At 39.9% G+C, this 134,177-nt stretch overlaps 4 protein-coding genes across 10 annotated transcripts; 2 read left to right on the top strand and 2 right to left on the bottom strand.

Moving 5' to 3' along the window:
* Positions 1 to 11,832: 11,832 nt before the first annotated feature.
* Positions 11,833 to 38,533, bottom strand: adss2 (adenylosuccinate synthase 2). The gene is made up of 13 exons (XM_040001318.1): positions 38,284 to 38,533; positions 28,049 to 28,151; positions 26,176 to 26,244; positions 26,033 to 26,083; positions 25,789 to 25,855; positions 20,221 to 20,328; positions 18,469 to 18,550; positions 18,222 to 18,348; positions 16,964 to 17,118; positions 16,442 to 16,566; positions 15,700 to 15,797; positions 15,294 to 15,443; positions 11,833 to 15,184 (listed from the first exon to the last, which is right to left on the bottom strand). The coding sequence occupies exons 1-13, from the start codon at positions 38,443 to 38,445 to the stop codon at positions 15,132 to 15,134; spliced, it is 1,350 nt and encodes a 449-aa protein (XP_039857252.1). The 5' UTR covers positions 38,446 to 38,533; the 3' UTR covers positions 11,833 to 15,131.
* Positions 38,534 to 42,730: 4,197 nt separating this feature from the next.
* Positions 42,731 to 46,526, top strand: LOC120715015 (zinc finger protein 135-like). Its single transcript, XM_040001731.1, has 2 exons — positions 42,731 to 43,009; positions 44,405 to 46,526. The coding sequence occupies exons 1-2, from the start codon at positions 42,829 to 42,831 to the stop codon at positions 45,403 to 45,405; spliced, it is 1,182 nt and encodes a 393-aa protein (XP_039857665.1). The 5' UTR covers positions 42,731 to 42,828; the 3' UTR covers positions 45,406 to 46,526.
* A 6,634-nt stretch (positions 46,527 to 53,160) lies between these two features.
* Positions 53,161 to 95,516, top strand: LOC120714861 (equilibrative nucleoside transporter 1-like). 4 transcript variants are annotated; one of them, XM_040001408.1, is made up of 13 exons: positions 53,161 to 53,287; positions 80,611 to 80,698; positions 80,884 to 80,965; positions 81,469 to 81,644; positions 82,884 to 83,023; positions 85,205 to 85,339; positions 86,166 to 86,263; positions 86,461 to 86,542; positions 88,134 to 88,219; positions 88,472 to 88,580; positions 89,475 to 89,560; positions 92,699 to 92,901; positions 94,096 to 95,516. In XM_040001408.1, the coding sequence occupies exons 2-13, from the start codon at positions 80,670 to 80,672 to the stop codon at positions 94,205 to 94,207; spliced, it is 1,338 nt and encodes a 445-aa protein (XP_039857342.1). In that variant the 5' UTR covers positions 53,161 to 53,287; positions 80,611 to 80,669; the 3' UTR covers positions 94,208 to 95,516. The 4 variants fall into 4 exon arrangements, with proteins under 4 accessions (XP_039857342.1, XP_039857345.1, XP_039857344.1 ...); XM_040001411.1 differs by lacking the exon at positions 53,161 to 53,287 and adding an exon at positions 68,627 to 68,756; XM_040001410.1 differs by lacking the exon at positions 53,161 to 53,287 and adding an exon at positions 68,631 to 68,761.
* Positions 95,517 to 101,228: 5,712 nt separating this feature from the next.
* Positions 101,229 to 119,020, bottom strand: LOC120714878 (atlastin-2-like). Of its 4 annotated transcripts, XM_040001448.1 has the most exons (16): positions 118,763 to 118,853; positions 112,083 to 112,199; positions 111,194 to 111,366; positions 110,796 to 111,002; positions 108,997 to 109,131; positions 108,753 to 108,857; positions 108,583 to 108,633; positions 108,436 to 108,492; positions 108,099 to 108,191; positions 107,728 to 107,866; positions 107,172 to 107,299; positions 106,605 to 106,661; positions 106,453 to 106,524; positions 105,386 to 105,817; positions 103,661 to 103,804; positions 103,127 to 103,236 (listed from the first exon to the last, which is right to left on the bottom strand). In XM_040001448.1, exons 3-15 carry the CDS (start codon positions 111,260 to 111,262, stop codon positions 103,667 to 103,669), a joined length of 1,683 nt encoding a protein of 560 aa, XP_039857382.1. In that variant the 5' UTR covers positions 111,263 to 111,366; positions 112,083 to 112,199; positions 118,763 to 118,853; the 3' UTR covers positions 103,127 to 103,236; positions 103,661 to 103,666. The 4 variants fall into 4 exon arrangements, with proteins under 4 accessions (XP_039857381.1, XP_039857380.1, XP_039857382.1 ...); XM_040001446.1 differs by lacking the exon at positions 112,083 to 112,199 and having other exon boundaries at positions 103,126 to 103,236; positions 103,631 to 103,804; positions 118,763 to 119,020; XM_040001444.1 differs by lacking the exon at positions 112,083 to 112,199 and having other exon boundaries at positions 118,763 to 119,018.
* Positions 119,021 to 134,177: the final 15,157 nt, after the last annotated feature.

The following is a 134,177-nucleotide window of genomic DNA, read 5'->3' as shown; positions in this document are numbered from 1 at the left end:
TACAGGCTTTTTACAGCCACGCATTCCTCAGAGGGGTCAGAGTCACGGGTGGAGGGTCATTGGGTTGCTCAAGAAGTGGTGCAGAGCGATCAAATAAATGGTAGCGCTTGATAAAAAGAAAAGGCAAATAAAAGACTGTGTGCTGGATTTCGTAGATAAATGAATAATAACCTACAAACTTCAGATATAAGACCTGACATCAGCATGACTTTACCCATGCGTGGTTGATATTACATTCTCAAAGACAAAACTCCCAGAAAAGAACAAAATGTTTTTATTCATCTTTAATTTTTAACTTATTTTGGGGGTCAAAAGTCCCTTTAAAATGTGGGAATGCATTAAAATGTGGTCAGCTCGGCCTGAACAAAAGCACACGTGTGACCTAAACGCCACTATAGCTGTTGACCTTTGCACACACAAGTCAGACCACCTTAAGAGATAGCACGAGCTGTGGGCAAACACCATCAGGCAAGCGTACGTTTCCAACTTACACCTCAGCAATATATCACATCTGTTACTTAAAGAGATAGTTTGTGGCGTTAGGAATCTTTTTGAGTTAGAAGATATATGCAAGAGCCGCAAGACTGTATATAAAAGATGTATATAGCACCTGACTCTGAAAAGCAATGATAACTGAGAAGCTTCTTAAACTTGTTTTCTTTTTAGCTGCCACTAGGGGAGCAAGTTGTCTGCTTCTAAAAACGAGCACAGTTGACCTCTGTAACCTCCTTAAATACTTTCCTGATGGCTTTATGGTCTCAGAACATTAGGAACATTAACTTTATTTACTCAATTCTGGTCACACTGAGAGCCAAAGAGGAAGCGAAAGCAGCGAGCTTTAAGGTTCTCAGTGAGATCTGCACCTCGTTCATCACAACCACTTTCAAAACACCAGCTTAGCAACGGCTGAAATGATGAGCATGGTGCATTTTCAGATCTCAGTCTATGGCTGCAAACTTTGGATCAGTTATTGCAGCCTGTCTGTACAAATATAACCAGCACCTTTTAGGTTAATTAACACGTTTATTTTTACCTTAACAGGAGCTCAAGTGTAAAAATGACAAATTTTTTTTGCAGGGTTTTTCGGGGTTAGGTGCCAGTGCGGGCCAGCTGTTTCTTATGTTTCAAGCCTTTCATATAAAGCTTAATCTCACTTTCTCCAAATTCAGTGTTGGATTAATACTTCTAAAAAAGTGCTGTAGATGCAAGAAAGTGAATATGTGTACTTACTGAACTATTACTTTAACTATAAGAGATGATAGAAAAAATTTACTTCCTCCTCTGTATGCTAGGTGTTAAAAAGAAATAAAGTATTTACTTAACTGTGTCAGTTTTCCAATTTTTTTTTAATCGAAAACAAAATAATAATATTCCAGTTCCAGAAAGGTTACAGTGAAGCCAGTTGACATTTTTATTTCTTTAAAAATAAATGAATAAATCATATGCGCAAGGTGAAGCAAGCTGCTTGCAGAGACAAGCCCAGATCTGCTATGTGGAACATTTTACCATCTTTCAGCTCCATGTTTTGGCCTCACAGCCCACAGTTTCCTGTTTTTGGTTTGCTCTCATTCTGCTCTCGTTACTTTTCCAGCTGCAGCAGGCAGCTGTTTCAAATAAAAGGATAAGATAAACACAGTTTTGCACTACCTGCCAGGAGCCAAATGGCTGACAGAAGAAGCTGGTGACCACAAGTCCCAGCATTTAACAGAGAAAAGAAGATTTAACAAAATATTAAATGAAAAGGATCAAGCCTCAAAGATGGAGATCACAGTGAATATGGTCAAAAGTGTACTAGCCACTGTCTTCCCTTTCTTATAGAGGCCTCTGTTTCCAGGTCCAAGATTAGAGACAAGCAACAAACAGATATTCAGCTCAATAAGACACTGAAAGCTTCCTGAATGGGTGATTTGCTTGTATGTTTGTGCACATGAGGCTGAGTGTGTGTCCAAACACCACAGTCGACTGAAAACTCATTTGCTTGTCCATTTACTGAGCTTCCCTTCGCAGCACAATGCAGCTGCTGGACAAAGAGGCCTCACTGTGGGATTCAAATGAAGGGGGAGGAGGGGGCAGGGAGGTTGAAGGGGCTATTGGTGGAGTATGGAGGTTGAGTTAGGTAGACAGCATTGAATGAGCTGTGCATGAAGAAGAGAGGTGGTAGATGTTGAGGGGTGAGGAAGAGGAAGGCGGAGAGGTGTTTGTGCACCTCCAGACCAAACTGTGGGGCAGTGGTGCCTTCCAGCCTGCTGAGATGCCTCCCAACCTCTCATCAACATAGTCACACAATACGTAAAAAGGCCAGGCTTCGTGCCAGATGCCACTGCGTGTGTTTCTGTGAGCTTCAAGGTGACACACTTTATTCAACAGGATGGCCTCACTCTGGGCAGCCGAGGAGTTTTGTGAGCTCGGTGATGAATAAACATGCAGGCGAGGTGTTTTTGTACTCGTCATGAAAGCGAGGCGCATCTGGACGATTCCTCTGTGAGTTTTTGTGAGTTTTTAGAGGTTGTTGGGGCATTCAGATGCAGTCAAATAAGGAGAGGAAGCTTGGCAAAAGCAGGGAAATGAGTTGCAGGTGAGGCTGTGGTTAAAGCCAACCTGCGGTCACAGCAAAAGTCAATACAAATAAAGGGGGCAGAGAGGCTAATGCAAACCCCTTTATTTGAGATTTGAGTTTAGTTTTGTGTGGTTTATTTGGTTTTCTGTGGAATTATATATATCTGCACAGGGGGAAAAAATCCTGAGGAGAGAAAAATGACCTCGCTGGTCATTTGTTTTGCACTCATTTGCAGTCAAATGGCTCCCTCTAGTGCTTATGTAGAAAACTATTTTTTACATTTGGCAAAAACCACAGAAGCAGATTAAAAAACGATTGGGTCAATCATTTATAAGGATAAAGTAAGGTTATAAGCTGTTAATGGTATTATCACATAGTGAAAGCCATTTGGAACAACACCAATTCAGCAACACAGTGCTTCGGATTCAGAGAGAGCTTCAAGGAATTGGTTTCCACAGCCAAGCAGCTGCATCCAAGCCTTGCATCACCAAGTGCAATGCAAAGCACTGGATGCAGCGCTGTAAAGCACACCGCCGCTGGACTCTAGAGAAGTGGCGAAGTGTTCTCTAGAATGACAACTCCATCTTTTTTTTTTTTATCTGTCAGTCTGATGGATGAGTCTGGATTTGCCAGGAGAACAACACTTGTCTGACTGGACTGTGGCCCTTTGGACAATTTCATGCTCCCAACTTTGTGGGAACATTTTGGGGATGGCCCCTTCCTGTTCCAACATGAGCAAACACAACTACACAACGCAAGGCTAATTAAAACATGGATCAGCGAGTTTCCACCACACTCACTGTAGGAAGAACTCGCCTGGCTTGCAGAGTCCTGACCTCAACCCAACAGAACACTTTTGGAATGAACTGGAGCGAAGAGTCCAAGCCAGGCCTTCTTGTCCAACATTAGTGTCTGACGTCACAAACCCTCTACTGGAATAATGGTCAAAAATTCCTATAAACACACTCCTGAACCTTGTGGAAAGTATTTCCAGGAAAGTTGGTGGTGTTATATCTGCAAAGAGTGGGCCGACATCATATTAAACCCTATGGTTGAAATGAGTTCGTGTTTATAGAATCAAAGCTTTCTGCACTGACAGATGTCGGTGATTTTGTTCAGGCCTGGGTGTGGCTAAATTTAACTCAGCTTTCCAAAAAAACTCAGTTAATCATTTAATTCATGTTTTTATCAAAAAGGGCAGTTACTTTTTCACACAGGCCCAGGAAGGTTTTCGATAATGTATAAAAAATACAACAAAGAGCCACATGTTGATTTTAGGAAAAAAAAAAAAGATACTAAACTGATTTTATTGTAAATTGTTTTCAAATTTTTAAAGATCATCCATAAACTTAACAGTATTAACAGGAATGTGCAGGAACGCCTGCTGGGTTTCCAAGACTGCAGTGATGTCTAGTCTGGCACTAACAAAAACACAGGAGGCCAGGCTGGAAGTGGAGAAGCTCGTGTTTTCGTTGGGAGTCACCACAGTATTAATTAACAAATATTAATGCAGCTGAACTGCCTGAAAGCTTCTCCAAAATCGAATACGACTTCAGTCGGTTCAGTCAGATGCAGCTCAATACTCCCTAACTCTGCACACCTGTGTAACACTTTTTAAAGTCTCGTGCTTCTGTCTGTGCCACATCTGGGCTCTGTTTCCCTCTGAATCTAAATCTTTAATCTTCTGGTATTTTTAGAAACCAAACCTTTGTTTCTGTAACTTTATTCAGCTGAATCCAATTTCATCTGCAGCTTTTTACTTGTATTTAAAATGTTGTTTTGAATATTTATTTAAATTTGTCATTTTCTAAATCATCCAGGACCTGTTTGGAATAAACTCAGGGGGGCATTTTCTCTCATTAACCTGCCACCAGGTGGTGCATTGTATGCAATAAACTGGTAACTATACTGAAAAAAATGTTTTTTTCGCAAGGTTGTACAATATATTAGTTGTTAATTTGCATCAGTTGTAGTTAATTTAAACTTCCTTAAATGTTATATAAGCTGTGACTTTAACCTATGTCCTTCTGGTTAGTTGTTTGATTTATTTAAAAGAAAAAAGAAAGAAGGAGTGAAATTTTCATGTGATAAATGAACTAAATAAACAAAGAAAAATTATTATTAAATATAAATCATGAATAGATAAAATTATTATTATAAGTGACAATCCCTCACGTTTCTGAGTTTAACTATAATTTTGTGCATCGACCAGACATATTTAAATACAGGGAGTGCAGAATTATTAGGCAAGTTGTATTTTTGAGGAATAATTTTATTATTGAACAACAACCATGTTCTCAATGAACCCAAAAAACTCATTAATATCAAAGCTGAATGTTTTTGGAAGTAGTTTTTAGTTTGTTTTTAGTTTTAGCTATTTTAGGGGGATATCTGTGTATGCAGGTGACTATTACTGTGCATAATTATTAGGCAACTTAACAAAAAACAAATATATACCCATTTCAATTATTTATTTTTACCAGTGAAACCAATATAACATCTCCACATTCACAAATATACATTTCTGACATTCAAAAACAAAACAAAAACAAATCAGCGGCCAATATAGCCACCTTTCTTTGCAAGGACACTCAAAAGCCTGCCATCCATGGATTCTGTCAGTGTTTTGATCTGTTCACCATCAACATTGCGTGCAGCAGCAACCACAGCCTCCCAGACACTGTTCAGAGAGGTGTACTGTTTTCCCTCCTTGTAAATCTCACATTTGATGATGGACCACAGGTTCTCAATGGGGTTCAGAGCAGGTGAACAAGGTGGCCATGTCATTAGTTTTTCTTCTTTTATACCCTTTCTTGCCAGCCACGCTGTGGAGTACTTGGACGCGTGTGATGGAGCATTGTCCTGCATGAAAATCATGTTTTTCTTGAAGGATGCAGACTTCTTCCTGTACCACTGCTTGAAGAAGGTGTCTTCCAGAAACTGGCAGTAGGACTGAGAGTTGAGCTTGACTCCATCCTCAACCCGAAAAGGCCCCACAAGCTCATCTTTGATGATACCAGCCCAAACCAGTACTCCACCTCCACCTTGCTGGCGTCTGAGTCGGACTGGAGCTCTCTGCCCTTTACCAATCCAGCCACGGGCCCATCCATCTGGCCCATCAAGACTCACTCTCATTTTATCAGTCCATAAAACCTTAGAAAAATCAGTCTTGAGATATTTCTTGGCCCAGTCTTGACGTTTCAGCTTGTGTGTCTTGTTCAGTGGTGGTCGTCTTTCAGCCTTTCTTACCTTGGCCATGTCTCTGAGTATTGCACACCTTGTGCTTTTGGGCACTCCAGTGATGTTGCAGCTCTGAAATATGGCCAAACTGGTGGCAAGTGGCATCTTGGCAGCTGCACGCTTGACTTTTCTCAGTTCATGGGCAGTTATTTTGCGCCTTGGTTTTTCCACACGCTTCTTGCGACCCTGTTGACTATTTTGAATGAAACGCTTGATTGTTCGATGATCACGCTTCAGAAGCTTTGCAATTTTGAGACTGCTGCATCCCTTTGCAAGCTATCTCACTATTTTTGACTTTTCTGAGCCTGTCAAGTCCTTCTTTTGACCCATTTTGCCAAAGGAAAGGACGTTGCCTAATAATTATGCACACCTGATATAGGGTGTTGATGTCATTAGACCACACCCCTTCTCATTACAGAGATGCACATCACCTAATATGCTTAATTGGTAGTAGGCTTTCGAGCCTATACAGCTTGGAGTAAGACAACATGCATGAAGAGGATGATGTGGACAAAATACTCATTTGCCTAATAATTCTGCACTCCCTGTATGTGAAACTACAGTGGCTTGCAAAAGTATTCGGCCCCCTTGAACTTTTCCACATTTTGTCACATTACAGCCACAATCAACCAATACAAAGTGCTGTACATGTGAGAAGTGGAGCGAAAATCATACATGATTCCAACACAGCAAACATGTGGAAGAAGGTGCTCTGGTCAGATGAGACCAAAATGGAACTTTTTGGCCAAAATGCAAAACGCTATGTGTGGCGGAAAACTAACACTGCGCATCACTTTGAACACACCATCCCCACTGTTAAATATGGTGGTGGCAGCATCATGCTCTGGGGGTGCTTCTCTTCAGCGGGGACAGGGAAGCTGGTCAGAGTTGATGGGAAGATGGATGGAGCCAAATACAGGGCAATCTTGGAAGAAAACCTCTTGGGAGTCTGCAAAAGACTTGAGACTGGGGCGGAGGTTCACCTTCCAGCAGGACAACGACCCTAAACATAAAGCCAGGGCAACAATGGAATGGTTTAAAACAAAACATATCCATGTGTTAGAATGGCCCAAAGTCCAGATCTAAATCCAATCGAGAATCTGTGGCAAGATCTGAAAACTGCTGTTCACAAACACTATCCATCTAATCTGACTGAGCCGGAGCTGTTTTGCAAATAAGAATGGGCAAGGATTTCAGTCTCTAGATGTGCAAAGCCGGTAAAGACATACCCTAAAACAGCGGTCCCCAACCTTTTTTGCGCCACGGACCAGTTTATGCCCGCCAATATTTTCACGGACCGGCCTTTAAGGTGTCGCGGATAAATACAACAAAATAAAACTAGTACCGGTACCGAAAAAAGAAGATTTATTCATAACACACGTGAAAAGACCCAGGAAAACCGAGTTAACGATAAAAACAATAACAAAATAACGCTGAAAACCGATAAAAACCCTGAAAACCATACATTTCACACCTGAGCCTCAACTCTCGCGGCCCGGTACCAAACGACTCACGGACTGGTACCGGTCCGAGGCCCGGGGGTTGGGGACCGCTGCCCTAAAAGACTGGCAGCTGTAATTGCAGCAAGAGGTGGTTCTACAAAGTATTGACTCAAGGGGCTGAATAATTACGCACACCCCACTTTTCAGTTATTTAGTTGTAAAAAATGTTTGGAATCATGTATGATTTTTGTTCCACTTCTCACGTGTACACCACTTTGTATTGGTCTTTCACGTGGAATTCCAAAAAAATTGATACATGTTTGTGGCTGTAATGTGACAAAATGTGGAAAAGTTCAAGAGGGCTGAATACTTTTGCAAGCCACTGTAAATGGGATATCTAATCACTCAAAGTGCTGGAAGTGTAATGAATACAGGAATACTAGCAAGATTCTGTTTCACCTTGCTAGTGTGACTAGATTTAACTGCTGCCTTCAGAGTTACTGTATCAATAGAGAACCATTAATAACTGTGAAATTCCTGCTATGACAGGCCAGCATGTGTGCTGTAAAGATGTGTTGTCAAACTCCTATTAATGAGAAGCAGATACATTCATGAATCAAGAACAACTAACAACACTGCACACTCTATTTGAGGTAGCCTATATTATGGACCCAGGCAGGTCAATATGGGTTTGACGTCAAAACCCATATTTTCAAAAAAAAAAATAGTGACATTAAATTTTCTCCATAAAAAGAACTTTAGCATGCTTTTTGCAGTTTTAGAAATGAAGCTAGTTACTGTTGCAGAAACAATAGGTTAAAAGAAAGAAAAATAAAATGAGTTTGGATTTAGCCTGCAGTTGATCCCAGGCATTAAACCAGAGTGAGAGACAAGAAAATAAAAACTGGGCAAAATGCGATTGCAGTTGTCATTTATGCATATAAGAGCATGTACAGTATATCAGGAAATCTAAACCATCCATTCTCCCAAAAGCAATTTAAAACTGTTATTTCCAGCTGTGATAAGGTAGACAATAAGCTGCAACCTAGATTTGATCAAAACAAGTTGTCCTGTGGTCTGCAAATTTACTGTTGCTCTGTATCTGCCACATGCTGCGAAATTATTGTGCAAGGATCAGCAACAAAAAGGAAAATAGGTAAGTCAGTGTGTTTGTAAGGACATTTAAAAGCACCAGGTGTTTATTGAAGCGCTGCGCAGCTAAGAGATTAAAATAAAGTGACGTAACAGCAACTAAAAAGCAATATTTGATTTAAAAGTTATGAAAAGGTCTTGATGTGAATGCTTTGCTTGTTTCATAAATATGGAACAGTAAAGCCCTGATCTCCTTTGCAAAAGACCTTAAAAAACAAATTAAAAACTCTTTTCATGCTGAAGAGATTCTGGTTGAAATTAAAGGTTTTATAAAAGTCTTTCTTCCAATAGTCACCTGGTGTTTAAGACAAAATTTAAATGCAGCTTTTTTTTTTTTTTTTACTACAAGGGTTAAAATGATTATCCCCCTATGCTAATAGATAATTGTATACTGGAACAGCCTGTAGTCGTTTAGTTTTCAAGTCTCACGTCTTTCAATATTGTGCAATATTTAGTAGTTGCACAGGTTGCAGCTGATCACACTACCACACTGGAATTCACTGAGCTCCTGGGATCAACCCATTCTTTCACACATGTTTGTAGAAGTCTCGCACACATCTCCTGAGCAATCCCATTCTTCTTTGGCAAATCTCTCTTAATCAATAGTCTTCTAGGGTGGACCTCGGTCTTCAGTTCTCCAAATACTCCAACCACCGTGTTTAAATATGGGGATGGTGTTCTTTGTTCTCCAAGCATAAGCAGCATCTCTGTATCCAAAGAACTGTAATTTCACCTCACCTAACTTAATTAAGAACGTGCTTCCAATACGTTCCAGTACATGAGTTTTGTCCAGGTTGTCCTACTTCAAGGTGTGAAGGTTTTACTGATCTGCAACCTCACAGTCCACTCCTGTTGCCTTTTTGAGACTACATTCTTGAGTTGGCAAAACCATTAACGAGTATCTTTTCAGTTGTTCTGGGGTCTTTAGACAAATCTCTCACTAGTTTTCTGTCCAGAGTCTTTGAAATCTTTCACTTTCTACCTCTCCCAATGTTGTTTCTGTACAGAGTGTCTTCTTTGAATTTGTCACTCCAGTTCTTGATAATTGGAAACACTGTGATAACTTTATCTATCTAAGCTAATTGTAATCCTGACACTAAAACTATGTTTTGAGTCTTAAAAATTCAAACTCATGGGAACGGGGACTTTGTCCCCATAAGGGCTGTTGGTCCCCACAAGTAATCTTCCAATGTTTGGTCCCCACAAGGATATGTAAACATGTACACACACACACACACACACACACACACACACACACACACAAAGTAAAGTGATACAAACATAACACAAAAAATACAAGAGATGTATCCCCACATCAGCCCCCCCCCCAAAGAAATTCACCTGACAGCAATCAAAATTAAGGAAAGTTTCCAGGCCAAGGTTTCTTATGAATGAAAATTAGAAGAAGCATGCAAGAGTCCATCAAGGTTAAAAGCAAAACTTCAAGATTTAAAGTTTATAAGATCACACTGACGGAAAGGTCTGATAAAATCTGGTTTTCATCGGTGCCAGACATTCCTCAGATCTAAAGAAATACTCTGCAGCGAAATGTTGTTTAAACCCGAAGAACTTTATTTGAAATTCCAGTCAAGATCCCAAAGTCACAAAATACACCAGCAGTACAGGAGGAATATCAAGATGTGGAGACTTTTTTTATAACCTGAAAAGGAAAACTGTGTTTAAAAGTGTTAAGGACAAAAAGAGGCAGTGTAACATGGTAAGGTTTCGTGTGAACATTGTGCGCATGCAGCCATTTAGTCTGTTTATGATTCAGGCAGTTTGGACAAGTAAAGGGATAAAAGTTCGCTCGAAACAGCAGCTGGAAGAAAAAAAAAAAGTCAGAGCTGCTGTTAAGAAAAAGGAAATAAAGGCTCAGAGAGTTCATGAGAGCAAACGTGCCAACATCTGCTGTGGACAGACAGAAGCAGGACACAATCGGGAAATCAGAAAACACCATTTTTCTGCTTATAAGAGTATATGAGGAAAAACCAACTTTCGTTGAGTGAGTCACAAACAACAGAAACACAAAAAATACAATTATTATTATTATTTTTTTTAAATGTCCTCACTGTATAAGTGCGATGTTTAGGACACCAGATGAGAGGCAGATCATATACAGTATCATATAACTTCCATCACCAGTTTAATTATTTTGCTTTGGAAAAAGGTGGTTTTAAAAATACAGAGCACAGAGTATTCTTCATGATGGTAAATTTTATTTGTCTGTGTGAAATTTCCAACATTCACCTTGGATCAGAGCAGCCGCCTGCAGCTCATTAAAGATTCAACTGAATTGTACTCCTAAAGTTTTGTTTACATGTCATGTGTAGCCTGTAAACACAGGCGTTATTTGCTCTGTGAGCTTTCTGAGGTCTGATTAAATGCTACATTCATGTCAAGTCGATTCATTCATGTCGAAGCACCTCGTCCAGCTTGTAAATAACATCAAAACTCAACCCTGGAAGCTTTAAAACAGCTCAGTTTTAAAGCTGCTGCTGCTGCGAAAATGATTAAACTCCGTCTGCACCATCCTTCCATGAATCGACACCTCATTAGGATAAAAATTGGGGATAATTCAGACCTCTGCTTTCTCTTTTTTCCTGTGATTGCCAAGAAGGTTATGCAATGGGTTCAGTTTGTTAGCAGGATTGCTCAAAATATTAAAAGTGATTAACTTCTGCAGTAGGTCCAGATCTAGATCCAAGAACTCTTAGTATTTGGGGTTTTTGTTTTTGGCTATTGCGAGATTAAGGAAGATTGAACATTTCTCATCATATCATCACAAATGCATACAAACTGAAACATGAAGTACTGCCACACAACGTCATCATGTTTTCCAGAAAATATTATCCCAGTTTCCTGAAATATTTTTACATCCAGAGACTCGATTCACACACGATGTGGAGGGAGGTACGAGGTGTCACACTTGTTTTAAAAGTATGTCTGAGCCACAACGTTATGGAAGAGCTTTACTTAGTAACATGAAAACTCTTTCAACATTCAAATCCAGACATCTTAAGATGAGATCAAACAATAAATAAAGCCGATTTACACAACAAAGTGGAAGACTACCACCACGTTCATGCTGCAACGTTTGAACCAAGTGGGAAAATGTTGCATCAGCTGCTTCCTTTAAACCTTCGACAGAATGGCTGCAGATGATATTAAATACACTCTGATGATGGCACAAAGCAAACCGATCTAAACTGTTCATTTATACCCATACGTGGAATCTCCACCTGATTAACGCAATTCAAACAATGCGGCTACTAAAGCAGCTGTCGTGGCGGCCTTGCTGCATCGGTCTGTGAGCACGCCCACGTTGGAGTAAGAAATATGAACGCAGGATTAGACACGTTACCATTTTTCCTGCTGTGACCTCACATCTCCTCTGAGGTCTGGTTGCCAGATCCAGATTCTGGTTTCATTCACCCTTTTTTGCCTCAAAAGCCAAATCACCTTGTAGACAAACTATATAGTTTTTTTTTTTTTTTTTAAATTTACAGACCCCTTTATTTTATTTTTTTATTCAGTTTAAAAGAAGACCCATTGAAGTCACTGTATCAGTTCATGCTGGACTGTTTTCTTTAACAACACCTTTAAAAAAGAAACAGTGTTCAAATTTAGGTTTACAAACTAAATCAGAGCTGTTTCTGCATCATTTACAGTACTGTATTAAATCCAACTCATGGCAGAACATGAACATTCCCAAATATGTAACCACACGTAGCTATCGTAAGTAATAATACGCCATGTAGACACAGTATATTAAATAGCACAGGGATAATACCTTTCAGAAACTGTTACAGTTGTACCCAGCTCGCTAGTACTGTGTGGGCACGTATACCATTTTTCTGATTTTCATTGCTCTGACATTCTTTGTATGCACGCCGACTCAGTTTTGTCTCAGTAAAAGTAATGTTATTCATTATTAGCTCCAAGTCCAACAAGAGCAGCCCAGTTTCACTCTTGATCAGTGCAGACACACAAGTTTAAAAGCATACAGCATTGACTTGTTTTTGCTGTGCACTGAAGACATTTGTGTGTGAGATTGAATGATGAACATGAGAAGAGAGATCGGAGTTTCAGCTCTTATTTCCTGGTATTTACATCTAGATGAGCGGCACAGTCTGGGCCTCACACCGTCCATTTGGGTTCTCTGTAGTCCAAAGGCATGCATGGGGTTAGGCTAATGGGCGATTCTAAATTGATCATATGTATGAATGTGAGTGTGAGCGGCTGTCTGTCTCTAAGTATTGGCCCTGTGATGGACTGGCGACTTGTCCAGGGTGCATCCTGCCTCTTGCCTCGTGACAGCTGGGTTAGACTCTATAACCAGGAGCAGGTTAAGTTTAACTTTTACAAAATCGCTGCGCACTGATCAATTCATTCTCCAGAAAATGTCGTCACAATTCTTGGAAGATCAAACCAACCTCTGTGTGCAGATGTCAGTGATATCTTACATCAGTAGCCCAACATAGATTCTTAGACAGTATTCCTCGACTCCCCTTATGCAAGTTTGCACAGAGAGTAAGCCCACGTTCAAATCTAATTTTATATTCACTCTTTACTGAGAATTTTAAACACCACTGGGTTTTGTACATATTTAAACATGAATTTAATGGTGAAGCTTGCTCAGATTCTGTGACACTTAAGTCTCTAAACCTACACAGTCGCAGCTTTTCTTCCAGACTTCAAATAGGCACAGATGTTTTTGAGCTGGACTGACCAAAATGTTTAAACTGCTCACACATTCATACAGCATGTTTCCTGTTGCTCACACTCATTTCACAGCTGCATTTTTCTTCACTTTTTTCTAAAGTTGTAGGTTTTTTTCCCCCCCACAGCTAACCATGGGTGTGTTTTTGTGGTACAGTGTTGTTCCACAAGGTCCATTGTTTAATCATGGATATCTCCTCTCAGTTTAAGCTTTCACCTCTGGGTAGACCAACATGAAGACCAGTGAGAAAAGCATGTTATTCTGAAGCTGAGAAACTGGAAAGAAGCTGAGCAAAGCCAGTAAAAGTATCTGGATTGTCCTGAAAAAGAAATGATGTACAGAGCAACAGGCATCTAAATGGCTCTCCAAGCTAAAAAACAAAACAAAACAAAAAACAAGAGCTGATAAAACACAAATGGTGAAAGCAGCAAGGAAACCCCCAAAACACTAATGAGACTTTGAGAACAGCAATGCAGAGGCCACACTGCAAGATGCCAACCACTCACCAACAGCAAAAAGCAAAAAACAGGATTGCAATTTACAAAACTGTACAGATATGAGCTCCATGAGTTAGGGAACAGCTTTATGGCCTGATGGGACAAAGCTTAACTACTACCATATAGATGGAAAGACCAGTGTCTGCAGAAAAGCATGGATCTGCTCATGATCCTAAACATACAAGCTCATTTATAAAGCACGGTGGAGGTGCTGTCATGGCTTGGGCTCCGTCGCTTTCATTGATCATGACTGCAGCAGCAAAACGAATGAAGAAGTCTCCAAAAACATACTATGACAATTTACAAAGAAATTCATCCAAAAATAATCAGGAGGATCTTTATTATGTGGCAAGATAATAATCCAAAGCACACCACCACCTCAACAAAGGACTTCAGCAGGATACATAATGACCATGCACTTAAAAACCTGAAAACCCCAACAAATCTGACAACTACACGATGGTGCAGTAAAATCCTGTAAAGGCATGACCAGTGAAGAAACAGGAAATCTAAAGTTTATTTAATGTATACTGAATAAAAGCTGAAACTTTTTTTGTGTCTCTTCTCATGATCACCTTTTGATCCAACACACAAAATGTTTTCATTGCACAGAACTGTAAATGCAAACAATGTCGTCATCCACTAAGGTGGGGATTCAATGCAGTACTCTAAATCAAGACTGTGGAATTACAGTCTTGCAGAAAACTGGGCAAAAAAAAAAAAAAAAAAGACAGCATACATCGAATCATTGCCTTCATCCCATGTTACCAGAACAATGTGCTGACAGTGCAAAGACAAAACAACATTAATCACAAGAATGTGAGGCGTGGAAAAGTGCTGACAGACTAATTTGATTTGTTTACTTCGAAAATCTAAGTTACATTAACATTTCTGTGCCTGTTAGTGGTTAGAGGAGAGCTCACCTGCTGAGATTAATCCTTAAAACTCGAGCGTTCCCACAGCGATCAGTGGAAGCAACCGCTAGCTACGGAAAAAATTTAAAAGCTAGTTGTTTTTTTTTTTGTTTTTGTTTTTTTGGAGTTGAATGACAAGGCAAGTTTTAACACTGAGAACACAGAAAGACACATTTAAAATATAAACCGATCCCTTTATCGTGTGAGGATGCGCCGTACACCTGGAAGAATAAAACATAAAGCACATACAGTCCAAAGCATCTAAAGTGCTGAGGGGGAAAACACAGCGCGTTAAAATCACAGCATAGATCAACCAAAATACAGTCAAACAATGTGTTCAACCAAACGAGCGATCCGGTGCCTGCGTGTGTCTCGTAGGCCGTTCCTTCACGCCCTCACCTGATGGCAGCTGGCGTTGCCCAGTGTGTTGTATATGAAACAAAACGCTGCAATGTTAGCAGAGCGCCTTGTGATGCTGTTTTAATAAAGTTTAAAACTGTTAAAAATCCAAACAGACTGGAGAAGTCCAGTCCGGCACAGTCTGATGACGGTGGCGTCTTTGTTTGGAGGTTTAAAACAGGTAGGTAGGCTGTGTTTCTTTCCATTTGTCTAGAAGAGCTGGATCATGGACTCCCGGGACTTCCCTACTCCGATCCATTTGACTGATGAGGTGAGAAGCAGAAGAAGCAATCATCTTAGGGGAAATACTGAAAATCTATCAATTTAAAAAGCTGCTCATCAGTTCTTGCACTTCCATGCGTGACTTCTTACCAGGCACTCCCACATGCTCCTCAATGAAGCGAACATATTTCTGTGCGTTCTCGGGCAGCTCCTCGAAGCTTCTAGCGGCCGAAGTGTCGCTGTCCCAGCCGGGCAGGGTCTCGTACTGAACCTCCACACGCTGCAGCACCTCCTGATTGGCTGGCACAAATCAATAACAGCATCACACCATTAGCTTGACAGGAGGAATCACTCGAAGGGCAACAGCAACAGATCGATGTGTTCTCTCTGAAAACGGAGCTCTCTGTAAATGATCAAATAGACTGGAAGAAGAGAAAAGGCTGCCCGATGATCTCCCATGAAGGCAGAAGATTCTCCACCCATCAAGATCCAGTTTAAGACTACCAAGCAAAACAAAATTCATTAACATAGCTCACATGTTCAAATTTTTCCTCACCTGGAAAGTGAGGTATAGTTTGGTTGTCGACTTTGTACCCTATGCCCACTTTGATCTCGGTGAAAACGTCAAGTATGTCGAGTTTGGTGAGAGCTAAACTGAAAGAGAAGACGGACAGCTTTACAACAACTGGATAAAGATACTTTATATATTTTTACAGCAAATCACTAAAAAGATAAAACAAATCTGCTTTAAACAAAATGTGACAAAAGGGATGAAAAACTGTCAGAAAACAAGACTTTTTAAAAATGAATAATAGTCACCAGCAAAACCTATTAGCGGTCCTAAAACCTATTAGCGTCACATCACAATATTCAATTCAATTCACAAAACAGTTGCCTCAAGGTGCTTTGTATAGTAAGGTCAAGATCCTGCAATAATACAGAGATAACAGAGAAATCCCCGACCATACGACCAAGCGTTTTGGCGACAGTGGGAAGGAAAAACTCCCTTATATCCACGTAAGCTTTTAACAGAGCAGTTCCCTCTCTTCTTCTCTTCCTCAAAATACATCATATGACATATAAACAGGTTACATGATGTCCTGAAGTGTTTAGATACAATAATCAAAGATACAGAAACTTCCTTCTGTAAGGGACACAAAACCAACTTAGTGACATGATCTCGCCAAAGTGTTGCGACTGTGCCCTAAGGTGCCCAAGCATCCTAACTGGAGTTGTGACTCTACTCTAAAATACTTTCTTTTCTCTTAAAATATACAAAAAAATGATTTAAAACTCACGCAGTGAAGCCATTAATCATATGTGCATATTTGATGAGCACCAGATCCAGCCAACCGCACCGTCGTTTTCTGCCTGTGGTCACGCCGACCTCCTTCCCTCGAGTCTGCAGCAGGTCTCCGATCTCCTAATGAAAACAAGAGTCTAAACTTGAACATCAGTTCTTATGTAGGTTTTCTGTAAATGTTTGCAATCGCAGAAAACAAAAATACTCTAAATTTGTCTCTAAATCTTTGAAACGAATTCTAAGCTACAGCTGCTTTACTGCTGGCAGTGTGGCAAAACTCCTCCAGGTGGTGCTATTTGAAAATCTACTCATATTTCACACAGACAAGTTAAGTGATTAGGCCATGTTTTAACCATGCAGACACAGTAGATACTGTATGTACGAAACAGTTAATGTGTATGTAACGTGCAGCTTTTAATTCTCGATGTGAAATATGAAGTCGTGCTTATTAAAAATAAAACCCGATCTGAACCAAACTTTTATCGTGTTTATATTTCGTATCGGTGTGTGCTCGTACATTCTTCTGCTCTGAGGGGAAAGCACCGATGCCCACTCTTGTGGTGTACGCCTTGACGACCCCATAAACCTCGCCGACGTTCTGAGGAGGCATCCCGAGGCCCGTGCACACCCCGCCCACCGTGCAGTTGGACGACGTCACAAACGGGTACGTTCCTGCAACGACACCAGAGGTGAAGTCGGGTCATACTTTCTCATGTCACATCTCCTTTACTGGTGTGAGCTCTGAAAAGGTGATGTCATCGCAGGCTTGTTTTAGCAAGTGTCCTGATTTGTACTGATTTGTACAAAGGCTTTCATATTTGCCCAGAGATTTGTGACAAAACCTGCAAAACAAGCTGTGACTGGACTAGAAACCAGATGGCTTCTACGTGACACTCAGTTAAATTTAAAGTAATTTTCCTAGTCTGTCCTGTTGTCTGATTAGACCTGCGGTTGCACCTTAGGAAACATACAGACAGACCGACACAAACAGAACAATCAATCAGAAAAATGACATGCTTGGAAATTTTTAAAAGCAAATAAGTGCTGGGATCACAAAACCAGTTGCTGGAGGCTGCTGACATGGAGGTAAACCCATTGTGAGGAGAGACTGTTGTGTAATCAAACAGCAGTTTTGGTGTCTAAACCATCAAGCGTGTCCTGTCAAAGTGCTCTTTATGTAAACGCCGACACCCTGCATGCTCCCATGTGACATGTTCTGATCATGTGTAGATCCAGCCTGTCAGAAAGAGGGGATGTGTTTCGCTCTGACACCACAGAAACTACAGGCATCGTCTCTGGATCACGTTGAACTTTGACTGTAATTTAATCTGCTCTCAATGACAGGTTTATGCTCTTACAGAGAGATATTATGGTTAAGTCTACCGTATCATTTAATGAAAGGAACAATCAAATTGTTATACTTTAAAGTCTTATGAGAACAGTTAAAGAGGCCCTCTAATTCTGATCAACTGACCGATAGACTCAGGGTGCCTCCGTGCTCATGCACAGGTGAGTGGTTTGAACTTGTGATTGTGCACGCCAAGCCCAGATGCACAAAGCGCAATAATAACGCTTAAACTTACCGTCGTCCCTACCCTGAGCTCCATGCAGGCTTTTGCAAAGAGCATCGCAAAGCTTTAAGTGTTTCTTGGACAACGTCATCAGCTCACCGTGGGTGCACTAAACAGCACTTTGCAATCAGAAACAAGATTTATACTGACACTACAGGTTAGCACAAAGAAACAAAGAAGTGAAGTAAACACTGATTTACTGACCAAAGTCGATGTCCAGCAGCGCTGCATTGGCTCCTTCCACCAGGATTTTCTTAGGAGGACCATGAAGTGCCTCGTACATGTAGTGCACACCATCTCTTACCATGGGCTTGATCTGCTCAACATAGTCCTAAAATAAAAAATAAAAAAAAAACTCGCAAAAAACCCCAACATAAATAATAAATAAAATACAGGGAGATCTGCAAAGAGCACAGCTAAATGTTTTCAGATTTCCTTTTAGTTTTATTACCTTTAACTTGAGCAGCTCTCCGTCTATGTCGATCTTTAGAGTGGGGTACATAGACTGGTACTGCTGGGCCAAAGCTTTATACCTGCAACAAAGAATGATTCTGATTTATTTCAATCATTCATGCACCTTGGTCACACTTTTCATTTTTGTTTGCATTTTAACACAAATGAAAAATAGCAGCACAGAAAATAACTATCGGTTGGACTATTTCCCCCCTCCTTTTCTGGCGGGGAAGTAGGAACAACCAGGAATGGCCACATTCAGAAAGAGATCAACCCTTTGAAGGAGGTCAGTGAAAGTAGAAGGGTTTAGCATAGAAATTCAAATGTCTATCATGGTGTTACCTACTAGGCCTGTGCGATCAAACTCATTTTTTTCTACCTCCAATGATTATTAAAAGAATACATATGAGATAAAGATATTTTTTTTATATTTCTTATTTCTTATTTTCCTTTTACATTACCCTCCATAAAACTCCCCTCCCATACTGTGACATGTCCACTTATGCTTTTCACTTGAATAATGATTATAGTTAAATAACACTAGCAGATTTCTGTTGGTCTGTGTGAATACTTTGGGGTTGCTTCCTTAATCACAATGAGTTACTACAGCAGGTAGCAACTGGTTGGAAACTTTATTTTAATTAATCACTTTTTTTTTTCAAGTTGTAAAATTCTCCCTGTAAGTATTCAAAACCACCTTGAGATGACCATAACAGCTGAACCATCTTGAATTTCAACTCTGAGTAAGTGAAGCAACTTACAGAGCTGGATTTCATCTGAACACCTGCTTAGATCTGCTTCCAGTAAAAGCTCCTGAGTTTATGGCACTGAAAAAAGGCTCGTCAGCCAGTTAAAATTTCTGAGCTCGGTGGTTCAAAAGATATAAAATACTACTCAGCCTTTAATTAATTAGTAATCTTAAACCTTTGCATAGTGACAGTGTCGCTGTCAGGGTAGGCTGAGCGGTGACTGCAGAAATGAAATGTGTTTAAACAGTTCAACTTTATTTTTGTTTCGCTTCTACAGTTGTTTATTAATGCAACATATTTAAATTGCAAACCAGTCCACCTGAAACTAAACTAAACAACCAGCTTCACACCAACTTCAGCTTCTGAAAAGTAAAGATAAGATATTTTATTTAACCCTTACTTACAGAGACAGTCCCGTTGAGACTCAATGTCTCATTTACATTTACTTATTAATGGGGAAAATCCACTGGTGGAAGTCTGTGGGGAAGTGACCCTCAGCTGCCTTCCTCTGTGAGCTCTGTGAACGCTTTCCTGATAACTTTACGGACTCGATCACTAGTTTAAGATTACACTAAATAAAACCTGGAGTTCATTTTGGAAAGCAGAAGTCAGGAGGATTCTCCAGGGTACGCTCATTAGCTAGCAACTTTCACAGGCTTGCACTTTCACGGCCAGATTCACCCACTGGTTGGTCACATGCCGTTTCAAAACACTAGATGGCGATGGTGGAAACACTATTTTACTAACCAATGGGTAACACGGTGGTTGCATCCAAGTTTTATATCATTTATGGTCTAAACTATGGTCTAAAGCTTTTTTTGTGATACTGGCACAACAGCAACAGTTACCAGACAACCAGACTCCTGCTGCTGATATGCAAAAGTGATCAGGGTGAACGAGCACTGCATGTTGAGTGTTTATAGACTGTGGGCCTTTCCAGTGTCCAAAACTGTATTCTGAAAGGTAGATGTGACATATATAATGTTGTTGGTGAGACTGACCTTTCAGAGAACTGTGTGAAGTCTGCCAGCAAGTCACATATCCTGAGCCCGGAGCGTGCCGCCTTAGCCGAGTACACCGGACCAATCCCCTTCTTTGTCGTCCCGAGGCTGAGCAAGGCCAAGAGAGGAGGGAAGGAAACACAGAGAAAAGAAAAACAGCATTTACATGCAGTCTTACTCCGCAACATGAACTCTGAAACTGTAAAATCATTTCATGCCATGCACAGTTGCACAGAAATGAAAAAGGAGCAGCTCAGTGGTTCTCACAAGAACAAAAGTTCATTACGCTGTTTCTAAAACAATACAACATAAAAAACATTTGACCTGCCACCTCTCATTTAATATCACTAAAACGGTTTCAAGTTATAGTCACAGACTAGCAAGTCCGAACTCGTGATGTGGAAACTTTTATTCTCTGAAAAATGACAAAATGCAGATGTTTAACTGTCACTGAGCCATTTGCTTCTTCTCTACAGACTCCAAAATATTATAAACTCAGACAGAAAGCATCTTCTCACACTAGAGTATTACAGTCTGACGTGCTATCACCACAGAATTACTACAGAGACAGCATGCCCACCTAAATACACATCTACATACAAAAGCTTACCATGTCATCATGTACCTCTAATAAGACGCCCTATTAAAAGGAAGTCTTGGCACAGCAGAATATTTACACCCTACATGCAACTACAGAACAGAAATAGATAAATATGCCCTACAGTTATTGCGTTTCATCATCAGTGCAGCCAATATAACTCATGTAGTATCAAGTAACCATATGTGCCAATGTGCATGAGTGAAAAGTCAGCTGTTTCTGCCAGAGAAGTAAGAAAGTAAGAAGGAAAGTCCAGTCGTACAAACCTTTGATTTATTTTTAAACACATTTTTGCTTTATCTGAAATATTGCATCATTTGACATCTTAATAACACTTATTTAACTTACAACTGTCAGAGATGTTTGAAAAGGGATGAACTCTTAAGTACAACTGGGAACAAACTCAGAAACACTACACTCACTGGCTATTCTGTTATGTACTTCTGTTCAACCGCTCACTGATGCAAATATCTAATCAGCCAATTATATGGCAGCAACTCGGTGCAATTCAGCAAGCAGACATGGTCAAGATGTCCTGCTGAAGTTCAAACAGAGCAGCAGGAGTGTTTCTAGTTCCTTGTGGAATCTGTGCGACAACAATTACGTCACTTCTGACGGCAAAGGGGAGCCCAATCTACAATAGCTGTGATAAAAGAAACTGTGCAATATAAAGCATGATATTTCAGTGGAATTAAATTGGATTTAATTCAAAAAGAAATATTAGACAAGTGGAAAATTAAATGTGTGCAACTTAATGTCCATTTCACTGGCAAATGAGTGATCTTACAGCAGTGCAAAGCTGGGAATGAGTGACGCATCATCTTTTTTCAAATATTTGTAGAAAACTTTAAATATTAATTTAAATATTAAAGTTTTTGTTTCTTTTTTACTTGCAATGCTGGTAAATTTGTCAGAGATGAAATTTATGACAGTCGCACAGAGATCCCAGCCTTGAACTGTTTTACAGACACTTTTAATTTTATGGTAGAATAATCTTGATTATGAATCTTGATTATAACATGGAATTGAGAGTTACTAACTTAAATGTGTGAGGTTAGATCAGCAGTATAACACCGGCTGCTGTGATATTCCAGCACTCTGAATTGTGTTGCCTGGTTCTGTGATCGTATTCTGCTCTGACTTTCAGCAGACCTTACACTACAGCGTGCCTGCAGGTGCTGGAAATCCACCAGCCTGACATCGCAATCTGCTGAAAGCTTATAATGACTCGGCCATTAAAGCACATGCACTCTGTCGCTCTCAGAAACACGTGAGCCGGCTGTGAGTTTGGGACCGTGGCTGCTTTTAACAGGAGTATGCTGGGTCTGAATTTAGATTAGCATTCTGAATGTTCCTCAGGCTTAGCATAACATTCCTCACACATATCAGTATGACGCAGTGCCCGGGCGAGTACTGAATTAGATGATTGAATATCTCGTTTTACTACCTATTTTATTGCTTGTGTCCTTGTGGAGAGTTTAGAAGTCAGACCGTCAGCAGGAGCCTGCTGCTTTACTTAGTCACTTGTTGAAGCTGTGCTACTCTGTCTCGCGCTACAGAAACGACACCTGCTGCAGGGCTGCTACTCTCTGCCTGCCCTCCGACTTCTCTGAGGACGCCTCCAGGCAGAGGAAAGCGTAGGTTACACGCACAGTGTCACTGTGGAGAGACGTTCATGCACACATGCAAAGTAAAGATAAGCCTATGTGTGAATAAGTAAAGGAGAAAATGCTATATCTATCTTTTTAAGTTACTATATATAATATAATGGGCTCTGTGATATGTATCCATATGGTTTCAGATACAGAATAAAACAGTATTGTATATATGAATATAGTTCTGTTACATTTTACAGGATCTAGCTAATTCTGACCCCAAAATTGGAAAATAACTCAAAGTTTAAAGGTATTCATACAAAATAAATTAACTGTGCAGGTGAGGGAGCACACAGAAGAGTCTGTAGATTTGTTCATGCAAATAAATCCTGGTTTATTTTCTGAGACTTTTACAATTTAACAAACTACTTTCGGTCTGTACTGACCCATGAAATGGCCAAAGTCACACAATGACACAAACTAACGACACTAGACTAGACAGACTCCCGTTTGTTGTGAGGATTAAATTAATAGTAGAGTGCAAAGGCCCTCTTACTCTGTCTGATGGCAGGTAAACCTATTATTGAAACCATCAGCAAGAGATATTAAAAATGATTTTATTAAGGCCTCACCTGCACAAGCCTAGAGACCTGTGGGAAATCATCTGGTGGTCTCTGGTCACAAATGAAAATCATGCATTCCCCAACAGGTTGCTGGCAGCTGCTGTGAAATCGACTGCTAAACCCCATTCATGCAGGCCTAGAGACCGGTTAGTGACCTCCTGGTAACCACAGGTCTAGAGGAAAATGTGTATTCTGAGATTAGCAAGCCAACGAGTGGTTGCTGATGGTCACAGGCAGGTTGCCACAGACACCAGTAGTTTGTACGGAAGATGTCGACTTGACCGGAAACACTAACTACTCACCAAACAGTGTGGAAAGTGTGAAAAGCTCAACACAAACATTCACCTTCAAAAAGTTAGACCTTTTAAGATGAGAAGTGTGGCAAACTTTTGACTTTCAAGGTGGCTGGTCAACATTTCAGTGTTGCTCAGAACTTTTTCAAGTTTCACTGCAGGCCAGAAATTAAATTAAATTAGAATGAAAACTGCATCTGCAGGGAGAATAAAGCAATCACAAGGCGATTTTTGTGTGTTCCTTCTCTGCAACCAAATCACACAAAAGCAGATGTGATCGACCGAGTTGTCGATAAAAAATTTTCCCTAGCGGCTGGAATTTGCCAGAGGACGTTGTCACCCGGTCTCTAGGTCTGTGTGAATGAGGTTTATCTTCCAAAGTACTATAACACTCTTTGGCAGCAATTACCCGGTTTAAACCTCCCGACGGACTACAAACAACATTAACATATTATGTTTTAAGCTGTTTTGTTTAACAGCTGAATATTTACACATCGAGCAGCAACAGGATGACATTAAGTCCAATAATCCGCTTTTAACTCCTCGTGGAAATATCTGGCATTTTGGCTGCTAAATCCTCCACGATGTTCACCATCTAGTCTCTTTGCCTTTCAGCTGTTTCGCGATGAGTGCACAGAGTGGATGTTCAGAGATCCTTGTGTAAAATTACACTATGAGAACACAGAAAATGAAAGGTGTGCATGGAGCCGAGAGTCACCACGATGCTCTGCAAAGCCGAGGGTGGGAGCAGTTTTAGGTGTTATTACAAAAAATGTCAGTGCTTCAAGTTTGTATGTGAGGATCAATGTCGTGTTTATTTATAGAAAGGAGACCAAGATGTTTATAGAAGAAATCCAACATGCTGGGATCGTGTTCAAAGCTGCCGTAACATTCTTCTACCTGGATTTACAGTCATACTGTTGTTAACCGCATTCAGCAGCTACTAATGGTGCAACGGATCAAAAATCTCACGGTTTGGATCGGATCAATTTTCGGATCAGCAAAAATAGAAAAAAAAAGACAAAAATTAGACTCGCCATTTACTTATTTAAGTATTTTTTGCCTATTAAAAAACATTCAACTGAAGATTCATTCCACGCACTTATATAAAAACAAATTAAGGTGCAATATGGACATTATGGACCATGCTGGGCATCCTCTGCATACGGCCATAAACAACCAGGGGTCTGTTCAGTGACAGGTTGCTTCTCCCAAAGTCAAGGACCAGCAGACTTAAGAAGTCCTTTGTCCCACACGCCAACAAACTGTTTAACTCCTCGCTGGAGGGGAGAGGGAGGGGAAACGGGGACAAAGGAGGGGCAACAAATAAGCTGTAGTGCCTTTTCACTGTGCAATAGTTTTTGTTAATATCCAACGGTGTGATAGACTCACAATACTTGAAATGTGCCATTCCTTGTATTCTTATTCCTATTTATTCTATTTATCCCTTTTGTATACTCTGTATTTATATTTGTGTATATATGGTATATTTCTGCTCACATTCTGCAACTTCTGTCGGTGCTGTGCTACTGGAAACTGAATTTCCCGGAGGAACCCACCCGGGGGATAAATAAAGTTTCATCTAATCTAATGTAATCTATAGGGCAGTACAGGGCTTTGTATCTACCACTCCGCTGTGATATAACGAGCGGTCACGGTCACGTGGCTTTCCGTTGACCTGGAGGTCCACCCATTTGTAGTTAGGGCAACAGAAGATGCCTGGGACAGTTCAGCCATAACTTTAAACTTCTCCTGCGCATACTTGCTTGGAACGATCTTGTCACTGAAGTGGACGCGCAACGAGATATCATAGCGTGGCTCAAGCACGTTTATCACAGTTTAAACCCCTTGTTTTGCACAACGGAATACGGCCTCCCGTCTGCAGCTAAACACCCCAGTAGCTTTTGTAATATCTTTAGCCCGGTTGGATTGGGCAGCAAAGAGCTGCTTAAATGCCGCAAACTCCTCTGCTCCGCCACTTGGACCGCTAGCGCTGGCCATAACCACCGCTTGACAGACCCACCACGCGCACCATACACATACTTTTTTTTCCCCTTTCTCGAATCTTCGGATCACGCGCGTACCGAACCGTGGAGCGGGATCGGTTCGGATTTGGGCTCAACCGTGATCCGGTGCACCACTAGCAGCTACAGCTGGCAGCTGTTAGTGTGTAACATGTGGAATAGTACCCTGACCCTGTGACAGCAAACTGCAAAACTATCCAGAGGCCTGACTAAGATTCACATGACAAAAAGAAAGAAAAGCATGACTCAGTGCAAAGATGAATACCGAAAACAGAACGCAATCCAAGATAAGGAACACAAGGAGTGGCATTTATTCAATCAACGACTAACGTTAGTGTTTGAAGCTGTGTTTGCTAATATACGGAGTACCTGAAACTTAAAGTGTGTGCACGCTGTGTGTACATTGCAGCCGTTTGTAAGCAACAGGTTTCTTACTTCTGGCCTGCTTGCTCTTGTCTCTGCTGTTCCTGAACGCCATCAACCGCTTGGTGGAAGTCAAACACTGCGAAGGAGGGAGAGAGGACACACACACACTCACACACCTCAAAGAAAGCAGAGCTCCCGCATTCACACACACATACACGCGCACACACACACACACACTTCTTCTTGCATGCATTCAAACTGTCGCACACTCTCTAAAGTAAACGAGTGCAGGGGCAGATCTGTGAGGACTTACCAATGTGTGCTCTGTCCGAGATGATCAACCGTTTCTCCCAGCCTTTTAGACCTACACACGCATATATGCTGTGAGTTCCACACAGATAACTAACACCATGTTTTGCTCAGAAAAAGAAAAAAAAAAGTAAGTACAGCACTCACTTTTTCCTTTGCGTTCATTTTTTTCTGCTTCTTCGAACAGGCCTGGAAGATGGATCACCACACCATTGCCTGATGTAAAAACAAAGTTATGTGACATTACAGTTCTTGGTTTCAAATCAAAAGAGTCAAAGCTGAGTTTATTTCTCTGTAAACTATCAGTATATGCCCTATTTTGGTTTATGATCCCTTAAAGAATACACAAAATTATGTTTAAAGAAAGAAGAGTGACTTTTGATACGAAAGTAAAATGTTTCAATGCCATAGTGAAGGTTCGGATTGTCCTACAACAGAGAAATTACAGGTAGTATAAAATTCTATCATCACCACAAAGTCACGCTTTGGGACATTTGAACAGAACGGAGGCTTCATTAATGATATTAGAAACAAAACTTACTACAAAGACAAGTCAAACTTTCTGACATGTTATGTTTCACACTGTTGATGATGCAGCTCTGTTGGGGGCTGTCATTTGTGATGCTGTCGATCGGAGATGTCCTGAGTAGCTCTATGGAGTGATATCGAGGCCAATCCAGGCTTATTACTCTGGATGAACTAAAATAAACCTGATCAAATTTAAACCCTGTCTTTATAGCACTCCACTGTATTAACTTCAGCCTGCTGGTGTTACTGTGCAGTCAGCCTCTATCAAGCAGCTTTGTGCTCTGAGAGAGTGAAAATTAAGGGCAAATGAGGGGAGAGAGTGTGACCTCTGAAATCCAGACACTAACAGATGTGTTACTGAATCTTAAATCTCTCCTCTGACCAGGGCACAAAGCGTTTAGATACCAGCCTCTCATTTCTGGCCAGAGCTGACAGTTACTTTCACAGATAAGTGATTTTGTTTCCAGCGAATAGTCGCATCCAAAGTTTCTGTGACCTTGAACACACTCATCCTGGCTAATCAAGACTTTTGTACAGTTACAGTTGTTACATGAGCACCAACCAGTGTTCGTTTCAGTCAGATCTACCCATTACTCATCGCATCATGGTTCAAAATACAAATAGGTGACGCCAAATTTGCTTTGTCCGTTGTTTGTTCTATACTGTCTGCTGTTCAGACCACAGTGGAAGCAAACCTGAATGCGGAACTGGCCAAACAGGATAGCCTGCATCTGAAAATGTTTTAACTTAGTTGGAAGATAAGCTTATCGTTCCCATTTGTGGGCAGAGTCGCTTCATTCGACTGTGTGTAAGTTGCATCTAAACCAAAGTCAGCGCCCGTCATTGTGAAAGCAATCTTAGGTGTGCCTGAATGTAATGCCAAGAGACAGAGCAGAGCTTTCTTTACTCACTGGAGTATTCAAACAGCTGGCTCTAATTAGCTTTTAACTGGAGCTTCATTAAGTGGAGGCAATGAGGTAATTACTTTAACCAAATTAAATATAGGAAACAAGGAAATTAGCTATAAAAGCATTAAAAAAGCTCTTTTAATGACACTGTCAGAATGAATGTGCTCACTAAATGACACGTTCTCAAAATCTACACAGGAGGCAAAGTTATGTCACAACAAACAGAAATAAGCCTCTACACATGAGTGCCACAGTCGTAAGCAAAAACAAAGCAGAAACAGTATTAAGTATTGATAGACTGTACGTGGTCAACTGCAGATGTGTACAGGGACTGGAAGCCTTAAAGGAAAAGTTGGATCCATTAGCTAATGAAATTACTGCAGATGGGTGGATACGATGTAGCCTGCAGTCTGGCTCCGAGTCAAGCCGATCGCACTCGCTGTAAGAGTCGTCAGGATGGAGGCTATATGAGCGATGACGAACAGCCAACTAAAAGGGATCGCGATCAGTTCAAGAAGAAAATAGCGAGGAACTGTGTGTGTATCGTGCAGCAATGTAAGTGTATTTCTGCATGCGATACACACCAATGAAAGCGGTGACCTTGGGGTTGATGATGCCGCTGGGTAGGAGGTGAAAGTCGTACTCGACTGAGTCGACCACCACTGTGTGTCCTGCGTTGTTGCCGCCCTGCAGGGAGAGAGGGGGGGAAAAAACAGAAACTGATGACTAAAGCCAAACAGAAACTAGAGGAGGCTCTCCAACTTTGTTTTGAAAAGCCAAATAGTTTGGCGAGAAGCAACAAGCATCATACACAAACCACGAAGCGCTGCCTGTTAGGGTATGTGTTGCTCTGCGCTGTTGCTTAGAAACTTCTGCTTACTTTGAGGTCAGAAAGCAGAGGTATCAACCGAGTATAAACCTACTGACAGATGCATGGAAGGGCACGTCAAACGAACTGTTTGTAATGTGTGTTAAGAACGCGTTCATAATCCTCTAGTCTGCACACCCAAACACAGCGACATGTTCTGTCAAGACTCTACAACTACAAACGTACACTTTAAAAATATATACAAAAAGGAATGTTCGTAGTTACGCCTGAAGGACATGGTACTCCAAGAAAGGAAATGAAGCTGGAGGAATAACGAGTTCTTGCGCCCCTCCTTACAACAAGCTGTGATTACAAAAGTAAAAGCTAGACTGACGTTTATAATATTTGCATAACAATATGCAATTTGTCTACAGGTTCTAATACTCAGAATTTAGATTTATATAGGGCTTTACAAGCTCTTCAGTCCTTTTCTTGTCAAAACTGGTGCCTATATTAACCATAATCTGTCTTTTTTGTTTATTGAGCCTTATTAGCAGTTTATATGGCCTCAATAATCTTCTACAGTTGAGCAGAGATTACAAGCAAGAAAAAAGGATATGGTAATGCTACTTCTTTCCAACTCCACACTCAGATTTCTAATTTTTAAATATTTAACCAGTGAGGCAAAGCAACGACACTTATAATAGCTCATCAGACTCTGTGCAACTTTATACAAACACTGTTCACATTTGCAGCAACGCTCGCCAACACTTAAACTGACTTTGACATGTATAAAAGGCCAACTCCTCACACTTAACAAGACGACGCTATCTGCCTGACAGCTAAGTCGGTGAGAAAACAGAACCTCATCAGTTTTTTTTATGATAATAGTGATGATAAATCACAATAGTGATGACAAATTTATGACAAGAACAAAATCAGCTAATCATTCAGGCTGTGGACTCTTGGAAGTGCAGGTTCTGAGAAGCGAAAGCAGTATCACTATCGGTGTGTAGACGGTCAGTACTGAACTATATCTGTACACCAATTTGTTTGCAGCACAAGACATCCACTGGCTAAAGGAAACTACAATTTCAGACAAGCAGAGACCATTTAATCTTGTTGTATTTAATCATGCTTCTGTGAGTTAATCTGATAGGATGTAGCACAGAGGCCTGCAGATGATTTAGCACATCTGACTTTAGAGATAAAAATGGGGGGACCCAGAAAAGGAACGGTGAGTTCTTGGACTAGAACATCACAATCTGACCTGCTTTACTCCTCTCTTCTTCATGTTTATCAGTCAGATGTTAAGGTAAAAAAGAACACGAGGTACACGGAAAAGAAGGGGAGAAACAAACAGATACTTAAGCAAGTACTTCATTTTTTAAATTTCTTTTTCTTTTGCTGTGATGAAAAATTAAACTGCTGATCCATTTTTTCTGCTGCAGCTTGCGTCACTACCCACGGTGCCTATTCAACTTAGGCTATCGTGCTGAAGCCTGTGGACATAAATCAGGCTCAGCATGTGCTTTGGCCACATGGAGTTATTCCTGGCTACAGCAGCACCCTGAAGGTGGAGAGGGGAAACAGATGGGGGGCAGATGCCTCTCCTTTTTAGATATGACTTTTACGATTCACCCCATCCCCCCAAAGAACCGAAGAACTCCGGTCTTCCAGCAGTCCCATGACCGGCTTCTCGTACCCATCACAAGACACAAATTTTTACGATGGTCACCTACTGCCCTTTAGTTTGGGAACTGCAGGGGCAGTGTGATTACTGCTCTAAGGGTACAATAGAAGGTCTCTGCTATGCAAACATACTTCAACAATAACAGAAATTATTACTATTATTAAAAAAAGAGACAAAACTAAAGCTGTAGAAGCTTTTTGACAATAGATAAAGGACCTGAGGAAAAATCTGACCTTGCTGTTGGTAATAATGAATCATGCGACTCTAACCTGGGATAAATGCTTTGATGTGAAAGGAAAAACATGGGTTAATCTTGCAACTATGCATCTCTTAGCCATTGGAATTAACTGGACAATTAGTCAATCCCTACGTCATCAGGCGCTACTGGTAGTTTCTTCTGAAAGACATAATTACATAAGATTAATTTACAGATTATTTGGCTTCAGCTTTAAGAGATCTTAAGCTGATCCAATCTTTGGATCTTTATTTGGTTAATGTGTTTAAAATGCATGTTTTGCCCCATCCTCTCATTAATGTTGCGATGCAAGTACGGTACTTTTGAAAAGCACTCGTTGGTCTCAGATTTCATTTATTTTGCAAAAATAAGCAGCTTAGAAAAGAGCAAGCAGAAACTTCTACTCATTGTATAAGATTTTAATGTCTCAACGCCTCTGTTTTTACTGCTATGTCAGAATGGTAAGTTGGGTAAGTCGATGTCCTGCTGGCGCATCTGATCTTTTAGGTAGCATCGATTTCCAAAATGAGCTCAGTTCAGCGGTTTTGATGTTCACACTTGTATTTTGTCTTCTTTTTTTACGTTTACAACTAACAGCACTGAAAAGAAAACCCAAACTGCTCAAACCCACTGGGCATACCAAACAGCGAACAGCAGGCAGACATCGCTAGAACTGATAGAAAGTACTCAACTTACATTCAGCAGGTGGCCAAAAACTCAATAAAAACTTAGAGTCTGAATGACTTTTTGAGTATGATCATGATAATTGGATTTAGGTTGCTATGAATAACACTCAGCCTTGATGATGAACATGATGCTTTTCATCAGACTCATTATTAGATCCTACCTGCAAGATAAACCTGATTTTTACAAATGTCACCCACAGAGTTTTACACAGAGACAGCAGTGGATTCAGTAGATTCAAAGACATTTACATTTTCAGAGGCTGGGTACGACTCAGTATTTATATCTCAGATCGCTGTCAGATAAATATTGTTTTTTTCACAGAAGATACTGTGATATACCACAGCAGGAAAAGTGATGCTTGATGGGACACAGTATCTGCAGTTGGAGAAAGAAACACTTTTCATAGATGTTTTGAGAGTTTGGGAGAACACTGGACTACTTCAACCACAAATCCTGCTTTTTAAACTAAATATAGTTACTACATTTGACTTCTTTTAAAAAAGCTTTGACGCCTCACCAAACTGTGTTCACGTTACCACACTGAATCCCATGTGTTAGCACAAAAACAGGGACTTTTTATTAGCGCTGCCACTTTTCATCTGAATCAAGTAATGTGCAAAACAGTTAAAACCGTTCAGCACCAACTCCGTCCTGTTCAGTCATTTAATGCCAGATAACAACTTTGCTAAACAGATCAGTTGTACCTGACACTTTGTCTCTGAGAACCAGGGAGTCATGGTGAGGACAGGATCTTCCTCCTAAACAGGCTCATGTTTTGTTGGCAACCATTTGCCTTACTCAAGTGTACTCTGACACTAAATTGCAGGTCACTGTCATTTTCTGTACTACCTTACAATGCTGCAAAAGATTAACTACATCTTATGAATCAATCATTAAATAAAATCAAATACAATACTCCAGAATTTGGAGCGTGTATGTATATTTATAAGATATTAACTAGCCGTTGGGGATGCTCACAGTTACTTTTCTCCTTTGTGATGCAAGCAAAAAAACATAAAACAGGCAGGTAGTTTAAGCTAAGGCTGGATGTGATCACACCCCGAGCAACCTTAACAGATCGGGGGTTTTCAAAAAGATTTAGAAGCCCCCTCTAAAAAGTTTTGGCCTTCCACTCGAAAATAAATGAATAAATAAAGGCCCAAAAAAAGAAGCACAGAAGGAGACTGAGATATCCTTTGGCCAGATGAGCTAAACCTAGGCTTTGTTCCACTCCATTCTGGGTTCGTTCCCATGTACAGTTAGGAGCCCATCCAACGGGCAAATGAAAAAAAACACTATATCTGTATTTGTTTAAATGTTTCCTCAATCTATATATTACCAAAACGCAGATCTATTTAAATGATATAATTGGTAGAACACAGTAGTTCATCATACACACTGGTGAGGCTAGTAGTAACTCTCAGAGTCAGCTGGCTAAATGATACAGTACTACAAAAACGAATGAAACAGAAGTGATGGAGGAAAATGGAAAAACTAGCAATGCAGTGAATTTATGACGTGAAACTTTGGTCCAATCTAAATGAAGGAGCCAGGCTGCCCTGACCAGTGCAGGGGTTGCTGCAGCTCTCGACCAAAGCAATGAATATCGAGAGAATATTTTACCTGCATTATTATTTATTTTTTGTTCAACAAAGAAAGTTCCTTTTCTAATTGGGCAAGAGTATTTTACCCGAGACGCTCTCCGAGCTCTATACTTTATTACTCTTTCAACATTAATCCGTGAGCAGTAGAACTGACTGTGTTATTGATGAGATTAGCTGAATCAAACCAAGTTGTTCTGGTCCCACCACATAGTTGTGCCCGGGGGTCTTTAACGTCAAACTGACCGCCAGCATCTGCCTCTAACTGGTCACTGTGCAGAAGCTTTCCTGCATATAAAAACGAATGATTAGTTCTCCTTATGTGAATCCCTGTTGTGAGCCAGGAAAAATCCTGCCGTGGTTTGATATTTCCCCTCTTTTTCTGGTAGGAAGGTCTGACTTCAGTTCATTACAGATGATTTATACGATTTTTATCGGATCCTTTTAAGTCTTGAAAGACCAAATGCATCAAAGTCGAAGGGCTAACAGGGCAACAGTCTCTGTTTTCTTTTCTTTTTGCAAACATCTCTATAGAAACTGAGTCGACGTGCGGCAACCACGTCTCCAGCTGAACTCGTAGATCATTATAATACAAACCATTGTAAGCTAAACCTACACTGTAAACAAAACTGGACAAAATGGGCTTTAAAACTTGAGAGGAAGTATTATCAGTTTCACCCGATGACCTTGCTTCACAGCCCTTTGTTCTGCGTCAGGTACGTTTCCCATCTCCGATCAGGTGATCGAGCCACTCTAAACTTTTAACTGTAAAATATCTGAATAGTGAAAAACACTTTGTCCAAAATGATAAATAAAAAAAGTAAAAATATGACAATCTGGAGCGGTTGTTTAGAAAACTACTTAAATAATCAGCTATTAAAGTACGTGTTGAGTAATTTCTATCCCACATAGGCATCAATGTACTCAGCTACAACACTTTACAGTTTGTATGTTTTCCTTTTGTTAAAAGCACGCAGTCACAGTTTACTTTAATCACTGATTGAATTGTCTTCGCATTGTGCATTCAACGAATGTTTAAACGTTTAAAAGGTGTGAGCAGCTTGTACAGAAATATATTACTGTAAATGTGTTTTGCTGGTATCACGCCCTGTCTGCTACACACCTCTGACTCACACACCCAACTGTCACCAACAGCATCTTAGAGGTCTGAGCTGTAAGGGACACCGAGCAGGACTGCTTGGCAAAGCTGATTTTATAAAAAGACTAAGGGTGCCTGCTGCAGCACTTCACCGCTCACTTACACATCAAGCACACATGTCATAACATCATAATGCAGTGAGGGGAAGCACGTCTGTGCAGGGTCGCCTGACAGACAACTGGACGGAAAAGGGAGTTTCCTGAACAACCAGTTTTCACGAGCACTCGGCAGATTCACTGGACCGTCTGCGTTAGTGAAAGAGGCTGTTTGATTACAGCAGAATTATAAACCACAATTATTTTGGCTCCTGTTGAAATTATCTGACAGGTTTATACACGCACTTTCCGAAAGTAATTCTAGGCTTATCGAGCAATTCTGTATAATTACATCGACTTCTTTAAACATTAATTATATTTCAGCTGAAAAAAAGAAAGAAGCCACAGACTGTTGTGGGTTAATTTGGACTTTTTTGAGTGGAGAGCAATGAATGTGGCGCAGTAATTGTTTTATCTCAGTATCTTGTTTTATAATTTTGGAAACCAACATTAGAATTTTAATTAAAAACTGAACCAAGTGCACATCACAAGGTGTTATTAAGCTTTGCTTTTTTATTAGGAACAAGGTTTGCTTATAGCACTTATCAGTTTAACAGGAAATCCTCCCCATCTGCTGTCAAACAGATTTAAATCATAATTTTGAGATGTTTATTATGCATTTTAACTGCTTTGGTATCGCTGCCTGATTAGAGGATATGGTTAATATTTTGCCCGTTCACTTGGTAGGAGCTTTGTGAGTCTACTTAGTGGAAGAGTGCAGGTTTGAGCTTGAGTTAGAGCAGGGATGTCAAACTTATTTTATATCGAGGGCCACAAACAGCTTACTTTGATCTCATGTGGGATGGACTGCTGAAACTCCAATTTCTGACAGTGTAAAAAGTTTAACTGCATATTTAATCAATTAGATACTTTAATATAAGACAAAGAAGAGATATTTCAACATTTTGCCTCACTTTGTCTACATGGTAAAGAAATACTGCTTTGCTATGCCCTCCTTCACATTTTCCATAACCATCCAACCGGCCAGATCGGGGTCTTTAACGGGCCGATCCTGGCCCCCGGTTCTTATGTTTCACACCCATGAGCTACGGGGTGAGCTGAAAGGACTATCTTGAGTCTAATTTTCAAAAAAGTTACAGTGCTGGAGGGCAGAACAACACATCATAAATGCATTCACCATATGTTAGTCATCAGATCTTTAAGGTGAAAACGGTGTGATGCTTTTCTCTTTTTAAAGCACTTCTCTCAAGCAAGTTTCAAACCTCTGAATCAGATTTTCACACCTTGCCAAGAAGAATTTAAACCAGTGCGCTTCTGAGCCAATCTGTGCAATTACTACAGGGACATGTTGGAAAATCTGTCATCGCAGTTGCTGCAACCAAGAAGTGGGTATACGGAGGATAAATTAACATTGCAGTGAATTGATGTGGACTATCCTGACGCTGTTATTAATTGTGCGTAGGCACAGCCGGATTACTGGAAAGAGGAGGGAGGCACTGGGGTTTTTACTTGTTTCCCTCTTACAGCATGAAGAGGAAGTACCAAAATCACATTTTACCTCATTGTGACAGAGCGATAAAGTATTTAATTTCACCTGCTTTTTGTTTAAATGCATACAAAAACAGTTAACAGAGACAGACTTAACCGTTGAAGCTTTTGCCTAGAAAAGAAAATAATAAACCTGGTGCATAAGCCCGGCAGGCTTGTAAAACATACTGTGATTAGTTTGCTTCCCCACTCCTCACTGCATTACATGCACAGATTCAGGCTGACAAACTGCCTGTTTGCGATCTGCAAAGCTTTGATGCCTTTTCTTCCAAAATAGGAAGTACTGCGCATTGTTCTGCAAACACAACACACTCAGCTGACTAGTTTGCATGTTTTGTTGCTAAGGCAATACCTAAACCAGTCCAAAACATAAGGTTGCTGCATTTCAAATCCAGACACTGTATGATGTGTAACAACATACATCACAGCCCTAATATAAGCAGTCTGATGCAGCCTTGCCAGACGTCAGCAGTCGTCTTTCTGTTGCTTTCCACAATAACAGCAGGGTTTTAAGAATTTCTTTTTAACTGAGGGTTTTAAACCTTTTTATTTAAGCAGATCAAGGGCAGATACAGGCTGGACAAAAAGAGGAGAGGCATATTAAAAGCCCAGGGATAACATATCCGGGTATTTTAAAGTTGAATCCACTCATTTTGCATGAGGAAGCCACAGTGGATGCAAATCAAAAGTCCTTGCAGTCTTTGTACTGTCACCATTTTACTAGCAAGCTTAATTTTATTCTATGTGAGATTATGGGCTCGGTCTTTAGTCTTGCTAAATTAAAAAGGTGAAATTCATTTTGTAGATTGTGGTCATTATTAGAGTCTGGAGGACTACTTAGGGTATGCTCACTGGCTCATGATTTTGTCAACTACAAGTTGTTAGCCAATGAGTGTGTAGTGTCCTCTGTGTCACAGTCAGGCCTCAATTGTCATGTCTGGCTTCAAAAGATGGTCAAAAGAACCAATGAGTGGCTCTAGCCATTGTCTATGCAGTTAACAGATTTTAAAAAAGCTAAAACACTAAAATCTCTCTAAAAGCAAGCTGTGCCACTCTGTGACCATCGTGGTAATGCTTACAGAGGACCATAAGTGTCACGTCAATATTCCTTATAACATGGAGATTCACCCAAATCTCCATGTTGCAAAACTGACCAGGCAACGCTTCACAGAGCAAATGAACAATGTAAATAAAGCATGCTTTAAAAGAAACCGTACAAGGCAAAGAAAGGGGATATTCTTCAATGGCATAGTCAGTCACTTGATCTCAACCCAAGAGAGCAAACAAACAAGCAGCAGCTGAAGCTGGCTGCAGTTAAGGTCTGGCAGAGCATCTCAGGGGAGGACACGCAGCATTTGGTGACGTCCATGGTTTCTACACTTCAGGCAGTCATTGACTGCAAAGGATTTTTATCCAAGTATTGAAAACAGTCCTTATGCCAGTCTCTCCATCTACTTTTGAATTTGTATAAACATGGCTCTAAAATGCTTTTGTGTAAAACATACAAAAGCATTGTGGAGTATATATAAAGTCTTCATATAAAAAGAATTGAAGTGCGTCACTTATTATGAGGTAAAGTAAGTGTCTACAACAAATGCTGATTATTAGTAATCAATTAGTAATCCTTAATTAATGCTTCAGAAAGCAGGAAGAGGGCATTCTTTAGGTTTTACAACACTTGTTTTTGGAGGAAAAATAACCTTACTGACCACTCAAAGTGCCTTTAATTGCAAGTTACACTGTAACCACATATTCATACAGTACTGTAAACTTCAAGCACTTTTTGCAACTCACATCTATGATCAATTCACCAATGTGTGTCGTAGGATTGTACAAGGAAAAGGAGTACTCATATAGGCAAACTGCACGCAGACAGGCTTGGTACCAGGAACCTTCTTTATGTGAAGCAACACCATTACCCAATTTTCCACCGTGGCACTGAGGTACCCTCTCTCAAGGAAACCTTTGACCTCTGTATGACCTCTATTCCTTTTGTGCCCCCATACACGATCCCTCCTGTGCTGTTTTACTATTGCACTGTTTAGCAATTCCCCCCATGGCACTTTAGAGACCAGCAGGTGCACAGATAAATCGCATGTCACCACTGTCCCATAAAAACATACACAGAGACATGGCATGTACAACTTCAGAGTTTCAAGATTCTCTAGTTTGACTCCAACAGCATCAGTGTGTTAGAGTTTGTAGTACCTGCACATTTTTAAAGTTTATATTTTTGTGTATTTTGGGTGACGTTTGAAACGCTGTCAAATGTCAACACGGGTCAATTTTGAGGCTAACAGCAATCAAGGTTTAAAAGAAGAAAAGAAAGAAGAAGAAAATGTCTTAAGATAACTTTAATTGTGCCGATACCGCCAAGACACAAGCATTAATGAAGAGCTCGGCGAGAATAAACACAAACCGAGGATAGCCGCTGTTTTGCGCCTTCTCTCTTCAAATAACCAGCTCTAGGCATCTGTTTTACGTGTGCACATGAAGTCACCACAGCTTTACAGGTGTTTGGGGAGCTAGGCAGCTAGCAGGAATTCAAGGTGACTTTAGCAAAAACACAGAGAGCCAGCCAGCCTGCCTGGGATGTTCGTCAGCCAGGAAATAGTCGCTGGCTTGTTGGATTCAATTCACACGGTCTTGTGAGGATGACAGAAAAAAGGGGGGGGAGGAAGACCCCGCTTTTTCCGGTGCTAACCACTTTCACGAGGTGTGAAATTGGTGAAATCGCACCTGTTATGTTGGGTATTGGTAGTTCGGGACAGTACGGGTGAAGCCCGGCACGAAACAGAGGTGCTGTATAAAAGGAGCTGAATGTATTGCTGTCGAGTTCGTGCAGATTTGTATTTGCATGATTCGCGCAATATTTCCGTGGCGTGACAGCTCCCACTGAGTGGCTGGAAGTCGGAAGCTGACAGTAGGTTTTCATAAAGAATGCGGCAGAACATCAGAGAGGCGGGTGTTTCAGCTAACGGGCAGCAGTTACCTGCGGACTCTCTCCTGACGACAGAGCTCACCTAACGTACCTGGCATCTGCACACCATGTCCGCGTCCTGTGCCAGCAGATCCACAACTTTCCCCTTCCCCTCATCGCCCCACTGAGCGCCGAGTACCACGGTCACTTTGTTGCCAACCGTCGGCCTGGGTATCCGTGTCTTCGGGGCTTCCTGACTCCCGCTGTCCGACATTTCAGCTCGGTCCCTGGCTGTCTCCACTCCTCACCGACCTAGACTGGAGGAACTACCAGCAATTGAGCCGAACCGGAAACCTGGCTTATTCTACGCATGTGCGAAAAATTCTTCTTCCCAGTCCTTTCACAATAAAATTCAGTTTTGTCAATGAGCAAAACGTTTCTTTTTGTGCAGCTTCTGTTCCTAGACAAAGAAAAGCACAACATTCTTCTGAGATAAGAATATTCCCCGTTTTATCGTATTTTAATTATTTATTTGTTTTTATGTTTGTTCTACCTAAGTACGACTCATTAATATCACACTTTGATTTAAAAAGAACAAACAAACAATTGAAATTACTTATTGGTACTATTATACTAGGAGATGGTTAAATTTAGTACTTTATTATTCTTTCCTATAGCAAACTTTCTGAGCTTGCACAATGTTAATATTCCTATATTTGTTTGTTTGCTTGATGGAAGTTTAAACATAAAGAAAGAAAGAAAGAAAGAAAGAAAGAAAGAAAGAAAGAAAGAAAGAAAGAAAGAAAGAAAGAAAGAAAGGAAAAATAAAGAAAAAATATGTTCTTTAAGTCATTTCAAAAATTCCAGTAGATTCTTAGATTTAGAAAAGATTAAATTTTTCCTCTTAATAAATATATGCATGTTTTGATTGCCTGGAGGCTAATATATGAGGAAGTTTAACAGTTAATAACACACTTATTACTATTTTGGTAAAGACTAATTTCATTTTCTCAATAAAAGCTGGAGAAATACTTGCGCTGGGTGCATAAAGTACGTGTCTAAATAATTATGAGTTTAATGGGAAGCACTTTATTAAACTTATTATTATCATTGTTGGTGTTTAATTGTAATAACATAACAGCTTTATTTGCAGATTATCCCACATTATGCCACAGTGGCCATCAAATAAATCATGACAGATCACATTTCACCAGAGAGTGCAAGTCATTGAGCTGATAATCTCTCGTCTTTAATCTGTGATCGAATACATGAATTTACATATTAGACATGAAGGCTGTTTGAGTTAGCGGTACACTCTGTGCATGAGTCTGAAATCGCAATTAAGATACAGAAGTTTGGATTGAAAACCCACAAGGACCTCTGCAGCTGCAGCTTCAAACCACAGTGGAATAAGTCGAATAAAAGCATGTGCAGTATTGAGCTTTTTAAGTTTTCAGAATCTGACTGTAAGCAAATATTCTGCAGACTACAGTCCTGCTAGTCAAGGAGTGAAATAAACAGAAACAGGAGCAAGCTTTTCATTAAAACTAAGTTAAAACACACTTACGCGCAGTCTTGTTGTACTGCATATGAGATATATTTCTTATTATTCAGCTCCCTCTGCTGGTGATCATAATGCATGCAAGGCCAATATCCCTGGAGCATTACTGGATTGGTTGAAACTGTTTCCTTGACAAAGGCTCAGCAGTGAAAAGAAACCTAAAATAAAATAATATAAAAGTATGTCTGCAATTTGCCTAGTATTTTTAGACAAGTGTTACATACAAAGTCTAACTGTTTACCTGCTGCAGATGGACATCAGCGGTGCCAGGTACAGCTTACATCATGTCCCTTTTGTTTCCTTTGAGCTCAGCGTGGGACAGATGGTCAAGTGGGTAGACAGGAGAGCACAGTGTGGGAGCAGTGGGCCCAGGTCACGACTCAGACTCTGTGGAGTCAGTTATAAATTAATGCTACAAAGGTTTTTCACTCTGACCTTGGTTTATGAAATGAAACAACAATATGGATTTATTAATTTATTAATCGAGACTCACTGGATGAGTCCTCTAGTCAGGCTGGCATAAATCTTTCAAGTTCCTACCTGCTGACAAATACCAGCAACAAATAGGATGATGTGGTAGTCAAAAATACAAAGAAGTGATACAATAAATCTAAATTAATAGAATCTGGGGACATGAAATTTACTTGACTTACATGCATTTGATTTATATTTTAGCATATTTCCCTAACTAAACATTTGATTTTATACATTTTCATTTTATTGCTTCATGCTTTTCAACTTTGATGCACCAGAGGCACCCCGCACCAAGGCTGAGCCCCCATGCACCCACCCGCACACAACCTCGGCGACACACCAACCAGGACCCAAGCCCCCAAGGCCCAGCCAGAGCCCCAGCCTGGAGACGGAGCACCCCCAGAAATCATCCGATGACCTGTATAGTGTACTCTATGTAATATTTTGTATTGAATTAATTGAATACAAAGTGTTACAGAAAGCAATCTGTATATTTTGGAAAGTAATTTGGGGGTTTTATGAGTAAGAAATTGTACCACACTTGATGGTGTTTGTAGTTCAACTTGACCCGGGTTTAAATTTCTTTTTTACTATGGATTTAATTTGTTGATATTCTAAAAATCTTTTCTTGTTGATCCCATATTGTGTAACTAGTCTGTCAAATGGAATAAATTCTGTTCCTTCTAATATATGTTCTAAGTATTTGAGTCCTTTACCACTCCAATCTGACAAGTTTATCATATTATTGTTTTGTAATATGTCAGGGTTGTTCCAGATAGGTGTACGTTTGCATGGGATTAATGAAGACTCCATCAATTTTAGAAACTCCCACCATGCTGTCAGAGAAGAGCTGATGTTGACGCTTTTAAAGCATTCATGTCGTTGGATGTTTGAGCTGATAAATGGTAGGTCTGAAATCTCTAGATTATTATAAGTGCTTGTTCTACATCTAGCCAAGGTTCATCTAAGAAGGTATGTTTTAGCCATCCTGAGATAAATTGAAGCCTGAAAGTTAGGTAGATCGAATCCTCCTTTATTGTTGGTCTTTTGTAGTGTTTTTAAGCTTATATGTGGTGGTTTATCTTCCCAAAGGAATTTAGACATATACAAATCTAGAGATCTGAACCAATCTTGTGGTGGTTTAGTTGGGATCATTGAGAATAAATAATTTATTTTTGGTAAGACCATCATTTTTATAGCGGCAACCCTTCCCCTGAGTGATATGGGTAGACATTTCCATCCAGCCAGATCACCTTTTACTTTTCTTTAAAAGTGGGATATGGTTTAATTTAGTTAAATCTGCAAGCTTGGGAGAAACATTAATACCTAAATATTTTATATTTCCCGATTGCAGTGGTGTAGAAGAAGAATTTAGGAAGGAGCAATTAATCGGAAGGACTGAAGATTTTGACCAGTTAATTGAATAATCTGATACTCTTGCAAAAGAATTTATCAATGCAATTACCCCAGAAAAAGTAACACATCAACCGCATAAAGACTGATTACCAAATTTGTGTAAAGTTGCAAATAAAAATTTCCAGTTAACTCTGTCAAACGCCTTTCCTGCATCTAGAGATAATATTGTAGTTTCGATGTTTTTACTGCATGAGTAGTCAATCAAATTAAGTAATCTACGTGTATTTGTTGATGAGTGCCTACTCATGAGATGAGTGCCTTTATGAAACCAGTTTGGTCAGGATGAATTAAGAGGGGGGTTATTTTCTCTAATCTCTTTAAAAGCGCTTTGCAGATTATTTTAAGGTTTACATTTATAAGGGATATTGGACGATAGCTTAAGGGGTATACAGGGTCTTTGCCTGGTTTTAGCAGGAGTTTTCAACTATTTTCTGAGTAAATGAGAATGAGGGTTTGTGTTCTATGTGAAAATAACAAAAAATAATATTAAAGACAGTGCTTACATTTTTATTTGATTCTTTTAGTTTTATAAAGATATACTTCATTTATTAAAAAAATGTGAGATGTCTGTGTTAGTGCCAATTAAGTTCCACAGTTAAATACAATATAGTCAATCAAAATAGCTTAAAAAGAAAAAAACAAATACTCACTATGAAAGAGCTATGTTTATAATAAATAAAGTAAATAAAGGAGCTTAAAAGTAAAAAATACACAACAAATCAAACACATTTGTGAAGTAAAATCAAACAACAAAATAATAATAATAATAATAATAATAATAATAATAATAATAATAACATAAAATAGCAGAATACAAATACAAATGATGCACTAAAATGTGCTGGAGGAGACAGGCCAAGCACAGGATGCTGAGGTGAGCAGTTAAGCAGCAACAGGAGAATGAAGACTTCCTGCAACTGAAAGCTAAATATTTATTTTATGGTGCAGAGGGTAGTTAATTGAGTTAACTATAATTTTTATAAAATCATCAAGTCTAATCACCTTGCATAGAACATGCCCAGTTAAAGGTTTCCGAGCAGTTTCGCTGGTGTCCACCAGAGGGCAGCACCTGTCTGATTTGTGGGTGCTGTCAGCGCTCTTCCTCTCGGTACTTTGTTTACTTCTGCTTCCGTAGCTTCTAGCTAGTGCAACCCCCGCTGTCTTTTAAACCTCTTCCCGTGCTTCTAGAGTAACACGTATCCTAAAATGTCTTCACCGCTTCTTCTCAGGGCCTTCGTGACCGAGCGCCTGACAGCCGCCGCGGAGGAAATATTTCAGGTGTTTGAGAGGACGATAGCAAAATACGAGGAAGAAGCGAGCAGCTCCCAGCAGGAGATCGAGCGACTCAGAGGTCTGCTGCTGGAGTTCATGACAAACCAGAAAAGAGGTCTGTGGGGTCTTATTTTTTTACTTATCTGTGGGTGTCCGACTAGACTGGAATTATTAACCTAAAATGTAACCTTGCAGAGGAAGTTTATTTTCTGCAACGTAATTTGTGAAGTGTGTTTAATTTTATTTAACACTTTAATTTGTGCTCCAGCAACTGACTGGAAGACAGTCTAAAACTCATATTATTTCTGATTTTCCTGAATGAGGAATTTTGAAATGTTGTGAAAAAATAATACTTAAGCATTAAATATTTACTTAGTAGTAACTAAGGTATGGTTTGGGGCCGCCTGATCCAGCACTAACTATGAACTTTATCAAAATGTCAAGTTTCTATTGTGATCTTAAAAGTAGAGAGGGTATCGGTCTCCTGAAGCCAAAGTGGGAGCTGGGTCCACAGCAGATGGTCCTGATAGTTGAAGGCCCAGCCTCCCATTCTACTTTTAAAAACTCTAGGAAGTGCAAGTAAGCCTGCAGTCTGAGAATAACACTGTTTGAATAATAAGGTACTATGAGGTGTTGTTGTGGTCACTGTGTTGGGGCCTGATTATTCAAGACCTCATACTCTCATGTGAAAAAGTTGATTCACTGCACCCACATCATTCAGTAGGTTATGGAACCATTTTTAGCTGCAGTGACTTGAAATAATTGCTTTCTGTACAACTATACATCTCTCTCATCATTGTAGAGAAATTTTGTCCCACTGTCCAACATTGCTTCAGTTCATTGAGGTTTCTGGGCGTTTGTTTACACACAGCTCTCTTAAGGTTCCACCACACCATTTCAGTCAGATGAAGTCTGGACTTTGATTGCGCCACTGCAACATCTTGAATCTTTTCTTTTTCAGCTATTCTGGTGGAGATTTGCTGCTGTGCTTGGCAATGGGTTCTGTTACATGACCCATCTTCAGCCAAGCTTCAGCTGTCAAACAGATGGCCACACATTTGTCTCTAGGATACTTTAGGACAAAGAAGTGTTCGTTTGCAAGGTGCCCAGGACCTGTGGCTGCAAAACAAGCTTTAAATCATTACCCCTCCACCACCAACAGTCGGCATGACATTGTGTCAGAAGTCGTGGGGTTTGCTCTAAGCTCTGCTGAGGCTTTCTCCTATAGAGCCTGAGATGTAGCTCTTGGGTTTCTTTCAGCTTCAGGGGGTGAGTTGGGGTGAACGACCACTCCTGGGAAGATTGTAGTATTGTGTTAACACACATCTGAATGCTCCAGACCAGCAAACTGCTGATATCTGCTTTTTATCAGTAAATGATAAGCTTTTAATTAATTTGTATTTGATCATCTGAAAGCTTTTAAAGGACCTTTTGAGAGTAACAAACATGATTGTTAATCCTTGTTTATAGTAATAAAGTAGTAAAAGAAAGATTACATTTTCTTTTTCAGATGTTCTTCAGTTGTCTGTTTGTAAAGAGGAGTCACCGCCTGAGCAGGAGCCATGTGAGCGCACACCGAGCATCAGCGTCCATAAGGGCAATGCAGAGCCTCAACATATTAAAGAGGAAGACAGCGAACTCTGGGCTGGTCAGGAGCAAGATGAAAAACAGGCCGAAGAGTTTCATGATGCTGATGCCTCATATCCACCTCACTCTTCTGTTTGGGAGGAAAATGAGCTAGAGGACACGAAACCGTCTCTGCAGCCTGAAGTGCAAAACTGTGAACGTGATGAGGAGTTTCTGGAGGAGCAGGAAACCAGAACTGTGCAGTTCATTTTGCCTCTCACATTGACATCTTCTTCACAAACTCTAGCCCAAAGTGAAAGCGTCCAGGACGGAAGGGAAAGCGAAAGACCTGCTGCTAGTTTTTCATCAGAACAAACCCAGGTGCCCTTTAGCACTTTCAGAGAATCCACTGAGTTACCTCATTTTAACTCTGCTGCACCTGACTATCATTGCCATTTGTGCAATAAATCGTTTTCCTCCAGCCATCACCTGATAAATCATGCTTTCCACGTGCATTCAGCAGACGCAGGTGCCATCTGTGCCGTGTGTGGAAAGATGTTTGAATCCACCGAAAGCCTTAACATGCACCTCAAATCGCACAAGGGCTCAAAATGTTGCCACATGTGCGGTAAGCAGTGCAACAGCACGACCGCACTGACCGAGCACATGGCGAGCCACGCCGGGGTGAAACTGCATCGTTGCCATGTGTGTGGGAAAGAGTGCAGCCGCAAAGGGGATTTAAAGATACATATGAGGATTCACACGGGCGAGAAGCCTTTCTGCTGCTCCTTTTGTTGCAAAAGTTTCACCCACAGCGGACACCTGAGGAAGCACATGAGAAGCCACACAGGCGAGAGGCCTCACCGCTGTGGTATCTGTGGCAGAGGGTTTCTACAGAGTGCACACTTGAAATATCACCTGGGGACTCACACTCAGAAATATTGACTCATTCATCCCCCCGGGCTCATATTTAATAATGAAAAATGTTCAACAGAGACGCCAAACTTTGCTGTAAAGAGCAAGAAGACCCATTATAAAGATGCTTAAAGCAAAATGTCAGTAACATTTAAAGTGGGTCTAATTCAATTATTTTTAGCTCCATGTTTTTGTTCTTGGGCATTGCATGATTCACAGTTCAAAATAATCCTTATTTATTCTATTCTGGGCCTCGGTGCAGCCCTCCAGTTCATCCACTGCCTGAAAAACATGTTTTTAGGTCCTCTGAGCAGCACCCTTGTAAAAACAAGTCTCTGCACTCAGCAGCAGGTTATTATTTTGAGAAATCAATCGAAGCATGAACTAAATTAACTTGAAATTTAATGCTGCATGTATAGAATCACCAGTTAAATCTCAAAACTAAATAAAGCACTTTAAAATGTCCGATGACTTCCCCTAAAATACATTTTTAAGGAAGGTTTTCCTCTGGAAGTTAACACTTTGTTGTTTTGTAGTTTCTCTTTAATAGCTGCTATCAGGTGACACTGTGATTAATCGTCTGTATGTTCTGATGTATCTGATTCATTTTCTTTAATAAAAATCACATGTCACTGAAAGATGTGTTATAGAAAACCAAAGTGGAGCAGAAAATGAATTCTTAACTTGGGTTTTAAATAAAAGCGTTTGTTTATAACATCGTTATAAGATGCATGAAAAGTGCTAAAGAAAGCTGCAAACCTCTTTTAAATTTAAGCAGTGTAAACAGCTAAAAAGTAAAGTGAAGGAAAAGTATTTTAACAGTTTGATGAGCGCAGGCTCTGAGCTTCACACTATGTTTCTCTTTACTGTTGACATGACCTCTGATCCCCACTTTGAGCAATAACATTGCCGATAACGTCCAGCTTGTAATGATTGCTTTTATACAACAGAATCTGATTGGTGTTAAATCATCAGTTTATTTTACTCAGAAAGAGCAAAGTGGGACACAGTGCACTTTTCCACTCTTATTTTTCAAGTAAGCAGATGTTCAGCAGATGTGCTCTCTGGTACAGCTGCAGCTCGCCTGGTCATGCAAACTTAAAACACTGTCACACTTTCAGAGCCGTGTGCCGACCTCTTCATCAACCAAATCTCTTCTGCTCTGTGATTCATTAATTATAACCTTTATTATTAAAAGTAATTTTCCTACTAATCATCCCACTGACATTTTTTCACATACGTACTTCCTGTGATCTTTGGGTACACCAAGAATAATTTACTGTTAAGAGCAATTATAATAGCCAAATAATATCCATTCGTCCGTTCTCTTCCACTTATCCAACTCAGGGTCGTGGGGAGGCGGGAGCCTATCCCAGCACAAACACTGGGAGAACATGCAAACTCCAGTAAACATATATGACATGTTTGTGTGATAACCTATCAGGTTCAGTCCTCCTAGAACTTGCCCATATTTAAGGGCTGTCCAGGAGGCCTTCTGGTTGGATACCCAAACAATGTGAAGACATCTCTATCTGTAAGGGAGAGCCTAGACATTCTTGACAATGAGCTCATGTCTGCATACATCAACAATTTAATTTTTCAGTCACAACCCAGAGCTCATCGCCAAAGCTGAAGGTCAGAATATATATGAGCCTATAAATGGACAGCTTCATAGTGAGCTCTCTCTTCACCACTGCAGACACGATTCACCTGCAACCCCAAAACATTTATATTTTTAAAAAGCTATAATAACACACAACAAAGCTGCATTGTCACGTCATTAGGAACAAATAGATAGAAATGATGGAATGAAAATGATTTGTGTCTGTATGATAAATAATGTTCTTCTGTGGTCTGCAAAGACCACAGTTGGTCACATTTCAACTAATTCAAAGCAGTAGGTTCTTATTACAGATGAAAGTAGCTCAGTTTCAAGCATTCGTTCATCACTACTGATTTATTTTTCTAGAAATGAAGATTTGCATACATGCAGAGTCATATTTTTCTGTGCTTCCCATCACTAAAAAAAAATAATAATGAGGGTTTGGTTATACTTGATTAGTGCATTAGTGCGTACGCTGAGCTATATTTCTATGTAAAGATGGACCACGAGTGCTGAATTGTTTTTTTTTTCTACTAACGGAAGAAATTCAGAATCAGCTTAAAAGTTTAAAAAACATCTACATAGCAAAGCTTTTCTTTTTTTTGTTTCTGTTCCTCTGTTTCTTTTTCAGTTCTTTTTTTGGTCTCAAAAGGACACTTTTCTTTACCAGCTAGATGTTTTACATTCATCACAAGTTTGTCACTAACTTCACGCTGGGCGAGAGCTCTTGGGGAGTCTGTGTGATGCACAGCCAGCAGGCTCTGGTCACATGACCTCATGTACCTGCAGAGAATCTCTGGATGTAAAAGTTCACTGGTTGTCTCTCCATCCAGACATGTTTTGCCTTCATGCTGTAGATGAGTTCAAGAGTATCTGAATGTAACTCTGAAAGTGAACAATCTTCAGATGTCAGTTTGGAAATATAACCTCCACAGTGTGCTGTAGTGGTGAATTATCATGGACTACTACAGTCTAATGAATAAGAGTGTTTATTTTCAAGATGATTGCTTCTCTCTAGAAGTGTGTTTGCTTACGGTGGGAAACTACATTGTCATTTTTACAGCACCATTCATTCAAATATGCAGCACAGAGGTCAACGTGACAAAACACAGTTTTAAAAACAGATTTTAAAAAGTAAAAGAAGAGCTGGAATTATCATCAATTATGTGGACAAGAGAAGCCAAAAGCAGGACACCAGTGATAGAATGATTGATGAAAAAACAAGCATTAATGATGAAATAAGTCCAATAAAATAACAAAGTCCAGAACAAAGTAAACAGAAATCAGAAGATAAACACAAGGACCCAGGGAATAGATCCAAAACCATCGAAACAGTCTGCACACGAGTGAATGTTTGTACACTGAGCGCAGGTTGGGAAATTTGGGAGTGAATTATATCATTGTGCAATAGATACATACATTGTGCACCTGTTCAGCTGCTCATTAACACAAATATCTAATCAGCCACATGGCAGCAACTCAATGCATTTAGACATGAAGATATAATCAAAACAACCTGTTGAAGTTAAAGCTGAGGAACAAAGTTGGTTTAAGTGACCAAGGCGCCAGACTGGCTGAAACTGCAACAAAACGCAAAAAATATCCAGTGAGCCATGAGTGTAGCTAGTACTCATGTGCTCTCATTTTTCTAGGCTAACTAGTTTTACATTTACAAGAGAAGTTATCACTGATTAATTCAGGATGTGCACATGCATAGTGCAAACTGACAAAATAATTCAGTTCAGGTACAAAGAAAAAGTCCTTTATTTTTTAGACTGAGTGATATATATGACCTCCAGTTTAAAACACAGAGAGTGTGCTGTGCAGTGTGTGTATGTGTGTTTGGATTGGTTAATAATGGAGTTTACCCTGAAACGTTTACCCACTTTTCTTTTTGCATACCTCTGTCCAGCCTGAGAGAAAATAATTTACCACTAGGTGGTACTGCAAGAACCTTTATTTATCTATCCAACGTCTCAGTCGGTGTAAGAAAATATATTTTCCCACCTCCAGTAGTTGATTTTTGAACATTTTAATTGTTGTATTTAAGCTTGCCTCACAATCCTGCTTAATCATGACATGTAGCACATCTTAGTCAACTAAATGAACTCTGTTCATGCATTGATTTCAAAAACCTTTATTAAACTTGGTATTTACTCCTCAAATGTTTTTTCTGTCATGGTTTATATTTTTTCTAGAGCTTTCATTTTTCAATTTTAATCACTCACTCTTGAGAACAGCAGCTGGAAAGCTACATTCGCCATCATCTATGACTTGTTCAGGAACTTGTTAAGCCTTTTTATAGGCCTTTCCCGAGAATCTCTTCCATGTGGCCTAAAAGTTTCACACAGAACAGCAGCACATTCAGGAATCTCTGTGTTTGGGAAGCTGCTTCAGGCGATTCAGATTGAAAAAGCTAAAGAGCATAATCAGGCCCCAGTGACCCCAGAGCCTAAAACTAACTGCCCTAATCTGGTTATGCAACCACCCACAAAGACACGGGATCATCAGCAGACACCACTGGATCCTTGGACACTATTTCCCACATGTCTGTTCATGTCCAGCCCAAATGGGGACTCAGTGGCTCAAACCTCACCAGATAATTTGTTTACAGTTCCCTGACGTGGCTTGATGTGCTTCAATCACTACTTCATTATAGACAGTCTGAGCCACAGTAAGTAAGAGTGTATAGTCTCTATATAGCAGCAGTGTTTGATCCTAACTAAGGTTATTTGATATAATCCTCCCATACCTTGTTGAGAAAAAAAAACAGTCAAGTGGTTAATCTCCTGCGATTTAAATTATGTGAAACTTACGCAAGGGAATTGGAGGAATTTTCCTTATGTGGGTCAGGACGTGTCTCACAGTTGAGCTCATGAGAAGAAGGGTTATGCTTTTCTCAGTGTGTGTGTTTGTGTGTGTGTCTGCAGGGTATCTGAGAAGTAGTATTGTGCACTGAGTATAGTAATAAGACTTTGAATTGAGCTGGGATTCAGCCATGATCAGGAATTTTACAAACCCAGGGTTGCATAACAGGGTCAGTGAGTTACTCTCCATCCCGTCCAATGAAGGAAACGCACAGGACAAACATTTGAGGGGAATCCAGTTGTGGATGTATGTAGTATGTGCTCTCCCTCACACACGATCGCCCACTGTTAGGTTGGGTTTGGTGTGGAGGAGGACAGCAAACGTGTGAAATAAAACATGCATGCATAGTCACACTAATAAGTAGAGTGTTGGCAAATAGAAATAAGTTGCATCATGTTCACATATTTGTGAAAATGCACCGTGAATAGCACACCAGATATTTCTGTGAGTTCACTGAGTAAATATCTGAATACTGGTGGACCTTTCTGTTTTTGTTTTGCAGGTCTCATCTCGCTCCTGCTGCTGATGTTTTAAATGGCATAAACTCAAAGACAGTTTGTGGAAAAACCTTGAAGCAGGCCACATGACACATTTACCCCTTTTTTTTTTTTACCTTCTTTTGCTAATCCCGCAATATATACAGTGGGGCAAAAAAGTATTTAGTCAGCCACTGATTGTGCAAGTTCCCCCACCTAAAATGATGACAGAGGTCAGTAATTTGCACCAGAGGTACACTTCAACTGTGAGAGACAGAATGTGAAAAAAAAATCCATGAATCCACATGGTAGGATTTGTAAAGAATTTATTCGTAAATTAGGGTGGAAAATAAGTATTTGGTCACCTCAAACAAGGAAAATCTCTGGCTCTCACAGACCTGTAACGTCTTCTGTAAGAAGCTTTTCTGTCCCCCACTCGTTACCTGTATGAATGGCACCTGTTTGAACTCATCATCTGTATAAAAGACACCTGTCCACAGCCTCAAACAGTCAGACTCCAAACGCCGCCATGGCCAAGACCAAAGAGCTTTCGAAGGACACCAGGAAAAGTATTGTAGACCTGCACCAGACTGGGAAGAGTGAATCTACAATAGGCAAGCAGCTTGGTGTGAAAAAATCAACTGTGGGAGCAATCATCAGAAAATGGAAGACACACAAGACCACTGATAATCTCCCTCGATCTGGGGCTCCACGCAAGATCTCATCCCGTAGGGTCAAAATGATCATGAGAACGGTGAGCAAAGATCCCAGAACCACACGGGGGGACCTGGTGAATGACCTGCAGAGAGCTGGGACCAAAGTAACAAAGGTCACCATCAGTAACACACTACAACGGCAGGGAATCAAATCCCGCAGTGCCAGACGTGTTCTGCTGCTGAAGCCAGTGCATGTCCAGGCCCGTCTGAAGTTTGCCAGAGAGCACATGGATGATACAGCAGAGGATTGGGAGAATGTCATGTGGTCAGATGAAACCAAAGTAGAACTTTTTGGTATAAACTCAACTCGTCGTGTTTGGAGGAAGAAGAATACTGAGTTGCATCCCAAGAACACCATACCTACTGTGAAGCATGGGGGTGGAAACATCATGCTATGGGGCTGTTTTTCTGCCAAGGGGACAGGATGACTGATCCGTGTTAAGGACAGAATGAATGGGGCCATGTATCGTGAGATTTTGAGCCAAAACCTCCTTCCATCAGTGAGAACTTTGAAGATGAAACGAGGCTGGGTCTTCCAACATGACAATGATCCAAAACACACCGCCCGGGCAACAAAGGAGTGGCTCCGTAAGAAGCATTTGAAAGTCCTGGAGTGGCCTAGCCAGTCTCCAGACCTCAACCCCATAGAAAATCTGTGGCGGGAGTTGAAAGTCCGTGTTGCTCTGCGACAGCCCCAAAACATCACTGCTCTCGAGAAGATCTGCATGGAGGAATGGGCCAAAATACCAGCTACTGTGTGTGCAAACCTGGTAAAGACCTATAGTAAACGTTTGACCTCTGTTATTGCCAACAAAGGTTATGTTACAAAGTATTGAGTTGTATTTTTGTTATTGACCAAATACTTATTTTCCACCCTGATTTACGAATAACTTCTTTACAAATCCTACCATGTGGATTCATGGATTTTTTTTTTTTCACATTCTGTCTCTCACAGTTGAAGTGTACCTCTGGTGCAAATTACTGACCTCTGTCATCATTTTAAGTGGGGGAACTTGCACAATCGGTGGCTGACTAAATACTTTTTTGCCCCACTGTAAATCAGATGCTGGACCCTTTGAGTTGAAAGGAGCTCCAAAGAAGAAAGAATAACTGATGATGATGCTGCAGCTGGGGGTAGAAGCTGTTTCCTCACATGTCCCAGCTCTCTGCACAGAGCTGGATCAAGCAAAGCCTCGTTTGTCATCTGTAACTTTATTTATAACAAACCAGCAACATGAATAAAAAATGGAATTCGGGGTTACAAAATAAACCACCTGTGCTGTAAAGCATCCACAGAAGGCGCGCACATTTCTTATCCAACATTAAGTGAGAAAAAAACCCAACCATAAATATGATTTCCTTCTAATTTATTGGTGAGTTTCAGAATATACCATCACTAATTCAAGCAAACATTTCTCAAATTAAACCCTCCTTTCTCGATCACCAAGTTAATCCCGAAAGGGAAATCGTATCTCTGCGCCGGACTTCGCTCATAAATATCAGGTTTAAGCTATTTTTTGAAAAAATATTTACTTATTTCTCACTTCTTACAGATTCGCAACATCTACTCTGTAACAATAAATACCTCTCCGTGTTTTTAATGAAAATAATGCCATATGGGTTGCATTTTCTTATCAGCACTCCCCGATGAAAAAGTCACGAAATGTTCATCCAGAACATGCCTGCGAAATATTCACTGATAGTGTATCTAATTTGTTTCCAAGTCTTTACAACGATTTGAGCCATGTTTAGTTTTAAACACAGACAGCTGCAGTATATGTAGAAGATATACATGGGACCTGGGAGGATGCATACAATTAATAGTGCATAAATTAACACTCTTATGAGACTATTATGGTTAAGAGTAGGTGGCTGCTGGTCCACAACAGTGTGAGACAGACTGTGGTGCCAAAATGCATGGACGAATACTTAGATAACTGTGTCCTCTCTCTCTCTGACCCAGTATCGAGCTCTGGTTGTAGTTTTAAAAGGATTATAATCTGGTGGCTTATTTGTAAAAACCCTGGCCCGCTATTTGACGAAATCTAGACCAGTCACAGAAATCCCTTTCGCCTGCCACCCCCACCCTGCAGTCAGTAGCCCATCTATGTGTGCCAGCTGCACGAACAGGGTCTAATTTCGCGGCTGAAATGAGACGAGAGAAAACAGACGAATGAACGCGTCTCCGCTGTTCCCCACAAAGCTCCGTGCTGCTCGAATGTGAGGTTATCGCAGGCTGGTTGCATTAGGTAAGTCTGTGTTCCTGTCTGTTTGGGACGAGCTGGTGAAACTCCAGCAGAACCGGTGACAAGGTCAAATGCTGCGCATGGTGCTGAAAGTGCGCCAGATGACGCGTGACTGAGGGCAGAGAGCTGTACTCGAATTTTGATGTGAGGCGGAATAGCTGTGGAAAAGTCCACACGAACCCCGCGTTTTTGTTGTGATAGCTGCAGAGGAAGTTGAAAGATGACTCGTTTGGACTCAACGTTGGTGCAGGCCAGAGGTTGAGACTTGTGCACGGTTTGAGTTGAGGCGCCACAGCAGGTGGCAGTGTGAGAATGGAGATCCCTCCTTTCAAATACTCACACACACACTCTATGCAGCAGGAGATAACATGAAAGAGCTCCGAGAATAGACCCCACTGATGTAAAAACACTACTGTATCATGTGAACATTTGGCTGGTGTTTTCAGTGCTCACACACCATTTCAGACTCTCTCTCTCCCTGTCCTCTGTGTGCTTGCTATAATGTTGGTGGAGTGTGTTGCACCTTTAAAGCTGCTTGCATATCAGCGCTCCTGTGGCTTTGAGAAAGCTGCTATTCTCTCAGTGATAATATGGTCTGTTGGTTTTCTCCTGCAGTGAACACAGCTGTGCATGTAAAGAGGTGCAGGTTACATCCTCACTGGAACTGATGTTCTCAGTTCGAAAACAGTCATCAAAAATGTAGTTGATCATTAGAAGAATTGATTTGTTCTCAGTCTTATCTCACTGAAACTGAAAATATTTGGATTTGAACTTGACAAAAGATAAAGGCAAGATGACTGCAGAGCTTTGTGAACTCATGCCGCTCCTAATGTTCAGTTATTTTATAGACTTGCCAATTAAAGGAGAACTACATTTCCTATATGCTGATTATTAAAAACCCCAAACCATACAAAACCATAAACCTCACTAAAACATCATCGGGTGTCAGCTATTCCTGCTCCTCCTCCTTCGGAGGTTTAAAAACATTATCGGTTTCCATAATGTAGCCATGCATTCGGTGCAGTCTGGTTGCAACTGTAAGCATGTTTTGTTCTGCTCAGTTGTAGAAATAAAGAACAGAGTTTTAGGCTGACATTTGAAATGTAATGGAGTTTAGGGAGTGGTACTTTAAGCAGTGAACCCGATCACTGGATCCAGACCTCCTCGTCCCTCCTGTAGTTTTTCCCACTTGCACTGATTTGATAAAACAATTCTGGGGGAAACTGGGAGGGGATGTCAATCAAATTTCAGGGGGAAAAGAAACCACCCCCACCCCATGTCCCCACTTTAGCAACACCCCAGTGAGTAGCACTTTACTAGTTAATGGGCCTTTGTTTGCAAAATCTGTTAAGTTTCCTATTTATTAGGAAAACACTAAAACTATGTGACATCCTGATTGTTTTCTCTTGTTCTTGTAACAGAGGCACATAGATAGAAGTGATTAGATTACAGACTGCAGAAGCCGAGGATCATTGTGAGTTTGAGCAAGATGCTGAACTCCCTACAGGCTCTGTAACCGGCCTTCAGCACCTTATTAACTGAGCCCAGTTTACTGTCCTTTTCTGCAGCTCTCTCTTTTTGATCTCCTACCAGGACGTTATGCCCTGAGACAATTGTGCAGCTATAATTAGAAAGTCCAATCTGAAAATCAGACGGGGGTGGAACAGCACGTAGTGTGAGTATGCAGCAGCGTAACATGATGCAGTGGACTAACCAAAACTGAATCAAGGTCTTAAACACAACTGACTTTATTTTGTAGAGACAAACCAATCTGTTTATGTATTTAACTGGTGAAATAGAAGGAAATGTCCTTCACAGTTTCATGAAAACAACAGTTGAAATAAATGCAAAGGAAAGGAAATCCTGTCCTGCTTTGACATGGCCCAGAGGAGGATTCCAGTGTCTTTGGTTACCTCCAAACCTTTCTTCATCTTTGGTGGCACAAACCGCTTCAGATGTCTACTTATTGTTTAATGTACACTTTATGGTCATTTTGTTAGGGACACTTGTTCAACTTAATGCATTTAGGCATGTAGACATGGTCAAGATGATCTGCTGAATGAGCAAGAATGGGGATTTAAGTGACTGTGAATGTAGCATGGTTGTTGTTCTGAGTATTGTAGGAGCTGCTGATCTGCAGAAGAGCATCTCTGAAACAGATTAGACAAATTAGACAATAGGATGTTGATCTAATGAGTCCCAGTTTCTGCTGCGACATTCGGCTGAGTCAGAATTTAGTGTAAGCAACATGAAAGTATGGATCCATCTTGGCATGTAACAAAGGTTCAGGCTAGTGCTGGTAGTGTAAGGGTGTGGGGCGTATTTTCTTTGCGTACTTTGAACCCGTGGATCATTTAAACACCCAAAACCTTGGATTCACCTTGCTGACCTTGTGCATCTCACTTACAGTCTACTGTAAGTAGTGCTAGTTTGTGTGCTAACATACTCGGGTGACACTGCTTTCTGCAGTGTTGTTTTACCATTAGCAAGAGCAGTTGTTTGTTGAAACGTTTTAGGGCAGTTTTGTCTTTGTGAAATGTTCAAAATAAGCATGATTAAGTGCTGAAAGACTTTAAACAATTAGTTGTGCTCATCTAATGAAGGTTTATTTAGTTCATTAGCACAAAGTAAATACCAACAAAAACAAAAGCAAGAAACAGAAAAAGTGAAACTGCAGTCAGCTAGTTATTTTAAACATCTGCATTGATAACAGTGTATAACTAGTTAAGTACTGGTTAACATGTAACTACAACTTCACAAAGCTGTTAGTATGTATACAGACTTCCATGATGGATATTATGATTAACTTACTATAGAAACAAAAGGGACAAAAGGAGGGTGTCTGAACTAAACTGAGAGGGCTTCTACAGTCACTAAAAATAAAGAAGTCTGAGATTACAAATAACCTGAGCGTATTTTTGCAGAAAATACCCAGGAATGTGGTCTGATTAAGTTTCATCAGTAAATAATCTCAGGTTTGTTTTCAGAAGTCGAATAAGGCATATTTTACACAAACACAGAAGTTTGTTGAGTTTAGTTGAGCAAACTGAGGTCAGTTTGGTTTTTGTCAACTAAGGCTCACGCCTATTTGTCTTCGTTGCTGGTCAAGCAAAGTAGATTTCATAAAAATGAGGTAGTTGCTTCATGTTTTTTCATGTGAAGATAGAAGTTATGATTACATAACATACCCATGATGAGAGTTCAGGGAAACTCCTCGAAATAATCAGAAACATATGTTTGCCATTTAAATCTTTCAGCTAACATTGGAACGTTGTTTAACTTCCAGGCAGCTTCAGATTTGTTGTTTTCAGTGTCCACAAAGTAAACTGCCTGTAAATAACAGAGCAAAAGGCTTTTTACACACTTTGAGAAAACACTAGCAGAAATTCAGATAATTATCAGACATTCCTAATCCGATCTTATATCAGATTTGTGAAGAATAATTTTACAAAAATTGGTGACTGTGGCTGCAAAACAAGCCTAAATCATCACCTCTTCACCACCAAGGTTGACAGTTGGTACGAGGTATTTATTCTGATATGCCATGTTGAGTGCTGTGAATCTGGTTTCCGTTACACCAGGATCACAGCTTTCTGCTGCTGCTGCTGCTGCTTTTCCTCAAAAGAATAAAGAAAGAAAAGACGAAAGAAAAGGACAGGGCTGATTTTGATACTGTGGTATAACTGGGACATTTGTGGAGAATGAGCAAGAGTCAAGACCACACACAAAGAGTGAGCCAAGGGCGAAAACTAAATGGATTACAGGCACAAGGCTGACTGTAATTTCTCTTCTCACTTGCACTGAAATTAAGCCCAGTTTCTTTGATCTGGACTACAAAGCTTTACCCAAAGATCAGGGAAATGCAAAGTTTAAGATTTAGAAGAAAGAGAAACAATTCTGAGGCTATTGATAAAAATGTATGACTTACTAGATGACTTGGGTCTACTCAAAAAACATTCAAGTCATGTGAATAATGTTTTTGCCCAACATGTCTAAATCTGCTGACTGATATATGCATGCCATTTTGTGATACACGCATACAGCACACAGTATGCGTCTTTTGAGGTTTATGGTTTCCTTAATTCTGAAAACATTTTGCAACTAGGCTAGACTGCAAGACAACCACAAGCTCATTGCACACCAGTGCGACAAGGTTGCATGCATAAGAGGGCAAAGCAGGCTTTCCTGTGTTTTGGTATCTTTACATCATATAAAGAGTGTTCTCCAGTCTGTAGCTGTTTAAATATGTTTGAAGAGTCAGTGTCCTTTTTCGTCCTTCCTCATATGTAGCACACAGCAGGAGACTAGCTGCATCAGTAGCATTCTCACTCTTGCGTGTATTCCCTGGTTTAGAGTGAGCATGCTGGAGGCAGCATATCTGCAAGGTAGGAATTCTGTGCCCCATTACTTGGAGTGTTCTCACGTCAGTGCAATCAGACATGACATAGTTTTTTAGCTGGGAGCTGGCAGGTAAAAGACTTTCACCTCCTTTGGGTAATGTCTATAAGTCCGTCTATTAAAACATCCTAAACAATAGATAAATCCAAGGTCAGTATAATAAGAGAATATGTTTATCTTTATTTTCTTTACAAAAATGAATGTTGTTAGATTCTAGATATTGTTACGTTGTTTGTTTGTTTTTGTTTGTTTCATATTCAGTTTTTTTAAAAAACCTTTTGGAAAAAATTAAAATCCTTGAGGCATCATTTAGTCTTTTATCTCTGATTTACTGAGATCTTAAATCCTCCTTAAACATTTAAAAGCATATCACACCTTTATCAAGCAATGCTTTTGCAAAATGCTAACTCCGCCTCCAAATAATGATATTGTTGACAGATGTCGGGGTCTGTTGTATGATCGTCTGTGTGATGATGTCATGCCACTTGTGGTCAAAGTCTCAGCAGTGCAACTTGAGGCTAAAAGAGAGTAGAGGTGTCATGTAAACAAACACAATATAATATATGATAAACATGCTTCTTTTGTTCATTATCTATTAATAATAAATGAAAAACTGTAGAACTGAACCTTTCCCACATCTCTGTTTGAGATGCATTGATGATGGTGCCCATGACACGTCTCACAGTCACTGTTTGGCCATGCATGTGGCAGATGCATGTAATCTAATTAATAGTATGCATAGGGATTGTCCAGTAAGCTTAATGAGCAAATAAAGGCCAGCCTACAGTTCATCCTCAGTGTGAAACAAGCTGTTACAGTGTCCTTCTGCCTCTCTTTAAGCCAGTGGCTGTCTTTCTTAAATACCGCTGTTCAAAAGTTGAAAAGCTCGTGCCCAAAACTTTGTAATTTTTTTTTATAATCATTTATTTTATCATAAATAAAATTTCAAGTTTAAACTTATTTCAAAAAGGGTCATATTTATACATATATATATGTGTGTGTGTGTATGTGTGTGTGTGTGTGTATATATATATATTTATTAGGGGTGCAACGATATTCGTATCGATATTGAACCGTTCGATACAGTGCTTTCGGTTCGGTACGCATATGTATCGAACAATACAACATTTGTAATTTATTTTATCAATTTTCCTTCTGACGATGCTGTCTGTGTTGAGCGCTCAGTGAATCTGTGTTCGACTACTCCGCCTAGGCTGCACTGTCGAGCGCAGATCCACTGAGCGCTCAACACAGACAGCATAGTCAGAAGGAAGAGCGCAGGGCAAGCTAGCGAGACAGAAGTTAAGCTCTACTTGCAACATGGACCTCATTCAGATCTGGCGTTTGGAATTATTTTGGTTTTCATGTGACGTACGACCCTGAAGGTAAGCGAGTCATGGACTAAAGTAAAACAGTATGTTGGATGTGCCATGCAATGCTCAGTTACATTGGTGTGAACTAGTGTGTTAGCGCAGTTAGCTCGTTAACGTGTTTGCTGTCTAGCCCCATGCACGGAGCGATCGGCGGTAGCTCGTTAACGGAGATTTGCCGTGTTGTGGCGTTAAGGTCATTTCAACGAGATTAACCTGAAAGCACTAGTGGGAACACAACGAATATGACTGCACATTTACGCCGACATCATCCTAGTGCAAAGACAAGTGGAAGCAGACAAAAAAAAGCAAGCATGCTACTAACTTTAGCCGAGTCATTTAGACAGCTGTTAGCACATGATTCTCCTTATGCTGCTGAGAATATAGCCCAGAAGAAGCGGATAGTATAGCTTTTATTTTGGAAAGAGCCATTTCTCTGTAATAAACTCTCTTTTCCAAAGATGAGTGATTCCTCAATCAGATACAGGGCTTGCAATATCGCTAGCCCGACGTCCCGGAGCTAGCGATTTTTTTCAGTCGGGCTACCAAAATCTATCTCTTCCCTGCCCGTCAGGCTATTGTAGGAAAAATATATGTCAATGCTTTTGCATTCTTTCAGAAATGTAGCTGGGTAATTATGTCATTGGCATCGGTGAGCCACTGTCAATATGTGACATATTGAAATCGCGTTTGAATTTGCGCTTGTTTTTTTGCTTTCACTTTGCAATCGTGCGAACTGTGTATAGAGAGCGACAGCACTGATCTGTGAGTGATGATAATTTGTGCACCAATTCCTCTGACATCGTCTTATTGATCGTTAGCTTACTATGCAAACATGACAAGTGAAATCTCCCGCAGCAAGCTTAAACATGTGTGAGTGCATGTGTAAAAGCATTTCAGTTCTGCTGAGCCAAATAAGACAGGTCAGGGTGAAGAAGTGACAGCCAAAGAAAAGCTTACCACAAACGGAGAAGTTATGACAAATCAGACTATAAGGCAAAAAGAAAGTGCAGCTTTATGGTTTCATGGACAAAATAATTTCTGTGGCTGCAATATGACGAGCTAAATAACCAGGGCTGCACATAAGTGGTCCGCAGGTGCGCATTCGCTGTCAAAATAAAAAAACACGCACAAGGGTTAGGGTTAAATTTAAAAACTGTACTTTTGAGTTAAAATATATATTTATAATTTTAATAAATGACAAATTAAAAAGGCATGAACATTTTTTTTGTATCGAAAAAATATCGAACCGTGACACCAAAGTATCGAACCGAACCGTGAATTTTGTGTATCGTTGCACCCCTAATATATATATATATATATATATATATATATATATATATATATATATATATATATATATATATATATATATATATATATATATATATGTGTATGTATGTGTATATGTATGTATGTATGTATGTATGTATATATATATGTATATATATGTGTGTGTGTGTGTATATGTGTGTGTGTGTGTGTGTGTATATATGTTCTTCCTCTACCACGCCCCCCCCCCATTTTTGCACATGTCTAGGAGTGTGTCAGGCTACATTTCACTGTGTGTTATACTTGTATAACTATGCATGTGACAAATAAAGAACCTTGAACAATATCACCAAAGTCTTGTTTTTTTTTTTCTCCATAAAACAGAATAAATCTGTTTTTATCAATTTATACTGCGCTGTTGTATAGCTTTGCTTTTTTGATGACTCCTCTGACCATCCAGACTCTTCTTGCCATCAAGGAGCACTCGTGTGATCATATGACATAAAATTTTGAAAGAAAGCAACCAGAGATACAGTTCTTTAGGCCCACGGTTGTAACTGTCTCTATGCTGGATAGTTGGTAAGGACCGAGAGGTTGGGAAAGGTGGAAGGATGGCCACGTAGAATAAAGCCTGACCACAAAGGCGTCCCTTTACTTTTCTACCAATCCTGCCCACACATCCTACACACTTCCACTCTGTTTGGACATCCTTGTAGATGCTTCAAACTATTCTCAGATGGAAGTAGAATATAAAGCTCTACAACACCACGACTAGTCAGGAGACTGAGGAAAATACCCATACTTTTGGAAGTGCATCCAGTTTTTTAACTAACTGGAGCTCTGCAGTCACTGCGTACACACACAGGCTTATTGTAACCAGCAATTTTAATTTTACTTTTTTGACAATTAAAAATGAACTTTAGCAGCTGCCTCCAACACCCTCCTTCCAGTTCTCATCTATATAAGTTCCCCCAGTTCTACAAGCTGTTCATTCTCATTTATGTGCCCCACCCTCCCTCCCCTTTTCAATTCTTTAACTTCTTCAATTCTCTTTGGCACATGGGGATCTGCCAGGCCCGGGAGCCATTCCCCTTCAAGGCTTTCCCCAAACCGCAGCTCAATTCATGTCCAAGCCATTCACCTTTACCTACTAAGATGCTGACAAACCGAAAATGAGGACATGGGCCCAGCGAGTGAAAACAACATTTTTATATGAATTCCTAAGACCAAGCACAGAAAAAACTCTGCATTTTCATGCAGAACATGAACTGCAATTCATTGTTAATGTTCTGGATAAACTATGCAGAAAATTTCCATAGTTTAAATAAATACCTGACTCCATTACTAATCCTTTGAAATCTAGGGTGAAATTGAAGAACTGCAATTTTTTTTTTAAAAAAAAGTGACTGTAGAGATCCTCATCACCTGACTCTGACAGTCTGAAATTATGTGCTGTGTGACTGTGAAATTATAATTTTCACTAAACACATTTCTTAAGCAATTACAGCCTCGAGTGTGCCTTTGTTTCCATTATGGTTTCAACAGATGGCCTGTGTGTGAAGTGGAGGGAGATGAAAACAGTCAAGGTTAAATAAGACTGGGAAATCAAGAACAATTGAGTACTGGGTTTCAAATGGGCAACCACACCACAGAAAACAGACCTCCAAAATGTTAAAAAAATAAAGCCTTTGCATCTGGTTACCTCTGCTTGATTATTTTCCCTTATGGGGACAGACCAACAGGATGGCTGTAAGCTCCTGATAAGATGTAAAGCAGGGCCTGGGCGAAAACTGATGGCATTAAGAAGAGTGGCAAACAACATCAAGGAGAAGAGTAGATCTATAGATGGTCATGATCTGATAGCCAAATGTACTCCGTCTTGTAAGTCTTGTAACAGCTGTCTGTCAGTGGGGAATTCAGATTTCCTGAGCTGTTTTCACAGATGATGTTATGTAAGTAGATACTCAAAGAAAACACAGGCGGCTGCATGCAAACACATATACGTTTACACGTATGCAGTCATGGACTTCAGCTGCAGTTCAGATCATGTGCAGAATCGCGAGATTTCTCACATTTACTGCAGTTTAATATTTGTTTTGTGTGTCGCAGTGAATGTCTGTGCAGTTAGTTCATAGTAAAACTGGGCATGGAGACTTTGGATTCAACAATTTCAAAGACACTAACCTTGTTAAGCAGTTATGAAAAACACATGTTGTGACATCACAGATTGAGTTAGCTAGTGCCCACATAAAAACAGGGATTTTATGTTTTTAAGTGGGGTGTTTTCTGTGCAGTTTCTGCTTTTCTCTACATGAAAACACACTTTTAGCTCACTTACAATTGACTGACCTTATAGATAGATAGATAGATAGATAGATATTCAGACACTGTTTGCATAGTTTTGACATGGAGGCAGAGCGCTTTCGTCATCTCTAATTTGTGCCTCCTCGTTCCCTCTGTCTACTTGCCTGTGACACGTAAAGCAATTTCAGTGTGTCATGTTGAATGAAATCAGTTCCTAGATTGCATCAGAAGGACAGAGGAGACTTGCTGGAGGAGCTTTAATCAGGGATGCACAGAGCATGTTTTTAGTGCTTCTTATTAGCCAATATAGAGCTTTGTGGGAAGGCTTTTTATGACAGTGCTTGTGTGGATTCAGTTCTAGAATGAGTGAGGGAAAACGTGGATGTTTTTTTAGGTTGGTTTGTGTGTCACACAGTTCTTGCTTTGTGTTCGGTTGGTCACCGATTATACCTTTCTATCTTTCTGCAATTCTCATCTGAACGATGATGATGATACGTGAATGTAACTCATGGCTTGAAGTCTTGGTACCTGGGACTCGTGATGCTTTGAGATTTGAGTTCCTGTTTAATATTCTTGAATGTTGGTTTGTGCTTAGGGGCTGCATGGTGGTGCACTGGTTAGCCCTGCTGCTTCATTGCAAGAAGGTCCTGGACCCTGCAGAGTTTGCATCTTACTCTGGCTTCCTGCAGAAGTCCAGTGACATGGATGTTAGATGTTAGGTTACGTGGTGATTCTAAATTGGATGTAGGTGTGAGACTCAATGGTGTGTTAGCCCTACAACAGACTGGTTAAGAGTCTAAAATAAAGGGCCAATTTCTCTCAAGTAAGGCACCTAGACCCCCAACCCCTTGTAAAATGAAGGATTTCTTCAGTTAATTTAGAATTAACTCCAGCTGCATATTAACCATGCCTGTAAGCCAGCAGTCTTAAGGATGAAATCAGACAAATCTTTAAAAGAACAAACAAAAAACTTTTGTTCATATTTATATTTATCTAGTTTTTCTGTCAAAGCCACGTTAAGAATCTGGGTTCAGAGCTGCAGGTTGCTGACACCTTCCTTACACCACATTGGGATTAAAACCCTAGATTGAAATGTTTGCAGTGCATTTCAATGTCTTAAATTTTGACCTTTTATGTCTGAGAAGCACTTGCCATTTGTTATGAACTGTGGAATGAAGCAACTAATTGTTTGTTGGTTCCAGTTTCCATATTTCTGGGCTTTTTTTAGTACCACTTTATTTCCTGGGATAACAGCAGCTCTTTCCAGAGAACTGGTCTCTGTCCTGTCGTCAGAACAAATCTGCTACAACACAAATTAATTTTAAGGATAATAGAAATGTAGAAATGACAAGAATGCACACTCACGCAGCCTCCGCCTCCGCATGTGCAGAACAGACTCGCAACTGTTCGCAACTGTTTTTTGAGGGCAACTGTGACTGAGAGTGGTGTGAGAAATTTGTGGGTGGGTGCCCGCTATCTCAGAAGATCTACGTGTCAAGTGCTCTTAAGTAAGGCACCTAACCCCCCGACTTCTCCCCGCTGCCTTCTCCGTGTGTGTTCATTCCACATGGATGGACTCAAAATTTCTGTGTACAGAACAAACACACCTTGTAAAATGAAGCATTTCTTTGTTTTAACATCATGTAATTCATACATTTTAACAGCATTCAGTGGAAGGTTAAGACCTGCTCAAACTGACATAAATAACTTCTGTTCTCTGTCTTCAGTTTCGTATAAATGTGCACACCTGTTTGTCCATCCTGAAATGAAAAATGAGCTCAGTGATTGATGGAAAAGATCATTTTTATGTGCAGGAGCGATTCATTTTTCAGATACGCTTAGATAAGCTTTTATCAACACTTATACATACCAAGTTAGTGATATATGAAGAAGTGATTTAAGGGAATTCAGCAAATTAAAGTCTGATGGTTTCTGTTTTATTTCATGGTCACACAGAAGAATGTGAGCAGCAACTCTTCAAGTTGCACAAATTGGGACTAATGCCAGTTTTAAATTTTCTGGATTTGGATGTAAATCCCATAATGGACTGTTTCAAAATCCTGTCCCTCAACGCACCTCCAGATTGAGAGGAATTCCTTGTCTGTGCAGTAGCAGATTTGCTGATGGTCCATTGTGACAGGGATTTCATAGTACCGCGTGACCCTTGCAACGACTCGCACTCAGTTGGGAGTTTGAAGGGGCTTCTGAGGTAATGAAAGCAGGGATTCCACTCTCACATACCTTTGTGAGGAGTTTTTCTTTGTTTGTTTGTCTTTATCGCTTCAGTCCAAGTTTTAAACCCTAAAAATGGAGCCAGGTCTTAAAATCCTCATCCTCCAGTAGAGAGCTTACTTCACCCTGCTTCCTAAGCCATTCGGGGGTTTAGAGGCCATCCGTTGGGATTCCTTTCTTTACCACTGTCTTCTTAAATCTCAGTATGTGGTCAGAAAGCCACTTCCAGCCTATTCACGTCATGCCCTCCTCCTCTCTCTGCGTGCACCTCTTATGCCACAAACTTCACAAGATGTTCTCGAATTAGACGTGTGATGTTTATTTGCTTAACTTTTGTTCTAAAAATGGCAAAACAAGGAAGCTGTTTGTGGGTCAGCGGGAAGCAAAGGGGTTAAGCATTTCATCTGACAGCGACACAACAAAAAGAAGAAGGCCATTGATTGTTTTTTCAGGCTCTCATTGACAATATGAAAGGTTGCTTTGGCTGCATGTTCAGCTTGTGCAGGCTAAAACCGCCTCTGCCAGATGTCACACAGGCGCTCCAAAGGAGTCAGTTTTCGCCAAAGACCACAAACACGCACACCCGTTGGGTTACAGTTGCTGCTGCTTTCTCTGCCCCAATTTTCTGGTCGTCACCTGCATTTATCTTTCCCACATTACCCGTCAGATATCTCTGCGTGCATGTTCAACATTGCCTCATGAAAGAAGTCTCTCATAGAAGCCACATTCTCTTTTTTTCCTTTCTTTTATTTTCCTTCTCCCTGGCAGTCTCAGTCCTCTTCATGGAAAAACCCAGTTAAGTTTGTGCCTTACAGCACTGACAAGCTGCTAACCGACTTTCCTCTTTGGCTACACAAGCCGATAAACAAGCCACAGACATATATAGTTACAAAAATACATTTGAAAGGCCAGTGATGGAAATGCTGTGCAGTTTTGTGTCTTCACACCAGCAGAGAGAGAGAGAGAGAGAGACAGTGGACCCTCAGTCCTCTTTGCTCAGCTCGTCGTTCACTGGGTTTGGGTTTGCAGGGAAGCAGACAGACTTGTTCTCCGTCACAGATGGTTTCTGTCCGAAACCGCCGCAAGCTTTTTTTAGACGGAGGGGAGACAGGGTGTGGATGACTGTGTACCTACCACAACTATATGAGTAAACAGGGTTAAGTGTATCCAGACTCGACACAAAAATGTCCACAAACAACGGCCCACGTTTTATGATGAAATGATATGCTGGTGTCTCTTTTTGCACACTCTTGAGACAAGCTGCACTCTAAAAGATTCTGTAAGATGTTTGTATTTTATTTAGAGATACAGCAGGCCAAAGTGTTGCACAACAGCAATAACCGATTCCATCTGTTTCCAGCTTTTGATCACGACAAAAACTGGACTCAGTTCTTCTAGTACAAGGGAAAAAATGTTTTCGGCATTTTTTTTTGTTTTACACAAATACAGCTCTTTAGGAATACTAAATAGGCTTTCTAATCTTGTCTGTGGGTGATTTGTCCTTCTCTATATGCCTCAGACTGTTAAACTTAGTCAGCTTTGGCCTTAAGGGAAAATACTGTAGGTTAGTGTGAATAATAGTAATGCATAATAATAATTGATTGTACATTTTTAATTAAAACAACTCCCTCCATATTTAACACCGAATTAATTACTGGTAACTATTTGTATTGTGCTGCTTTGGAAATACAGTACTGTGCAAAACTCTTGAGATACCTCTTATTTCTTTATTTTGTTTCCAAGGAGCCAGACTTTTCTTGTAATTTTCTAAAGGGGTCTTGGGCAATAGTTATCCAGGCTCTCTGAAGATCTTTGTCTTTGGATATTGGCTGCTTTTTTACTCACTGTCAGTCCAGTCTTTGTATCTGACCAGAATGTTGTTTTGTTTGTTAAACCACTTAACACAGACCTATGAATCACTCAAGCATAAAATGTGCCGAACTCATGGGATGAACCTCTGTTGTCTCTACAAATAATGAACAACTTAGCAACGCACCAATTTTAAACAGTACATTTAGACACTTTGTTACCAGCAGCTGGTCAAAAAAATCAAAATTTGTTCAGATTTTTACTTAAATCTACCAAAAATACCAATGATGAGAGAATCTGACAGAATCTGATTTTTAAAAGTGGTTGCCCCAACAAGGTGATTCCCAAGGAGCTATATTAGCTAAAACTAGATATTTCTCAGTAACATCTATCCTTAAAACATTTGAGAAAACCATTTTGATGCAAGCTCAATCATCCAGGTAAGGAAATCCCAAAAGATCAGTGGTTGTTGATCAGTAGTCATGAATATTTGCATATTAATGATCAAGGAACTGACCTCACCTCTCCTCACCTGGAGGAGGTGAGGAGAGGTGCAACAATGAGTGTTTATAGCATCTGGAAAATATGATGGAGGCTCTGTCATGGTGTGGGGCTGCATTTCAGCCTGTTGTGTTGGGGATCTTGTTAAAACTGATGGAGCTGGGAATGCAGAAAGAAGGGTTTGATTTTAAACCACTGATACCATCTGAAAAATGTCTTTTTGGCAACAGGTTTATTTTTCTGCATGTCATGTCATGGATTGGCAGAGCTCAAAACTTGACATTACTGAAGCAGTGTGGGATCATCTTGATAGAAAACGGAGCAAAAAGCAGCCAGCATTCAAAGAAAAGCTTTAATTGTCTTTCAAGAAGCCTGGAGAAGTATTCCCGAAGACTACTTTAAGAAATTACTAGAAAGCTTGTCTAAGAGAATGGCAGTGCTGAAGAGTAAAGGTGCTCATACCAAATATTGACTTTCAAACTCTTTCAAAAATTATAATTGTACAAACTCTGTTTTTGCCTTATGTACTGATTTCTGTCTACATCAGAGAATAGGATCAAAGAATACATTCATTAGGATTGTCGAACTTTGTGATTGAATTCTGAATCATTGCTTCTCAGGCTTCAAGTAGAAGACACATTAAATTCCTTTTCTTCCTCTATGGGAGAATCACAGCTGATGGGTTTTCATGACCAAAGTTGAAACATCACTCAAACATGGATTCATCTCTGTTTGCATCACTTCCAATCTATGTAATGGTGCCTTGCAGAAACTTTGCTTCGTGATTCTTGCTCAGCAAATGTGGAAACTCCCTCAAGACTTGTTTATGATGCTGCCTGTGCAAAGGTGTTATCAAAGCAAAAGGTGGTTGCTTTGTTATAGAATATATTTAGTTGGTGGTATTTTTGCTTACTTTGTTTTTTTCGTTGTTATTTTGAAGTTCTGAATTCTTGTAGCAAAAACAAAGAAAAACCATGCTGTGCTGTGGCAAGTACTTTTGCATTACTTGGTTTCATTTGTACCACAAGCTGCTTCTTTAAAGTGATATAATTGCCACATTTCTGGTTGTGCTGGTCACATCAGTAGTGATATGATTACTCATCAGAGATGTTTCAAAAACAGTCACAGACATTGGCATTACACATCCAGAAAGTCTTGGGTGGCAGATGACATTTTATTGTCGTCCTTAGTTATGTCAGTTATTTTTCACGGACCCTTCTAGATCCGCCCCTGCGGATAGTGCTGAAACGAAAAAGCTCGATGAAACACAGTCTGAAACGAATAAACCTGAACTACAAATTAAAAACAATGCAGAAAACTTAAAGGCTCGGAGCGAAACTCACAGACTGTGACAAAAGGATCCTTTCGTGTTGTGTTTGGGCTCATTTATTAATTTTAGATATTTGTTTTTATACCCTGGCGGGCTACCACCCAATAACAGGCTTATTTTCGTCCCCTGTGCGCCTTTTGTTGTTCTAAACTTGCGATGAATGATGCGATTGGGTGATGATCATGCCACGAAGGCGTGTCTATTCATTTGAGTTGTGTAGACAGAGTGGATGGGACAAGAAACTCCACCGACTCCGGTAAGGTAAGACATCACACTGCAGTCAATGAGCGCTAGTGTGTACTCACAGACGCTTATTTTACCTTTATCATCAAAGATCGCCACATAAATGCGCGGTAGTTCGAAACAGCCTTCAGATTAAGCGTAAAAAAGGCAAATTTGTTGAAAAATAACGTTGCTGTTGTATCGGATGCTGATTTGTGCTGTTGTGTTAAAGTCACGAGGCCGTGGTTCGTTTTTATACCTAAAATAATCTAAAGAGGTAGAAAAACAGAGGCAGACTGACCGGGGCTTTCGTTACTCCGTGGCCGCGTGTGTCCTTTATTGATTTAAATTAAATTTAGCGCCACGTTTTCGCGCTCTATCCCGGCAATTAGACCCAGACGGTCCAGCTAGAGAAGAGGGCTGACTAATGGAAACATTGTGGTGCTAAAAAACGCTGTTTCTTAACGCATTTTTTCATTCCTGCGCTTCGCATTTCGCCGGTTTTTGTTTCTCTCAGCAGGAGAGTGACACATCTAAACCACTGCTGCATCTTCTTCCCGAATTTTGTGATTTAAAAAAAAAAGACTCTAATGAAACTCTTGTCGAATGAAAGAATTGAATATAGCAGTGCTACATTTTTAGATAACCTTGTGATCAGTCGTTGGACACGTGGTTGTGTAGGAGGATGTGTGTGTGTGTGTGTTGGCAGCTGTAATGGGCTCTTGAATGGTACAACGTGCGTGATGGTATCACACAGGAGCTAATGAAATGAATTGATGAGCAGATGAAATGAATGCATTCACCGCTTGAGCGTGCCAGTTGTAATCTGAAACCATAAGTGTGGTTGGAACAGGGGAGTGGGCATCTTGTGGGGTTCTTTCTCTTGTGGTTTTGTGATACTTGGATGATTTATAGGGGGTAGTTCTGTTGCAGGTTCTCTCCCTTACTGAGTGTCTTTCCTGGCCTGGCTTCAGGTCACATGAATCTGTGTCTATTTGTGACTCTGTGACCCCTGAACAGGGAGAAGAGTGCGCCAGAATGGCAACTTTCCCCCCCCAGTGAACAGCTGATGCTGCTGTGACCTATGTCAGGGTGCGTAGTAAGAGTGGGAGTTAAGTTTTCACCTGTTTCCTGAGCTTTAACCAGTCTTCTTGGTTACAGAATATAGCATAGATCATTTTTGGCTAATGTGAAGGAAATGATTAGGCTAAACTGACTCACCGCCTTGTATTTCAACTCAACTGTGCCGACTGTAGTGCAGTCATGGAGCTGCTGTTGCCAGTCTGCTATTCATCCAAACCACCTGAACCAACTGAAAAGACGGGCAGCTGGAGAAAGGCTTTGTTCCTGCTCCCACTAGAGTGGCGGGAAAGGAAAATGAGTGTAAAGACAGCAGGTCACAGTGAAGACAACAGATCTGGAGACCTTTTAACACCCTTTCTTCTGGTCTGAATTGGATTTCTTTGTAAATTCTAAGGATTTATAATCCTGACACTCTCAGTACCTCACTGAAATCTCCCTGTGTTATTGATTCCTGCTCTTATTTGCCCATGCAAATAATTATTCCCAGTTTGAGACAGCAATCTATGTAAGTCACGGGATTGCTTTTGTAGATAAAATCTAAAAAGGGGAAAAATCTAGACAGCATGGTTGCAGTAGGTAGTATTTTGTTTTTAAATAAAGATTACATGTTTGCAGTAGAGAGTGCTTCCTGTTGTTTTTCACTTCTTATAAATAGATGGAGTTATGAGTAATAAGCCAGATATTGTGTTTCAATTGTATTTCCACTCCCAGCTCCAGTGATGTTAGAGGTTTGTTGAATTACCTTCATTGATCTGCTTTCATTGTGTATTGGGTTGTTGTGCATGTCTGGTTGCTGTGAACGTGACAACTCAAATCCCTTTTTTGTATACGTGATGAGATTAAGGTATTTGCCAACGTCTCAGGATATTCCTTGAATATGAGCTGTCACAGTCATTGTTTGTATTTATTTATTTTTTTTATCACTGACTGAATAAAAGGCCCGTACAGGCACGGCGTTTGGTGATGTCCACTGACTGTGACATTGACACCAAATAGCAGCTTTGAGGTGATGAAAAACTGAACTTTTATGCAGCATAAATTTGCTGCCAGGGCAGGTGGTTGCTATACTGATGCATGGCCCAGTGAAAATTGGAAAGCAGTGTGAAGATATTGTGTTACTGTTTACTGTACTTAGTTTGCAGTGAGGCAGGAGGGTGTGCAAGAACATGTATGAGCATGTGAACCTAAAATATGTTAAGAGATAAAGTACATGTAAAAGTCTTGTACCATCCCTCAAATCTTTATTCAGTTCTTTATCCTATTAGGAATAGGAACATGAGAAACGGATGCATTCGATTTATTGAAATATGTAACAAAGTGACTAGACACATAGTTTAAACTAGGTTTTGTCATATGTGTAGACACACCTCTAATTAGGTGCCTTTTTATGCTTGAATAATTCTTTTGACTGACACACACACACACACACACACACACACACACACACACACACACACACACACACACACACACACAAAACAGGTTGGTCTGAAAACGGTCAAGTACAGGACTGGAGTAAATGAATGACAAATTTCTAGCTGCTCGATAGCACAATGTAAAGAAATGAGGGGTGGCTCAAGATCTTTGCACATCACTGTAGCAACATATATACTTTGACAGCATATAACTTGTATCTCAAATGAAAGTGTTGCAGTTTTTTGCTGTTCATTGCTCTTAACTTGCATAAAACTCAGGGTGAGTGGTTGCCCGCTCTCTACGAGAATTGGCAACCAGAGTAAACCACTTCCTTATGTAGTCTGCCAATAAAGTGATGGTCAGTAACGCAGCTTTACACTTTAAGCTTTGAGAAACTGAGCTGTAAACCTTATTCAACCCAGAACTCCTCTCTTATTCTCTCTTCTTTGTTCAAAAATGAGCTCAAACATCTTGAAATTTTTTTCTGGCCCTTTTTTTTTTTAAATGGAATTTTTTGCTTCACCCATGTCTTCCTCCTTTTTTTTTTTTTTTTTCAGTCGTTCAGTTTGTTGTTCTCTTTAGACAGAATCAAGATAGTGAAACTGTCCATGACACACAAACTGGAGGAGAGACTGTGTGAAATTGAAATCAAGACTGTAAAAGTCAACGTACTACAACGTAGCTATAAAGTATTCCTGGGTGTCCTCAGTCTGAACTGTGGAGCAAACAGAAATTTCTGTGTGTGCCTCAGTTTGTGTGTCATATTTGAACCCAGGGCGATTCTAGTTCAAACTTCTAGAGGGTTTCAGCTCCCAATCATAACGTTATCCATACAGTGCCTTCTAATTAATTAAAAAAAAATATGCCGTTTGCAAATGTCATCAGCCCTTTTCGCATTTGCAAACTTCAATTCAGTTGGAGTCGCTTTACCATGTTACCTTCAAAAGCAACCTAATTGGTTGGATGACCTATTGTAGTGTTTAAGAATAAGCCGAGTGAATAGTCGGAGATCTCAGTCTAATCCAGCCGTTTTAGGGTGGAGGCTTTAGTTATCAAACCTCAGTCAGGAATGAAGTATCGTCGTATATCCCAATTTCATGACTGGAGAATAGATCTGAAGTCTCTTCGTCAGTGTAGTGGCAGTCATCCTGTTTGAGCCATGTTTAGAGTGGTATGAATCCTGAATAAACTACCATTCATATTAATATGCTTTGTTTAGCATATCCACTGGCATTTTTTAAGTGTGCTACTGGAAAGCACGCAAAGCATCCATGAAATACACGAAAAACTACTTTGTGAAACCTAAGTATTGTTTTTCCAGCTAACTTCACCATCTGCTGCCTCCTTCTTTCTCCTTTGTCCTCTCTCTATCCTCCGCACTCAACTAGAAATTAAAAAATGACAAAAATATAACCTTATAATAATTATAAGAGCAAGTGGGGGATCCACAATCGATAACGGGACAACACAGCTTTATAATTTTTAGTGAATTTTACTACACGTCCTGTCTTACCTGTTTATTTTTGCTCCGTCTCTTTGCCGTCTTCATCCTGCTCTCGCCCTTTCTCTCCCTCTCTATGTTAAATATTACAGTCAAAGACATGAAGATGTCAGGCGCAGATTTCAATTAATCACAAATAAACACCGAAGTTTTATTTTGCAAACATTATATTTGCTAACTAAATTGTGAAAATAACAGCTGTATATCCATGTGCCTCTTGTGTGAGTGCTTATGAACTCCAACTCTGGAGCAGCCGGCTTGTAGTCTTTGTTCTGCTCTGCTGCCTCGGTGAGCTCAGCGTAGCGGCACATGAACCAGCTTTTCACCTCCTGCAGGTTGTGGTTAATTTGGCCCTCAAGTGCACAGCAGATTAGCAGAGCAAGCAGTCCCTGAGGTTGAATTGGAGTACATCCAACTGTGTGAGATTCTTTCTGGGAAGGTGCTGAATGGCCTAAAGGGCGGCCAAAGGAGCAACCTGGGCCAAAAGCCAGCCGGTAGCAAAAACAGGAGACTGGAAGTGCCAGTTAAAGTTAAAGGAGTGTCCACACAGGAACTGATTCACTCAGCACACATCCCTTTGTAGCTGACGGTCAATTGCTAGTGGGTGTTGCAGGTAACAGTTGCCTAGGTAACTGTTGTATTTGCCACCCCGTCATATGCCAATCAACACTATCCTTTACTGTTATTGTTGTTGCCTTAATTGCTTATATTGAAGTTCAGAAAAGTTCTCCTGTGGAAATCATTCCAACTTACTTTCTTGGAATGTTCAGGTTCGGGTTCAGAGCTAGTTTGGAGCGAGTCACAATGACGACTCAGAGGGTTAATATTGCAGAAATTCCTTTTTTTTTTTTTCTTAGAGAGGATTCCAAAAACATTCAGATTTGTAGGTTAATATTTTTAGGGCTTTATTTAATGGGAAGTTTATTTGTGTTGCAGTGGTGGGATGCAGTTGTGGCGCTAGAATAGAGAGTTGTAAATACATACTGATGGGGAATCCCACGCTGTAGGAGGGGATGTATTGGAAAGCTTGATAAGTGCTGTAGATCAAAACCACTATTGTGGTAGTTTCCATGCTCTGTCTTCGAGAAATTTCGGACCTGAAAAGCTATCCAATCACAGCCACATATTGCTTGTTTTTTTTAACAACACCCCTCCGTCCTACTGGTTGCACACACTGATCATTTAATGGCACACGCTAATGCTACTGATATCAAAATCATTTTACATCGTGGGCCACATACAGCCCACTTTGATCTTAAGTGGGCCTGACCAATGAAGCTCCATTGTCTGTGAGTGTTAAGAAGTTTAACTACTATTGAATCCCTAAAATAGCTCAATTTAAGAAAGAGAAGTCTAATTTCAACAGTACAAATTGCAGAAAAAGTTCTGATAGCTTATTGCTCAGACTGTTATTTAATTCACAGGGTTGGGAGGGTTCACAAACTTGAGCATGACATGTCTCTTCAAGATTCTGAGTATAAAACTATCCAGTCTTCAGCAGTCATGCTAAAATAAACAGCACCATCATATCCATTTCCTCTGGTTAATTCCTAGAAAAACAATCCAGTTCCAGTCCAGTTGCAGTTTAATATTACTAAGTCAAAATGCTGTGACTTGAAAAGGGTTTGGCTCTTATTAGCACTGGGACATGACCTCGAGGAGAGAGTTTATTCTTCACACACCTCATCATATGACCAGCATCAAACTATTCTGTAACTCAGCCTGGGGATAAAGGTGTCTCTGTTATAGAGGTGAGAAAGAGGAACTTCTAACCTTTTCCATCCATGTTTAGCTCTGATTTAAGTGGCATTTTAACTCTAACTTCTTACCCTCCACTGTATCCCACTTTGAAAAGCTCACTTCCCCATACACCAAACCCCTTGTCACTGCCCTTGTCTCTAAATTCAGGCCAACACGCCACATAGACATGCATTACTTCCATAACACATGCCACTCTTTTTCACATGCCAGCAATAACTGCTGAGAGATCACAATGAGGAAGATGGTCATACCATCTGAGTTCTCAGAATCAGCCTCTATTGTTCCATCAATCCCCGCAGGACACACATTTGTATGGAGAATGTTGCGTTCAACGACTGCTTTTTAACCCTCTCAGGCTCAAATTAAACTTTTTGTTGCTAATGCACAACCAAGTCCTGCAGTGGTACTTCTGAGTAAAAAAAAAAAAAAAACCTCATAAAATATGTATGTGGGGTAATCAGGTTGTTAGTTTTTAACTGTTGCAAATCGGCAACGCCTGCCTTGAGAGGGTTAAACTTCTCAGTGTGGATGCTAAAGTTTAGATCATGCCCAGAGCACATGACTCCTTATGTGTGCTGTTTTGCTTGGTTTTAACTTAATGAGGAAACTGCATTCAGAACCTCTTTAACTTTTAAGCCTACACAATATAGGTTATTTTACAGCAAGCTTTGACTTGCTATAAAAAAGGATGCCAATAGAGTTTCTTTGTCTCTGCTTTGATGCAGTATACACATAGGTACATAGTCACAAGTTTTATGTTCTGAGTACATACATTAATAATTTCGAATCCATTTTTACCTTAGTAATGTGAACTTTTCAAGATTTAATTGTAATCAGAATAAAAGACATGCTTGAAACATGCATTCTTTGTAACGTCCACCAGGAGAAAGAGCACTGTGGTTTTAGATAGCTTGATTTGTGTAGAAGTCTGAGGTGTTTGGTCCTGGACTCCCTTCTGCTGTGATCAGCATGTTTGTAAGAGTCAGAAAGGAGGGTAGCCCCGCTGGCTAACAATTTGCCAGTCACAACTGGTTACCCAGTAGATATGAGCAGCGGTCCTCAACCTTTTTTGCACCACGTACCGGTTTAATGTCAGACAATATTTTCACAGACTGGTCTTTAAGGTGTTGCGGATAAATACAACAAAATAAAATGATACGACCAAGACAAAAACTGTGGTAATTTGTAAATATAATAATAAACGCGAATTCACTGTGTAATTGTGTAACTTTTTTAGCAGCGTCTTCCTGAAATGCGCCAACAACATTGAGAGTAACATCCTCCTCTCTGCCCCTTAATGTTTTCTGGTCACTATGGTAACGCATAAATATCTCTTTCAAAATCATAATCACTGGGCGACGTCACAGTGGTTACATCAATCTTTTGCTGATGGTGGGATTGTCTGTCACATCTAAATTAAGGGGCTTTCTCATTGGTTCCTGTAAATGAGCTTTGGCTCAGATTTGGTTGAGGTTGTGATGAGGATGTGGATTTATGTTTGTGCTCCAACACAAAAACAACATGGGTCTTGCAATATTTAAGTTTGAAGATCATTTTTACACTGTGTAAAATCTTTATAGTTGGATTAATGACACAAATGTGAGAAGAACAAAAATGACTTTTCAATTTTATCAAGTATAAAATGAGGTGAATACGGGATGAGAAGCCCACTTTATTGTAGCGTCATCGTGTATCATTGTGGCGTGACCAGACCAGATTTTTCACATACATTTTTTGGGCTGGTCTGAATTGCCCTAGTTCTCCTAGAGGGGGAAACAATAAATTACCACCAGTGCTGTTAAGTCTTTGTTAACTGAAGTGCTGATTGTTGGACTTGGACATCGTTGAGAGGCTAGCCATTGAAAGTGTTAAAGTGCACCACTCTACAGACTGCAAAGTGCCTGTGTGAGTGAGTGTGTGTTTGCTGGGCACCATTTCAGCACCAGGCAGCTTATGCCAACTGGCTCGTTTTGATGGCATGTTAGGTTGAGAGAGGCATACTTTACAGGAATCTGGGACAAGACAAAGCTGGTGAATTTTAAGCACACTGTAGTGTATGGCTATGGTCAACGTCAAGCCTCAATAAGCTGCTCTGATAGACTGACATTTATCAGTCTATCTAGAGAAGAGAGAAGTTTAAAATACTGATTTAGTGGTGTGATTCTCAAAAGGCTTTTCAGGAGAAAGAAGTTTAATCCTGGTCCTTTCTTACTTCTGCACGGCTGCAGCCAGTTAGTCACTGTGTGAAAAGAGCGTCAATGTCAGATTAGTGGTTTTGGAAAGTTACAAAATGTTGAGTCACAGTTTTCTCAGTTTTGACATTGAAAAGGTGTGGGGAAACAGGGATAAATAAAGCTCAGACAATATGTGTTCCTGTGGATCCATACATCTGTTTTCTTAGCTGCTCATCCCACTAAAGGTTGTAAGACCCATCACACTGAGACACACCGAAACACACACTCACTTTCATCAATTAAGCTAACTATCATCTCTTCCGATTGTGGGAGGAAGCCTGAGTACCTGGAGGAAGGCAGCACAGAGACAGGATGGGCACATGTGAACAGAAACACGAAAATAATTTCCCGAAAGGTCAAACTTAGCTGCCAAAGACCTTCATAACAGGAATCGTGCTTTGATACATAATTTCCTAGTTGATTAAATGGGAGGAAGAAAAAAAAAAGGGAAATATTCAGAACTCTATTTTTTTAAACGAATAGTGTCTGTGAAACTCTTAATCACATCGTTCAGTTTGCAAATTGTAACCTTAACTTTGCGCACAGTGTAACAAATGTAACAAAGGTTGTTTCTAGTGTGAGGGGACGTTGTTGCAGTATTTGTCTGTTGGTCCTCTGCCCCGCTTAACAATCCATATAGACCCGTCTCACTGACAGGGGTTTCTCACAGATGGATTCTGCTTGTTCAGTCCCATGTTTCTACGATTAGCTAACCTGTGTGTGCATATAGAGGACCCTCTGTCCTCACTCATAGCTCGCTCATGACCAGCAAGTTAGATCTGGCTGGTCATGGATTCACAAGTTCTCTCAGCAGCACTACAGAGCTTCTAGTAAACTTTGGAAAGGCAGTTAATTCAACTGTAGCTAAGTCAAATTGTATACATATGTTTCCTTGATGTGATTAACTTCACATTCTGTTGATGATTTTGGTTAAATTTGAAGTATTTTAAACATTTCCCCTTTTTTTTACTTGTCTCAGAAAATCTCACAAATACGCTGATGTTACTCTTTTTTTTGACCCTTTATGCAGCTCAGATTGTTCGGCGAACAGTTACATATCGTTTGCCTGACTGTGAGAGAGAACTGTTTTAGCCACGTAAACAGACGCTCTTTGTTTGTGCGTCAGCTTCAGACAACTTCTTATGTGATAAGGGATGGGATGACCCTTTATGACTGTAGTGTTACTTTCTGAGGAGTGTCTAGTTCCACAAATTATCTTATGTGAGAGGAGGATATCATTCGCTCGCCAAGCTTATTCGTCTTTCCGTCTGTGCAGATTTCATGTCATCTTTATCTTGACGAAAGGCAGGAGACTGAAATATGCATTAAATACTCCTGCTATCAATCGCTCATTGCAGATTGAATTTAATGCAGAATTTTCAACAATAAATACTTGTCGGCTGTGTCCTCTCTTGTAGCCTTTGCCATGATGTACTGTGTTATTTGGCCCATCAGCCAGTCACCTGTTGCTTATGAGAGAAGGCAGAGTCTGCACGTCATTCGGCTGACTTATCGCTCACCTCTCATTACTGTGGTCTGCAGCAGTGTGAGCTAGCAGAGCTGGGATTCAGTGTTAGGTTAGCATATATTACTGAAGTAAACATCTCTGCAAATGTTACAAATGCAGTCATGTGATCTTCATTTCTTGCCTCCCGGTTACGTTAATGCTCAAAAAGTGCAACATTTTGCAGTGGCCTTGCTCACGCTATTTCCAACAGCTTATGGGCCCCCTTGTAGTTGCCACATTAGTTTGTTTTGCGAGATTGTGGTATCACCACAGACCTGTCAGTGTTTTTTTTTTTTTTTTTTTTTTTCTTTTTTCTTTCTTTTCGCTGTCACAGCTGACCCATCTGCGTCCAATAGGAGAGGTGCACGACAAGCCGGAGCTACACCTAAGCACGGCTTGTGCAAGCAGATCCGACTGCACTTTTGGTGTGTGTGATCCTTCACGAGTGTTTGAAGGAAAGTTTTGTTTCATTTTTAGTGTGGCTTTTTAATCAAAACTACAAAACTGTATCTATTTCAAATATTGCTCATCAATCTTTCTGATTGCTACTAATAATAAAAATGCCATATCAGCCAATCACTATTTCTTGCAAACAAAACAAAGTGACTTTTAGATGCAAGAGAGTGCGGCCGTGAACCATACCACCGTATCAGTGTTTAATTTCACTATAAACACTGATCACCCAGATTAGGGTAACACTTCCTCTCGTCGAAAAAGGTTTCCCCTCCATGTTAGAGGCAAAGAAGTGCACCCACTGTGAATACGTCAAGTCCACAGGATACTGTTTTAAATTGAGCCCATTAAAGTTGAATAGTGCAGTTTGTTAGCTTAAACTTTGCTTTATGTTGTTTGGATTGACTTGATGCCAAATTGCTTTGTTTTTTTAAAGGAGTCAGTGTTTTCTAGTGAAGATTTTCTGTTTGGATGTGTGTCACACAGATATCTGAGCACATGTCTTCCATCAGATTCAAGGTTTGAAAGGAGTTGGGGAAGCACAAATAGTTCTGGATAAGTCAATAAGAGGCAGTGAGAGCAAAGTGGATAGGGAAGTGATAGGTGGAGCAGGTCAAGAAAGTGTGAACTTGATAATAAAAGAACTGCTGAGGAGGAAAAGTGGATGAAATGAGATGAGAAATTACCTGACAGTAGGACACATGGGGATGAAAGGGAACATGTGGATGGATAGATTGGGGGGGGGAAAAATAGGATCACGCAGAAGGGACGCTTGGTGGATTGATTTAATTAATCACTCTTTTTGGTTTTTTGGTTTTGCTCGACTATGTAAAGTAGTAGTCTGTATGATAAGAGTATTGTGTGCTCCAAATGTAAAAATGTGTAGGAAGGGCTGGAAGGGCTCGAGGAGAACAAGATGTTCGAGGTAAAGGGAAGAAGGAGGGATGGGCACTTAGATGCAAAGGGGGCTGGTCACAAGACAGTTGGGTGTCAGCCTACGAAACATCTGTATAGTATAAGCGAGGCAGAGCTTATTCAGCCCTGATCTGATCAGTGGAAAGCGAGAGCCTCCGTCTGTGTTTGAACGCCTCTCAGAGTAAGTTTATTTGCAGTTTGTTCCTGTACTTGTTGTGTTTAAGAGGAGTTGTGCTGTGAACTTTTGAATTTCAAAACTTTGTGGGAAGATGCCTCTGGCTTATTGTTGCTGAAGTGTTAAGCTGCTCTTTGTTGCTGCGGTTAGTTTGTGTTGTAAACACAATGGAATGACTGAGGGGTTGTTCACGTTGCATAAATTAGAAAATGAAATTAAGCTTTTATTGAAATTTGTGTATTAATTAGATTTTCAATCTGAGGTTGTTTGGAAACTAAAAACGGGGGGTTTCTGAACTATAAAAAGGTCGTCATGTGGAGTAGGTGGAGAATCCAAAAAATGAAGCAGCAGCGTAATAAGCTCAGTTGCTCTTTTAGTTAGTGCCCTAGTTGGGAGTGAGTAGCTGTTGGCCTGCTCGTGCCAGCTTGTTCTGACCTCCTCCTGGCAGAAGCTCCAATTGTTTCTTTTAGAAATAGCTCATCCTACTCCGAGTTTGTAAGGCAATTCATTTACAGGACGAGTTTAACCAGTATATAAATAAAGTTACCAGTGGAAAAAAAACACGTGTAAATACTTGATATCACAGGCTATGCATTGCTTTTAAAATGTATAACAAAGCTGCAAGCGCAGTTGAGAGGAGAGGTGAGAAATGTATACATTTTAACCAGGTTAAACAATGCATCGTGTGAAAGAAAGTGGAGGATATTGAGGCATCCACAAGACTCGGTGCTCACTCTATTACATGTGAATATGTAAATACAGAAAGAAACAAATGGCTGCTGATAATAACACGTCGGAGATTTTTACTTGTGTAACCTTCCATTTGTCATCTGCACATTGCAGACCTGGTGCTGCACTAATCCAACACTGAACACGAACCCCAAGATTGTCCATCGAGAACCATGACGGCCATCAATGCGCCTCGGGACAAGTAAGAGGAGAATTTTTAAACGATTTAAGCTGTGCCTTTGTTGGGTTTTATCTTGGCATTAATATTCTCTGACTGAAATTTGGTTGAGTCCCAGTGTATTTATTGTTGCGATTTGTTTGTTGATACTAACATGAATGACTTGATTGATGTGCCTTCATGCGAACTTCCTTTTGCTTCTTTCCCAGATACAATTCAGTATGGCTCATTTTCTTTATCCTGGGCTTGGGAACCCTCTTGCCATGGAATTTCTTCATGACGGCAACAATGGTAAAGTACAATTTTAATCTTGTAATTGCGAGAGCGTCTGCAGGCGAATGTGGTTTATCTCTAGATCAGGAGACAGATGGAAATAAAAGGAAGAGCCCTGGTGGTGCCTTTTGTGGTTAACAAGTAGTTCTTTGAAAGGTTAGGCTTCACTAATGGGAAGGTTGGCAAAACAAAGGCTGGTGTACCTTTCTGTTTTTTTAATACACTTAATGTTAGTGGCTGTCACACATCAAAGTTTCAGTTGAAATTAAAATGAGATTGCTCAGCTCTGCTTGACACAATCAGGAAACTGTTTGAGTGTAAAAATCATGTTCATTCAGCTTAGTTTGACTCAAAATGTTACCCTCAGTCTGTTGCAGGAGTCCTACAATAAACACTGCACCCATAGTTCAGTTTTTTCTGTAAATTACATTCATGTGACATAAACCTGTGACTCCATATTAGTGATGAATTGCAGGAGAACCCTTGTGGTAAACGTGTGTTCTTCCCTCTGTTATCTTCAGTACTTCACCAGCAGACTGAAGGACGTGCCCACTGTGCACTCCTCCAATCAGACGGCCAACGTGACGGCCGGAGACTCTCGCAATGTGCTGGAGTCCAAGTTCAACAACGTGATGACGCTGTGCGCCATGGTGCCTCTGCTCATCTTCACCTGTCTCAACTCCTTCATACACCAAAGGTATCGAACTACCGTCAGTCTAAATAAAAAGCTCGACTCATTAAGAGGCAAACTGTAAATATTTCTACTGAAGCAAGAAGTGAGAAAAGATCTGGGGGAACACGAGTTGGGGTTTAGTGGCCACAGTATTGCATTATAATGAAATAACAGCACTAGCTTTCGGTTTCAGTTTAGTATCTTTTGTCTCATTTTATGGCACTGAGACATTTTTAATTAGTATATTTCATGTTTTTCAAACATTTTTGCCCTTTTGTTTTAATTGTGATTAACCCTTTTTTTAAAAAAATGTTTTTAATAGTTATAAATATCAACAATCTCCAGAGAGTACACCACTAGCTAATATTTATTAATACAGCATTTTTCTGAGGCAGAATTTACATTTAGATTTTTCTTCAGTGGTTCACAGCGTTTATGTCTAATCTCTGGGGAGGCATCTCTGCTGATACAATCGTCATAACGACAGTAACCAATCACTCACAAGGCAAGCTGTCTAAACAGTTAGCCTCAATGGAGCTAGTATATTAGGAGACCTCCACGTTCATCCATCAGGCTCAAACTTTTAATTGCTCGAATTTCTAATCATCTTCATTGCTTACACAAGTTCAGTATAATATAAATCCCCTGGTGTAATAACTCAGTTATAACTGTTTTCTGTACTATGAAGTAATTTTACCATAGCTGTTTTTTTTTAATTAATTCGGAGAAGATTGTGTACACAAGACATAACACGCACAGTGTAAACTTTTCCCGCCCTTAACCTTCAGTCACCCCGTGCCACTGTGAGTAATGTGATCCTGTTGTATGAGCTTATGTTTAGTGTGTTTGGTTTAATTAGAGTAGGATTGAGAAAAATCCCGGGTGGCCCTCGACCACAATGAACCCTTCTCCTGCACTGTTTACTCAGGAATGTTATTTATGTTCCCTACTTTATGTATCTTCTTTACCTCTTCCTGGTTTGCTGTACTTTGGTTTCCCTCTGTCTCCCTCTCTTCCTCGTTTTCATTTCTCAGCATTTTTACCACTTAGTTTTTGCTTTATGTGCCATTTCTATGTACTGCTGTTCTTTCAGAAAGACACAAAAATGAGCTTAAGATGGGGAAAAAAAAGGGCTTAGTCACTGCAGCTGACTCAAGCACTTCCGCTTTCTTGAAATTTGCATTTCTTTGAAGAGCAGTAACTGAGTGATGCTTGTGTGCTTTCAGTATGGGCGTTTTTAAATGTGGTTTTTCTTTGTTTCAGGATTCCTCAGAAATTGAGAATCTTGGGCAGCTTGACTGTCATCCTGGTGGTTTTTCTGGTGACAGCGGTGGTTGTTAAAGTAGAACTGGCTCCTCTTCCCTTCTTTGTCCTGACCATGGTCAAAATTGTCTGCATCAACTGTGAGTGTCTAGTGCTTAAAAAAATGCACAGTTCTTCAGAAAAAGTAGGCTAAACTAGCCTACTTGATAACAAGAGCAGTGTTGGTACTTTGATTATGTGCATTCACCTGTAGGCCATGTAAACCTTTTGTTTGTAAAATGTGGAGAAAATGTTAAATGACTTTGTTGAAGAAGAATAAAGTGAAAAAACGTAATTCAGTCAATCTAAATTTAAATAATACTAGATGAAAAGAAACAATAGAGAGCTTAAAATGAGTGCAGGTAGTGTGGGAGGAGGTTTTTATGAAGTTTTTCTACATCTCTGCTTGGGGCAGTGGAGTTGAAATGGATGTTGGATAAGTGTTCAGCTTCGTGTCCTGTAAGTGGTGCAGAGGACAGTCAGGATCCATTAAATGTCCACATCCAGTCAATTACATGACCTCTTTGCCAGCTGATGGAGGAATAAAAAAAGCATATATTGATTCAATCTAGATTCAAAACACAAAAACAAGGACGAATTACCTCAGCAAGCGATACAGATTCCAGCAGCTAGCAGTTCAGAATCCGGGTCACAAAGCATCACTTCTGGGATCACACCACCTTTCAGTCCCAAAACATTTCGTCTGTCCGCTCAGATTAGTGTCCCTGTTCAACCCCAAAATCCCTGATTTGTGTCAGTCTCAATGCAACGCTCTAAGGCTTGCTCGAGGCCATAGAACTACTGGTGAAGATTCGTCTTTGTCAATAATGTAATACAAGGAAAAACCAAAAACAGCAAGTAGAATTTAAAAAGAAAAAAATTAGCCATTTCACTATCACTCAAATCAAAATGAGCCAGAAAATCAACTTTTTCAGGTGACAAACTGATTAAAATGTAAACATTGGTACAGAGGACAATCAAATTTCAATAATTATCCACAGCCACAGTTATTTAGATCAGCGGTCCCCAACCCCTGGGCCACGGACCGGGAGTCGTTTGGTACCGAGCCGTGAGAGTTGAGGCTCAGGTGTGAAATGTATGGTTTTCAGGGTTTTTAGCATCATTTTGTTATCGTTTTTATCGTTAACTCAGTTTTCCTGGGACTTTTCACATGTGTTATGAATAAATCCTCATTTTTTCGGTACCGGTACTAATTTTATTTTGTTGTATTTATCCGCGACACCTTAAAGGCCGGTTTGTGAAAATATTGTCGGGCATAAACCGGTCCGTGGCGGAAAAAAGGTTGGGGACCGCTGATTTAGATGACCTCTTTGTCAGATGACGGAGGGTTGAAAACTGTATGTTGATTCAAACTACATCTAAATGGCAACAGCAAGAACGGGGATCTGGGGGTAAGGGGGGTACAGCAGCCAAAACATGAGGATGTGACCAACAAATTCATTTAAAATCACACACCAGGGGTACAAAAAGGGGAAAAATGACACAGAAGTAGTTAAACAGAAAATGTGGGGAAAAGGCCTCAGAGAGTTTTCTGATTTCTGCACGCGCCAAAGGCAAATGAAGATACACAGCTTGCTGCACATCTGCAAAGAATTTTCCTGCATTAGCAACATAATCATAAATTTAAGAGCCCAGAAACAGAAAACTAACAATTATAAGCATGAAGATATCTGTATTAGAATAAGAATTTAATTCATGGCCTTATTTCCATGTTGAAGTCGTATAACTGATTATTTCTGTGGATCTTTCTTTGATAAAAATCGTCCCCTGAACATGTTGGGAAAATTCACACAGAGAAAGATACACAAGCTGCGCTCTCACAGTGTTTGCTTGTTTACAATAAGTCACAGAGCAGCAGGAATGAACTTACCCCCCTCCTTATCCCCAGTGGGCCAGTCCTGACCCCCAGATTCGCATGTGGAACAGCCCATCGTGTTTGCTTTAGAGGGGAGGACACGGTGACTTTGAGGCTTTGATATCTGCGTCGGCACATTCCTCTCAGTTTCACACGTTTCGAGATTTCTGCAGCTACTAACTCGTTTGTAACATGTTGTATTGTGGAAGGGATTTGTCTGGAAAGTCTGTACTGACAAAAAACCTTTTTTAGGGGAGACAATTAAAATGATAGAAGGATGTTGTTTCTCTCTGACATGCTTGTTGGCTATAACTGTGTAGATGTGGATCATTTTTTTGTGTTTCTGTGTCACAGTCACTCTGCATTTCCTCAAATGTGTTTTTCTCTTTTTTTCATCCCTCTCCAGCGTTTGGGGCGATTTTTCAGAGCAGTCTGTTCGGGCTGGCTGGGATTCTACCTGCCTCTTACACCACTCCCATCATGAGCGGACAGGGGCTGGCCGGCACCTTCGCTGCCTTCTCCATGATCTGCGCTCTGGCCAGTAAGTCTCACACAAAACAACTCTGGGATTAAACAATATACGGGGGTCATTTCTTATATTCTGAAAAAGTTCTGACCCTCCTCTGAATCGGCTTACTTTTTATGTTCATCAACTTTAAATGAAGCCATGAAAAACTTTAGCTTCTGTAACTTACCCCAAGATGTCTACTACACTGAATTGCCCCCAAAAAACAAACAGACAAGGTCACTGCCACAAAACACCAGACCACTACAGCTCCTCTTGCAGGTGGTGAACCCATGTGGTTTATTTGAGCAGGCACTTGCCAACAAGGCCAGGGTTGCAGAGTGGTTTCCCCCTTATCCCTTCTCCAAGTGAGGTAACTTAGTTTATACAGGATCACCACATTTTGTCTTCACACAAAACCAGTTTGCTTTGGGTTACCCTATCAAGGGTCAATTTACCCCACAGTTCATGCTCCTCCCCCAACATGGCGATTCACAGAGTAAAGCACTTGTGAAGCCACGGTACCAGTGGCTTCAGTCTGTGATGCTTGAGTGAGTAAATGTGTTCTTCAGCCCTATTAATGTCCCCTGACTCTGTCCTGTCCTTTAGAAGGTATGAGGGCTGGAAAAATGATGTGAAATTAAAGGCACAAGATTTCAGCCCTTGTGGACTTCAGGGGTCTGTAACTCTGACAATGTTCATAACGAGAATGTAAAAGTTTCTTTGGCTTTATTAAGTGTTCTTAAGTTATTAGAGAAATAAATCAGCTGATTCTGAGGGACTTGGGAGGAACTGATTCATTTTTCATGAAATTATCCAATAATAACAAAACACACTAATGACTCTGTGTGATTGTCTTCAGGTGGGTCAGAACTGCAGGACAGTGCTTTTGGTTACTTCATCACAGCTTGTATTGTGATTCTTCTGGCTATAATGTCCTACCTCATTCTTCCCAAGATGGTAAGGCCTCAATCTATAAATAGAACTTATATTTTTTCCTGGTTTTCTTCCTTTCTAGTGCTTTTTATTCACAAAGTATTTGTTTGAAAAGGACGTTTTGATTGATGGCGAATAAAATTCAGTTTCTCCGGGAACAAGCTGCTCATCTTTGTCCTGCTGGTTTAGTGGAATCAGTTAATTATGGTTTTTGTTAACAGGAGTTCTTCCAGTACTACATGGAGAGCAGTAGATCTGCACCATCAGCCGATGAGGAGAACAAGATGGACTTGCTCAAAAAAGGTGCTTACCGGCCTGCTCATTATAAAAAAGGACAACAGTGTGAAACTTTTAGATGTGTGCAAAAAGGAAGCAGCAATGAAGCTAATGCAGATGTTTTAGTCAGGGGGTTAAAGCTAGGACACAGCTTTTCATGTTATGCTACGTTATAGTCTGCTTGTACCGTAGAAGCTGTGCTGTCACAAATTTCTGCCTCTTGGATGTTACAGATGCAAAAAGCACAACGCTGTTGTAACTCACTTTGATTTTGGCTGTGCAAATTCTCAAGAACTGACATCACATGGAGAGCAATAAAGTTCAACATGTGTACCCCGCTAGATCAGATTCTCGAAATTCTGTCATCTGTTTTGTATTTTTCCATCTTAACCAGCGGTCTCCAACCTTTTTGCGCCACGGACCGGTTTATGCCCGACAATATTTTCACGGACCGGCCTTTAAGGTGTCGCGGATAAATACAACAAAATAAAACTAGTACGGTACTGAAAAAAAAGATTTATTCATAACACACGTGAAAAAACCCAGGAAAACCGAGTAAACGATAAAAACGATAACAAAATAACGCTGAAAACCGATTAAAAACCCTGAAAACCATACATTTCACACCTGAGCCTCAACTCTTGTGGCCCGGTACCAAACGACTCACGGACCGGTACCGGTCCGAGGCCCGGGGGTTGATCTAAACGGTAGTTTTAACAACATTCTGCTGAAATCTAAACTGATCCAGAATCTCAAAACCTGCAGATTCCACAAACCTGTTTTCTATTAAGTGCAATCTGTAGCTCACATGTGCTGTTGGCAGCACTCAGTAAGCTCCATCCTCGCCTGTTTCCTACGATGAAACACTTTGGAAATTGTACTTTTGTTTCTCTTGTTAGATTAGACAAAGACATTATTTAAAAAGATTGCATGTGACTGGTAAATGGGATTCAGACTGCAGGGCTTTATCTCCATCCAAGGCTTCAATCTGCTTGCTTCATACAAGTCTTTCTGCCAGTGTAATTACAGGCGTGGCAGCCACTATTCCTAAGAACCCCCTCACCCCCCACCCCAACTTCCTGTTAACTGTTTAAACACACAAAGACAGTTTAGAAAACTGTTCTTTTTTCGCTTCTTTATAAAGAGCCAGGCAAATGATGCTTATCAGCTGAAAACCTTTAAAACCTTTAAACATTCAGCTGATGTGTGCCTACCTTTGCCCACTTTTTTAATGCTAGAAGTGAAAATAAACCCCCTCCTCACTTCTGCACAGCTGCACATATGATGATGAGGCTGCACGATTAGCATTAAAGCGGGTGAACAGAGCTGCAGGAATCCAGGGTGGAGGTGGATTCCTGCAGCTCTGGAGGTTTTAGAGAAAATAAATGGGGAGTCATCTTGTTTCGGGAGTGCTTACCATGTTTGCTTTGATGTGAAAGATTATTTTCTTGAGTCAGTGTAATTTTATAGGGAGTAGGAGTACCTAATGGGAACCCTTTTGACATATAAGATGTAACAATGGGGATCTTGTGTGTACACCCACTCAAATATAGTAATGATGCTCTAAACTCCAGGTGCTGCTTGACCAATAAATAGTTTGGGTTTTTTTTCCCCTGAGAACGTGAAGCTGAAAAGCGGCCGGTGGTGAATCTCATGGAAGATGAGACCAAACCCACCTCGTCTGTGTTTAACATCTTCAAGCAGGTGAGATGAGAACTTATAAGGCAGAAACTCCGGTTTTGTTACCGGCAAAACTTTTGAGTCTTTTTTTCAAATCATAAATATCGTGTATTGAGTTGCAGAAGCTTCTATCACATTAACTAGTTACTACTGAAGCTGTGCAGCCAGCAATCTCATTACAAGTCGGACATTATCTGTTCCATGCAAGCATTTTCTACCTGTGTGACAGACTGGTTACATAATATTGATAAAGCTCTTCTTGTTCTCTCTAATCAGATTTGGGTGATGGCTCTGTCTGTGTGCTTCATCTTCACTGTCACCATTGGAGTTTTTCCAGCCGTGACCGTCGATGTCAAGTCGACAGTTGCTGGTGAAAGTGCCTGGGGTGAGTCTGCGGGTCCCTTTCATACAAACAGTTACTGTTACAGTAATCAGTGAGCCAGGAATTCTGAAAATCTGATATTGGAGTTGGATGACTGCTAAGAATCTTTAACTCCTAAACTCCAGCAGTAATGGAAACTGCTCTCAACTTCTTCTCTGAAAGTGGTTGTTACAGTGGGTTTTTTGTTGTGGACACTCTTCCCCAGAAGGATTTGTCTCCTTCCAGGATTGAACTGGGAATCATTTGCTTACCCATTAACCTCCAATCGTGATATGGGGAATTTTTAAGGCCTGGACAAGTTATTGAATTTCATTCGCCTTCCAGTTCTTATAAAAATGAAATAATCATGAGAAGAAGATTACAAAAACTGATCAGATCCTATCTCCTAGGGGGTGCCTGCTGGTTGACGTGGATTCCAAATGTCTGTTTTTTGAAAGGCTTTTAGTTCAACGTGCTATGAAATTGCTGCTCATTTTCTCTGTTTTCACACACGAGCTGTGTTTTTAGAAATCACAGTGTTTCCAGCAGTGCTGCGGAAAATATTCAGACTTAAGTGTTGTAGAGTCACTAAACCTGACATTTGTGCTCATCTGCATAGTTTCATTTGAAAATATTATGGGCGAGACTTCATTTATGAACTTCAGAGCAGCCTGTAAAATTCCAGAAATTACTTCCATTTAAACATCATTTTTCTATAAGGTTTAAAGTGTCACCAGATCAGTTTTAGAAATTACTTTGGTGTTCTCTGGATCCCTCCGTAAAAGTGAAAGCAAACTTCACTTCCTCCTCTTAAACCAGCAGAGGTTTAATGGATTCCTGTGTATTTTTATTTGAGGAAAGCACCTCTGCAGTCTTGTTGCTCTTGACTACAGTTGGTTTGTTTTGATCTCTTTTCAGAAAAGTACTTCATCCCCGTGTCGTGTTTCCTCCTTTTCAACGTGATGGACTGGGCTGGCAGGAGTCTGACGGCCATCTGTATGTGGGTCAGTAAATCACAAATGAGATTTCTTACCAAAATTACCAGTGAGGCCACATCATGAAGCTAAAAAAAAAAAAAAAAAGCCACACTGAGTTGAAACTTGTTTGCTGTGGAGCCAATTTTTCAGGTTTCAGGTGAGTGCAGAGCTGGCTTTGTTTGTTTGTGAGCTCGGTCCAAATAGCTGCACGGCCAAGTTAACAAGCCTTTATCCATCAAAAACTCACACATTGAAAGTATATAATACACTACTTAAGCGTGTTTTAACCTGTACAAATATGCAGTGATGACAGTGACCAGTGCTTGAACCAGATGATCAAGTATTCTTGATTATTAACTCCTTTAAATGCATTTACAAACAACATTAAAGAAAGCCTCTGGCTGCATAAAATGTTTTGCCCTTGTATGAATAACTGAGTCATGAAGGGAACGATGGAAAAACAAAAGACGTTCAGGGACGAGCTTTTCTGCTGAGATCAGAGGTTTGTATTGGAGGAAAGAGTGACTGTGTTTGTGTGTGTGTGTGTGTGTGTGTGTGTGTGTGTGCGTGTGTGTGTGCGCGCACGCACATACGTGTTGTGCGTGTAAAGGGATTTTAGGGGTCAAAAAAAAGTGACTGGTGTTTTTCAGGGTTTGCTAATCTTTCCCTCACATCTGGATGAACAATGGATCCTGGGTAGAAAGGCAGAAAGCCCTCGGGTGTCTGTTTCCATTGTGAAATAAACTTTTATTCTCCTACAAGCTTTAATAGACTGTTTTAGGTTTGCAACAGAGATGCATAAATATTTTAGCTGATATTAAACTGAAAATCAAGTGGCAGTCATCAGTATTTATCTGGTTTGTTACATCAGTTCTGCTAAATATTCCAAAAGTATGTAATAAAGACATTTTTATGCAGAAGACTTCACAACAAAACAAAAAGCTTAGTGTCGTCAAACTCGTAATTCAAAGTTTAAAATCTGAGTATTGGCTGAGAATTTCACAATTGATTCATCCTGAGCTGTTTTTTTGTTTTTTTTTTAAATGTTCTTGAGTCTGGAGATGGTTACCTCGATCCTATTAGGCCCCAGTGTGCCTCGCCCAGGCTGGGGAGTCTCCTCCTAATCTAAGGCCGGCACTACAAAGCAAGTTAAGCACGCCCAGGATCTCTGTCTTTCTTATCTGGCTTCTCTTACTCCAACTTCAGTGTTCAGTCTGACGAGGTTTTTATCAGCTTGATTATATCCCACTGACCAATTATGTTGGTTGCAGTGGTAAGGCACAACTTTTACTCTAAAGGCAGATGTTCTCTGCAAGTTTCACTGCAGCTCAGAGATTAACAGTCGGTGTCTTCCATGCAAACTATTGTCAGCCGCTGCAATCTGCTAGCAATCAAAGCGATTACAAGGAAGCCTTTGGTGCAGCAGCCTCTTTGCAACCCATTTCACCTGCCAACTAGAGCCTTTTAAGACTTTTAGGATCGATACTGATATTTGGTGATTTAAAAATCCGATATTCTTTCTTTTCTTTCAAATACACAAAACATTAAGTGATTTCCCATTTGTTATGTAGTTATTTCTGAAAACTTATGCAGATCATATGATAATATACTTGGAAACTATCTTGTTTTTCTCATGTGGTGTTACCAGCTCTGCTTGGATCGCCTGTTTGTGGCATTTTTGTGTTGCAAACGGGGAAGCTGCAGAGCGCCCTCTGGTGAACAAATCATGCTATATCAATATGCTCGCCATGGTTGATGGGTGTTTCTTCCATCACTTCTTTATGCTGTTGTCATTTATCAAGCCTATGTTATAAATACATCATCAATCTCTAGTAACCTCTTGCCAACTGGTCAGACAATACACGTTTTTCCCAAGCGACCGCTGGTTGCCAGGGGGTTGCTAACCGGTCTCTAGGCCCAGTCAGCCCAGCGTAGCTACAAGTGCATTGACTTGAAGGAGGCGGTGTTTGCAGCTGATAACCAATCACAAACGTGTGACAGGGCCATCCAAACGGATGATTTTACTAAGGAAGGCGAAACATATATAAAAAGATTAAGATATTAAACACATAATCCAGTCATTTGATAATGATGAAAATCCTACACACTGGCACTTGCATATTTAAAAAAACAACAACAACAAAAAGAAAGAAGTGCGTCCTGTTCACCACTTCTCAGCGTCATGCTGATGTTTGTTTTTAGAATCATAGCTTCCTTTCTGGTAAAAACATTTATTCAAACCTTTTGAAACCTCGTCCAGAAAAAACAAATTACCAAGAAGGTCAGATTTCCTGTGCGGCAGAGGAACTCATCTAATTTAATCATCAAGCCCAGTACAATCTGTTGACGTCCTCTGACCTGGCAGGAATGCAGCTTCTCGCTGCAGATAACGCTTGTCAGCTGATTCAGCACCATGTGATGTGTTTTTTAAATCGTCAGATGAAAGATTGGCGACGGTTTTCCTCTCTTTGTGATTCCACATCTGTGTTTGTGTTGTGGAGTTAATGCTGCTCGAGCCTTTTGAAAAGTCAAAAAAATCGAGAGCACGTTGACGTTGCATGATATTATTTTATATCGCTGACATAGGGGGGAAAAAAATCACACTAATTTCTCTAGAATGCTGATTCTGTGTTTTTGGGCTCATAACAAAAACGTTTAGGAACCACTGCTCTAGAAGATTTCTATATTTAACATATTACATCTTTTAGGGGAAAATGCTCTTCTGTTGAAGGGCTTTACTATATTTTGAGTTAATACATGATAAACACATTATTTTATTTTGGATTTATATTCATTCAAAAGAAAAATCTTTGGGCTGTGAGAGAAGGCCTGAACTGAGTTTATTTTTACCTTCATTTTTTCTGGTCGGTGTAATTTTTTTGTTTTCTTCATGTTATTGAGACATTTTGTCATATTTCACATTATCTTTTGAGCTATTTCACAATATTTAAGTTGTTTTGTTATGTGCTGTGTTTAATCAACTAAAGTTTTTAATCTTATACAGTCTTGTTTTGTAATTTATCTATATCTCATTACTTATTGCATTCATGCTTTCTTTTGCATTGTATCTTATCTAATGCTAGTTTCTGGAGACCAAACAGATCTCTTCAAATATTTTTTTTGTCTGACAAACAATCAATACTCTTTGTGTTTCTCTCTCTCCAGCCGGGCAAGGACAGCATCTGGCTTCCTATCCTCGTGGGCCTGCGGGTCGTCTTCATCCCCCTCTTCATGCTCTGTAATGTCCAGCCTCGTGTGATTTCCCAAACAGTGTGGTTCAGCCATGATGCCTGGTACATCATCTTCATGATTTTTTTCTCCTTTTCCAACGGATACCTGGCCAGCCTCTGCATGTGCTTTGGACCCAAGTAAGGACTGCTCACCTACAAATCACAAACCCATCGGGGCGGGGGGGGGAGAAATATTTCCTGCCTGTCCTAAAACCTTGTTCCTAACAGGACCTCTAAAGGCTAAATGAAATCAAAACAATATGAAAACTATTAATTCGTACACATCTGCTGACTTGGCTTTTGAGAGCTACAGAAGCCAAGTCGGTGAATAAATCATTAAATAGTTCCCATTTCTAACTTCAGTTAAAACTGCGAACCACATACAAATTTGATCAAATGTAAAAATCAAATGAATTCCATTGAAAGCTGCTGGTTGTTTTAACTCTGTGTCCACACTGAGGTAACTGCAGCATGCTTTTACTTTAATGATATCCCCAAAACAAACATAACATGTAATGGCAGAGAGAAAATATTAAAAATGGATGCCTAACGTAGAACCGGTCGTATGTGTTTCTACCTAAAGCAGCAACAAATCTGGCACCACACTACTGCGGACATCAGTGGCTGTGAGCAGGGCTGAAAATGATGCCAGTGCTCAAGTTTCCAAATCTGCATTTCCTCTGGTGACCATTTGAGGCTGGCTTCATAAACCTAACCCATCCCCATAGACTCGCATGTTAATTTGGGATATGAATAGACTGGAAAACAAACAACATTTGGCCTCTGTGGATTGTTTCCCTCCAACAGTACATAACTTTCAGTTCTCAAATGTGTTTGTGGAGATAATAATCTGAATTTCAGGAGTGGGACCGTGCCTCCATACATGCCCCTTCTTCTTCTTTGTCTATATATTACGCCCCTGCACTATAAGCTGTTTGCTAATAGGCCTTCCGAATTCAAACAGTACCTTTTGTTTTTTATGAAACGAAAGTTTTCATTGAAGGTAGTCTAACCAGCCAGACAATCCCCTCTCCATATTCTATCTATAAGATAAACTCACCGTTAAGACTTCACCAGCTGTTGAGTCATTACCTCCAACCTCAAAATCCCAGAATGCTTCAGTGCCAGTGTTCATCAGAGCCCAGCTACCTGATTCAACCTTCAAGTTTTGCCCAAGCCATCATCTACTAGAAACCCTGTCAAACCTGAATGAGGATGGTACTCCCAGCTTGTGAACCATTTCTCAAAAAGCACCAAAGCAGAACTGACACTCCACTTTGTGTTCCTTAACGACTCATTCTTAACTGATTTTATCCCTCTGTCACCTTACAGGAAGGTGTCGCAGCACGAGGCAGAGACGGCGGGGGCCATCATGGCCTTCTTCTTGTCCCTCGGCTTGGCACTGGGAGCTGCTGTCTCCTTTGGTTTCCGGGCTGCGATCTAAAACCTGCAGTAGAACCTCAAGTAGATTTAGGTGGACCATCCTTTCCTCCAACACCTTCCCTGTCATGATCCTGTATGGGAGCAGCTTTCAGTAACAGAGAGGAGACTGCACAGCAGGCTAGAGGACCTCAGTTTTCGACATGTGTACAGTTGAGACTCATCCATTCAACAAGAGCTGAAATGGGATTTTTTTTTTTTTTCAGCAGCACAGTGTGCAAACCTTTGTTTCTCCTGTTTTTGAGGACATTTTCTAATTGGTAACCACTGATCAGATCAATAGTTTGAGTGGAAATCAAAACCAAAACTTTTAGTTTTAGTGTACTTGTTATAGAAGAGCACAAAGTCTTTACAGCACAGACTCATTGATCAATTGTTATTTAAAAAAAAAAACAGGATTAAAATGTTTTAAAATAAGTTACTTCAAGGAATCAGTTTTAAAGAACAAATCTGTCGTTAATGAGGTTTTTAGATGGTGCTCGGTGGCTCATTCAGTAAATTGAAAACGTTTACACATCAGACATGAAACGCGGCTGTTAATCACTCCAGACCGTTGCAGTCTTTAACGCGGATCAAGCCAAATAAATGAAGACAACACGGGAAAATCTTGAACTCTGAAGGGAAATCTTGACCCATCACTCGGTTAAGGAACTGCTTCACTCCTCTCTGCTCAGTTTTTTTTACTCAACAAAGACGTCAAAACTCAAAGAATGTAAAGATGGACTGAATCCTAAAGCGGAGGTTATAAATAACTTTTTTTTTTTCTCCTGCTGAATCTTCTTTGTTTTAGCGAGCGTTTGTAGTTTCAGATGATTATTATTATTATTATTATTATTATTGTTATTGTCTCTCTCGCTTCAGTTTGACTCATCCAGATGTCACACGTGTTTTGTTTTGTTTTTTTCTTAAATTGCTGCGTCTACCTGATAAAAATGAGACTTCGTGAATAAATGCATCATGAACATGCAGCCGTCAGTCACGTTACATGGCAATGTGAGCGAGATTGGGACTTTAAAAATGGCGTATTTTCTCTTTTAAATGTTCTGTACGTTTTATAGCAAATGTAGTTTTTAGCTTATTTTGGGGAGCCGTTCGTATCTCAATAGGAGATAAAAATTGGTCATTTGTTGCATTTTGGTGGCCTTGTAGGGCTTTATTTTCTAAGAAGTCTGCTTTAATTGTACACAGGATTCATATGAATACTAACAGCCTGCTTGTTTATAAGCACTCTGGTCTGGGCTTCTATAGTCTGTTTGAATGTGGGTAAGAGTCTGTCACAGGCCATTAAAATGTTGTATTTCACTATAAAGTCATTCTGTGTATTTTTAAGACTTTGGCTCCTCTTGTTGGTCAGTTTTGGAAATGCAGCACTTCACGTCTCGGAACATTTCAGTGCTGAAGAAACTGTTGGTGTAACTAAAAAAGAAAAGAAATCCATACTATAAAAATACTCTATAAATTCAAACAAAAACAACAAACCTGGGGACTGTGGTGTAATTGTTTTCCAAATATAAGCGATGCCAAGCCCATTCAGTTCAGTCTTATTCATGTAGTGCCAGTTCACACCAGCAGCTGTCTCAGGGTGATTTATATTCTTCAGTCTTTAGTCAGATCCCTGTTAGTTTTAGCTTTTCTTCCGGGGATTCACAGACAGGATTTATATTGTAAGGTAAGGACCCTGCAAAATTAAAGCAGAAAGGTCTCCAGTGAGCAAGCACTCGGTGACGGTGGGGAGGAAGAACTTCCTTTCAACTGGAAGAGACCTCCAGCAAAACCAGGCTGAAACCTTTCACCCTTAAAAAAAATAAGATATATTTCTTCAATAGATCTTTTTCCATCTTCACTGAGTTTAGTCATTACATTACAGATTACAGTGGGAGGGAATAAAATGTGAACATTTATTCCATCTTTGATTTCACCTTCTCTAAATATAGGAAGACAGCATGCTTCACATCAAGATAAAACCTGTAAATAACAGTAAATGTGAGCCTCAGCTCCTTGGTGCTGCACATGAGCCATAAGTCATTTACAATACATTAACAGACGCCTCATCTCTTAACCAGAATTCTCAATTTTTGCAACATTAAATATGTTTAGATATGTAGGAATATACGATAATCCTACAGGATAAATACTATTTTAAGTGTATTATTTAGGAGAGAAAATGAATGTATTCTTTTCAAACTCTGGAGATTTACAATTCTAAATCACTAGTATCAAAAGCAGTGTTACCAAAAAAACAAAAAAACAACCCCCTCCCCAAACATTTTCCACATTATCAATCAGGAAAGAAACACATGAACTATTACTATGTATAGAGTATGTATACCATGTGCTTTAGTCCACCAGGTTTATGTCACAGGTGCCCTAAATCAACACTGTTAATTACTAGAATCCTGTTTTATCCACCAGTATGCACAAGCCCTTTGATCAAACTGATATTTTTATCCCTAAAATATAATTGTTATTCAAATGTTCAAATTTGCATCCACAAAAAGGCTAAAGTATTTTTTTTAAGATGCCAAATTAGTTTACTTGCATTCCTGAACAGTTGAACTGTTCACCTTATTAATCTGACCTCAGATTTCCAGTGTGCCAGCTCGAGTATATAAAAACATGATTTCAGGTTAAACAGGGTTTTGACAGAGTCCGAAAATGTTTTTGAACAGGTGGTCTTACACATTTGTTAAACCCTGTATGTTTATATATGTAAATATCTGTATTTACATATATAAACACTAGGGGTGCAACGATACACAAAATTCATGGTTCGGTTCGGTTCGATACTTTGGTGTCACGGTTCGATATTTTTTCGATACAAAAAAATGTTCATGCCTTTTTAATTTGTCATTTATTAAAATTATAAATATATATTTTAACTCAAAAGTACAGTTTTTTAATTTAATGTTGCTGAAACAAAAGTAATTAAAAAAAATAAATATATCTCAGGGCTCTCAAAATTTCAAAATCCCTGGTAGCCCTTCGGGCAGGGACTCTTCAGTTTTTGGTAGTCCAAAATAAATGTAAGTAGCCCGAATAAAAAAGAGAGCAATTTTTTGATTGATGTTTTGTTTCCTGTTTTGTTTCCTTTACAATATTATACATTAAAGTATAATATTGTAAAGGAAACAAAACATTAATCAAAAAATTGTTGAAAAACAAATGACAACATTGTATAAAAATTACAATCATCAACTCAAATACTTGGTTCTAATTGAACAGAAATTTCTATGAACTTGTAAGAACTGTGTAGGACATGAATCAGTCTGTGTCAGATCCTGAATTTGAAATTTCCACTGAAGTCACGGGTAAGAGACAAGTGGAACCAAGATCTAGGCCATTTGCTTTTTGAAGTTTGCAAAGACTGCTAAATTTTGCCAGTGGTAGTTCTCTCTTTGCAACATAGTACGCTGTTCTAAACAGATTTTTCAGGTTTATTTTTAGTATGTTATTTGCAATTGGTGTTTGTTCTGGGAAAGATATTGCAGACTGAGCAATAATGCATTTCTTGCATTTCTCATGGGTTCTAATGGGGGCCTTTCTTAAAATGACTGGTCCCAGTAACAAAGGCGCTTGTCGACTCAGAAATCGAGAGAAAACCAACAACACACCCGGCAGAACATTATGTTATTTACACGGGTGCACATAAGTGGTCCGCATGTGCGCATTCGCTGTCAAAATAAAAGACGCGCACCAGATAAGAAGTTGCAACGCGCGTTTGCGTCCATAAAAAAAGCACTGTTTTTGTCCGCTAGAGTGGGATTTTCACGGCACATTCCGCACCACATCTCTGTGCGTTCATCATTTGTTTGAAACCAGCTCACCTCCTGAAACCACTTTTCCGAGAATACATGCTTCTTTTGTGGTTCGGACTCCTTCTGACATTTGTTTGGAGGTGCAGGAACACCAAAGTAATTGCTTAAAGGAGCTTCTTCGACATCTTTAAGAGTTCTAAACAAATGTCTGTCCTCCTCCAGAAAATCTTATGTATGCAAAAACGCGTTGCAACTTCATATCTTGTGCGCGTTTTTTTTTTTTTTTTTTTTTTTTTGACAGCGAATGCGCACCTGCGGACCACTATGTGCAGCCCGTTATAGCTGGTCATATTGCAGCCACAGAAATTATTTTGTCCATGAAACCATAAAGCTGCACTTTCTTTTTGCCTTATAGTCTGATTTGTCATACCTTTTCCGTTTTGTGGTAAGCTTTTCTTTGGCTGTCACTTCTTCACCCTGACCTGTCTTATTTGGCTCAGCAGAACTAAAACATACATACTGCTGCTTTTACACATACACACACATAACGGTCAGCGATTCTCTGCGCGATCAACCTCTCATGTGTTTAAGCTTTCTGCGGGAGATTTCACTTGTCATGTTTGCATAGTAAGCTAACGATTAATAAGACGATGTCAGAGGAATTGGTGCGCAAATTATCATCACTCACCAATCAGTGCTGTCGCTCTCTATACACAGTTCGCGCGATTGCAAAGTGAAAGCAAAAAAATCAAGCGCAAATTCAAACGGGATTTCAATATGTCACATATTGACAGTGGCTCACCGATGCCAAAGACATAATTACCCAGCTACATTTCCGAAAGAATGCAAAAGCATTGACATATATTTTTCCTTCCTACAACAGTCCGACGGGCAGGGCAGAGATAGATTTTGGTAGCCCGACTGGAAAAATCGCTAGCCCCGGGACATCGGGCTAGCGATTTTGCAAGCCCTGTATCTGATTGAGGAATCACTCATCTTTGGAAAAGAGAGTTTATTACAGAGAAATGGCTCTTTCCAAAATAAAAGCTATACTATCCGCTTCTTCTGGGCTATATTCTCAGCAGCATATTGTAGCGGGTCAGGGCTGTTCAGGGTTCTATTTGTACAGTTATGTTTTGTTTATGTTGCCATAGTGACGGGTGACGCCCTCTCGCTGCGACGGTGTGTCCTTCCGGGGTCAGAGGGCGCCCTGTGTGTTGTTGTTGCTGTTGTTGTGCGGTTGCCGCGCTGAGCAGTTAGCTAGTGGCAGTGTTCTTCTGCAGATGTCAATAAACGGCTGTGCTCCCTGGCTAGCTCACGGGAAGCAAGACACCTCCGTCTCCTTGTCTGAGCTCGCCACATTGGTGTCAGAAGTGGGATGATGGTGGCACCCCATGTTCTGACTTTTCCCCCGCCGGTCGTGACCGGCCGGTGCACCAAAAGAAGGCACCTGGACATTTGCAGGACTTTGTGTGGGGCAATGGGGTCGTCGGGGACGACTGACTCCTTGGGTGGGGGCTATGTAGCGGGTCAGGGCTGTTCGGGGTTCTGTTTGTACAGTTATGTTTTGTTTATGTTGCCATAGTGACGGGTGACGCCCTCTCGCTGCGACGGTGTGTCCTTCCGGGGTCAGAGGGCGCCCTGTGTGGTGTTGTTGTAGTTGTTGCTGTGCGGTTGCCGCGCTGAGCAGTTAGCTAGTGGCAGTGTTCTTCCGCAGATGTCAATAAACGGCTGTGCTCCCTGGCTAGCTCACGGGAAGCAAGACCAAACGACACCTCCGTCTCCTCCTTGTCTGAGCTCGCCACATTGGTGTCAGAAGTGGGATGATGGTGGCACCCCATGTTCTGACCCGAGTGACTTTTCCCCCGCCGGTCGTGACCGGCCGGTGCGCCAAAAGAAGGCACCTGGACATTTGCAGGACTTTGTGTGGGGCAATGGGGTCGTCGGGGACGACTGACCCCTTAGGTGGGGGCTATGTAGCGGGTCAGGGCTGTTCGGGGTTTTGTTTATGTTGCCATAGTGACGGGTGACGCCTTCTCGCTGCGACGGTGTGTCCTTCCGGGGTCAGAGGGCGCTCTGTGTGTTGTTGTTGCTGTGCGGTTGCCGCGCTGAGCAGTTAGCTAGCGGCAGTGTTCTTCTGCAGATGTCAATAAACGGCTGTGCTCCCTGGCTAGCTCATGGGAAGCAAGACCAAACGACACCTCCGTCTCCACCTTGTCTGAGCTCGCCACAATATTAAACATATCAGGTCCCCATAAGGAGAATCATGTGCTAACGGCTGTCTAAATGACTCGGGTAAAGTTTGTAGCATGCATGCTTGTTGTTTTTGTCTGCTTCCACTTGTCTTTGCACTAGGATGTCGGCGTAAATGTGCAGTCATATTCGTTGTGTTCCCACTAGTGCTGTCAGCGTTAATCTCGTTGAAATGACGTTAACGCCACAACACGGCAAATCTCCGTTAACGAGCTACCCCTGATCGCCCATGCGTGGGGCTAGACGGCCAACACGTTAACGAGCTAACTGCGCTAACACACTAGTTCCCACCCATGTAATTGAGCATTGCGTGGCACATCCAACATACTGTTTTACTTTAGTCCATGACGTGCTTAGCTTCAGGGTCATACGTCACATGAAAACCAAAATAATTCCAAATGCCAGATCTGAATGAGGGTGGGGGAGGTTTCAATTTGCCATGTTGCAAGGAGAGCTTAACTTCTGTCTCGCTAGCTTGCCCTGCGCTCTTCCTTCTGACGATGCTGTCTGTGTTGAGCGACTCAGTGGATCTGCGCTCGACAGTGCAGCCTAGGCGGAGTAGTCGAACGCAGATTCACTGAGCGCTCAACACAGACAGCATCGTCAGAAGGAAAGTTGATAAAATAAATTACAAATGTTGTATTGTTCGATACATATGCGTACCGAACCGAAAGCACTGTATCGAACGGTTCAATATCGATACGAGTATCGTTGCACCCCTAATAAACAGTGGAATCTTTTTAATCCCTTTGGCAAAATGAATGAATCCAAACCTATTGCATTCATTTAATTTGTGTTTGAAACACAAATTAAATGAATGCAAAGAAGTGTGTTTTTTTTTTTTTTTGTTACACTTGTGTGATGATCAGATTTTGGATTAAAGGTTTGGTTAGTCTGCAGAAAATTTTCACATTTCCCAGTTAAGACAACTCTTCATATACACGACATACATGTGTTGCTTGCTGGTCCTTTTAGATGCTTCCATCAAGGAATAAAAGACAAAAGGAGCCGAAAGAGTTGTGTTGATGATTTATTCTTAAGGTAAACATCTTATTCAAAAATAAATTACCAGAGATATCTTTAAAAGAGACAGACACCTTCTCCTGCCCGCTCATCACAATCAAAAGCTTTTCCTGTCAGATTTATTCACGCGTTTCCGCTAACGTCAATTCTCACGTGGAGAAACTAAACCTACAGCAGCAACTTATCATTCTTAAACCACAGACTGGTAAGTTGATCAACAAGAGAGGAAAACAAAAAAAATAACCATTTTCAACTGATTCGCTATAAAATGTACACAAAGTTTATTTAAATATTTAATCCAACGTACATGCCCGATTTGTAATATGAACACATAAAAAAAACAACCAAAAAACAAAAGACTGTACAGTACAAGACTGGTGCTTAAGGTGAGCAGTGGATGGAATCGATGTGAAAAAGACAGGTGTGACGAGTTAAACCGACTGGGTAGATTTATTTAGATCATTTAACAGTCAAGCACATTTTATTCATTTCATTCTGGAGATCGAAGCTCTGACAGCTGCCTCAACAAAAAGGCAGGTAAAGTGTCAGGTAAGGGGTTTGGGGAGCGAGCTGAGAAGACGAGACCTACAGCACTCACTTGTGTCAGTTAAAGTAAAAGCTGATCAGCTTAGCTTCACCGACACTGGTTTCATTTGAATCATGTCTTTGTGCTAAACTAACCAGCAGCTGAGTGTTGCTTTATGCGCATCTTCTCATCCAACTTTCAGCAAGAAAGTGGACAAACATAGCTCCTCAAACTTAATCCTTTAATAAGGTTTATAAAAAAAACAAAAGCATCAAATTTACCGTAAATAATGTACAAAACATCTGAGCTGGGGCTCCCAAAGCAACAGTCAAACTTACAGCCTGTAGGTCCTAAAACTGCAAACAATCAGCACTAGTGACTTAAACTGAACTACCTCACTATAGCTGGACTCTAAAAGCTCCTCATGATATAACACAGCTCCTCTTAACAGCATGCAGTGGGCCAAAATCTGTCAGGTCTGTTACAAGAAGTCCAGATATAACGCGTAAAGAACAAGAGGATTGAGACTCAAGAGATAATAATGGAATATGAAACAAGCGCAAAGATGGGAGCCCAGATGTGGATTATACAAATGTTACCTGATTAACTTGTCTTCCAAATGTAGTGCAGAAAACTAATAAAGGAGGCAGACAGAAGAGAGAGAAAAAAAAGAATTACAGCTTTGATTTTTATCCAGAAGTCACATTTTCAGTGGTAGATAAATGTCTTTAAATTGCCTCAGACTCAGATTTTAATTTACTTTCACTTCAGTAGAATCAAGAGAAACTTGAGCGTCACATCTTCATGAGCTTTTTAAGTCGATTAGTTGTCTGTTCTTGCAGGACAAGCTATCACCAGGCAGAAGAGGAAGTAAACCTAGCTGGCCTGTAAGACGAAATGAATTCAGTTTGCATCCAATGCTGATAACAGCTGCCCACAGCTGTGTCAGTTTTCCCTGAATTACAGCTTAATCATGATACGAGTGCAGTTCACTACCAGCATCAATCTGTGTGTACGCGTGTGTCAGCCTTCAGTATGCATCACAATGCAGCATGGCACACTGGAGAAGATTTGTCAGGTGTTTTGGCAGGAGGCTGGACTCTGCTCAGTCAACATGCAATATCTGAGCTGAGGCACTGGGGGGCGATGAAGAGCAGAGCAGGCAGAGGGCCTCAAGTCCTTGACAGGCAAATAAAGAGGGGGGCAGCTATGTGATGAAGGACATTTGGCAGGAAAAACAAAAAAAGTGGGTCAGCTTTGGTGTTGAACTAGTTTCACAGTTCTAGGACTGAACACGCCGAGTCAGTGGAGGATGATGATGATGAAGATAACAGGTAGAGTTGAGGAGGAAGAGCATCAATCACTCTTTAACCTTGTTTGCTGCGAGCCTTGTTCTGTCAAGCTGGCTCTAATAGAGTTCATCACTGTCTGTCTCATGTTATCCCCCATGTATTGCTCAGTAACTGGCTTCAGAACCTGCAGGAGGAGAAAAAAAAAAAGGATCTGCATGAACGGATGATCAAACTGATTATTAGTTACAAATAGTCGATAAAGGAGACAGAAACTAAAAGAAAGTAGGTTAGGGAAGTAAAGCACTTAAAAGGAATGAAAACAAAAAAAGGATGTATTTTTCAAAGTGCTGACCAGGGAAACAACTGAAAACTCTTAAGACGCGTGATTCACAACAAAGCCAAGGAAAAAGAAAACCTTTGTTTCTATCCACACAGAATAAAATTATAAACCGTTTGTGCAGCCTCAGTGTCCCAGACGTGCTCCGTGCTCACACCCAGTACAAAAATCCAGCATCAACAGACTGAAAATTAAAAATCAAGAGGCCAGCAAACTGAAGGTTTTGATACAAGATATACACGTTTACGAGTCTGCAAATCCACCAGCTGACCAGCAGTTAGTTGGTCTTCTTGTAGTTGTCGTTGAGAGGAGACAGAGCTTTCAATTCCAGTGTTGCTCCTGACGGGAGGGAAGGGAGGAGAGAAATAGGCCACGCCAGGCAGCTCCTGACGGGCTCCAAAAGTTTGGAAATGACCTGAGAGGAAAGCAGGGAGGAACGGGGGAGTTAAACAGAGGGGAACCAGGCACTGATACTGGAAGAGGCCGTGGGAAAGAAGTGATGGAAAAATAAATAAAATGATAAATAAAATCAGAACAGAGAAGGAAATGATATGGTGCAGGCAGACAAAAACTGGAATCAACATTGCTCACCTTTCTTACCATCCTCTAAACAGCAGGAGAGGCACAAACAGAGACAGGAAGGTTGAGTGATAAAACATATTTAAAAAAAAAAAAAAATAGGGAAGGCAAACAAACGAGGATGAAGGATGTGCTGGCTGGGTTTCACTGGAGCTCTGTAAGGTGAAGTGAATATAAGGATAACAGGATAAGAGGACAGAAAAAAAGGCTAGAAGACAAAGAGGAAGAGAAGCATGGAAGGAAGAAAATAAACCAGATGTGCACAGATATAATGAACCTGGAGAAAAATAAGCTGTTAACATAATGACTTTTACATTAAGCTTCAACTTAAACTAAATACACAAAACAGTAAGAACAAATACACAAATCCATCAGATTTATACTCTGTGGATATTATTAGAAGGATAATAATTAACTGGCCCAAGATGGACCACATAACCAATTATTCACCTGAATTATTCAAACTACTCTCACTTCATCTCAGCATCAGATTGGGCTGCAAGCTACTGTAATTTCCCTTCACTAGTTTCTCACATTTAAGTCTAGATTATACTTGTCATTCCTGGTTGACAGAATGTAAATGTAATGTGATGATATGTAAATTCTCAATGGGAGAGCCCATGCTTCGTATGGTCAAAAACCAGCAGGCACGCAGACGTCAGCACGGACCCTCGTGCTAACCGTCTGATGATTAAGTTTGTGGACGCAGAATATATATGTGTCCCTGCTTTAGTGTAGTGCCTCACAAAAGCCTTTCTTGGAGTTTGCAAGGTTTTTTTGGCTACTTTACAAGCAAATAGCGCTTCGATAAGTGTCTAACAAGATGCTCAAATCAAAAATGTTGTCTTTATTTGTGAAAAACAAACTACTGACTCTTTGCTGTTAGCCTTGTTCTTTCTCCCATTAGTAACCGTTGCTTTGCTGCTGCTGTATGACGCAGTGAACAGAGATATAGTTTAATAGATCAAATGGTTGTCAATCTGTCTCTTTTGAGTTACAACTGGCTGATCATTATGCTTGATGAACACTCATGCATCGATAAGGTTCATAATTGTACGTTTCGGTTTAAATGTAAAAAGGACAAACCTCTATTGCAAACTGATCTTTGGTGCTTCTGCACTATGATTTCCTTCTTATTGGCTAGCTTTCAGTATATAAAGGCACTGAACTATTACTGATTTTTGGACTTAAAAAAAATAAAAATAAAAAAAATAAAAATAAAAAAAATAAAAAAATAAATAAATAAATAAAAAAAAAAAAAAAAGGAATGCCACAATATCAACAAAAAAATAAAAACAAACAAACAAAAAACCACCATAAAAAAATTAAGGAGATGAAAACCAAGCCAGTCGATTGAAGTCTGTGCACACACACACAGAGACACACTTTTCTCCCTCCTCTCACACTGTCTACCCACCTGCACCCAGAGTGCTTCTGCCACCTCATCAATAATCGTTCCCACCTCCCGAAACTCTCCTGAGTACTTCACGTAACCCCAGGCACAGAGCGACAGCAGCGCCACGCCCATGACCAGGTTAGCCAGTGTGGCTAAGGTGCTCAGGCCGATGAAACCCGTCACTCCAGACACCACATAGGTGATGAACATGAGAGCGAAAAGCGTGGCAGGGGTGCGTGCTGCGTAGAAGATGTTTTTGCCTTCGTTCTGCTTGGAGAGGTTGGTGTAGGTTTCCTCCAGCTCTGACTCCAGCTGATTCTGGTAGCGCTGGCAAAACTCCTTGCCCCCCATTTTCTTCACAGAGCGGAAGTAAGACACAGAGTAATCGCGGATCTCCTCGTGGCAGCGCTTCAGATCAGCCGGGGCGACGTAAGGCTTATCCCCACCGCAGACCTGTAGGGAGGAGGAGATGATATCAGGAGAAAGTCTTTCCTTCTAAATTTTTATTCCTAAGTAGTATGAAATTCTAAGTCATTCTGTTTGTTTGTTGGTACCTTATTACATTTACACAGGAAAATATTTACTGCATTTTCCTGAGTCAGTCATGTAAAACTAGTCAGCAAGATAGTTTTCATCTACTTAATGCATCCATGCAAATACTTGACTGCGATACTATGAAAATTAGATCGATCAGAATTACCAGCACTCAAAGTACAGCACTGTGAAAAGAAAAAGAAAAAAGGAAGGACGCTGCAGTGATTTACTGAAACATGGTCGAACGTACATAGAAATGCACTGATAAGGCAAAGGCAGAGTTTGTACAATTCTAATGAACTTAAGTTAACTTTATTATTCACTGTGAGGATTTTTTCTATCCAGGTACACTCTTACTGCACTGGCAATGTCTCAGGGACTATTGTCAGGCTGGAAAATGTAGCCTGAAACTTATTGCCCAAAATGCCAGGTGATTATCAGGTAGGAAGCGCAGGTCAATTAATCAGGCAGTGATATTCCCATATTTGCTCCCTGGACTTGGACACCTTTTAGACTTCATTCACGATGAATATCAGGGATAAACCGGTCCTTACCTGCTCCATTTTCTTGCTGTACAGGTCTTTGGCTCCTGCCACAGCTGTCAGGTTGTTGGCCTCTGCTGTTGCCTATCAAAAAATGAAAGACAAAAAGATTGAACACAACCCTAATCAAAATGAGATGACTTAAAAGATTCCCAATTACTGACCTGCAGCATGGTCTTTGGGTGAGGCAGCTCCTCTCCCTGGTAGATCTTTATGTAAGCCTGCAGGAAAGAAAAATGAGTCTCAGCATCACCAAAGTGTTTCTTTAGTTAACACTCTGGCAGGTAGGTGACTTAACAAGTACTCCAAGTAAAAGGCTGATGTTATCTTTAAAAATGATTTAATACTGCAAAAACCCCTAAATAAAATTTCATGCAAGTATGACTGGGCACACTTATTTTGGAAAGTTGGAGAAATGTAATCTGATGACAAAGAACTGAATACTTTTGTCAGTGAGACCACAGTTTACCAAAAGCTCTGGATTGCTATGTGTCGTTTATTCACTCTCAAGCTTTTGTGATTTATCAAAAAAAGGCAGAAGGGTGTACAATTTGAAGCTTTGTATTTGTAGTGCAGGAGGTCAGTATGAAAAGCACTGGAATCATTTGTGCAAGCAGCTGTAATCCTGTATACACTGAGACCTCTGTCGTTTTTTTAAATGTAATTTTATCTTAACAACAATAGGTCATATTTTGGTTATAGACTGGTATTTATTTAAAATTATGCACCACCTTGAAGTACTCCAGAAGATCTTTGCAGGTGACCTTGTTGCCTCCGATCTCTTTCTCTACCAGCTGACTCGGTGCCAGAAGAAGAGGCACGAGCTGGGCCAACTCTTTTTTGAAGTCTTCATCGATGTCTAAAACATGGAAAGTTGTGTAATTTCAGTCCAAAGAGCTTTGGCAACATAATCCTAGAAGTAAAACTTGGCACTCTGAAGACATGTTGTAATTCTATTTTTATCAGTATTAGCAAGGGTTAGGACAGGTATCATTTTTGAAGTTAGAAATACCACTCAAACAATTTTCTCTCTCTCTGTCTCTGTCTCTCTCTCAAGTTTCTGGTTTTAAGCCTGACAGGGACAATGCTATGCATAAATCCAATGGTGACTGGTTGAAAAACTGCCATGAACAGGAAAGGGAGTGACAGCAGAGTTGAAACTGGCTGAGGTAACAGCTACAACATATAGGCGCCAATCTGCAATGTTTTGAGCAGGCTCCGTGTACAACCAGCACCTACCATGTCTTTAGCCATTAGTCTACATTACTACTGTTGCCTTGTTCTCACCTCTCAGCCTGCCGTCAAATTTTGGGTTAGTAGCCACCTTCAGGCCAGGATGTGGCAGCAGGAAGCAGTTGATGTTGGAGAAACAGTGCTGGATATGATTTCTCACATTCTGCAACTCTTCATGTTGATTATGTTTAACCTGCATCGACACACACAGTGAAAATGTGAGCTTGTTACTGACTTTTTGTGTTTTTCAAGAAGAGATGCGCCATCCATAACAGGAACATTGTTAAAATTATTTGTGCTGCAGGAAGCAATAATCATTGTGTGAACATCAGGGTATGGTAGGTTTCTTCTGTCTAGAAGCCTGTAACCTCTGACACTTTTCTCCCCTTTTATTTTCTGAATCTGCGTTGAAATGTAATTCTCACCTGCAATCTTTTATCCAGAAATTCATTGCCTCCTTTCATTCCATAACAGAATTCGTAAGGAAAACACCAATCCCGAATGAGGAACATTAGAGACTAAAAGAGAAAACCAACAGTACAGAAACTCAGAGAATATCTTTCATTTTATGAAAAAAAATAAACAAAAACAAAACAACATTGTAACTGAAATAAACGAGGCTATTTTTCTTCTTTCTTTTTTTATTTTTTTACTTTTACTTGTCCACACTACATTTGTTTTCAGTAAAAGGGCTGACTCAAACCTCAAACAATGTACACTGTGAATTGCAACAAACACACAGCGAACAGAAAAAGCCAGTACCTGGAAAGGTTTCTCGGACACCTCTTCCATTGCAAGACGGCCATATTCAGTGAAGAGCTTCAAATGAAAGGAAAAATAAATGACAATGAAAGAACTGAATATTCTGATGGTACTTTTTGGTGAGAGAAGAAACAAAATGACACAAACCTGGAGGTGCTGCAGGTCATCCTCTTGTATGTTTGAAGAGAGATTGTACACCTGAAAGAACCAAAAACAAAAAACAGAACTTAAATGTAATGCAAGGCTTGCATCTTAATATGTTAAAATAAATATGTAAATATATTATATTTAAAGAAAAGACATGCTTTGAGTATCACCTGAACAGAGCTGGTCATTGTGCTGAGGGCAAAAACTGTAGCACTGTCCTTTATGGTAGACTGACTGTCAAATGCTCCTTGTGTGTCAACAAGGAGCACAGCAACCTGTCGGGATGAGATTAAACAAGTTCAAAACACATTCAGCACAAGTTTGTGTCGAAATGTTTGAAAATTCATTAACAAAAGATTAAAATAACTGTTCATGATAAATATGTCTGGAAATGAGTGGAGGTGTTGTATCTACCTTGTCGCCATCAGGCTTCTCCACCACAAACACTTCACTCCAGACCTGAATTCCTGTGGTTTCCCTCTCACACCCTCCTCTCCAGGTGAACCCAGTCAGGGGCTCATCATTACCTCCTATCCATGAGTCTTTATCCTGAAAAGGAAAGATTCAAGATGAGACAGAGAAGGGAACAGAGGGAGATGAAAACCAAGGTTGTTTGTCATCTAGATCCATGTGAATTCCTGTCTAAGACTGGGAGAGGATGAAAGATAAAAGTGAAAATTGCACAGGTACACTGCCCAATGGGGCTGATCCCGAGGTCTTTTGTCAGTGCAGTGTGTTGTAACGTTTCTGGAATGGTGCATGTAAGACTAATGCAGTATGCCAAATGAAGGAAAAGCAACCAAAGGTTAATTACAATCAACATGTTTTATAGCATCTATGATGATTACAGCAACACGTTTCAACTAAACATTGTTCAAAGAGATATCAACACAAGCTGAACAAACAGATGAATAAAAAAAAAAATTTCTTAATGTAGAATTTCACATAATATAATATAATATAGTATATTTTTGCCAGTCAACTGCTGTGATTGCGAGCACAAACGTCAATTAATGGTAACTCTTTGTGACAATGAATGTTTATCCCACTGACCACAAATAGGAAATGCAGCTTCAAAGCAAATGTGTGATTTAAAGGTCAGAGTACATCAGAGTACTGATTCCCCATTAGTACATATCTGTGCTGTGTCCAAGTGTAATGTGATGACAGATAATAAATACCTGCAGACAATACTCCCTGTAATAAAAAGGAAAAAAAAAAAAGCTGCACACACTTATTAAGTCTAGTGGTAACATTAAGTCATGAATAAACTTGAATTAATTATCAATAACTTCATGAATGCCCGTGTTCATGCCCAACAACCATACCATACTTGCAACACCCTTTTGTATTTCCTGGTATGTGTTCACGTGCGTGTTATTTGAAAATAAGTGTAAGGTGATCCTGACTGCTTCTGTGTGTCCAACTGCTGTTAGAGGGGCTCAAAGACTCACCGTTTACACTTCTATAGGAAATAAACAAGATACTGTGCTCACGTGGACCGTGTGGACCACACTCAAAATCTTACTCTCCTGGTTCAGCAAGTATCTCAGTACAAAATCAAAACTGGAAGCACTTGTCTTTGCTCGTCACCTGTGCATGCAAGTACTAGTTGAAGTGTCCTCTGCTGTCCTTGTTCATTTCTACCCAATTTCACAATCTCTACTGACTGAAAATGTTACTCAATAGTCACCCTTTGAGCAAGGATAAACTCTTATGTTTACTTAGCTCATGTAAACACATCTTGGGTTCAAAATTAGCACTAATCTATATCTCAGCTCAGTGAAACTGTGTACAAATGAAAGTAGTAAATTTTATATATGAGGAGACATCAATTTGACTGTCTTTATTTATATCTAAAGAATATCTTTAATGCTCCGGGTTGTACCAATATGATTAAATAATGATTCTTTAACAACAACAACAACAACAACAACAACAACAACAGGTCTGACACAGTGTAATTTAATGAGCTTATCCCAGAAGTCATAGGGAAAGTGGTGGATTACAGCCTGAACAGGTCTCTAGTGTATGTCCAGGACTAATACAGAAAGACGCATTCATTCATGTTCCCATACTCTATGGCCAGCTTAGAATTACTTCCATGTCTTTGGACTGTGGGAGGAAGCCAGAACAGCCACACGGGCTGAGAGAAAAAGATGCAAACCTCAGACAGAAAGAGGCAGCTCAGAAATGCATGTTGGTCGTCTCACCCGGTTGTGCATGTAGCGCAGCATGAAATCCAGCAGGAAGGACTTTCCCTTCCTAAAGGCTCCAGCCACAGACACAACAACCACGTTCAGGTCCTTCACATGTTTCTGCAGCAAGACTTCCTCCAGTGCCGTGGCGTTCAGCTCAAAGTTGTGCTCATTTGCCTGGACAATCTGGATGGGCCCGGCCACTTTTTTCTCTTCCACAGGCTGAAGACACAAGTTTGCAAACAGTCAGGTTTGTCAGGGAGGTTCAGGTGATTTTTGTAGACCCTCAAAGAATTCAGTTGGTCACATTATTCTCCCAAGTGTTGCTTACTTCAAACATTTATAAAAGTATTGTTATATTTACATATCCTAAATCTCATTAATAGACTAATATGGTAGAAAACACATCAAACCTTCACATCTTTTTCTTGACTCCCTTCCTTTGGTTGGGGGGTGGGACTGATATTTTTGCCCAAATCCATGGTTCTGGGAAACAAATCATTGTCATCTTCAGATTTCGCTTCAGGTTTTGGAGCCTTGCGTTGGGAAATGGTGCAATCTTTGAATCCATTGACACCTTTAGAGCCTAAGACCAAATGGAGATAAAAAGCTAAAATGAAAGTGGTTACATAACACCATGCTAGATGATAAAAGATAAAGTGAGAAACGGGACTTTTGCGACCAGCTTATTTTCTAAGGAAAAGCTTACTTCCTTATTTCTAAGGAAAATAACTTCCTTTAGACTACTGATCTGTAAAGCTAGAGAGAAAAAAAACAAATGCCACATGGATCAAACTAAAGACGGGACTCTTTCCAGCTTTGTGTATTGGGCTAAATACTGCTATCCACTCTGGTTCCCTTCATCTAGGTCAAGCTCTAAAATAGCTGTGTGTTGAAAATCACAAAGGGCCAGGAAAAAAGGACAAGTAAAGTAAGTCAGCAGGACAGTGCTTTTAGTGTTGTTCTCAGCCTTTTCCCCAAAATTTCTGTAAATATTGACTAAGTCTTAAATCCCTTTCCTTAAAAACTGATTTCTTCCTGTATCATTGGCATAAAAGCAGTGAACATGAGTTTGATGAACTCCAAAATCTATTATTTACAGATGAATGGCTTCTTGCATCTTTGAATGACATACAAAATCATCTTTAAAAACAAAAACATTGTATCATTTTTTCTTTTAAAGATTCAGAATATTCACAGGTAAAGGCTAAAATGACACTATTTAAATATACAGTTCACTGTGTACTTAAATATAAATTATTGACAGCCTATGAAACAGGTTGGGTTACAAGCCATTCATACCAAGTTGTCTCAGTCACGTCTGTCACAAGATTCAAATGGGCTGTCAGGAAAGCAACGTGACCAGTCTCTTCTAATTTGCTTGGCATTCTTGATAAGTACATGACCTCCATCGAAGTCCTGATATTTACAAAAAAAATGTATAACTATGAGCTCCTGCTTCATAGACACCATCAAGATACTAAGCATTTATCAGGAGTAACAAAACTGACAATACAAGATAAGACATCACAATTATGAAAGTGGAAGGTTATGCATTACTAGTGTGTTTAACTGAAAAACAAATGGAGTAATTATACACAACTTCTTCTATTCATGACCACAAGCTGTGCCATTAGTCATTTTACAAGAAAGTTATTTTAAAAAGAAGCGCTATCACTTATGTATAACACAAATTTCAGTCGAACATTTTAACTAAACAAGAAAGTCAAGTCTTGAAATTAATAGTCTGTTTTGAGAGTCCGTGGCCTCTTACAGAAACTGAGCATGTTTTTAGATAAAGTGGAAATCCTAAAGAAAGAAAAAAAAAAAAAAAAAAAAAAAAAAAAAAAAAAAAAAAAGTTGTGCAAGTACCGGTAGAGCATGTACACAAAAGATTTTTTTTTTAAATCAAGAAAAATGCCAAAATTGAATTATTTGCCGATTTAAAAAAATAAAAAATAAAAAAAAAATTTTAAAAAAAGGAAATAAATATTTTTGAAAATGACTTTGGTTACAGGTCTTTTCTCAGGAAAACAAAGCCAATCAGGAAATATTCAGAGCACATGACCAGAACATCAGCTAACAGAGGGCTTCAGTTGTGACAGTTGTGTTCACTGCTGGCAGCACAGCAGTGAACACAGCCAGCACAGAACAGTTGGCGTGCTTTAGAGAATATAAGCAGCTGCAGCAAGGAAAGCAATGGTGGAAAGTAACAAAGGTGATTATTCTTTGTTTAAGAGCGTACTAAAAACTAGCTCAGATCGGCAGCCATTTGGGCAGTTATGTTAGATTGTGAAATACACAAATAATAGAAATAACGCCTCAACTTCTTGCAGAACTTTTAAAGCAACTAAGGAGCAGTATTTCCTGTGAGAGACACCCATTAAGTGTGAACTTAGGGTTTAAGCTTAACTTCATATACATTTTAAATGTTCAAAATAAGTTTTATAACCAAGTTTTTCCTAGCTCAAAATTGGATTTGGGAGTGGCTTTGCATGCAAGCGTGATTGACTAAATATCGTTGAAGCAAAGAATGTGTCCTGCCTTACTTAACTGAACCTTTTTCCTGTTATATTTGTCTACCTAATTCTTTACTTCCATAATAAATTTCTATATGTACCAAAGTAAAGGAAAGGGAAAATTTCTGAAATATATAAGGTTGTAGAAAGTTCTGTGGTGATGGGTCAAACTTTTCTAATGGTGTGATACTTGGACTTCTAAGCTCCTCATCTATGATGTATTGCTTCTTTTCTTTCTGTAATATTCTACTTCTACTAATAATGTGGATCTTTGGACTTTACCATTAGTCTAATATTTTGGAACCTCACGCTAAGTTTTCAGGGTTCAACAACACTGTTTTTCAATGTTTTCTCACAAAGGAGAAGCAAACAATCAATTTTTTTTTTTTTTAATTAAATAACCTGAAGATTAATTACAGCTGTCTAACAGTTTAAGCTTTTGAGAACATCAGGTGATATTTCTTAAGAGAACAACTGTAAATAGGACACCCAAAGACCCTCTTGGAGCTGCAAACGGGCCACAGCGGTGTTGTAAGCACAGGGCAGTTACAGTAATCTCCTCTGCACACAAATTAGCCCTGAGCATTTCCTTAGTCTGTGGCACTGCAGGTTTCCATCAAGACCAAAGCAACACTTAGCAGAATGAAGTGGCACAGACTGCAGAGACCTACACAAAGACACTATTCTGCTAAGACTCTGAGGGGCCTATGTTGCAAAACAAAAACAATACAGGCCGAGTATGCAAGAAAGCATAACAGACAGTAAAACCCCATTAGCTCTGCTGATATGTGCACTCACTACAACACTTCATGATATATTAGCAAATGCACTGCCCTGCTCCTCCGCTTCCAGAAAATGAGGACAGGCCTAAAATTAGCCTCCTTAACTTGTTATCTTATGATGGCACAGAGCAGATGTTAACTGGCCTACACGATTCCCTGACACACAATTGATGATGAGGAATTTGCATCACACAAGCATAAAGCAGCACACAAATCCTAGAGATATGCATGACTAGTTGACAAGCCATTTAAACACTAGATCCCTCATTAGATGATGTTAGAAGACAAATTCTTCTTATTTTCTTAATAAGTGTAAGTGTTAATGTGAAACAATCCCCATCAGTTAACTATTGTTTGAAATGCTCCAATGCTACTCGGGATGGATTGAAACATCTCGATTTCTGTGACAGAAAGATGTAAACAAGCAAAGTGTAAAACAACCATGCAAACCAGTGCTGCTTGTGGTGTAGTCAGCTCTAATCGGCACTGGAGCAATATGTAAACACAATCAGGACGCTAAAGGGCAATTTATTCCTCTGTGCTCAATCTATGTACAGAATGCAAGTCTGCAACTGACCAATACTGCTGCTAGAACTAATACTTGTGCATTGTGTGCCTGCAGTGATCTGTAGTTATACCGTCGAAATCTGAATAATGGCTGAAAGATTAACAAGAAATGTAAAGGAAACAATAGTATAGTACAAGATGTTGTCATTTGTAGAGGTGAACATCAGGTTAGTGCAGTAAGGTTTCCGAAGCATTACACAGTTATCTTTAACTATCAAGTGCAAGAATAGTATGCAAGGTAGCCTACATCTCAGCAGCATATCCCAAATGAGCTTCCTTGCCCTCACCCCCTCCACTCGACTCCTGCACTACATCTGAGGCAGACTTTGATAAAGCTACAGTCCAGTAACTTAAGCAGCTGTCTAAATATGGAATGTTTCCTACTTTAAACAGGCAATGTCTGTGTAGGAGTGCAAAAATTACAAAGAAACTGGCCTTTGGGAATAAAACTGTACTATAAAAAGACAACATCATATCCAGTTAGTCAAGCATGATTAAACAATTAACAAATAACATTTCTAGTTGAGTCACAAGAGAGAAAAATGGCATTTAAAGTGTTGGGGGGGAAAAAAAGGAGAAAATTTCAAGCAAAAATCTACTGTTGCAACCACAGATTAGTAACACCAGCTAGTCACAAGCCTGGTTAAAACTCCTTCCAGCCGTAGCACATCCAGAATATACATGTTAATTACTAGGTGATACTTTTTTATTCAATGCATAAAGAAGGAGGAGTTCACTGTAGGCTATTAAGATGCAGCTATGCTAAATTCCCTGCACTCCAACACTAAAAGACAACCTGACTTGGCCTCTCTGGACACGAGTCAACAAGGGGAAATGTTGTGTTGCAGCAAGCAGACCAATGTGAAGTCTGCGAGGACAAAGTGCAGATTAAGAGCAGCCGGAGTGAATGTTGTTGTTGCCACAGAGTCAGCTGGTGTGTTCCAAACTAGACATAAGGGTTATCACGATAAGGATTCCTGACTGTCCCAGCAGCAACTCTTTAGTATTCAGTCAAATATTTTGACTTGGTTTAACAAATGTACGCGGCATTAAACTGCTGACAACAGACCATTTTCTACATTTGTAAAACAAGTTGAAGTTATGACAACATAGACGGGAAAGATGTGACAGGTTTTAACAACATTTAACATTAACTGTAGATTTCAACATACCATTATGACCACAGCTCAGTAAAACGGTGAAAAGTATCATGGGCAAGTTAACAGTCCAATTTAGACCAATAGCTATTATATGATGGTTTATGGTGAAGCTGCAGCCTCTCCTTTCTGTTACACACAGCTGGTAGCAAAGATATAGCACACCACTTCTGTTCACTGTATTACTGAAGGAACTGTTGCAGGTAAAAGCCATTACAATCTTTTATCAAACAGTCTGTTTAACAGGGTTAAACATGAAAAGGATATCTTGTTGCCTGACCACAGTCTTAATGAGGTAAAATGAAAATTGTCTCTATGCAAACTGCTGGTTTAGCCTGGCACAATCTTAAAAAAAAAAAAAAAAAAAAAATGGCAGATTTCCTGTAAAATTTGCTGCATGTTGAAATCAATCCTTCCACACCTCTCTTTCTACCTGTAAAGGAATATAGATTTAGTTGCCTTATTTATTTTTGCAGGTTTAGACTATTTATATGACATCTAGCTCTCTCAGGGGTTATCTATTGATGTAAACAGTTATCTTACTTAAAATGTTTTTTCATGTTATTTATGGTCATTTGATAACCAAACGTGTATTTTAAGGTTAAGTAAACTAAACCCAACTTTTAAACTGATTAAAAGTATTTTTATCATAGTCCTGTGGATTTTTCCTTTTATGGGAAGGTCACAATCCCTTTCCTGGGTGTCAAAAAGCTTTCGTACCCTAAAATGAAATCTACTAAAAAGTTATGCTATAAGAGATTGAGGTAGTAGGCTATATAGTTTTAGCAGACAATGAAATGTACTGTACTGTGAAAAAGTATTTGCCCCTTTCTGATTTATAACTAAAAACAAACCAATTTTAATATTAGACAAAGATATTCATTTTTTTAATGATTTAATTTATTAAAGGAAAATTAGCCCCAAAACACCTGACCCTGTGTGAAAAAGTAACTGGTCCCTAACCTAACACCTGGTTGTGCCACACACAGGGCTTATAACAATGAGTCTTACTTCACTGTGGAGGAATTTTTGCCCACTATTTTCTCCGCAAGTGCTTTAATTCCGCCACACAGGAGGGTTTGAGATTGAACAACCTGTTTAAGGTCATGCCAAAGCCTTTCAATTGGATTTAAGACTGGACTTGACTAGGCCACTCCAAAACGATTATTTTTAAACTATTCAGAATTGGACTATTCTGGTGTGTTTCAGATCGTTGTACTGCTGCATAATGTGAGTGCGGTTGAACTTGCTAGTCACATAGTCTCCTTCAGGATTTCGTGGTAGAGAGTAGAATTTATGGTTCCATCAATTAGAGCAAGTAGGCCAGATCCTGACTTCCAAAAAGTTTCAATTTTTGTTTCATCAGAACACAGAATACTTTCCCAAAGGCCACTCCTGGGAAAGCTCACCACTGCTCCAAGTTTACTCCATTTGTTTATAATGGCTCTTACAGTGATTTACTGGAGTTTCAAAGCCTTGTAATCCTTTCCAGACTGATCGATGTCAATGATTTTGTTTCTCATTTGTTGAGTTTCAGTAGAGTTTTCCTTGATGTGTTACTTTTTAAGACGTTTTAGCCGACTTCACTTTGTCAGACAGGTTCAGTTTGCATAATTTATTTATTCAACAGGTCTGGCAGTAATCAGGGCTGGGTGTGACTAGTGAAAGATGACTAAACACATTTTTGTGACATTTTATAAGGGAGGCTACTTACTTTTTATACACAGGGCCAGATAGCTAACCTTTTTTCCATTAATAAATTACATCCTCATTTAAAAACTGAATATTGTATTTACTCAGGTTATCTGTGTGACAAATGTGTGGGGAGGGAAAATAAAAACACAAATGGCAAAACCACTTTCCTCAGCATGGTATGGAAGTTGCCCACTGGGATGAAAAGAAGGCTTAAGAAGCTTTATCACAAAGACATGTTATCATCATCTGGAAAACGTTAAATTCTCGCGTTTGTGTTAAAATTGTTAATAAGTCAGAGCTTTGTATTACATCACAACTACACTCAATGGCAATAGGCTAATGTAACTCTGCCAAGGAATATACAAAATACATAAAATTCAATACAAAAAAACTTTTTTTTGCCTGTCCCGTTTGGCTCTTTTGCCATCAGAATTATTGTCTAAAGGGAAAGAAAGATGCCCAACGAATTACAAAAAAACTAAATGGAAAAAGGAGACAAATGATCTACATTATCTTCATAGGATCATGGCTATGATATTTTTAATTTTCTGCTAAAAAACACAAGCAAATGCGAATCTGATTGGCAATTACCTTGTTTAGGTCTGCTAACAAAGTGAGCAGACTACTTATAGGGTATGTAAAAATATCCCAGTCATTAGTGGGATGAGATTAGCGCGACGTTACTCGATTTGTATTGCCTACAATCCGGTTTAAGGACATTGGTTTCAAACTTAAGCATGAAAGCACTTTAAGGCAGTTCAAAGTGAGCATGCAGGATGTGGAAAGTTTAAAAAAAATAAAAAATAAAAAAAAAAAAGCGCGGACAAGCCGTGGGTCCTTCCTGAAACCAGGTGAAAGTGACGGCCCGGACAAACGAGCAGACAGGTGTCGCGTTTGAATTTTGTATCCGGGTCGGAATCACTTTTCTACAGCTGCGTTTTCTCCCCAAGTTACTTAAGAAAAAACCCACACTTTAACAGTGAGGACTCAAACCCTCATTTCAACTCAAGTAAAATTCGCAGACTTTAAACCAAGTTGCCTCTGTTTGCGAGCTACACTAGACACATTCTGGCCGGGGCATTTGGCAGGACACCACGGGTCTCTCCAACTGAAAACAGAAACGTCTGGCTAACGGTAAAGCCCCCTGACTGGGACAAAGACCACCGAAACATAAACATTTTAACTCGTAAACGCGGTCCCGGCTTCACTCTCCCCATCAGCTCGCTGTCACACGTCTTTTCGCACAAATAAAAATACTTTACCTTTGCCATCGAGTCCGTGGCTGTAGTTGTTCTCCAAGTGAGTTCTGTTAACCAACCCGCTCTCCGCCGCCATCTTGGACTACTGAAACCTACCGTTGCTGACGTCAAAGGAGCTTTTTTTTTTTTTTTTTTTTTTTTTTTTTCTCGCGCACTCTGCTGAAGTTATATCCCGCCCCGTGGCTGCTGCCGCAGCAATGCAAACTATTTACAGATATCCCAGAGGCAAAACAAGTGTTTCTTTAATTAGTTTACAGCACACGTTCAACTAATCATTGCACCAATTCAAACTTTAAATTTCGTCCCCCTGACACCAGCATAAAGTCTGATTTCAGGGGCGTACCAATGAGTTCTCTCAACCCCCTGTTGCAGTGATTCCCAAAGTGTGAGCTGCAGCCCCCTGGTGGGCATTGACAGCACTTCTATTGGCATCTAGGGTTTGTTTACTACAAAAATATAATTTAAAAAGTATAGTTATTCTTTATTTATTGAAGATAAAAGGACCTCTGTGGGGGATTAGCACCTCCGAGTTAGAGGCCATGACTCACTTATAAAATGGTGAACTCTAGGTTTGGAATTAGTTGCTGCAGTTCAACTGGAGTTCAAATACCTTATGGTCTTGCTGTTGTCTGGTGCATCATTAGCATCAGTGTGGATGCTGTACTGGTCTGCAATGGACACTTTTCATTGCTTTTAACACTTGTTACTCTTTCAGTTCTTTGTACATTATTATTTTGCTCTTCTCAGCAACAGCATAAGCAAGAAGGGCCAACAGACCAGTTGTACCAAATGCTTTGTACATTGCTTCCATCATACAACAGAGAACTCTGCTGGTAGACAGGCCATTCCAAAACTGCTGCAAAAGTTGAAACAGTCAGCTTTTAAATACTCCAGGGAGACTGACCAATAAACCTCACCTACCAGGATCCTGCAAGATACCACAGAGGGACAAGCAGTGGAAATCACAGCCAATAGAGGACTGAAAGAATGAGATGGTAGATACATGTGAGGGAAATAAGCTTCCTCCTGAAGGTGTCTGTGCTTTTCCTTTTCAGATAGCATTAGGAACTGGGTCATTCAGGAGGAATTCAGAGAGTTGCTACTCCTCGTTATTGAAAAGGAGCCAGTTAAGATAGTTGGACAACCCAAAGGAGTTTTGGGGCATGTCCTCTTTGGACATGGGAGGAGGCCATGGTTAGACCCAAGGCACACTGGACAGATTAAGCATCTAGACTGGCTTGGGAATGCCTCAGCATCCCATCAGAAGAGCCAAAGAAGATGGTTGTGGGTCTCTTTTTAGACTTAGTTCCAATAGAATCCCAACTTCACATAATTAAAAAAAAACATGTTTACAGCTTAATAAAAAATAAAAAAAAAACTGTTTTAGAGTCCATGCATAGTTTATTTTTGTAATGTTATACAAAGAGTCAGGAAATGTGATGAGAGCTACATGTCACACATTCAGAGCTGCTGCTTTAACCTGGCCGTGATAGCCACAACATTATCGTCTTATTCTATTTTTCTGTTGTTAACATGACTAGGTCTCATTGGTTCACCAATGCTACCATCATTAACAACATTGCTTCCCATCTGTAGAGGGTGAGATAGGGATCTTGAAGGAAATTATATCTATTTCCTCAACATTTTTGTGGGATCCTGCCTGCACTCTTTATTGTTTGGGCGCTTCACTTCTCTTCTCTACTACTCTTGTTCTTATCTGATAATCACAATCAGAAATATGTCTTTACATACAGACATACTTAAAGGAGCAGAATAAATTATACTTAAACAGTTATGAAGCCAATGAAAGTTGAGTGCTTTCATGTGTTACATGTCTACTCCTTGTGTGTTCTTCCTCTCTCTCTCTTTTGCTCTGCTTTCTCTCCCTCTCTTAGGTGGGAGTGATTAATGGTTGCTCTGTCCTCTATTTAAAAGCATCCTTTGGTTTCTTGTGAGGCTTTACGTTTTTTTCCTCCTTGCCTTTGAGAAAGAGGCTCTTAGCTTTTCTTTTGTATTAAATTAGGGCTGGTCTAGGCTCCGCTTACCTGTTGTTATTGTTTTTTTGGAGGGTTTTTTTTTGCCTACAACCCTTCAGCTTTCTTTTTTTTTGTTTACATAAAGACCACCCCCCATGCACAGCGCCCAACTGAAACTTGGGTGTGGGATGTATATTTATACACTGTGGTCACTGAGATTAATCGAGGCTGTTGTTTGTTCCCTTTTAGCTCTGCCTCTTGGGTGGCCTCTGCTGAACTGCTTTGACTTTTGGAGGCATATGTTGAATGAGTATATCTTACTTTAAGTTTTTTGTGATCACACAATATTTCAGTCATTGTTATTAATTCCAGTAACGTATATGATCAACTGCCACCACTAGATTAGAATAGAATTGATCTTTATGGACATTTTCAAAAACTAAAACACACTGAGATTATGTAATAGTAATAGATTTTTGGGCTAGAGGTTTATTACACAATCTTAGGTACGGTTGGAGGCATTATACATTTGACCGCTATTGGGAGGAAACGGTTAAATACCAAAACAGATAACCCCACACAATCTGACAATCCCCTAAGAACAGCACTTGGCAATGGTGGGGAAGGAACAACTCCCTTTTAATGGGAAGAAACCTAGCAGAACCAGGCTCAGAGAGGGGCCGCCATGTGCTGTGACCTTTGGGGGCCAGGGAAAAGAGAAGCGAGACAAGGAGAACATAAAGAGATGATGAAAAAACACACTGGGGTAGAGAGAGGACAAATGTTAATGGCATGCAGTAGTAAAATACGTGGGCAAAGTGTACAAGAACTGCTCAGTGCATCATGGGAAGTCCAGCAGCAGTGTGAAATGATTGCACTTGATCCAGCCCTAATGATAACCTTTGTTCAAGATTAAAGTTTGAGGCCTAATCTTGGAAGTAGTGAGGGCATCTGTCCCCCCAAATCAAAATGTAACAACACAAAAACCAGAAAGGAAAATTTAATACATTTTCATTTGCGCCGTATCACATATACCATCAGCTCCTTTGTGTTTAGCACTGATTAGCTAATCTTAACACGCCAAAACTGTCATTGCGAGCATAGAAGGATGCTAGTATTAGCAATTAACACACACACGCAAGCCCACTAGCATAACTTTCAGTTTTATTTCCTTCAAAAGTTCACTAACTCACCATTTGCTTATTTACATATTGTGGCCACTAGCAGCCATTTTTAACAATTTCAGCAAAATATTCCTCTTCCTTACTTTAGTAAAGCTTAATTTTGCTGACACAGGGAAACTGCCCATAGTAAAGATAAGCACTTATCTCACATGTTTAGCCATATATTCAAGACATTAGAGAAAAGCTGCACTCTGTTTACTAACTTTATGGCTCTAACTGCACTTAGTCACGATGGTTACTAAACAAAAAGCTATAAAAGCTCTTCTTAGTGTGATAAACTCAGTTCATGTATTTGCCCACATCCAAAATACAGGACTGACATCCCGTAAAGTTTCTCTGCTAAAAAGGAGGGCAGCTTTTCTTCATACCCTCTAATTACATGTCTGACAAGTCAGTGATGTGAGTTTTCATTGGCATGATGACACATCCAATTCAGTTCAGTTTGATTTTGAATTGAACTGTGAACTTTATATTGTCTGAAAGGCCCAAAAAAAAAAAAAGAACTCCACTGATCACAGTCCCTAGTGCACAAACACTTGGGTTTTGGTGGTGAGGAAGATCTCACTTTTAACAGGAAGAAACCTCCAATAGAAAAAAGATGTGGGGAGGAGCAGCCATCTGCCATTCTTAGGTTGCGGTTTGGTGACAGGTGTGTAACCATAGCTTGGACTGTTTGCATTAGCTAGGGTAGCAAGTGAGGTGAGTTTGCACTGGCATTTTGTTTATCTAGGAAATGCTTGTTCAAGTTCTGTTATCTAACAAAGCTGTTTAGGGAAGGTAAACAAGGGCATTGTAATGTTCCTGTAGACTGTAACACTCTAAACTACCGTATACTGGACACAGATGAATACAGTCAATGTACACACAGAGCTAAAGGGACGACAGAGAAATGGTAAAGTGGCTTTAAAGCTCACCTTAAACAGCTGCTCAGGTTTAAGTTGGTTAACTGTGATCGAGTGTCTGACAGATGCCGGATCACCACTCCTCTCTCTCAGGGACAACCCCCATTTATCCTGGAGATCCCGCTCCATCCCAGGATTAAATGTGACATTTAGGAGTCGCTGGAGGTGACTCACTTGTCTTTCCTGTAGTCAACTAATCCGATACACATTCAGTGTGTCAGGAGAATGTCCAAGTTTTAATCTTGAGTGTTTTACATGCAGTTGTAAACTGTATTTGTCTGGGGTGACAAAGATGTAGCTGTTTCTTTCGAAAAAGGAGAGAGAGCACATTTACATGCACCACAATCAATATAATAATCAATAAATATTTCACAAAGGTGATCAAAAACTACACTAATTAAATTATCTGGCTTGCTAGGATTATTATGTCTAGCTGTATAATAGGCTCCTTTCCACCCCTTCTCCCTCACACTATAATGGCTAAGATAAAGTTATACATAGGAAAAGGTCAAGGCACACAAGGAGAAGGAGGTTAATGCCTGTGAAACTGACAGGTGGAAAGTAATTGGTTTTTTTGAAAGGGAGAGCGAAAGCAGTCGTGTTAATCTGTGTCTGTGCTATTATTAGCCGGTCCATCAGCCAGCAGAAATATGAGAGACGCACATGATGGCAACGATTGGTAAGTTTAGAAAGCGGGTCAGAGAACAGTGACAGAACCTTCAGACCGCCATAGTATGGCGTTATTTTTGTGCCTCTGTTCTGAACGAAAGTAAATAATTTTTACAAGTACAAACGTTGCATTTTAAGGAGAAAATTATTTTAAAGCTTAATTTGAGTGAACAAAATTCATTGCTGTGAGCAAGAAATGTATTTCAGTCTTTGCCATTATCCACACACACACACACACACACACACACAATAACAGCCCCTCTCGCTCAGTCGTTGGCATTTGCTCTTGCTCAGACCTCTACTCCGTGTTCTGACCAATTGGTTATGACAGACATCTGAGGACCTGCTCTCAGTGTGTCTCCCGCTCTCAACATCTCTGCTCCCTGCTCCCTGCACACTCAACTCTTTCTGTACAGTGTGCCACAAAACCAACCAATCACAGACATGGATGTAAAAATTCTAATTGGCTGTTTTGTTCTCCAATCAGCTCGCTAGCTACTGCATTCCGGAAACACTGTCCAAAATGTAGCTAAATTCAGTGGTTTAAACTAGATTAAAACCCATTTTCTGTTGGTATGTTTAATTATTTTATTTTTAAATATATAATTTTTTAAGACCATTGTTGGTGTAGCATAGTGCTGTCGCATTGTTATGAAACAGATTTGGAAAGAGTCGGTCCTGAAGGGGTGTTTCCTCCTCAGCTTAGCTTCTTCCAGAAGGAGGGATTTTTGATTTACTCTGCAGCTAATGAAGAGATGACAGAATCAAACAATGGCTCTAATAATACTAAACCACAGCAGCAGGTGAGTTCAGATTTTTGTTCTGTGTATTAAGTAATTTGCAGTACCTTTTATTAAATATGTTGTGAAATTGTAGTTACGGGTGAAGTTGTAGAGTTTAAGCTAACCTTATGGCTAATTAACAGCATAGTTTTCTTACTGAGGATGTGTATTCCCATGTGACCACTTTCATGACGAATTGTTGCAGTTTTAAGTAAATCATTTAAATCTGTTTTTAGGGTAATGGTGCAGTTGAGTCAGCAGTCAGAAATCTGGTATCTTTTTTGCTTAACAACATGGCACAAATCCTTCATGGATGCCAATTTAACAACATAGATGTTTAAATTAAAATATGCTATTCAGAACAGATGACATCTTTAATAACTTTATAAACAATAACTCTTATGTTATGTAACACTGCATTTTTTAAACTCATACATTTTCGTCCCACAGATCATTTCCAGGATATTTCAAATCAGATTTCAGTCTTGGTAAAAAGAGATGTTTAACATCTACTAAGCAGTTTGTTAAGGCAGGCAGGAAGACCACAGCCCTCAGTTTTTATTTGCTGTCAAAAAACACATCCCACACACCTTTGCCAGCTGAGGGGCATGGGGAGACAAACAGTGTCTCTTCCAGAAGCTGGTGACCAAACAGAGGTAAGTGTGTAGAGTCGGTATTAAAAGCAGTCATTTGCAGACACGTTTAACCAGACCTCTGGAAGAAACATTTCCAAAAATGGAACATCTTTGCAACCATTTGTTGCAATTAACAACAAATTGTTTTTTGTTAATTGCATTTTTTTTTGTGTGTTTTAGGCATTGTTGCATGCTTATTCTGCATTATGATTATGTAGTGGATACTTTTGCTGCTTCATTGTTCATGCTATTTTTTTCCCCAATCCTCTTTCTCTTAATAAAGGTGGCAGTGGTCGATGAAAGCTCACCGTAATTCCATCTGAAATGGAGATATTCTGTCAAAATACTGAAAGCTGTGTCAAGAGGTGGCAAAGTCACTTTTTACATTGTACCTCTTCAGGAATCATTAGACACATCTCCTCTACCTCCCGACTGCTTCATTTTCAAGGATTCCAAAGCTCCCGACTCAGAGCACTTTTCAAAGATTCCAAAGAATCTTTGGGGCGATCGTGGCTCAAAGAGTTGGGTGTTCGTCTTGTAACCGGAAGGTTGCTGGTTTGAGCCCCGGCCCCGCAGTCTCGGTCGTTGTGTCCTTGGGCAAGACACTTCACCTACTGCCTACTGGTGATGGCCAGAGCGGCCGATGGCGCGATATGGCAGACCGGCCAATCCCATGTTCCCATCCTGATGAAAAGAGACAAGAATTCAAAATAACATGCAAGTTTGACCACGAATGTAAGGAGTGTCTAGGAGATCACTCCATTTGTTACCCAGTTGTGAGTGCATGCACTTGTACTGTGACTTTTCGTATCAGGGATGTTTTGTTTGTTATGTTGGCCTTTGCTCTCTCTGAAGCTGACTGTCAGTCTGAATCCAAACTTTACGACTTGCTGAAAGTCAACCTTTTAAAACTACTCGACCACAGAGTACCGGGCTGTGGTCGACTCCTTTGTCACGTGGTGTGAGCAGAATCGTCTGCAGCTCAATGTGGCAAAGACCAAGGAACTGATCGTGGACTTCAGGAAGACCAGGAAACACTTGACCCCTGTTTCAATCCAGGGGGTCAGTGTTGACATTGTGGAGGACTATAAATACCTTGGAGTACACATTGACAATAAACTGGACTGGGCTAAAAACACCACAGCACTTTACAGGAAGGGCCAGAGTCGTCTCTATTTTTTGAGGCGACTGAGGTCCTTCAGCATCTGCCAGAAAATGCTCAGGATTTTCTATGAGTCTGTTGTGGCCAGTGCGATCCTCTATGCTGTTGCATGCTGGGGGAGCAGGCTGAGGGTAGCAGATGCCAACAGACTTAATAAACTAATTCGTAAGGCCAGTAATGTTGTGGGGATGGAGCTGGACTCCCTCAAGGTGGTGTCGGAGAGGCGGATGCTGTCCAAGATAAAGAGAATGTTGGATAACACCTCCCACCCACTCCATGACATGCTGGTCAGTCACAGGAGCACGTTCAGTGAGAGACTGAGATTACCGAAAAGCACCACTGAACGACACAGGAAATCTTTCCTGCCTGTGGCCATCTCCCTGTACAACGCATCCACTTAACACACTGGTTACTGCTACAACTACACGTTTCTTTTCCAGCTATTTATTAATTTCTTTAAAAAAAAGAAAAGAAAAAAAGAGTGATTTATATATATATATATATATATATATATATATATATATATATATGTGTATATATAGTACTATTCTTAGTTAGCGTATTGTCTGTCTTGTCTTAATGTTGGTTTATGTTGGTTTATAATGGTGCACTGTAACAAAAAAATAATTTCCCCCAGGGATCAATAAAGTATTCTGATTCTGATTCTGATCTTGACTCCTCCTTCACTGTTTTAACTTTATGTTAGTCCCTTCTATCCCCTGGGCTAGCCTCGAGATGTAACAAACCTAAAAAAAATGGCAGCTGATTGCCATGTAAAACTAAAGTACAAATTATATCAACACTCCATTGTTTAGGTACTCGTGTACTCATCTTGTCATTAGTTCTACATTTTGGAGTAAAAGCTTGAGTAGGATTCTATGTTGGGAGTTACTCAGCAAGTGCTTTGTTTGCTTGTCTAATTGTTATCTGAATGTTTCAGCAAAAATATCCAGTATTTGAGAACTTTTAACAGCATTGACTTTCAAGTCCATGTTAGGTGTCAGGGTGTCACTGTTGGTTTGACACCTGTTGCAAGAATTGTATGTACAGGTTACACCATGTGACTGAGAATGTTCCAAATGATTAATTAAAAATTAAAAAAGGTGACCTTTGTTTTCCTTTTATTCTTACAGTAATTTAGATTAGTGGTAACTGAAAAGCAAGAGTGCATAAAACAAATCACCAGCAACATCTCCCAGATATAATCTAAGTGTTTAATTTGTCAATGTCAGAAGACAAGAGTTACCTGCTCACTAATATTTTGAAATTCAACATTTAAATTAAAAAAAAAAAAAGCTTTTTATGATCTGGTACCTCAAGTTTCTTGCCCTCGTCCAGCTCTTGTAGATGTCCCATACACCAGAGCTGTACAGGAGTAAGACCTCCTGCTGTCCTGATGGGATTATTATTCCATCCTCCAACAAAGGTGCCAAGATATGCTTGGAGTCAAAGCACAAATATGTAGACCATCCTCCTCCAGTGAGAGAAGAATATCATGGTACTTGCTAGTGACTGCAAGCCAGACATCACGCCAAAGTCGTTCTACTCTGTAAACACATTTTAATTAATTTTGGATTTCAGGTATTTTATCCTTAAAATGATTATCAGAACTGCTACGACAATCTAGCCATGCAGTCGAATAATAATATCTTAAAAAATTATATATCTTAAAATAAACTTATTAAACATACGTTTCTGGAACGCAGTAGCTAGCAAGCTGACAGCCAATCAAAATGTTTGCATCCAAGTCTGTGATTGGTTGGTTTTGTGGCACAGTGTACAGAGTTGAGCGGGAGCAGATATGTTGAGAGCGGGAGCAACACACTGACAGCAGGTCCTCAGATGTCTGTCAGAACACGGAGTAGAGGTCTGAGCAAGAGCAAATGCCAACAACTGAGCGTGAGGGGCTGTTATTGTGTGTGTCTGTGTGTGTATGGATAATAGCAAACACTGAACTTGCACACAGCAATGAATTTTGTTCGCTCAAATTAAGCTTTTCTTCGCTCAAAATAATTTTCTCCTCGAAATGCAATGTTTGTACTTGCAAAAATTATTCATGTGCGTTCAGAATAGAGGCACAAAAATAATCAGACCAGTACTGAATTCCAGATCTGTTTACTGTTTATTTACAGTGGAAAACTCTAAACTGTGTAAAGGGACTTTCTGGGAATACAGTCTACCACAGGTCATCATCTGGAGATTGATGATAACTCTTTCTTCTTTTTTTCCTTTTCTTTTTTTATAAACAGTTTACATGTTTGGAACAGCATCAGAGTCAATCAGATGCTGTCCTTTGGTCCTGCCACAGTAATTTTAGAATGTCTTTTTAGAGACTATGCACGTAACCACATACTGTGTGCACTGTATTACATGTAGCCTACATTTAACTGAGCTCAAGAAAGCATGGACATTGAGTGGAGGGCTCCCACTAGTGTCCAAAAATAGTTTGTGAAAAAGTAGAAATTAACCAGCAGCCTCTAAGCTTATGTGGACATAAGCATACACCAGACATCTTTTACAGCACAAAGTTTACAATTCACTCAAAAATAAATGATCACGATAAAAATCTATAGCTGCTATTTCCGCTAAAGCAACACCTTTTTCCCCCTCGACTTTTGTAAGTTACTTTAACATCTCTCAAGTTATATTGCTAAACTAATGTTAATTTAGCACTGACTGACTAAAGCTTTCATCCAGTTAGTCTTATCTTTTCTCTTCTCTTAACCATTTGTTTCAATCTTGCACTGTCACAGCACTTAACTTCTCTAAATTCCTCACTAATTGAAGCAGACAACCATGAAAGGAACCAAAATGAGTTTGTATGCATTGTATTTTGTCATGTTTTTATTTATGCTGTATTTAACTTAAATTTCAGCTGCTGTAATGAAGGCATTTCCCAGTTCTTTTGAGGCTAAATCCTTTTTCTCAAATATTGTGGCCTATTCAAGCACAATATTCATGTAATTGGGTATTTTCACTGAGTTGCACTTTATAATTGGTGGGACTCTGTATTTTGGCAGTGCTTGACATGTTTAATTACTCTACAAAAAAGAAAATGATTTGAATAATAAATCTCTACTTCAGTGTTCATACATTTGAAACAATAATATTGTGAGATAACTCGCTGAGGGTAATCACATTCATTAGTGAGATCTTTTAGGTCCAGTGTTTGGTGTTTTCCCAACTGTAAAAAATTATTTTAACTCTCTGTACCAATTTTTTACTTTTTATTCATTCATTCATTAAACCTGGATATGATAAATCTGCACCAGCCCCAGGAAATCCATACACATGGGACTCAGTCAGCAGGTCTGCCAACTCTTTTCCCCTGGTGAAGGCTTTGTGTAGACCGAAGAGTGGTGTTGAGGCCCCCCCTCATGTGAGCTAAAGTAATGAGGTAGCAGGTTATTGAAGACTCTCCATTGGGTCACTTTGAACTCCTTTCAACTACCTCAATCCTCATGTGCATCATGGGTTTAATACTGTTGGACACAGATATCTCTATGGTCCTCCATCTGAACTATCTGAATATGTGGCTGAGGGCTTCCCATCTTGTACTCAGATTTGTCATGATCGGCAAACAGAGTCCAATTCCCTGGAAAATGAGGAACTCTGCAAGACATCTAACACTGTGAGCACACACTCATCAATCAGAATCTGCTAAAACAACCAAAAAATACATTTAATATACTAGTTTTAAAGAGTTCAAATATATTCTCTTTGTAGAAGCAGATCAGGCCCCAGATGAAATAATCCAGAAACAAGAAGAGCTTGTTTGTGATTGGAGCATCAAGAAGAAAGATTTACTGTGCGTTTTCCTGAATGTATTGAATAAAATGAGCATACATTATTTGGACTAAGGTAGAAAAATAATTTTATTGTCCTTCTCTCTGAAGTCACAAACATTTGCTCAGATCCATTTACTGCTCATAACTGCATAAAATGAAATTATTCCTATACTGCAAGCATTATTTTACAATGACATTTCCAAAAGATGTTCAAAGTCACTACATATGTTTATTGTATATTTTACAGCAAACATGGATTTAATTAAGCTTAATTATTACGAAATAGTCATTTAGCTGATTTAAAATACAAGTTTACTCAATAATTATTATGAGCCTGTTATTATAAATGGGAATTAATAATCAAAAACGTGACTGGCTATAACAAAAAGGATACACTTGGATAGTAGGATAAGTAGATATATGGATATATATATATATATAGGAAGGTATATGGAGATTTAGATATCAATATATAGGGTTATAGAGATACAGATAGATATATATTATATAGAGAGCGCTATATATATTCAGAACCTAGAAAGAATTTCAAAGTTGTTTTAAAATGTTCTCCATATTCTTCTCCCATCACATGGTGGCAGTATAAGCATGGTTATTTGCCTTGCTGCTTTCTCCTGCAGCACTTTAGCTCATCAGGGCCTATAATGCATCTTGTTGGAAAGTTTTCCTTTTAAATAAGGAGGTTGAATAATAAACTATTTTACATTAAGTATGGCGCTTCAGCAGCCATGACAAAATCAGCTTTTTGTCAGCTGAACCAAAGAAAAAACTGAAGGTCTGATGAGAGGGCTATCCATAACTTCATCTCCAGCTTCCCCCCCCCTCCCAATAACATCAGATAACTTGAGCATTTTTTTTTTTTGAGCATCTATTTAATACTTTTATCACGTTTTTATTAGTCCTAAACTGTTGCTCTGGCTTCCAGTTTAGCACATCTTAGATTTTTTTTAATGGCGATGTCTGCTGATAAATCGAAACCACGGATAAAAAAAACATCAGCTTGAAGAATTTAATCTCGGCACAGATGGACACATCAAAAAAATCTGGTCTTCTCCAATAACTTAGAAAACTGTTTTCGCTACCAAACTTTTATTTGTTTTATTAAGTTTGAGGCTGTTTACAACTTATTTCTGGACTGTGATTTGTCATCTGTCTGTAGCTCATTTTATTTGATCACTTTTAATCACATTTTAGTGCATCTTAATTTATTATTCTTTGTATGCACTTTTAAACGCTCTATATGGAAAGTACTCAATGTTTCAAAACAGTCTTAGAGCAACAGGGAAGAATGCAATTAAAAACATCTTAACTCCTCAATTCATACCCAATTCCAAATAAATTGTGAAATTCAATTTGATATTAATGTTGACTTAAATTCAAACTTTTATATGCATATATAAAAAACAGAGCTTAAAATTAACAATAAATAAATATATATAAATAAATGCTTTTAGCAAAAAAGCATTATTTTTATTAATTTACTAATGAAACACTCCAAAAGGAGAATCACCATTTCCACTTCACGTCAAAAAAAATAAAATAATCCAAATGCCAAAATGATTTAATTGATGAGCGACTGACAATGAAATTGTCAATGCGAGACTCAATCAGACAATATAAATATTCTTCAAACAATATGTTTTTAAAAACGTTTTAACCCAATGCTAAGCTCACAGTTATATCAGAATTTAAACTGGCCCAAAGATGGTGTGGGTTGGATTCAGGTTGGAAATGGTTCCCATCTGCAGTTGTGCACTTTTTAATATTACAGCTTAGTTGTATCATTTACAACAAATTATTTTCAGGGCCACTGGCTATTGGTGACTGACCCCTTGGGGTTTGCAGATCCCACTTTGGGAACCAAACTCTATTAAGAGACTTCTCACCACCCAGCAGTCTCTGGGTCTAAACATCACATTTATAATTTCTAATAAAGTAAAATCTGATCTATTTGCACTAGAGTGGGGTTAATATTTATATATTTTCTCTATTAGATCATCTGCTCTATCATTTAAAAATATTAATAACAGCAGACTGTATTTCTGACGCCAAGCAGGCACCTTCATGATTATGCATGAGAGACAAAAAAAAAAAAAAAAAAAGAGAGAGAAGTGGTGACATGGACTAGAAGACTTTGGGATAATATTTTCCTCATTTGAATCACCTGCTATTCCTCAGCGGGTGTCATAAAACAGCCTGTATCCAGCACAAGCCTTTGATCCTGCAACAGCAGCCTGTGTTTCCTCCCTTCAGCAACAGGTTTTTGCCCCCTCCCTCCAACTCCTCATACAGTTCAGTCAAGTTGCTGAATCAACAGCATTGCTGCCAGGTTGTCATGGTGTCTGAATGTTGAGTATCATGTCACGCGCCCCATCACAGCCGGACGTCCCCTCTGCAGCCCATACCACGGTGACTGCATGAAGCTGGCCTAAACGGGGAAGCTGGGAGAAGTTGGTGCTGTTGTGTCACCTCATCTAGTTGTAGTGTAAATGAAAACTTCTGCATGCTGAAGCTTTTAAAACACTACACGAATATATTTTCAACTAATGAGTCTTTGATTCTTTGGAAGCCTAACAATACGTCACATTTCATGTATTGTTGTTGATGACAGCACTATTGGATTCATTCAGAGCAACCAGAAAAGCGGTCATCATTTCTTTTTATTCATTAACAAAAACAAACCAGATCCAAACTTTTACTCGAGTAAAATGATTAGAAAGGCAAACTTATATGTAAAGTGTTGGTGGCTTATTTTTATTGATGCCCTGGCATGTAACAGAGGTGGAGAGATGTGTATTACTGTGGGAAAAATATGGTTTGAAACGGAATTGAACAGATATAATTTACTGGCAAAGTAAATAAGAGTTTGCTTTACTTTGTGCTGGTTACAAGTAACTGTGAAGCAGACAGAAGGCATGCCAGTAAAGAGTTAGAGACAAATTTTAGGAGTTTTATATTAAATCTTTACAGAGCATTATATTCTGACGTGATTAATGTTGTTTTGTATGTAAACTCAACAAGCAACTAGAGTGTAAGACTGCAGCAAATTAAAAACAAAGCTATTTTATTTTATTGGTGAAGTAATAATAATGTCAGCAATGATGATTAGCCTTTTTCATTTCAGTAGGTTAGTGCAGGCTTTAATGCAGGATTGGAATAGCTGATAAAGTGTTACAGTTTTAAAGTCCATATCATCATGTTATGATCAGAAATATGTTTTGGGATCGAGTGTGAGCGGGTTGCGGCATTTGCATTATAGGTGACCAGTGCTGAACCGGAGCTCTGACGTCTCCAAGGCTCCTGGCCCTCAGGGGCAAGAGTCTGAAAGGGAAAGCCAGAGAGGAGATTCCGAGGCCAGGCCAGCTAACACAGCAGCAGGGGCTCTCATCACTCTCTCCACACTTCTGCTGTCAGAGCTTTTGTTTCAGCAGCATTACTCACTCAAGAGGCCCTGCCTCCCAGGTAACTACCCTGCTGAACTGGTGCTGCTGCATGGAGAGACGGTGCACAGACTCAGCACCACCCTCACAGAATGTGGGCTGACTGAATGATAGCCAGAAGAAAAAAAAAGAGTAAGTTTAACTGCTCAACCAAACCACAAACTCATTACTCCACATCTGGAAGCAGAGTTTAATCCACACATGGCATCAGTCTGATATATGTAGATGTTGGATTAACTTTGACCTGCAAATCAGCTCCACATCCACACAACAAAAGTAAAACATTCTTTATGTCCTCACTTTCCTGTAAAAACACAGAGTCAATTTGTGAAATATTAAAGCTGTACACAATGGCAGACGTGCAATTTAAACTTTCCGTGTACACGTACTTTGTGTTTGAATTCATCATTTGAATAATTCTGAGAAAGAATATTTTGCCTTGCATCATTTTGTCTCTCTTTAGGTAGAAAAGTTCCTCTCTGGTGAAAAGACGCAGTATAATAACAGGGTGCGGATTTGATTTCAGTTGTCAGCGGCGTCGCTGCTCTCATGCATCTGAATCCTCCACAGACCGAAGATGGATTTTAACAACGTTGTGTCTTCTGCTTTCCTTCACACATTTTCATTTACTTCCACCGACTATTCAAATTTACAGCTTACCCCCTGGTGTCATGGCATATAGGGAAAAAACAAACATCAATAAACGAAAAGGTAGCATGTTGAACATTTTTGCAGGCATCACGCTGTGTTTTTTAAATGTCCTTTTTTTCCCTTCTAAATGTTTTGGCATTTACTTAGTAATTATCTGTGTTTTAATTCTCATCTACCAAATTTGAAATACTCACAGTAAATATGATTGTTT

This window comes from Simochromis diagramma, unplaced genomic scaffold (assembly GCF_900408965.1).
Source record: "Simochromis diagramma unplaced genomic scaffold, fSimDia1.1 OVJJ01000421.1, whole genome shotgun sequence".
NCBI classification, from domain to species: Eukaryota; Metazoa; Chordata; class Actinopteri; order Cichliformes; family Cichlidae; genus Simochromis; species Simochromis diagramma.
Note: the sequence above shows the minus strand (reverse complement) of the source record. Positions and strands in the feature narration are given on the sequence as shown.

What these genes read in the sequence shown, in the direction of transcription:
- LOC120714878 (XM_040001446.1), bottom strand. Translation starts at nt 118,835, where the DNA reads ATGGCGGCGGAGAGCGGGTTGGTTAACAGAACTCACTTGGAGAACAAC. An exon ending in GTCAAGAAAAAGATGTGAAG is followed by an intron (nt 111,003 to 111,193) that starts GTTTGATGTGTT and finishes TTGTGTCTTCAG; the next exon opens with CCTGTGGAAGAGAAAAAAGT. An exon ending in ATTTGACGGCAGGCTGAGAG is followed by an intron (nt 107,300 to 107,727) that starts GTGAGAACAAGG and finishes TCCATGTTTTAG; the next exon opens with ACATCGATGAAGACTTCAAA.
- LOC120714861 (XM_040001408.1), top strand. Translation starts at nt 80,670, where the DNA reads ATGACGGCCATCAATGCGCCTCGGGACAA. An exon ending in CATGATCTGCGCTCTGGCCA is followed by an intron (nt 85,340 to 86,165) that starts GTAAGTCTCACA and finishes GATTGTCTTCAG; the next exon opens with GTGGGTCAGAACTGCAGGAC. An exon ending in GATGGACTTGCTCAAAAAAG is followed by an intron (nt 86,543 to 88,133) that starts GTGCTTACCGGC and finishes TTTTCCCCTGAG; the next exon opens with AACGTGAAGCTGAAAAGCGG.
- LOC120715015 (XM_040001731.1), top strand. Translation starts at nt 42,829, where the DNA reads ATGTCTTCACCGCTTCTTCTCAGGGCCTTCGTGACCGAGCGCCTGACA. An exon ending in CATGACAAACCAGAAAAGAG is followed by an intron (nt 43,010 to 44,404) that starts GTCTGTGGGGTC and finishes TTTCTTTTTCAG; the next exon opens with ATGTTCTTCAGTTGTCTGTT.
- adss2 (XM_040001318.1), bottom strand. Translation starts at nt 38,445, where the DNA reads ATGTCGGACAGCGGGAGTCAGGAAGCCCCGAAGACACGGATACCCAGG. An exon ending in GCTGCTGGACATCGACTTTG is followed by an intron (nt 17,119 to 18,221) that starts GTCAGTAAATCA and finishes GTGTCGTTGCAG; the next exon opens with GAACGTACCCGTTTGTGACG. An exon ending in ATGATTAATGGCTTCACTGC is followed by an intron (nt 15,798 to 16,441) that starts GTGAGTTTTAAA and finishes CTTCTCTTTCAG; the next exon opens with TTTAGCTCTCACCAAACTCG.